Source organism: Bubalus kerabau, chromosome 2 (assembly GCF_029407905.1).
Source record: "Bubalus kerabau isolate K-KA32 ecotype Philippines breed swamp buffalo chromosome 2, PCC_UOA_SB_1v2, whole genome shotgun sequence".
NCBI lineage: Eukaryota > Metazoa > Chordata > Mammalia > Artiodactyla > Bovidae > Bubalus > Bubalus kerabau.
The window spans coordinates 93,029,429-93,173,607 of NC_073625.1; the positions used below are offsets into that span (position 1 = coordinate 93,029,429).

General features: G+C 38.1%; 1 long non-coding RNA gene across 1 annotated transcript; it reads left to right on the forward strand.

Moving 5' to 3' along the window:
- Window positions 1-27,783: 27,783 nt before the first annotated feature.
- On the forward strand, window positions 27,784-96,255 carry LOC129643475 (uncharacterized). Its single transcript, XR_008710320.1, has 3 exons — window positions 27,784-27,878; window positions 92,383-92,598; window positions 96,214-96,255. It is a non-coding gene; the product is annotated as an uncharacterized LOC129643475 (long non-coding RNA).
- The last annotated feature ends 47,924 nt before the right edge of the window (window positions 96,256-144,179 follow it).

Here is a 144,179-nt window from a genome sequence, read left to right on the forward strand (position 1 = left end):
AACTGTGGTGGATATTTACATCTAAGCCTTCTTTTTGTTATGCAGGCAATAGGGAGCCATGGGTGACTCTGGAACAGGATTAACTTGTCCAGAGTGTTGGTTTAGGAATGTCCCTTTTGCAGGGGTGTACATTGGTTAATTGTAGAGGGCGTTGGCAGAGAACTGCTTATGTTTTTCTCTGCCTCAGCACTTCAGGGGCATTTGTTCTGCTGGCCTTTGATAATGACTCTTAAAAAAGGTTGAGATTATACCAGGCTCCACTTGGAAATGATTTCTGATATGCCTCCTCCCCCTACTCCTGCATAGGTCTGAGAGGCCTGCTCCTTACTAACCTGCACAAAACCACAAGGATGATTGCTTTCTCATAGTTTGGGGCCAAATGACTTGATTGACTAGCAATCACATCACAGATGACTGACAACAAAAAGATCTTTTTTCTTTTTTCAAAGTACAAGGAAAGGAGACAGAATCAGAAATCCTCATAACAGAAAAGAAACCTATTAAGATTACCAAATCCACTCCTAATATAGAAGAATTTTTTTACTCCTCTGGATGTTTGTTGTGTTTTATATCCTCTTTGTATGAGCAATGGCTATTTTACCACTTCTGGTGAAAGATTTTTCAATAGGTTAATTGTTTCACTTACTACCATTTATACTTTTCTGATTTTTAACCAAAATATCCATATAATAAAAAACTTGGTAATATTCCTGATGCCCATTATGGAAGGAGCATTATTTGAATGAATATGGAAATAATGTTTTCATATTGGGTGCTTATATCTGTAATCTTAAAATCTATAATCAATGAGAATACTTTGTTTATATTTTAAACTTTTTTCTTTCCAAAGTAGACTAGTCACTCATCCAGGATCAAACTGGGAGAAAAAGAATTAGTGTGCTTCCAATCACTGACGTGATGAACAACTATGAAAGTAATGGAGAAAGAGAAGAATAATTTAGTGAGACTTTACTTTTGTTCAAGTCAAAAAAAGAGAAGACAGAGTGCTTCATTCACTTTCTATAAAATTAAAGATGATTTTGAGTTGGAGAACATTGCTCTGTGATTGATGCAATACGCTTCCTTCCCCTTAGAAATCATCACGGCCTTTGGCTTAGATTTAAGTAATGACACTTTCAAAGACAAGGAACTTTCAAAATCAGAGAAAATTTTGAAAGGCATTCAAACTCTATACTTCTCTTTGTTCTACATTAACTGTTCATTAGATTGATCATAGTCTCTAGTCCTTTCTTATTCACCAACATATAAGTCTAAGTGTGTGTTATTTGCCTCGTCTGAAAAATGAGGTTGACACTGCCAATATTCATTTTAGTGATGTTAGGAAAAAAACAATTACATGGTAATGAAGGTCTTATAGTTTCAAAATGTGCTACATATTATTAATAACAGAAGTTAATTCACATTATTCTATTTCTGATGACATGCTTTGTCAATTGGAGAATACTTCTAAATGTTAAGAATTGAAGGCTCAGAGAGGAGGGGTTATTTTTACTATTATTACTGTTTGTTATTCTTTTTTGATGTTTGTGTAGCCTTGGACAAGTCACTAAACTTCTCTTACCACACTGTATACCTGGACCTTTCATGAAGAGTGTGTAGGTATAAACCCCCAATTCTGGTGTGCTTACCCCCACAAACCCTAAATACCTGCCTCACAACATGCCTTTACCAGTAAAACATGAAATAGAATATATTAAAAGATAGCTTTATTACACTATTTGTGCCATGAGCTGGCATCTCTGATGGTTGCCCCATACCCATACCCCTCTCAGACCTAGAGAGAGGAACAGTATGTTGTGTCTCCCACATGCTTACACTGTTTTGCTGACCCTGGCCTTGAGACTGGAGTTCCAGGCCCATCAGGCCACCAGTAGCATCATAGAGCTGTCCATTGTGATTGAAGACCTTTGTGATCCTTAGGAAACTCTTGTGGCTGTCTGTGGCCTTGGCTTTGACAGCAAGCAGCAGGGTATGGTGGTAGCAGCCAGGGAGTGAAGGTTTTGAGCCCTCCAAATCTGCTGAAAGAGTAAACCCACAGCTCAAGGAAATTTTTATCATGAGCTTCACATTTACCACAAAGTTGTGAAGAGCCAAAGAATAACGATAGGCCAAAAGACTTTAAAATTATTAACTTCTATGGGGAGGTAACATTGATTGAGGGTCTGTTTTCAACAGCAACCTTGCGATTTTCCCTTTTTAATTCATTCGATTTTTCAGTGAAGCAGAAACAACCTTTGTAACTCAGTGAATGTACCACCATCCCTTGCTCCAGCCCTCCAGGAGATGACTTTGATATCCTCATACAGATAATTCCAGGCTAGTGCAGGGAGAAGCTCAGGGCAGTATTTGCAATGAAGAGAATTAGAAAATGTACCAGAACTCTAAACCATCATAATGGAAATCAAAGAAGAACCCTGGATTCTAGGGAGAAATGGTAAAATACTCATTTTACCAAAATAAGTATATAGCTTTGGGGTATCCCAATTTGGAAAACTTTTTCTGAGCTTCATAATTCTTTTGTTTCACTTCTTAGTAATAAAGAGAGAAATCAATTTGCCATAAACAATTCCAAGGGCAAGAGAAAGCATGAATAGAATTTCAAAGTTGTTTTGTTTTGGGTGTGGTGGTGGGAAGTTTTTAGAGACATTCTGAGAAAATCAAGTGGCTTGCAAAGAACTGACTAGTCTCAGGTTACAGTTTGGAGAGCAGAGATGGAAGCTCCATCATATAAATGCTGGGAACCAAATTGATTGAAAATAAACTAGGGCTATTGTTTTTCTAGGTCAGAAATTTATTTTCATATGAAGTGTTGGATCAAATCAGAGGAGAAAAATCCTTAAGAACAACATTTTAAACTTCAAAACAAATCAAAATCCAAAGCATGATCAAAGATACTATTTTCTATGGTGGTCTGAAAAGGTGATGTACTGTATTTAAAAGTTTTTACTGGTATATTTATTTCATATTTTTCAATTGCTCTGTAGCCTCTGGTTCCTAAGAACCTATTGAAAAATATTTTTAACCTGGATTAGGAACTGGGCTAGCTTGCCTGTCATATGTCTCATATAAATAAGGCTGTGTACCTGACTGGAATGTTAGATCTGGCTGTTACTTAAGACTGGTGATGAAGAGTAGAATGTGGAGACTTATGAAGCCCTTTGTAAAGACTGAAACATTAAAAAGAAACACTTGTCACCATCAACTGGTCACAAATATGCTTCTTTAGCATCTCCTTTGACCCACTGACCATCTGCCAAAATTTCTTTTTTCTTGACCCAGGCCAATTCCTCAAATTCCATATCACGTAAGAAAAGACGAGTCAAGATTACGAGTTCCGCAAGGTTTTCTCCAGTATTTATTTTCCTTATTGAGGTCTCTTTTATCTAAAAAATTTGCAGATAATCACACAAGTAGAAAACAAGAAAAGACAAAGTGAGATGAGTGATAGATCTTACAAGAAATTAGCACAGACGAGGCAGATTCATGTTGATGTATGGCAAAACCAGTACAATATTGTAAAGTAATTAGCCTCCAATTAAAATAAATAAATTTAAATTAAAAAAAAAAGATTAGCACAGACCCTTCCTTCCCATTTGTTCAAACTCAAGTTGTCTTTCAAGGCTGTCCAATTCAACATTCTCTGGGCAGCTTTTCTGAGATCACTCAAGAACCCCTTTAACTTTTCCTTCTCTGAATTTCTATCTTGTTAATCTACCCCACACTAGTAGGATCAGTTTGAGTCATATACTTTCTAATCTTTCATAGATATATATTAAGTAGTTATATATCTCAACGTGGAATTATAAACTCTGTGAGGGCAAGGACATCTTACATTTCTCTTCTCGGCTAGTATGTTAGGTACATAATATATGCACTTGAATGCTGATAAAGACTGCAGAAGCAGAGAAAGTCACTAAGTGATGGGGGCATTTAATACAAATTAAATATCACTCCCAGGTGGCTCAGTGGGTAAAGAATCCACTTGCAGTGCAGGAGATGCAGGTTCAATCCCTAGGTCAGGAAGCTCCCCTGGAGGAGGGAATGACAACCCGCTCCAGTATTCTTGCCTGGAGAATCCCATGGACAGAAGACTCTGGCGGGCTACAGTCAATAGGGTCGCAAAGAGTCGGGCACAACTGAAGCGACTGATCATGCAAATACCACAGCACCATGAAAACGAAGGGAACAGTTTTCAGATTCTAATAGAATCCTTGTGCTTTCAGCTTTATTCCTGAACTGTGTTTCCTCTAGCTGTTAAGCAGCACATTACTGGGCTAGACATGATTCTCCCATTTAAAAGCAACTGTTTTGAATCAAGGAAAACAAAAATAAATTCTGAGAAGGGAATGAGCAGGCTCAACATCCTTTTGTTAGAGGATTAAAGCATTAATCATCCTATTATCTGCTATTTTGAGCTTTTCTAAAGATGCTGGAGGTTGATAGGAATTAGTTTCAATTAAAGAACTTTAGAACTTTCCCTCTTATATCACCCACTGTTTTGGATTAAAAGAAGATGATGATGATAACATGGTCCTGATAGTTTAATTGAGGTTTCTTTCCACTTTTGCTAAGAAATTGTAGAAAAGGTCACTTTGGATTAAAAAATTTAAGGGCTTCATTGTCAGAAAGTATTACTAATGCATATAATTATGGTTTTAGATTATCAAGAAGGTCTAAAGACATTTTATTTTAATACTCGCTATTCAATTGCATTGGTGACATTTGCTAATAACCTAAGGAAGTTACCTACTGTGATGGTGAGTTTTGAGTTGTAAAGTTTAGCATTTTGACATGCAATGGCAGTAATGTGTATAATGCACATAAAGAGAGCAAGAATCAATAAACATGTCAATTTAAAAATGTTAAAAACCTGAAATATTCCTCAATAACTCCATTAGGAAAGACAAAATGTAATGGACATTAGCAATTATTTCTTGACAGACTGCCCAATAGCCTCTGTGGCAAAATTGCCACAACTCACACTTAAAAAATTAGGAGAATCCTGGCAGATTGAGGTTGGCAGGTAAACTAATTCTGCAAAGTAGTAAACATGGCTGGGTTAATTGCTGTAGCTTCACTGTCTTTCAGAGCTGTGTTTTCTTACTTGGTGTACTGATTAAAAAATAAAAATTTCAGTATTTTTCCAATCTTTAGAGAACTACCTGGTATGATTCAGAAAATACTGGATAATTATTCAGTCTCTGATATTTTCCAGTTATTCCTCAAGCATCCTTTCTGGACAGTGAGATGAAAGCCCAGTGTCTTACTACCAGATGTTAGGTTTTTTGTACATACAATTAAAACACTTGGTGGCCAGTTAATTTTGTTATTTGGAGAAAGAAGAAAGATGGCTCAGTTTAGAAGTTTCCATCTACTCCAGTATGGGGCTTTGGCTCAAAGACAGTGGTCTCAAGACTACTACCGAAGTTAATCTATTTATTGGGCAGACTGGGATTTTATGAATACACATTGAAAAAGTTGCTTTATTTTTTCCCTCATGAAAGTAACAAATGTTCATTATAGAAAACTTGATTTGAAGAGGAAAACTAAATTAATAAAAACTCTCTTCATAGGAAGAAAACTATTGATATTTTAATTTTATTTTAAAAATTTTTCTGTGCAGAGACTTTTTTTATATACAGTTGTCCATCCATATGTTCCATTTTGGACATTTTTTTTTTTCAGCTGAACATTCTGACCTAACAATGTCTCATGTTAATTCAAATTACAGCTATTAATGAGTGCGAGAGTTCTTTTGAGTGGGTGTTTCCTGTCTTACTTAGCCATTATCATATAGTTGAATATTAAAATTTTCAATCAAAAATTTTTCACTTTTCAAGTGAAAAGTTTACAATTTTTCACTATTTTAGTAGAACTGAAACAGAAATCTCTGTAAATGTGGCTTTTTCTGGTATTTGGAGTGCTTTTCTATGGTTGATTTGTTAGTGTACAGTTTTTAGTCAAAGGGTATGATCATATAATGAGATGGTAAAATGGAGGCTTTGGCTGAGGTAACAAGGTATAAGATAACAGAGGAGCTACCACACAAGAAGCTAAAGCTTAAGGAGATTATTAAAAGCCAGTTACATTAGTCTTAATTCTCCTATAACATCAAGAGTATGAAAGGATCATGATTTGAATTTTTTTTTTTTTTTTTAATTTTATTTTATTTTTAAACTTAACATAACTGTATTAGATTTGCCAAATATCAAAATGAATCCGCCACAGGTATACATGTGTTCCCCATCCTGAACCCTCCTCCCTCCTCCCTCCCCATTCCATCCCTCTGGGTCGTCCCAGTGCACCAGCCCCAAGCATCCAGTATCGTGCATCGAACCTGGACTGGCAACTCATTTCATACACGATATTTTACATGCTTCAATGCCATTCTCCCAAATCTTCCCACCCTCTCCCTCTCCCACAGAGTCCATAAGACTGTTCTATACATCGGTGTCTCTTTTGCTGTCTCGTACACAGGGTTATTGTTACCATCTTTCTAAATTCCATATATATGCGTTAGTATACTGTATTGGTGTTTTTCTTTCTGGCTTACTTCACTCTGGATAATAGGCTCCAGTTTCATCCACCTCATTAGAACTGATTCAAATGTATTCTTTTTAATGGCTGAATAATACTCCATTGTGTATATGTACCACAGCTTTCTTATCCATTCATCTGCTGATGGACATCTAGGTTGCTTCCATGTCCTGGCTATTATAAACAGTGCTGCGATGAACATTGGGGTACTCGTGTCTCTTTCCCTTCTGGTTTTCTCAGTGTGTATGCCCAGCAGTGGGATTGCTGGATCATAAGGCATGTCTATTTCCAGTTTTTTAAGGAATCTCCACACTGTTCTCCATAGTGGCTGTATTAGTTTGCATTCCCACCAACAGTGTAAGAGGGTTCCCTTTTCTCCACACCCTCTCCAGCATTTATTACTTGTAGACTTTTGGATCGCAGCCATTCTGAGTGGTGTGAAATGGTATCTCATAGTGGTTTTGATTTGCATTTCTCTGATAATGAGTGATGTTGAGCATCTTTTCATGTGTTTGTTAGCCATCTGTATGTCTTCTTTGGAGAAATGTCTATTTAGTTCTTTGGCCCATTTTTTGATTGGGTCATTTATTTTTCTGGAGTTGAGCTGTAGGAGTTGCTTGTATATTCTCGAGATTAGTTGTTTGTCAGTTGCTTCATTTGCTATTATCTTCTCCCATTCTGAAGGCTGTCTTTTCACCTTGCTAATAGTTTCCTTTGATGTGCAGAAGCTTTTAAGGTTAATTAGGTCCCATTTGTTTATTTTTGCTTTTATTTCCAATATTCTGGGAGGTGGGTCATAGAGGATCCTGCTGTGATGTATGTCAGAGAGTGTTTTGCCTATGTTCTCCTCTAGGAGTTTTATAGTTTCTGGTCTTACGTTGAGATCTTTAATCCATTTTGAGTTTATTTTTGTGTATGGTGTTAGAAAGTGTTCTAGTTTCATTCTTTTACAAGTGGTTGACCAGAGTTCCCAGCACCACTTGTTAAAGAGATTGTCTTTAATCCATTGTATATTCTTGCCTCCTTTGTCGAAGATAAGGTGTCCATATGTGCGTGGATTTATCTCTGGGCTTTCTATTTTGTTCCATTGATCTATATTTCTGTCTTTGTGCCAGTACCATACTGTCTTGATAACTGTGGCTTTGTAGTAGAGCCTGAAGTCAGGTAGGTTGATTCCTCCAGTTCCATTCTTCTTTCTCAAGATCGCTTTGGCTATTCGAGGTTTTTTGTTTTTCCATACAAATTGTAAAATTATTTGTTCTAGCTCTGTGAAGAATGCTGTTGGTAGCTTGATAGGGATTGCATTGAATCTATAGATTGCTTTGGGTAGTATACTCATTTTCACTACATTGATTCTTCCAATCCATGAACGTGGTATATTTCTCCATCTGTTAGTGTCCTCTTTGATTTCTTTCACCAGTGTTTTATAGTTTTCTATATATAGGTCTTTAGATTCTTTAGGTAGATATATTCCTAAGTATTTTATTCTTTCCGTTGCAATGGTGAATGGAATTTTTTCCTTAATTTCTCTTTCTGTTTTCTCATTATTAGTGTATAGGAATGCAAGGGATTTCTGTGTGTTGATTTTATATCCTGCAACTTTACTGTAGTCATTGATTAGTTCTAGTAATTTTCTGGTGGAGTCTTTAGGGTTTTCTATGTAGAGGATCATGTCATCTGCAAACAGTGAGAGCTTTACTTCTTCTTTTCCAATTTGGATTCCTTTTATTTCTTTTTCTGTTCTGATTGCTGTGGCCAAAACTTCCAAAACTATGTTGAATAGTAATGGTGAAAGTGGGCACCCTTGTCTTGTTCCTGACTTTAGAGGAAATGCTTTCAATTTTTCACCATTGAGGATAATGTTTGCTGTGGGTTTGTCATATATAGCATTTAGTATGTTGAGGTATGTTCCTTCTATTCCTGCTTTCTGGAGAGTTTTGATCATAAATGGATGTTGAATTTTGTCAAACTTTGACATGATTTGAATTTTAAGGGGATTTTAGGTGCAAGTTCTTCATTTGTTTTTAGTCTCCCTTCTTCCCCTCCAAGGAAATGAATGTGGTGTGCTTGCAGCTTTCCTCACCTCACATAATTCCTCACCTCACACAAGTAATACCTCTATGGATTTGAATGACATGTTAGACCAATTTCTGACTCCCACCTGAAAAATCTGAGAGGTGAGTGACTGTCAGACTAAATGCTGTGACAAGGGTACACAGGAGAAATTGTCAAAATGGGAGAATTTGAACTCCCAACGTTTGTCCAGGAAAGGATCTGTGAAAGTTTCTCAGGAGCCACATGTTGGCAGGTTCCATAAGAGAAAACCAACATAGCTTCATCTTCATTCTGTCCATCAAATGCTATTTGATATTGCAGCAGATTTTTGAATCCTGGAAAATATGTGACAAGCTTAACAAAAAGATACATTTGGTAGTGCTGAGGATACTGTAGGTCTCTGAATACTTATGAAAGACAAAGGAGAAAGAGGGAAAACAGATACAGCTGCATTAAGAAGCAAATATTGAAAAATTTAGTTGAGTTTTGAGTTTGAGTGTTAAGTTTGAGGTAGCAGTGAGACATCCAGATGGAAGTGCCTGGCAGGTGGTGGGGTGCACAGGATGGAACTCAGAGAGACATTGGCTAGAAATGTGGATAAGTAGAATGTTGAAAGCCTGAGACAATCTAAAGAGGGTGTAGAATAAAGGGAAAAGAAGGTCAAAGACAGAATCCTGGCTTACAACAGCCTGGAAAAGATGCTGTTGCTAAGTCGCTTCAGTCGTGTCCGACTCTATGTGACCCCATAGACGGCAGCCCACCAGGCTCCCCCGTCCCTGGGACTCTCCAGGCAAGAACACTGGAGTGGGTTGCCATTTCCTTCTCCAATGCATGAAAGTGAAAAGTGAAAGGGAAGTCGCTCAGTTGTGTCTGACTCTTCACGACCCCATGGTCTGCAGCCTACCAGGCTCCTCCACCCATGGGATTTTCCAGGCAAGAGTACTGGAGTGGGGTGCCATTGCCTTCTCCCTGGAAAAGATGAGAAACTAGCAAAAGAGACCGAGAAAGGAAAAAGAGCTAGATCCAAGGAGATCCAGGACTGAGCATTGTCATCAAATATAGTTTGGGAAAGAATTCCAAGTGGGTCATGGTCAATAAGAAGGCCAAATATGTTGGATTTTAAGATTAAATTGTTTGGGGGAATTCTCTGGTAGCCCAGTGGTTACCACTCCATTGCTGTGGGTTCAGGATTCAATTCCTAGTTGGGGAACTCAGACCCCATAAGCTGTGCCAAATGGCCAAAAAGCAAAACAAAAAGATTAAATAGTTTGGGGCAAATAGTGGGACACTGATGATTGTATCTGGCTCATTCTCAGTATAATAATGAGGGCAGAGGCCCAACTGCAATGGATTGAATAGTGAATGGGTGGAGAAAGGGAGTCTAAGTAAAGACCATCCTCTCTAACATCTTGATTGTGAAAGAAAAGGGAGATGTTATTCTAGTGAGAGAAAGGTTTAAAAGATCAAGGAAAAGACTTGAACACATGTGTTGGTCATAGGGAAGGTGTGAGTGGAGCGCAGAAACAAAATAGAGGAGAGAGAAGAATTAACAAATCGGTCAAGATACTAGAGAAAACAAGGTGAGTTTAGATTAAGAGTCTCCAGGCCTTCTGAATTGGAAGCTTAAATAAATTAAGGAACATAAAGCAAGGAATGCTATGCGTGCATGCTTAGTTGCTTCAGTCATGTCTGACTCTTTGTGACCCCATAAACCCTAGCCTGCCAGGCTACTATGTCCATTCTCCAGGCAAGAATACTGAAGTGGGTTGCCATTTCCTCCTCCAGGGGATCTTCCCAACCCAAGGATCAAACTCCCATCTCTTAGGTCTCCTGCGTTGGCAGGTGGGTTCTGCCAACCTGGTGCTATCTATGCAACCCTACAAAAGAATGATGTCATTCTTTAGCATTGATATGGGACATTCTCTAGTATATACTGTGAATGCAAAAACAAGGTAAATATTCTATCATGCCAGGGCTATGACAAATGGTCATGTGAATTGTGTACTAATATATGAATGACATGCCTCTGGATCTGCGTTGTGTGGTCTTTTAGGTGACATCCCTCTGGTGTGAGAGACTGTGCTTCACATTACCTTTGCTTTTTAAGATTCTTCATATTCCTTTGTTCTGGTTAATATTCATAACAGTAATCTTTTGATCATTTAACTTCCCACTTATATGTTTATTCAAGGATATTCAACAATCAGACTGATGGATCAGAGACTCTGCTCTGCTTGATAACTGTTTTTAAATTGAACATTAATAAAGTGGTCTTCTGATGATAATTTGGTTCTTCATGTCACTTGATCACAAAAAGAGACTGTGTTGTCATGCTGACATGAGTGTTTCTCCCTGATGGTTGGGCCTCTCTTAAATGAGTATTTCATCATTCTGGTGTATAATAGTGGTTGGTGAGAACTTGATTAATGAGAACTTGATTAACCCTTCTGAGTTAGACCTACTTCAGTACACTAACAAAACAATACATCTCAACCTGTTCTTGCACATTAGAGGCCAGTTTCTAGACTGTGGTGAATTTAATAAGCTTAGTTTTACTTGTTCAGGGACTTCCCTGGTGTCTCAGACGGTAAAGTGTCTGCCTACAATGCAGGAGATCTGGGTCCAATCCCTGGGTGGAGATCTCCTGGAGGAGGAAATGGCAACCCACTCCAGTATCCTTGCCTGGAAAATCCCATGGATGGAGGAGCCTGGTAGGCTACAGTCCATGAGGTCACAAAGAGTCGGATGTGACTGAGCAACTTCACACTTGTTCAGTTTCATTTCAGGCAGTCTTCTGACCTTTTCCTGTTGATGCTGTTAAAGATAAAATTATTCATGGTTCTTGTTGAAGATGGTAGGAAAAGCTACTCAAGATGGGACTACTGCAGTAGGTGTAGGGACCACTGCAATGGCGTTTGCAGTTGGGGAAAAAGAGAGATTAGGTTTAACCCCAAATGCAGCATGAGTAAATGGGACTTTATAGCCAAGCAGGAGAGTTAATGAATGAAAATTCACTAAGAGAAAACATCAGGAGTAAGGGGGGATTCTTGCTGAAGGCAGGCCAGGGTGATCAGACATCACGTGGAAAATGATCGGATACTAAGGGTATTTAGTTACTGAGAATGGGACATTCTGGCTTAAACAGACTTAGCAGGATTTTTGCTAAAATTGGACAATGCAGAGACAAACATAAGACCCAAAGTCAGGGCCTAGGTGAAAAAGAAAATGCACTCAAATGCTGGAGTGCATTTGGTCAAGGAGGGAATCTTTGTTGTCACATTCCTATATGTATCCCTTTCTTCTCAAATGATGGTTTCAGACTACTGGTCTCAGTCTACTTGGTAATAAGGAAAAGTCATGTGCTTTGGGGAGTGTAAGAGAGAGGAGGGGTGTGAATGTGTGGGGTGGGGAGAAGAACTGAACTAGGTCATAAAAAAGATTACTGAGACTTGTTAAGGATGAAGCTAAGTTGTCCCAGTAAGCTAAAAACTGTTCCAATTTTTAAGTTTCACATCCCAGGAACTCCTTCAGTTTGAGACAAGCCAGAACCATTGGTCACTGTAGATACCACTGATATTGGAGACTAAAAATCTATAGAAAAAGGAATCTGTAGGATTCAATAATTTTTCCTAGAGGATTTCAGTAGCCAAGGAGTAGAGCCAGGAGTATGGGTATTTGGATTGATCCCACATAACAGGGAGGTTGTTGAAAAAAAGATGACTGGTAGGGGATATTGAGAGAGTTAAAATGATCCAGAGGGCAGAGTGGGAGGTGAGGCTAGGTTGGTCCCATCTCAGGGTAACAACTTGAGTCTGCATCTCCTGGGTCTGGTCTTCTGTCCAGAGTCCTGGACTTATTTCTTATTTCTCAATGAATTAAAGTGTGGAATAATTCTCTGATAAGAGAGTTAGACACACAAGAGCAGAGGACCCTTCAGTAAAGAACACCAAACAGGTAGTCCTCCTCAATCATCCTTTAAGGTTCTGTAGAATCATGGAAAGCTAGAACTTGAAGAAACCTAACATTCTTCTGGTCCAGTTAGTCCCCTGGACATCTTAAGGTTGTGTTTCCATTACAAATGAGTAAGTAAAGATTGTTTGACATTTTCTCTCTAATTGTGAGAGTGATTGAAGCAATCACTGAAACAGAAGTTCAGTTTGGTTAAGAAAACGGAAATAACCACAACTGATAGCCAGGTTATTGCAGATGTCTTCACAATATTGCTTTAATACATAATATTTTGCTCTATGGTGAAGAGAATATCAGACAGGATAAGAATTTTATCGGTTCTATGCTGTGCAGACTGAGATTAATGCCAGTTACATGGCTGCTGATAAAAGGATGTAAAGAACAAACTCATTGTTCAATATCGAATAATCTTGTGATCAGTGTGTCCAAAATAGCAGTATGATTTGTTAATAAATTCAATTCAGAGGCAGTTGTTAAGTATCTATTATTGTGTGTCAATACTTAGATGTCATAGGACAGAAATCAACAATTCACTTGACCTGCATGGGTTTGACAAGTGTGGTAGGCAGAATAATGTATCCCACCCCCAAGCCCATTGTTCATGTATTAATCCCAGGAATCTGTGAATATATTGTTCTATGCAGGCTTCAGATGGAATTAAGTTTGCTAATCAGCTGACTTTAAAATAGTGATGAGATTATCCTGAATTACCTGGGTGGGTCCAGTGTAATCACAAGGCGTCTTAAAAGATGGAAGAGGGAGGCAGAAAAGTTAGTGTCAAAATGATGCAATATGAGGGACTTACTGGTGGTTCAATGGTTAAGAATCCACCTTCCAGTAAAGGGGACATGGGTTCAGCCCTTGGCTGGGGGACTAAGATCCTTCATGCCATGGGGCAACTAAGACTGTGAGCCACAACTAGAGAAAGCCCGTGCACATCAACAAAGACCAGTGAAGTCAATTTCTTTTAAAAAGGTGCAATATTAGAAAGCCATTGCTGGCTTTGAAGATGGAAGGTGAATAGTAGCCAAGGAATGCAGAAAGACTGTAGAAGCTGGAAAAGACAGGAAAACAGATTCTTTTCTACAGCCTTCAGAAAGGAATACAGCCTCTGACACCTTGTTTTTAACCCAATGAGACCCATTTTAGACTTCTGACCTCTAGAACCATGAGATAATAAGTTTGTGTTGTTTTAAGCCACTAAGCTTGTGGTAATTTGTTGTATCATCAATAGGAAAATAACAGGAAATATAAATAAATAAAATAGGATATATCCCTAAACTATATATATTAATTTTATGGCTATATATTTGTACTAATAAATGAGATGTCATGCTACATACCTCATTCTGTAGTTTAGGGATACTTATACATATAAATCAGGAGAAGGCAATGGCACCCCACTCCAGTACTCTTGCCTGGAAAATCCCGTGGACAGAGGAGCCTGGTGGGCTGCAGTCCATGGGGTCTCTAAGAGTCGGACACGACTGAGTAATTTCCCTTTCACTTTTCACCTTCATGCATTGGAGAAGGAAATGGCAACCCACTCCAGTGTTCTTGCCAGGAGAACCCCAGGGACGGGGGAGCCTGGTGGGCTGCTGTCTATGGGGTCGCACAGAGTCGGTCACGACTGAAGCGACTTAGCAGCAGCGGCAGCAGCATACATATAAATCAGAGAAGGCAATGGCACCCCACTCCAGTACTTAGCCTGGAAAATCCCATGGATGGAGGAGCCTGGTAGGCTGCAGTCCATGGGGTTGCTAAGAGTCGGACACAACTGAGCGACTTCCCTTTCACTTTTCACTTTCATGCATTGGAGAAGGAAATGGCAACCCACTCCAGTGTTCTTGCCTGGAGAATCCCAGGGACGGGGGAGCCTGGTGGGCTGCTGTCTATGGGGTCGCACAGAGTCGGACACGACTGAAGTGACTTAGCAGCAGCAGCAGCATACATATAAATGAAGAGAGTAATGTGATCAGGGGTGTGTGGACTGGTGATGATCAGGTGCTGTAAGCTAAGGTTCTCAATCCCCAGCTTTGACTGCTCACTATGTAGGCCAGACCAGAGAAGATTGTGAGTTGAGTTGGATCCTGGGTTTCCATGGGAACTACAATGGTAACAAGGACATAATTCATCCCTTCAAAAGTCTTACAGAGAATTGGGGCAGAAAGTTGTGAAAAATGAAGCTTAAAAAAATCCAGTTATAAAAAACTGAACATGAATTCATTCATTAATTTATTCATTCACATATTCATTTATTTATTCAACATTCATTGAAATATTTATTAAGCACCTGCTGTGCTCCCAGCAGTCTGTTGCATTGCAGTGTATCTGTGTAGCACACGATTTGGTTGTAAGAATAGTAAGAGCTATGTTTAATTTGGTTTTTAAATTCCATCCTGCTTCCACCCCAAGATTAGGTCCAACAATTGTGACATGGAAGTGAGACTTTCTGGGTAAGCCTTAGATTCGTCTTAGGCTCTTCTTGACAGAAAGGGCTTTATTCCTGTTCTAACACCACATAAGATTGTTGTGAGAAAATAAGCAGGAAAGCACTTGTGTAGGAGGAGGCATTCCACAGATGGAAAACAAATCTACTGGGCTTCGTTTCCACTTTTGGCATGGTTCTTCCCCGTGCCTCCACTTCTTTTCTAACTTGCCTCTGCCAGTGTCTGGTCAATGCCATCATTGCTGGTTCCCAGCTCACTGGGAACACAGGCACTCAGAGTCCCACAACATTCCACTTTAGTCTGGCTTGCAATTTAAGCAAGACAGGATATTCCTAAAACACTTCCTTTATCACAGTCATAAACTCACAAAGGAAGGGATTTAGATAACTTCTTCAATCTTGTGTACTTTGCAGGAATCCCAGATGACTCACCTTGGAAATTTCTTCTTTGTATCTGTTTCCAGACTTTCCATTAAATTTTTCTAAATTGCCTGCTGTGGTGAGGATGTGGTCACAGTTTCCCTTTGTTCTAGACAATTCCTTTATCCAAGTTTTACTAATTGAAACAATCTTCTCCCCTACAGGCAGTTACAAAGATTCATTTGTGGGAAAAATTTTCCTGGAATAGAAGTGTTCATGCTGTGATGTTTCCTAGAGAAAAATTTATTCCTGATAATAGGTCTCAGAGTCTGCCTGATTCCCACTGATACACATCTGTTCAATAAAGAGACATGTCTTTGGAATCAGTGGGATTTTAGAACAGCTCATCGAAGGAAGTATGAAGATCAGGTTGGGGCAAATTTTCACATTGGAACCAAATACCTCTATCAGAATAAAAGAACTTGTTGAGATTTATTAACACTTATTGACAATTTAAAACCAAAAGCTTCTGATGAAATGAAACATTGACCTGAAATTTATGGAGAGATGGCTCTGTTTTATAGTTGGAGTTCTTGAGTATTTTTGGTGTTAAAACAATGCATGATTATAAGGGAATGTTAGCTATAAACTGAAGCTACTTCCTAGAGGGAATACATTTTGCAATAACTCCCATTCAGCTGAAGTTCTCTGCAAACCAAGGAAGAGTTGAATTCCTCGTATTTACTTTTTATTGTTTGAAAATTGCTATTGCATTGCAAGTGTTATAGATGTTTGGGAAAGAAGAATGAGCCATTATTAGAAACATATCCCTGGGGCATAATTTAGCATCACTAGTAGGAGATGGAAGAAATGGCTCCAAACTGAAAAAGCAATGTCTGAGAAATATTATCAGTAACAAGCTACTAAAACTAAACGCTGTCCTGATTAGAATCAGCAGGAGTTTGGCAACATAAAAAGGCATTATAAGAACCTGTGGAAAGAGGAAAAGAGAAAGTAGCCTTTTTGGTAAGGTAGGTTGTACTATTGGAGAAGGCAATGGCACCCCACTCCAGTACTCTTGCCTGGAAAATCCCATGGACGGAGGAGCATGGTAGGCTGCAGTCCATGGGGTCGCTAAGAGTCGGACACGACTGAGCGACTTCACTTTCACGTTTCACTTTCACGCATTGGAGAAGGAAATGGCAACCCACTCCAGTGTTCTTGACTGGAGAATCCTAGGGATGGGGGAGCCTGGTGGGCTGCCATCTTTGGGGTCGCACAGAGTCAGACACGACTGAAGCGACTTAGCAGCAGCAGCAGCAGCAGGTTGTACTATGGTAAAGAAAACATTCCAAATAATTTATTAAAAGGTGGAGAAAGTATTAATAGTCCTCTTGCAGAGTTGTTACACATCAGTTTTTTTTTTTTTTTAAAGGACTCAAAGTGTTTTGCAAAGTGTAAATATGCTTCATGGACTTCTGAGGTATTCTGCATATGGTTACATTATAAAGACAAATACAATGACTGAAAATTTGACTCTCCTACAGGCATAGAAAGTTGAAAGGGAAATTAGGACTTGAATCCAAGTATTACCCTCATCATGAAAACTATTTAATTGGCACATGTGATATTTGAAATATTTTTTGTATAAACTGAGAATACACAAAACATTTTAATTGTATTCTTAATAGTCTTCCTGTGTTTGTTCTGACAGTATAAATTATTTTTCTCTCAAAATAATTGGAAGGAAAAAGAAATTAATTTAAATAACTAGAGTAATAAAACATTATTTGAATTTTTAGACCATACCTTTTGGAATTGGGTTAATTAAAAACTGTTTTTGTTATTTAAATTTGTTTTATGATTATAAAGAAGTAAATCTTACACATAATAAAAATTCAAATAGTGCATGATAAGTTTAAAATGGAAAGCAAAGATATCTCTTTCTCAGAGTAATTAAGGAAACAATCCCATTCACCATTGCAAAAAGAATAAAATACCCAGGAATACACCTACCTAAAGAGACAAAATACCTGTATGCAGAAAACTGTAAGATACCGATGAAAGAAATCAATGATACAAACAGAGAGGTATATGCCAAGTTCTCAGACTGGAAGAATGAATACTGTCAAAATGACTGTACTAATCAAAGCAAGCTACAGATTCAATGCAATCCCTATCAAATTACCAATGGCATTTTCACAGAACTAGAACAAAAAATTTCACAATTTGTGTGGAAACACAAAAGACCCCAAATAGCCAAAACAATCTTGAGAAAGAAAAATGGAGCTGGTGGAATTAACCTCTCTGACTTTAAATTATACTAGAAAGCTACAGTCATCAAGACAGTATGGTACTGGCACAAAAACAGAAATATAGACCAATGGAACAAGATAGAAAGCCCAGAGATACACCTACACACATACAGGCAACTTATTTTTTTATAAAGGAGGCAAGAATATACAATGGAAAAAAGAGACCCTTTTCAGTAAGTGTTGCTGGGAAACCTGGGCAGCTGCATGTGAAATAATGAAATTAGAACACTTCCAAACACCATACACAAAAATAAACTCAAAATGGATTAAAGACTCAAATGTAAGGCCAGAAACTATAAAGTTCTTAGCGGAAAACATAGGCAGTACACTTTGTGACATAAATTGCAGGAAGATTCTCTCTGACCCCTAGATTAATGGAAATAAAAACAAAAATAAACAAATGTGACCTAATAAAACATAAAAGTTTTTGACAGGAAAGGAAACTATCATTTCAGTTCAGTTGCTCAGTTGTGTCTGACACTTTGCAACCCCATGGATAGCAACATGCTAGGCTTCCCTGTCCATAACCAACTCCCAGAACTTACTCAAACTCATGTCCACCGAGTATGTGATGCCATCCAACCATCTCATCCTCTGTTGTCCCCTTCTTCTCCTGCCTTCAATCTTTCCCAGCATCAGGATCTTTTCAAATGAGTCAATTCTTTGTATCAGGTGGCCAAAATATTGGAGTTTCAGCTTCAACATCAGTCCTTCCAGTGAATAATCAGGACTGATTTGCTTTAGGATGGACTGGTTTGATCTCCTTGCAGTCCAAAGGACCCTCAAGAGTCTTCTTCAACACTACAGTATAAAAACATCAATTCTTCAGTGCTCAGCTTTCTTTGTAGTCCAGTTCTCACATCCATACATGAATACTGGTAAAACTGTAGCTTTGACTAGATGGACCTTTGTTGGCAAAGTAATGTCTCTACTTTTTCATATGTTTTCTAGGTTTGTCATAGCTTTTCTTCCATAGTGCAGGTGTCTTTTAATTTCATGGTTTCAGTGATTTTGGAGCTCAAAAAAATGGTCTGTCACTGTTTCCATTGTTTCCCCATCTATTTGCCATGAAATGATGAGACAGGATGCCATGATCTTAGTTTTTTGAATGTTGAGTTTTAAGACAACTTTTTCACTTCCCTCTTTCACTTTCATCAAGAGGCTCTTTAGTACTTCTTTGCTTTCTGCCACAAGGGTGGAGTCATTCTGCATATATGAGGTTATTGATATTTCTCCTGGCAATCTTGATTTCAGCTTGTGCTTCATCCAGCTCAGCATTTCACATGATGTACTCTGGATACAAGTTAAATAATCAGGGTGACAATATACAGCCTCGATGTACTCCTTTCCCAATTTGGAGCCAGTCTGTTGTTCCAAGTCCAGTTCAAACTGTTGCTTCTTGACCTTCATACAGGAAACTATAAATAAGATTAAAAGTAAATCCTCAGAATGGGATAATATAATTATAAACAAAGCAACTCACAAAGGGTTAATCTCCAAAATATAAAAGTAGCTCATGCAGCTCAATATCAGAAACAAACAACCCAATTAAAAAATGGGCAGAAGACCTAAACAGGCATTTCTCCAAAGAAGACATACAGGTGGCCAACAAACACATGAAAAGATGCTCAACATCACTCATTATTAGAGAACTATAAATCAAAACTACAATGAGGAATCATTTCACATCAGTCAGAATCTATCTATCTATCTATCTTGGCTATCATCAAAAAATCTACAAGTGATAAATGCTGGAGAGGATGTGGAGAAAAAGGAACCCTCCTGCATTGATGGTGGGAATGTAAACTGATACAGCCATTATGGAAAACAGTATGGATATTCCTTTAAAAATGAGGAATAAAACTATAATACCGAGAAATCACACTACTGGGCATATGTTCTGAAAACCACAGTTCTAAAAGACACATGTACCCCAATATTCATTGCAGCAATGTTTACAATAGCCAGTACATGGAAGCAAACTAGATGTCCCTCAACAGATGAATGGATATTGTGGTACATTTATACAATGGGATATTACTCAGCCATAAAAAGGAACAAGTTTAAGTCAGTTGTAATTAGGCAGATGAACCTAGAGCCTCTCATACAGAGTGAAGTAAGTCAGAAAGAGAGAGACAAGTATAGTGTACTAACTCGCATAAATGAAATCTAGAAAAATGGTACTGATTACCCAGTAGAGAGTGGACTGGTGGACACAGTGGGGAAAGTTGAGGGTGGGACGAATTGAAAAAGTAGCATTGACATATATACACCATCATGTGGGAAGTTGATAAATAACACAGGGAGCCCTGTCTGGTGCTCTGTCATGACCTAAAAGGGTAAGCCAGTGGAGGGGAGGCAGCTCAGGAGGGAGGGATATATATACAATTATATATATATTGCATTGTTGTATGGCAGAAACAACACAGAATTATAAAGTGATTTTCCACCAATTAAAATATAAATAAAATTAAAAAAAAATCTTTCTCTGAATCCTGTTCCCATGCCCTGGAGTTTAAATATTAACTCTTTCAATTAATATGCTTTTAAATGCTTCTTAAATATCTTTTTAATATTCTTTAATATTCTTAAATATAATTTTCCTCTGTGTATACAGAATGCTGTATATTATACAGCATATAAACTGTATATCAGAATCAGAATCCTTCTGATTATGAGTTGAATGAGTAATGCATACTGCTTTATACATTACCTTTTCTACTTGTCTGAATATCTTGTGTATCTTATCTTTCCAAATCAGTGCATTAGACTTAACTTTTTTTCAAGGATGTACACCATTCTATTTTGTGTTTTACAACAAGTCTTTAACCAACCTTTATTATTACACATTTAAGTTTTCTTCCTTTCTTAGAAGAAGAACTTAAGAGCCTCTTGATGAAAGAGGAGAGTGAAAAAGTTGGCTTAAACTCAACATTCAAAAAACTAAGATCATGGCATCCAGTCCCATCACTTCATGGCAAATAGATGGGGAAAAAGTAGAAACAGTGACAGACTTTATTTTTTGGGCTCCAAAATCACTGCATGGTGACTGCAGCCATGAAATTAAAAGATGCTTACTCCTTAGAAGGAAAGTTATGACCAAACTAGACAACATATTAAAAAGCAGAAACATTACTTTGCCAACAAAGGTCCATCTAGCCAAGGCTATGGTTTATCCAGTAGTCATGTATGGATGTGAGAGTTGGACTATAAAGAAAGCTGAGCATCAAAGAATTGATGTTTTTGAAATGTGGTGTTGGAGAAGACTCTTGAGAGTCCCTTGGACTGCAAGGAGATCCAACCAGTCTATTCTTTTAAGAAATCAGTTCTGAATATTCATTGGAAGGACTGATGTTGAAGCTGAAACTCCAATACTTTGGCCACCTGATGTGAAGAACTGACTCGTTAGAAAAGACCCTGATGCTGGGAAAGATTGAAGATGGGAGGAGAAGGGGATGACAGAGGATGAAATGGTTGGATGGCATCACATACTCGGTGGACATGAGTTTGAGTAAGCTCTGGGAGTTGGTGATGGACAGGGATGCCTTGAATGCTGCAGTCCATGGGGTCACAAAAAGTCAGACACGACTGAGTGACTGAACTGAACTGAAGTTTTCCTCCAGTGTGTATGTTTATGTGTGTGCGTACGCATGCATGCTAAAACAAACAATGCTACAGTTCATCTCAAATGTATATACATTTGCACACTCATGCAAGTATAACTGGAGGGAAATATTCTTTCACGTTTTTGCCAAACGAAGAGCATATGTATATTAAATTTTACCAGATATTTCCAAATTGTTCGTAAGAGGATGTATCAGTGTCTTCTCTCTAAAAGTGTAAGAAAAGAACTGCTTAAGTCCCTCACTGGAGTTGTAAATTCCATTGTATGCTGTTTCTTCAGTTGTGTCCAACTCTTTGCAATCCTGTGGACCCTAGCCCCAACTCCTCTGTTCATGGGATTCTCCAGGCAAGAATACTGGAATGGGTTGCCTTGCCCTCCTCAAGGAATCTCCCTAACCCAGGGATCAAACTCACATCTCTTCTGTCTCCTGCATTGGCAGGGAGGTCCTTTACCAGGGCTTAACTGGTGGTTCATACAGTAAAGAATCTGCCTGCAATGCAGGAGATCCAGTTTCAATCCCTGGGTTGGGAGGATCCCCTGGAAAAGGAAATGGCTACCCACTCCATTTTCTTGCCTGGAGAATTCCATGAACAGAGGAGCCTGGCAGACTATAGTCCATGGGGTCGCAAGGAGTCTGACATGACTGACTGACTAAGTTACCACACCATCTGACAGCAAACAATGGTATCCCATTGCTGTATTTTTATATCTTTAATCAAGAATGAGGTTGAGGATCTTTCTCTGTGTTTGTTTCCCATTTAAGTTCTTTTTTCTCTGAAATGTTAGTTCATGTCCTTGTGACTAATCTTCTCATTATCTTTCTTTATTGGTTTGTCAGAACTTTTTTATATATTAAGGAAATGATTCATCATTCTCTCACATTGTCTGAAAATACTTTTGGTTTTTCTTTGCATTTTGACTTTTCAATGAATATTTTTGCACACTGAATTTTATATACGAACATTTATCAAATTCTTCTTTTAGAGTTTCTGGAGTTTTGTTTGATGCATAGAAAGGTTTTTCTCATTCTATATTTATAAAAATATTAACTCAAATTTTATTTTTGTTATTTTACATTTTAATTTTTTTTAATCTTTGAAGCATCTAGAATGTATTCTGTAGAAAAGAATGAGACAGGAAACTATTTTAATTATTTTTTGTAAATGGCTAGTGTGTCATAGCTTACTTACTGAATAATTTATTATTTCCCTAGTGAAGTAATTTCATGTTAAAATTAATTAATAAATTTCAATTAAAAATGAAATAATATATTTAGCTTTATTTTCATACTATCCATTTTGTCTGTTTCCTCTGTATATATTTTTCTGTGCTAATACTGAATAATTTTCAATGGCAGTTGCTTTAAAGGACGTTAACTACCTAGTGGGGCTAGTTTCCCCTCATTGCTCTTTTTTCATGTAATTTTCCTAGCTAAACCAGTGTGTTCATTTTTCTAGATTATGTTGATCACTATTAAGAGACATTGCAAACAAATCAATAGGTTTACATTGATTTCATAGATTAATTGGAGGGAGAATTGACATCAAATTTTCTTGTATTAGTCTTGTAAGATTCTTATTAAGTTTATTTTATTTTTAGTTTTTTTTTCCCCTTTTTACTATTGTTAATGTGGTATTTTGTCCTACTGTGTTTTGAATTTTTTATTGTATTTGAAAAATAGATGGATCTATGATATGGTACACAGATGATTAGCTTGGCCTGCAGTATTATATTTATGTATAGAAATTACCTATCTATCTATTCTCTGTATTGTGCTTTTGTAGCAGTATTTTTCGTTGTAATAAGAGTTTTAAAATTTGCCTTCTTTTTCATGCTCTGGAATATTTAGCCTCAGAACTATGTTTTTTGAAGGTTTGATAAAATTCATACCATCTGGACTATAATTTTATCCACATTTCAAATGTATTGCATAGTATAGACAATATATCCTCCTGTAATTCAATTTATTTTCTGTGTTTATGTCCTAAAATTTTATGCTTGTTTTTAAACATCTTGATTAGTTTACCTACTTAAAATTTTTTCTTTATTTGATTTTTGAAGGAATCAGCTCTTGAATAAATTTTCTTGCCTAATCTATCTTTTGCCTATTGAATTTTTATTATTTTCTTTCTTTAATTTTAAAATTTCTTGGTTCTTTTTCTTTAGTTGAGTTAGTTTTTACTTTACCTTGCTTAGGAATACATTTTAGACTATTATTGTTCTATTAGAGCTTTGCTATTTCTGTGTTTAATTGGTTTCAATGTATAGGGCATTTATAGCTGTTACTTTCCAGATATACTACAATCTTAGCTTTAGATTTTTAATATTTTCAAGTAGCTGGAGTTTTCTGTTTCATTTGTTACTTAACTGTTAATTTTCTTGTATTATGGGCAGTGAATGGTTTCTGTATTATTGACACTTTGGGTAAGTTATTGTGATTTCTTCTGTGGCAAAATATGTAATCAGTTTTTGTACACATTCCATGAGCTTAAAAAAAAACATGTATTCTGTTTTTGGGAGATACAGAAATCAGTAAAGCATTCATTCACTCAATAAGTAATATGTAAATGCATAATTATTAATTTTAAATATAAGTATTTATATATGCAGATTCCATCCAAAGCACTAGGGATGGTAGAGTGAGTAAGACAAAGTAAATTTTTGAGTAGTGTTTGAGGAGCTTTTGTTCTAGTAAAGGAGACAGAAAATAATCAAGCAAATACATTCAGATGCATTTTCATTTCTGACAGACGCTTTGAAGAAAAGTCAATCATGTAAGGAGGTAGGGAATGACTAGCCTGAGGAGATGGGAGAGCACCATGTTAGAGGGTCCTTGGCAAAGGCCTTCTGGAGTGGTGACATTTGAGCAGGGACTTGTGTGAAGTAAGTGAGGGAGCAATTATTCATGAGAGAGAAGCATGCCTGACAGAGAAATAGAACTGGAGGTGAGAAGACTTGGGTATTTGGGGAGAGCAACACAAAGGTCCATCTGAGCAGCATAGAGTGAGTGAAGAGGACCATGGCTGGAGGTAGGTCAGAGAGACAGGCAGGAATCACAATAATGAGTTTGGAAGACAATGGAGATTTTTGAACCAAGGAGAGATACAATCTTTTTCATGTTTTTAAAATGCAGTTATCTATTAAGTCTGTTATATTATAATATTTAAATATTTTATGTATCTTTATTTATTATACTTTTGTCTACTTGGTTTGTCAGAGATTCAGAAAGATGGGTAAGTATTTCTCCTACTGTGCTTCTTACTGTTTATTTCCAACTTGTATGTTGCGGAAAAGGTCAGTTTTCATTCCAATCCCAAAGAAAGGCAATGCCAAAGAATGCCTAAACTACCGCACAATTGCACTCATCTCACACGCTAGTAAAATAATGCTCAAAATTCTCCAAGCCAGGCTTCAGCAATATGTGAACCATGAACTTCCTGATGTTCAAGCTGGTTTTAGAAAAGGCAGAGGAACCAGAGATCAAATTGCCAACATCCGCTGGATCATAGAAAAAGCAAGAGAGTTCCAGAAAAACATCTATTTCTGCTTTATTGACTATGCCAAAGCCTTTGACTGTGTGGATCACAATAAACTGTGGAAAATTCTGAAAGAGATGGGAATACCAGAACACCTGATCTGCCTCTTGAGAAATTTGTATGCAGGTCAGGAAGCAACAGTTAGAACTGGACATGGAACAACAGACTGGTTCCAAATAGGAAAAGGAGTTCATCAAGGCTGTATATTGTCACCCTGCTTATTTAACTTATATGCAGAGTACATCATGAGAAACGCTGGACTGGAAGAAACACAAACTGGAATCAAGATTGCCGGGAGGAATATCAATAACCTCAGATATGCAGATGACACCACCCTTATGGCAGAAAATGAAGAGGAACTCAAAAGCCTCTTGATGCAAGTGAAAGAGGAGAGTGAAAAATTTGGCTTAAAGCTCAACATTCAGAAAACGAAGATCATGGCATCCAGTCCCACCACTTCATGGCAAATAGATGGGGAAACAGTGGAAACAGTGTCAGACTTTATTTTTCTGGGCTCCAAAATCACTGCAAATGGTGACTGCAGCCATGAAATTAAAAGACACTTACTCCTTGGAAGGAAAGTTATGACCAACCTAGATAGCATGTTCAAAAGCAGAGACATTACTTTGCCAACAAAGTTCCGTCTAGTCAAGGCTATGGTTTTTCCTGTTTTCATGTATGGATGTGAGAGTTGGACTGTGAAGAAGGCTGAGCGCCGAAGAATTGATGCTTTTGAACTGTGGTGTTGGAGAAGACTCTTGAGAGTCCCTTGGACTGCAAGGAGATCCAACCAGTCCATTCTGAAGATCAGCCCTGGGATTTCTTTGGAAGGAATGATGCTAAAGCTGAAACTCCAGTACTTTGGCCACCTCATGCGAAGAGTTGACTCATTGGAAAAGACTCTGATGCTGGCAGGGATTGGGGGCAGGAGGAGAAGGGGATGACAGAGGATGAGATGGCTGGATGGCATCACTGACTTGATGGATTTGAGTCTGAGTGAACTCCGGGAGTTGGTGATGGACAGGGAGGCCTGGCGTGCTGCGATTCATGTGGTCGCAAAGAGTCGGACATGACTGAATGACTGATCTGATCTGATGTCGTGTTTTCTTTATGTGATTTGATGCTATGCTAGCTAAGGATAAAAGTTTCAAGCACTTTGCTTTGGATTCATTTTAAAGATCTCTTCGTTTTCTAGTGTAATGATTTTCCCCTTGAATTCACCCATTATGAGTCAATATTGCAGAGATTGCTTCATTTTTGTTTGAATTTTCTTGGTAAGTCTTTGCTTATCCCTTTTTAAAAAACATTGTCATGTTTAAATTTTTTTTAAATTTATTTCGTATTGGAGTTTAGTTGCTTTACACTTCCCTGATAGCTCAGTTGGTGAAGAATCTGCCTGGAATGCAAGAGACCCTGGTTTGATTCCTGGGTTGGGAAGATCCCCTGGAGAAGGGATAGGCCACCCACTCCAGTATTCTTGGGCTTGCCTTGTGTCTCAGTTGGTATAGAATCTGTCTACAATGCAGGAGACCTGAGTTTGATCCCTGGGTTGGGAAGATCCCCTGGAGAAGGGAAAGGCTGCCCACTCCAGTATTCTGGCCTGGAGAATTCCATTGACTGTATCGTCCATGGGGTTGCAAAGTGTCGGACACGACTGAGTGACTTTCACTTTCACTTAGTTGCTTTACAATGTTGTGTTAGTTTCTGCTGTATAGCAAGGTGAATCAATTGTACCTATACATATGTCCCCTCTTTGTCACCAAAGAGCATTGAGTAGAGTTCCTTGTGCTATACAGTAGGTTCTCACTAGTTATCTATTTTACACATAGTAGTGTATATATGCCAACCCCAATCTCCCAGTTTATATCACTCTCCTCTTATCCTTCCCCTTGGTGTCCATATATTTGTTCTCTTTGAAAATAAGTTCATCTATATCATTTTTCTAGATTCCACATATATGTGTTAATATACATTTGTTTTTCTCTTTCTGACTTAATTTATGCTATATGACAGTCTTTAGGCCCATCTACATCTCTACAAATGGCACAATTTCTTTCCCTTTTATGGCCAAGTAACAGTCCATTGTATATATGTGCAAATATTCTGTTTTTATATATGTGCCACATCTTCTTTATCCATTCGTCTGTTAATGGACATTTAGGTTGCTTCCATGGCCTGGCTATAATAAATAGGGCTGCAGTGAACATTGGGCTGCATGTATCTTTTGTAATTATGGTTTTCTCTGGGTGTACGGCCAGGAGTAGGGTTGTTGAGTCATATGGTAGTTCTACTTTTAGTTTTCTAAGAAACCTCCATATTGTTCTCCAAAGTGGCTGCATCAATTTACATTCCCACCAACAGTGTAACAGGGTTCCCTTTTATTCACACCCTCTCCAGTATTTATTGCTTACAGATTTTTCACTGCAGATGGTGACTGCAGCCATGAAATTAAAAGACGCTTACTCCTTGGAAGGAAAGTTATGACCAACCTAGATAGCATATTCAAAAGCAGAGACATTACTTTGCCAACAAAGTTCCGTCTAGTCAAGGCTATGGTTTTTCCTGTGGCCATGCATGGATGTGAGAGTTGGACTGTGAAGAAGGCTGAGCGCCAAAGAATTGATGCTTTTGAACTGTGGTGTTGGAGAAGACTCTTGAGAATCCCTTGAACTGCAAGGAGATCCAACCAGTGCATTCTAAAGATCAGCCCTGGGATTTCTTTGGAAGGAATGATGCTAAAGCTGAAACTCCAGTACTTTGGCCACCTCATGCGAAGAGTTGACTCATTGGAAAAGACTCTGATGCTGGGAGGGATTGGGGGCAGGAGGAGAAGGGGACTACAGAGGATGAGATGGCTGGATAGCATCACTGACTCGATGATTTTGAGTCTGAGTGAACTCTGGGAGTTGGTGATGGACAGGGAGGCCTGGCGTGCTGCGATTTATGGGGTCACAAGGAGTCCAACACGACTGAGCGACTGACCTGAACTGATCCATTCTGACTGGTGTGAGGTGATACCTCCTTGAAGTTTTGATTTACATGTTTTCTAACAATTAGTGATGTTGAGCATCTTTTCATGTGCTTCTTGGCCATCTGTATGTCTTCTTTGGAGAAATGTCTATTCAGGTCTTTTGCCTATTTCTTTCTTTTTTTTTTTTTTTTTGGTATTGAGCTGCATAAGCTGTTTGTATATTTTGGAGATTAATCCTTTGTCAGTTGCCGCATTTGCAAATATTTTCTCCCTTTCTTTTTTTTTTTTTTTGTCTTATTTATGGTTTCCTTTGCTGTGCAAAAGCTTTTCAGTTTAATTAGGTCTCATTTGTTTATTTTTATTTTAATTTTCATTACTGTAGGAGATGAGTCAAAAAAATCTTGCTGTGATTTATATCAAATAGTGTTCTGCCTATGTTTTCCCTTGAGTTTCATAGTGTTTGGCCTTATTTTAAGTCTTTAATCCCTTTTGAGTTCTGAGTCATGCTTTATCAATGTCATACAGTCAAAGAGTTAGATTTTAAAATTTAATCTATTTTTCCTTATTAAAAATTTTATAATTTGTATGTAAGTGTTTGGTGGTTAATTCTCCAAATTTGCATATATACTTAAGTCAATTTCTTGATTTTTAGATGGCATGTATTGAATTACCACTGTGAAATTTGTATAAATTGACATGCTTCCCAGTCACATCCTTACTTAATAATCTACCTTTTTTAAGAATATTTATGTTGTATTCTATAATTCTAATTCTCTCAGTCATTTAGACACATCCAATTTCTTTATTACACAATAAATCTCCTGAGATATTTATTTTAATTAATTTTTGTTTTTACTAAATTAAAAAAATTCTAGAAATTAAAAAAAATTTTTTAAACAGTTCTCAGAATTACTTTATATCTATTATATTCTTCTCTCATAAGGTCTGACTTATAATCAACCTTGGCTACATATGCAGTTTTGGAGTCCAATTTATTTTCAATAAAAGTTTGTGGACATTGTTGGGGAAAATTGGAAAAAGTTTTTCCTCTGTTACATATTCTTCAATATTAACATAAGTACCATGATCCCCCATGTGTCTCTTCCTGATCTATCATTGACTCTAATTACATGCATCTTTTATCTTCTTAATCCAATTCTCTTTGACTGTATTTTCAAAACTGTCTTCTAATTTTAGGTGCTTTTTATGTGGTTTTTATTTCTATAATGATTTTATTTCATTTTTTGCTTCCATTTATCATCTGTCAAATTATCTTATTATCCCTCCTTTGGTTTCTTTGTCTTCTTTGAGCTTTTATTTTTTCCCTTAGAGTTCAAGTTAACTTTATATGGAATTTATTTTCTTTGAAATTTTCTTCTGTAGGTTTCTTTGAAATGCCTCTTCTGATGTTTAATTTTCAACTAATTTTTGCTGCTTATATTCTTTTATAACTTTCCTGTAATACCATAGTTTAGACCATGTGCTGGTTCTGTTGTTATTTTTAAAAAATATCTATTTCTTTATTTGGTGTGCCAGGTCTTAGTTGTGCCATGTAGGATATTTTAGTTGTGGCATGTGGGATCTAGTTCCCTTACCAGGAATCGAATTTGAGCCCCCTGCATTGGGACTGAAGAGTCTAAGCCACTGGACCACCAGGGAAATCCCTATTTTTCCTTTTATATTGATGTTTCTTGGGCCTGGGCCATCTACTTGCCCAACAGTAGTATGGGGAGGCATAGGAGGAATGACCTAACCTGGCAATGCAGTCTCACACAATTTTTTTTTCTAAATTATATTAATTTATTTACTTTTTATTGAAGGACAATTGTTTTATAGGATTTTGTTGTTTTCTGTCAAACCTCAACATGAATCAGCCATAAGTATACATATACCCTCTCCCTTTTGAACCTCCCTCCCATCTCCCTTCCCATACCACCCCTCTGGGTTGATACAGAGCCCCTGTTTGAGTTTTCTGGGCCATACAGCAAATTCCTGTTGGCTATTTAATTTACATATGGTAATGCAAGTTTTCATGTTACTCTTTCCATGCATCTCACCCTCTCCCCATGCCCATAAATCTATTCTCTATGTGTTTCTCCATCGTTGCCCTGTAAATAAATTCTTCAGTACCATTTTTCTAGATTTCATATACATGCTTTAGTATACAGTATTTATCTTTCTCTTTCTGACTCGCTTCACACTGTGTAATAGGTTCTATGTTCATCCACCTCATTAGAACTGACTCAAAGGCGTTCCTTTTGTTGGCTGAGTAATATTCAATTGTGTATGCATACCACAATTCTTTATCTATTCATCTGTCAATGGACATATTGATATTGTCACAGAGGTCTCTGACACTATCCTCAGTTCTTTTCTTTCTTTTTACTTTATTCTGTTCTTCAGAAATTATTTACCATTTTATCTTGCAGCTCACTGATTCATTCTTCTGCTTCAGATATTCTGCTATTGATTCCTTCTAGAGTATTTTTAATTTCAGTAGTAGTGTTGTTTCTCTCTGTATGCTTATTATTTAATTCTTCTAGGTCTTTGTTAATTGATTCTTGCATTGTCTCCATTTTGTTTTCAAGGTTTTTGATCATCTTTGCTATCATTATTCCGAATTCTTTTTCAGGTAGTTTGACTATTTCCTCTTCATTTATTTGGACTTCTGTGTTTCTAGTTTGTTCCCTCGTTTGTGTAGTATTTCTCTGCCTTTTCATTATTTTTTTAAACTTATTGTGTTTGAGGTCTCCTTTTCCCAAGCTTCAAGGAAAGTTGAATTATTTCCTTGAAGAAGATTGAACTCTTTCTTCCTTTTGGTTTCTGCCTTCCTAAGGTTGTTCCAGTGGTTTGTGTAAGCTTCCTATAGAGTGAGACTTGTGCTGAATTTTTGTTTGTTTGTTTGTTTTTCTTCTGATGGACAAGGCTGAGTGAGGTGGTAATCCTGTCTGCTGATGATTGGGTTTGTATTCTTGTTTTGATTGTTGTTTAGATGACAACCCACTCCAGTACTCTTGCCTGGAAAATCCCATGGACGGAGGAGCCTGGTAGGCTGCAGTCCATGGGGTCGCTAAGAGTTGGACATGACTGAGCGACTTCACTTTCACGCATTAGAGAAGGAAATGGCAACCCACTCCAGTGTTCTTGCCTGGAGAATCCCAGGGACAGCAGAGCTTGGTGGGCTGCCATCTATGGGGTTGCACAGAGTCGGACACAACTGAAGCGACTCAGCAGCAGCAGCATAGGGTGCTACTGGTGGTTGGGTGATACTAGGTCTTGTATTCAAGTGGTTTCCTTTGTGTGCTCACTATTTGATGTCCCCTAGGCTTAGTTTTCTGGTAGTCTAGTGTCTTAGAGTCAGTGCTCCCACTCCAAAGGCTCAAGGCTTGATCTCTGATCAGGAATTAAGATTCCACAAGTGGTTTGTTATGGCATTGAGTGAGACTAAAACAAATATCCAAAAACAAGAAACCAAAGATGAACCCTAGACAAATGGCAGTTACAAAATCAGGTAAATAATAGTTAAAGTAATGGAATATACACATATACATATACACCCATGAGCAAAGTCAAAGCAGTTGACCTGGTGAACAAAAGAAATAAAAAATTATACTCACTAGTTAAGAACTAACTAAAGCACAAGCTGGAAAACAAAACTAAACGAAGGTGCCAAGTGGCAAATAAAGCAATGAAAATAAAACTAACAAATATGTTGAGAGGAAAGAAAGAATAGATATGCAAAGTTAAATAGATGCAGATGAAGAAATATATACATTAAAGATTAACTGCAAGGGGAAAAGAACAGTAGGAAAGGCAAACAAAGGAATAAATGTAGAAAAAATATAATAGGTTTAAAAAATTAAAAATTAAGATTATAAAAAAGAGAAAAGAAAATGGAAGAAGAAAGAAAAAAGGAAAACTTCACAGAACTGCAACAGCCTAACATAGAGGCAGAGGTTTATAACAACAACAAAATGTGTGACTGAATATACACATATATGTACACCCATAAGCAAAATCAAAACACTCCAACAAAAATAAAATACAATAGATTGACACAGCGAACAAAGAAAACCAAAAATTATGTCCACCAGAACAAAACTAAGTAAAGCACCAACCGGAAAACAAAACTAAAGCAAGGTGCCAATTGGGGAATAAAGCAATGAAAATAAAACTAACAAATATGTTGAGAGGAAAGAAAGAATAGATATGCAAAGTTAAATAGAGGTAGATGAAGATTTATATACATTAAAGATTAACTGCAAAGGGAAAGAACAGTAGGAAAAACAAACAGAAGAACAAATGTAGAAAACATAATAATACGTTTAAAAAGTTAAAAATTAAAATTTAAAAAAGAGAAAAGAAGGAAAATGAAAGGAAAACTGCACAGAACTGCAAAAGCCCAAAACAGAGGCAGAGGTTTATAACAGCAATAAAAAAATGTGGTTGAGAAAAAAAAAGCTCAAAAGCTTAATTATATTTCATAGTGCCAATAAAATTGACAACTACAACAGAGGGAGAAGAAAAGGGAAAAAAAACCCCAACGATTCAAAAGAATCTACAGAACAAGTCTAAACATAAGAATAATAAGTGTTTTTCTTGAGTCACTGCTGTCAGAGTCCTTTCCCTTGCTGGGAGTCACAGTCCACCTCACCTCCCCAAGATGCCCTCCAGCATTGTGCTGATCTCTGGACATGCTGCGAGGGCAGCTCAGATTCTAATCTAGTGCTACTCCTGTGTGTTCTTGCCTCCCGTGTCCATAGCTATCAGAACTACTGCATTTTCTTTTGTGGGAGCTCTCAATGACCCTTTATATATTCCAAAGACACACAGTCTGCCTAGTTGATTGTGTAGATTTAATCTGCAGCTTGTACAGCTAGTGGGAAGGCCTTGCGTCTTCTTCCTTAGCCACACTGCCCCTGGGTTTCAATTGTGGTTTTATTTCCACCTCTACATGTGGGTCGTCCACTGGGGTTTGCTCCTCAGGCTGCCCTGGAGGACTTGGGTTTGCCCCTGTGAGGGCCAGGTGTGGAAGTGGTGCAGCTGCTTGGGTCACAGGGGTACTGGTAGCACCAGGTACTCAGGGGAGTTGGCAGCTAGGGCAGCAGGAAATATAGTGCTCTAGAAGGGTGTGGCAACCAGTATTGGCCAATTCACTCCAATATTCTTGCCTGGAGAAACCCCCTCCCTGACAGAGAAGCCTGTCTACAGGGTTGTAAAGAGTCGGAGATGACCAAAGCGACCCTGCACGCATAGACATAAGACTGTTTTTGCCTGTGGCAGCTCTGCCCTGGTGAGAGTTGAGTGTGAAGGTTGCACAGTTGCTTGGCTTATGGGGACCCTGATGGCACCAAGAGTGCAGGGACACGAACTGCCTCCAGCGCAGGGCTTATGGCCCTATCAGAGTCTTTTTTTGAGCCTCTTGTATCTGGCCATCTGAAGCCCTCTTTGGCTGGTCTTTCAGCTCCTCCCATTCAGGCGCTTAGTTTCTCTTGCCTGGGGTCCTTCTCTGTAGATTGGTGTGTCAGGCACATAAAGGAGCACCCTGGGTGGGGTCCCACTCTGTAGTTCAGTATTAATTGGCCAGGCTTTCTATTGTTCAGCTGTGGATGCTGGTGTGTGGGGGGAGAGACACTATGGTGATGGCTCCACCCACTACGTGTTACTCAGCTGTATCGCCTTGCTTCCATGGCTGCCCGGCTTTCCTCCATAGACATTTCCTCCCACAATCTCCTCCCTCACCTCCGCTCGATCCATCTCTCCACAGTCAACAACAGCCCTCGCCCTGGGATTGCTCCATAATCCCTAAATTCCAGCTCCCAGTCGCTGCACCTTCCAGGGGACCAGCGTTCCTCTCCGGGTATGTATGGCTGCGGCAAGGACTGTCTGATTCTCATTCTATTTAGGCTGCCACAGATCAGCTATTTCACGCTCAGCCTTAAATGTTTCTCCTCTGACTCAGACAATTGCCCTGAAGTGGGGATCGGAACCCTGCTTCAGTTCCCCCACCTGCCGAGGGCAGGTCTAGTCCTACTAACACTCCTATTTTTTCCCCTAGTTCCTTCATCCTACTGAGTTTTGCGTGGTTGTATATATTCTTTTCCACTGGTCAGGTACTCCTGTCTGCTCTCACCTGGTGTTTTGCATGCACTTTTGTTCCTGAAGATGTACTCCTGATGTATCGGTGGAGAGAGATGTACTCCATGTCCACCTACTCCTTTGCCATCTTGTTCTCCTCCACTTTTTTAAATCCAAAATCCCTCTATCATCTTCTCTCTGATTCATGTCTCCCCTTAATTTGTGTATTTCTCTTTTGGGGGACAATCAAGTGGTCCTTGGGGAAGGGGAAGGGTACAAGGACGGTTGGAATGTCAAAAGTCTTCCACGGACAATCTAGCATGTACTTAATGCACATTTAGCTCCCTCCAGTAGTAGAATTGCAATTGCCATTTGCCCTCTCTGCTGTTTTCTGTTTTTCTGTTGAACTGCTTCCCAGTTATGAGGCACTACTATTGTTTTGGCAAATATTCTTTCTAGTTTATGATTCAGATTTTTGCATTCCCAGATTCATTAGAGATGATGTTTCTTCTTCACATTTTGCTGCTTTCATTGTGCTTTGAGGAACACTATTAAACAGAAAAACATTTATACCACTATCTTTAATTACAAATCCCCATTCCAGTGGGGGATTTTTTTTTTTTTTTTGAATTCTAAAGAAACCTAATTACAAATTATCTTTAAGGGACTCACAGTGACTAAACTCTGTGAAAAATTTATCAAAATATAAATCCACTAAGGCATCACCAAAATTTTCACTGAGAACTCAAGGGGTTTCTAGCTAGCAATAGTGTTCATTCATGTTCATATTCCCATAATATTATTATTACTGAGCCATTAACTCACAAAATGGTGGTTGGAATGTGTAAAACCTAAGGCTGGGATAAGACTGAAGGTTTTAACTTTGGTCTAGTTAGTTTCAACATTGTTTAGTAGGAAATGAGGGAGTCATTGACATCTTTACAAGGGAAGTCATTTGATTATAACTCTGGCTTCCCCCGTGCCTCAAACGGTAAAAAATCTGTCTGCAATGCAGGAGACCTAGCTTCTATCCCTGAGTCAGGAAGATCCCCTGGAGAAGGAAATGGCAGCCCACTCCAGTATTATTGTCTGGAGAATTCCAGGGACAGAGGAGCCTAGTAGGCTACACTCCATATGATTCCAAAGTGGCAGATACACTGAGCAAGTTTCACTTTTACTTTCACTTTTACTGTTCAAGAAAGATGCATTGAAGATAGAAGAGAAGAAAGATTAGCAGAGAGGAGACTGATTAAGGGGCTCCCACAATTGTATTTTTGGAATTTGTATCATTTTTTTCACTGACTATGTCAGATTTACCAATCCTGAAATAGAGAATAAAAAGAGCAAAATATTACCTATATTTGGCAAACTCTCTAGTGTAAATGACATTGGTCACAGTTCCCCTGCTTGTCCATTACTAAAATACTACAAGTTCCAATTTTACTCAGAACAATTGCTGGCTACCTGAAATGCACATAACACTCTGCACCAAGATGATGACATAGGAAGCCCCTAAATTTCCTTCCTCCCACTTACACACTGAATATGTGGTTACACATGGAGCAGTTCCTTTAAAGAGGAATCCAGAAACTAGTTGAGTGACTCCTACACATGGGGAGACTAAGAGAATAGCAGCATTGAAATAGGTAAGAGAGACTGAGACATATTCTTACCATAAAAATTCCTACCCCCATCAAGCACCATATAGTTAAGAGAGAACCCCTAACTCCCAAATTATCCATGAGAAGTGAAGGGTTTGAACCACAACTATACAGCCCAGACTTTTAAGGCTTCCACATCTAGGGGATAAGTCTCCCAAATCACCCAGTTCTGAAATCCAAAGGGGCTTATGTTCATGAGTCCTACAGGATTATAGCAAACATAGAAGTAGTTGTTAACAGGTGTGCAGACACTAAATGCAGCTATACCTTCCATGGCTCAGTGCAGGGAGCAGGTAAAAACAAACAAAAAAGGCCAATTTTCTATTGCCAATATGCTAGTGTATATTGTGGATACACAATATAAAGGATGTAACTTGTGACATTGAGAATGTAAAATGTGGGAGAAGGAAATGTAAAAATGTAGAGGTTTTGTATGCATTTGAAGTTGAGTTGTTACCAGCTTAAAACAGACTGTTATAACTGTAAGATGTTTCATGTAAGCCTCATGGTAACTACAAAGCAAAACCTATAGTAGACACACAAAAGATAAAGGAGTCAAAGTATCAAATGATTTCAGATCATTTGATGATCTGAAAATAATCAAATCACAAGGAAAAGACAGAGAGAGAAAGAAACAAAGGGACTGCAAAATAATCAGAAAACACTTAACAAAATGGCAATATTCAGTCAAAACCTATCAATAATTACCTTAAATAAAAAATGGATAAGATTATCCAATTAAAAGACAGAGTGGCTGATTGGATAAAGGAGCAAGACCCAATTTTATGTTGCCTGAAAGAATATCACTTCAGCAATATGGATGCACAGCCTGAAACAGAAGGAATGGAATGAGATTTTCCATGTAAATGTAAACAAAACCAAACCAGGAATAGCTTTTTCTGTATCAGGTAGAATAGAGTTTAAAACAAAGACAGTAACTGGAGATAACATTTCTGGCTTTGAAGATGAAGAAAAGGACTCATAAGCCAAGGAATGTGAGTGGCATCTAGAAGCTGTAAAGGACAAGGAAATGGATTCTTTCCAAGAGCTCCAGTGAAACCCATGTTAGAACTGTTGGATGATAAATTTGTGTTGTTTTCAGTTCAGTTCAGTTCAGTTCAGTCGCTCAGTTGTGTCTGACTCTGCGACCCCATGAACCTCAGCACATGAACATCAGCCTCCCTGTCCATCACCAACTCCCGGAGTTCACCCAAACTCACATTGAGTCGGTGATGCCATCCAACCATCTCATCCTCTGTCGTCCCCTTCTCCTCCGGCCCTCATTCTTTCCCAGAATCAAGGTCTTTTCAAATGAGTCAGCTCTTCTCATCAGGTGGCCAAAGTATTGGAGTTTCAGCTTCAACATCAGTCCTTCCAATGAACACCCAGGACTGATCTCCTTTAGGATGGACCGGCTGGATCTCCTTGAAGTCCAAGAGACTCTCAAGAGTCTTCTCCAACACCACAGTTCAAAAGCATCAATTTTTCTGTGCTCAGCTTTCTTTACAGTCCAACTCTCACATCCACTTGTGACTACTGGAAAAACCATAGCCTTGACTAGATGGACCTTTGTTGGTAAAGTAATGTCTCTGCTTTTTAATATGCTGTCTAGGTTGGTCATAACTTTTCTTCCAAGGAGTAAGCGTCTTTTAATTTCATGGCTGCAGTCACCATCTGCAGTGATTTTGGAGCCCAAAAAAATAAAGTCAGTCACTGTTTCCACTGTTGTTTTAAGCCACTGTATTATAATAATTTGTAATGACCCAGAAACCTGCTGGAATAAAACTATACCTATAGGAACTATGTGCTTAGTTGCTCAGTCATGTCCAACTCTTTGTGACCCCATCGACTGTAGCCTGTCAGGCTCCTCTGTTAATAGGGATTCTCCAGGCAAGAATACTGGAGTGGGTTGCCATGCCCTTCTCCAATGGATCTCCCAACCCAGGGATCAAACCCAGGTGTCCTGAATTTCAGGCAGATTCTTTGCTGTCTGAGTCACCCAGGAAGCCCAAAAGGGATTATACCTATAGGAATATATATATGAATTACAGCATGAAATATGTCACTGCCCATATTTTGCCAATTCAGTTTTGACTATTTGAAGCAAAATATGGAAAATACCATAGAGACAATGACCAAAGCCCTCTAAAAGTTGAGAGCAAAAGAAGGACAATAAGGACTTCAAGAAGTGGGGGACGTTTGATCTGGGTTTTTGAGGTTTAATACAATTTAAAGAAGTAGACACGAGGAAGACAAATTCTAAGCAGAAGAATGCAAATAACAAAAGTAAGTACTATGTTAGGATAGAGGTAGTATTATGGTATGGTTGATTTGTTTAATATTGCTGAAATATTTTATTATTAAATGTTTTTATTGAATTAAAAATTTATTAAGTATTCAGAATGCAATGGTATAGAGAAGCTTAGGCTGGAACCAGATTGTAAAAGGTTTTGAATATTAGACAAAGTCCATTATTTTTATCTAACACATATTAAACATAATAAATTGATATATTAAAAACATGTTATTTTTTTTAGAAAAAGGTAGAGCCTTAGTCAACAATTACTTTAGAAAGGAAAACTGGCTGCGGAATAAAGGGAAGAAAGATTAATTGGCAGGAGAATAGTTAGAAGGGCACTGACCCTATCTAGATGAGGTGATGACATCTAGATGAGGTTCTCTATCTTGTGGACCTTTGGGCATTTGTGAAATTCAAGGCCAATGTGCTTAACTTAAAATTATATTTACAAGCAATTTATCTTGAAACATATTACTTCAGTTAGCCCCAGTGCTGAAATAATTTTGATCTTCAGAGCCAGGTTGATTTTCTTGGTTGGACAGAGGGAGAGCCTCTTATATATTCCACCTTCCTTGGTTGGGCTGTAATCCTGCTCAGTACTCTACCATGATCTCTGAGATAATTCTGCTTCTATTCTTATGAGGTCCATTACCTGTATCGTTAGATTCTGGCTGCCTGCCTCAGCTGTGGGTACCTTGCACTTAAAGGCTCTTGAAAACTTGTCAATTTCTCCAGAAGAAGTAAAAATAATTTCCTTGAGTTTATTTTTTCTCGCTGTGCTTTTCTTCTAACCAACTGTCTCCTGCTTTTTTTTCTATCTCTTGTGTTCTGTGAAGCACTTCCCTCCAACCACTCCCTAGGCTCCTTTGTTTAGGCAACATCCCACAAGGAGCAACCTTCAGCTTTGTTTTTATGGTGTCATTCTAGATGGGAAACATGGTAGAGGAGGTGGGTTTTGTGACAAGGAATTCATTGGGTTAGGATGAGAAGGAATGAGAGGATAAAGATAGTTGGAATATTTCACCTGGGTGCCTGGGAGAATGTAATTCATTAACAGATAATGAAAATTAAGGGGGGAACTGACTTAGCCAGCCAAGGTTTGATTTTAGAACATGTTGAATATGAGGCTATAAATGCCTCATTTTAGTGAAGCTGAATAGCAGACATTTGGAAATGGCAGTGTTGCCTGGTAGAAATAATGATTCTATGGTAAAATTTTCTGGCAGATGTAAAGGAATATAGTTTTAGAGGTGAAAATATGTGAGGTGAGACATGGTGAAGAAGAGGAGGGCCAAAGAAAGAAAAAGATCATGGGCAGGTTGCTTTGTTATCCTTGGCAGTCTTTTTTTCTTCTATTAGTAAGAAGTTTGGTTGTTTCAGTGAGGATGTCTTCCTGCCCAATTTATAGCAGCTGGAAGTCACTGTTCTTGTTCTTGGACCCACTGCTCTTGTCATTTTGCCTAGGATATGGGGATTTGACAAATTGATTCTCTAGTGGCCTATCTCATTCAGTGCCATTTTGCCACTAAAATTAAAAGCCTGCAACCTGATCTGCATGTTATGGTAAACATTCTGCCTTTACCTAGTGAAGTCTCTTGAAGTTAACCTGAGAGGGAATATCCAAATACTCTTTTCCCATTTGAGTCTATGACAATAAGCAGTAATGAAAATGCAGTCTTTTGAATGGAAAAAAAATGATCTGCACCCATGTTGGTATGTTCTGGGAATAATACGTCAATGCCTCCAAATTGCTTAATATATTTCTTTATACTAATGGCTAGCTCAGTTGCACCCATGTGAAAAGTTTTTAATTTGGTTAAATTTATACTTGGAGCTGTTAGAAATTAGAGCTTTGCAGGGGTTCCTTCCCTCCTTTCATTGTAATTCTCATGTGAATTTCTCCCCTGCAAAGTTATGCAGCTCTCCATCTGGCCATATTCAAAAGCTATCTTTCTCATAGAACTTTGATAAAATGCATCAGCTTCTTTGGAATCAGATTAGCATCTTGATCTGAGAGCTTTCTAGGGTCTTTCTGCTGACAGGAGTTGAAAACCTCATAAATAAAAATACTTCTTTGCCTCTATGTTGTGATGGACTCTGTGGAAGAGAAAGACAATTAGATTTAAACATCTTTTCATTCGATGTTCCAGATACTCTCTTCTTCCATGACTTGACAGTAATGCCCTCTCTTCTAGTGTTATCTACCGTGAAGATTGTGTAATGGCCCTGGAAAGTTAAATAGCACCCTTCAAACTAGCATTTGCTTCTAACTACTCTAGAAATCTTCTCAGTGGAAGATGTGGATTCTTTGTGTGTCGTTATCAATTACTATCATTCTAAGTAAGGTAATGCTGAATTAATTTGTTTTCTCAGAATTTTCATGTCCAAAAAATACTCAATGATAATTGATCATCTGTTTTGAATAAAACACCATAATAAAGTCTACATATGTTAGACTGAAATTAGATACTCAAATCTATGTCTCTTGTTAGCATAGGTTAATACTTTGTAGATGACATTTACGCACATAAGGAAATTCTGGGACACAAAATTCAGGCTTAGGTTCTGCTTAACTCAAGATACAACTGAATAAATTTGATATGAAACTCAATTTGACTTTAGCATCATGTTGTTTGTGATTTTCCTACTTTTGTATTAAAATGATTTGGGGAAAGGTGAGCTTATTACTATTATTAATGTATCTATGATAAAGATATTAATTATAATAATTTATATTATTTGAGAATAATGTGGTTAGGGTCTAAAAGAGTACTCTGACTATAAGATTTGGAGAAATATCAGTCAGGACATCAGCACTGTGGCAGCATGAGATGTTCATTTCAATCTACAATCAGTAAAATGTCCATAACTCACCAAAAGTTCTGTTGCCCAACACATTAGGATGCTGGAAAATTCCACATATCCATATATCTAAATGTGGGTGTATTGAAGCAAATGGAGGAGGAAAAACTGGGGGGAGAGTGAAGGCAGTGACTGTGATACTGCAGCCCTAGCCACAGCAGCTGAGCCCGCCAGCTCAGAGAACCCAGGATCAGGAGAAGAAGCTATGCACATAATCTGGCTTCGTGGCCACAGCAGTGTCCATGACCACAGAGGAGTGGGCAGCAGCATCACGGCCTATGACCCTGTCCCTCCAGCTGTGGAAGCACCTGTGTCTCTGGCCCATCAATCTGTAGTAGTGGCACCCGTGAACCTGACCAGCCCACAGGTAGCAGAGACACCCTTGTCTTCCCTCCTTTTCACCTGTGGTGACAGAGGCCGCAACCCCAGTCAAGGTGGAAGCACCAGCCATCCCTGTGTTCCAGACAGCCATGCCAGCAACAGCTGCGACACCAGCAGCCGCAAGGCACCGGAGACCCAGAAGGCATAAGCAACAGCAACAGGGGCACTGGGCAACACCTCTGGCAGAGGTGGTAGATGATAAAAAGTGCTGATCTTAAATATAACCACAGTCAGCTCAGGTTGGGGCTTCCCAGGTGGCACTAGCGGTAAAGAACCTGCCTGTCAGTGCAGGAGACGTAAGAGATGTGGGTTCTATCCCTGAGTTGGGAAGATCCCCTGGAAGGGGAATGGCAACTCACTCCAATATTCTTGCCTGGAGAATTCCATGGACAGAGGAGCCTGGGGGGCTACAGTCCATAGGGTCTCAAAGAGTCAGACACGACTGAAGCGACTTATCACAGAACAGCACGGCTCAGGTAAGAGAAACCAAAAATTTGCGCTACAGCACCATGTACTGAAAAACAAAAGAAAGACCTTTAATTACTAATGGTGAATTGTCAGAATCAAGTAAAAAAAGATTTGCCTAAAGGAGAAATGTGTTTGTTACCTCATATGCACAGGTGGAGGAACAACCATCAAGCACATGAAAAAACATGGTATCATGGTATCACAAAAAGAAGACGTTATAACTCCATAAACTGAACTTAAAATCATGGAATATTGTGATTGAACTAATGGAGAATTCAAAAGAGCTGTTATGAATAAACTCAGTGAGCTGAACTCAGAAATGAAATTCAGTGAGCTTAGGAATAAAGATAATGAAGAGAAAAAATACTTTACCAAAGAGATTTTCTCTATAAAAAGATTTTATAGAGATTTTCTATAGAGATTTTCTCTATAAAAAGAACCAAGCTGAAATCTTGGAGCTGAAGAACTCGATAAATGAGTTGAAGAACACATTCAGAAGCATTGTAAATAGAGCAGACTATGTGGAAGACAGAGTTAGTGATCTCAAAGATAGAAATATAGAAATACAGTCAGAAGAGGAAAGAGAACTATGATATAAAAAATTGAGGAGATTCTGTGAGAACTATCTGACTTCATTAGGAAGCTCAACATAAGAATAATTGGTATTACAAATGGAGAAGAGAGGGAGAAGTAAGCAGAAAATTTATTTAAATAATAGCTGGGAATGTTTCAAACCTGGGGAAAGAACTGGATATATAAGTCCATGAAGCTTAGAGAACACCTGATTACCTCAACACAAAAAGACTTTATCAAAGACACATTATACTAGAACTGCCAAAAGTGAGTGACAAAGAATTCTAAAGATAGCAAGGGAAAAAGGACAGTGACCTACAGAGGAACCCTCATTAGGTTATCAGCAGATATCTCAGCAGAAACCCTATAGCCCAGGATAGAGTTGAATGATATATTAAAAATATTGAAAGATAATGTTCAGCAAGAATACTCTATCCAGCAAAAGGATTATCATATCTGAAGGAGAAATAAATGCTTTCTCAGACAAACAAAAGCCGAGGGAGTTCATCACCACTAGACCTGCCTTACAAGAAATGTTGAAAGGAGCTCTCCTACCTGAAATGAAAAGGTAAAAGTAATGAAATTCTATATCAGAATAGGCTGCTAAATACTTAATTATAGCATACAGGTTAAAGGCAAAGAAGTCAGTATGAATAACTGTAGCAACTTCAGTTTGGTTATAAACTCACAAAGTAAAAAGGACTAATTTGAGACAAAACAAAAAACAAAAAAACAAAAAAACATAAAAGGGGAATAGGTCAGAGCTTGTATAGGCAAAAGAAATTAAATGCTATTAGTAGGAAAAGGACTATTTTATTTATGAGAATTTATATACAAACTTCATGGTAATCACAAAACATAAATCTAGAGCAGAGATATAAAACATTAAAAAAAAATGGAACTGAGAAAACATCTTAGAAAACCAGCAAATTAAAATGGCAGATAGAAACATAAGAAAAACAAAAATGGAGGTATAGCGCAACCAGAAAACAGAAGATAAAATGGCAGTACTAAGTCTCATTTATCAACAGTTACTCCAAGTGTAGATGGACTGAACTCATCAATCAAAAGCCACATAGTTACTGGCTGGATTAAGAAAATAAACAAGACCCAATGTTATTCTATCTCTGGGAGACTCAGTTCTGAAGACAAATATAGGATCAAAGAAAAGGAATGAAAGATGATACTCCAAGCAAACGGCAGCCAGAAGAAAGTATGGTGTAGCCATACTTAGGTCAGACCATCAAGCCAAAAATAGTAACAGGAGACAAAAATAGATATTATATTATGATAAATGGGTGAATTTATCAAGAAAACATAACACTCAGTAATATGTACCTAATATAGGAGCACCAAAATATATAAAGCAGTTATTAACAGACCTAAAGGGGAAAACTAACAGCAACACAATGATAGCAGGGGTTTTAACAATCTACTTATGTCAATGAATAGATCATCCAAACAGAAAGCCTGTTTCAACAAGGAAGCAATGGCCAAAAATAAAATACTAGACCAGATAAGGACTTACAAAGAGCATTCCATTCAAATGCAGCTTAATAATGCATCTTCTCAAATGTGCATGGAACATTCTTAAACAGAGACCTTATGTTGGAACACAAAATGTCTCAACAAATTTAAGAAGAGTGAAGTACTGAATAAGATCAAGAATATCAAGAATAATATCAAGCGTCTTTTCCCAACCACAGTGAAATTAGAAATCAACTACAAGATGAAAGCTGAAAAAAACACAAATAGGTAAAGACTGAACAACATGCTGTGCTGTGCTTAGTCACTCAATTGTGTCTGACTCTTTGTGACTCTATGGATTTTAGCCTGCCAGGCTCCTCTGTCCTTGGGGATTCTCTGGGCAAGAGTACTGGAGTGAGTTGCCATGCCCTCCTCCAGGGGATCTTCCCAACCCAGGGATTGAACACAGGACTCTTGCATTGCAGGCAGATTCTTTATTATCTGAGCCACCAGGGAAGCCCAAGAATACTGGAGTGTGTTGCCATGCCCTCTCCCAGAGGATCTTCCTGACCCAGGAATCGAACCAGGGTCTCCTGCATTGCAGGCAGATTCTCTATCAATTGAACACCAGGGAAGCCCTAAACAACAAGCTAATGAACAACTATTGGGCCAGTGCAGAATCAAAGAAGAAATCCATAAATACCTGATAAGTGAAAATGAAAATATAACACAGCAAAATCTATGGAATGCAGCAAAAGCCATTCTAAAAGGGGACTTTATAGCAATACAGACCCACCTTGAGAAACAAGAAAAATCTCAAAAAACCTAATACATCTAAAGAATCTAGAAAAAGAAGAACAAACAAAGCCCAACTTTAGTAGAAAAAAGAAAAAATAAACATCAAAGTGGGAATAAATGAAACAAAGACTAAAAGACAATAGAAGAAGAGCAATGAAATCAAGAACTGGTTCTCTGAAAAAATAAACATTGAAAAGCCTTTAGCTTGACTAAGAAAAAATAAGAGAAGACTCAGGTAAATAAAATAAAAAATGAAAGAAAAAAAATTACAGTGCAAACCACAGATATACAAAAGATTATAAGAGAATACTATGAACAGCTATGCACCATCAAACTGAACAATCTAGAAGAAATGGACAAATTCTTAGAATCATACCACCTTCTAAAACTGAATTGTGAGAAACAGAAAATCTTAATAGACTGATAATTAGTAAGGAAATTAAAACAGTAATCAAAAACTTCCCCCAAACCAAATGGCCAAAATTATATGGGTTGGCTGTGGCGGATTCATTTTGATATTTGGCAAATCTAATACAGTTATGTAAAGTTTAAAAATAAAATAAAATTAAAAAAAAATTATATGGGTTGGCAGGAAAATTCTAATGAATATTCAAATAATAAATAACACCTGTCCTCAAACTCTTCCAAAAGCCTGAAGAGAAGGGACTACTTCCTAACATATTTTACAAAGCCAGCATTCATACTGATACCAAAAGCAGACAAAAACAACACAAAATAGATTTTTACAGGTCAATGTTTCTGATGAACATGGATGCAAAAAATCCTTAACAAAATATTAGCAAACTGAAAACAATAAGGATCATAAACCATGATTCATTTGGACCTATTCCATGGAGGCAAGGATGATGGTTCAATAGCCACAAATCAATCAACATGATACACCATATTAACAAAAAATAAAAATCACACAAACATCTCAATAGATCTGTTAAAAGCATTTGATAAGATTTAACAGCCATTTATGATAAAACTCAATAAAATGAGTATAGAAGGAATGTACCTCAATGTAAGAAGGTAATATATGACAACTCCCAGCTAACATCACATTCAATGGTCAAAAAGCTGACAGCTTTTCTCTAGGATCAGGAACAAGACAAGGATGTCCACTATCCCTACTTCTATTCAACGTGGTATTGGAATTCCTAGCCACAGAAATCAGATAAGAAAAAGATATAAAAGGCAACTAAATTGAAGGGAAGTAGTAAAACTGTCCCTCTTTGGCAATAACAGTACTATATATAGAAAACCATAAGTACTCCACCAAAAAGCTATTAGAACTAATAAGTGAATTCAGTGAAGTTTTAGGTTATAAGATTAATACACAGAAATTTGTTGCATTTATATACAGTAATAAAGAGCTATCAGAAAGAGAAGTCAAGAAAACAATTCATTTAAAATTGCATTAAAAAGAAAAAAAAACCTGAGAATAAATTTAACCAAGGAAGTGAAAGACCTGTACACTGAAAACTTACATTGTTGAAAGGAATTGAAGAAGAGACAAAGAAATGGAAAGATTTTCTGTGCTCATGGCTTGGAAGAATTAATATTGTTAAAATATTCATATCACCTAAGGCAATCTGCAGATTCAGTGTAATCCCTATCAAAATTCCAAGAACATTTTTCACAGAAATAAGACAAAAAAACCTAAAATTTGTATGGAGCCACATAAGACCACAAAGAGAAAAAAGAACAAAGGTAAAGGTATCACACTCCCTGATTTCAAATTATTCTAAAAAGTTATAGTAATCAATAGGACCTGGCATTGGCAAAAAAAAAAAACAAAAAACAAAAAAAATATAGACACTGAAATCAATGGAACAGAGTTGAGATCCCAGAAATAAACCCATACAAATATGGGCAATTCATTTATAACAGAGGAGCAAAGCGCATACAATAGGGAAATGATAGTCTCTTCAATAAATAGTGTTGAGGAAATCTAGACAGCCATATGCAGAATGAAACTAAAGCACTCTCTAACACCAGGCACAAAAATCAACTCAGAATTGATTAAAAATTTGAAATAATAATTCCTAGAAGGAAACATGGGCAGTATGCTCTCTGACATTTTACCAATATCTTTCTTGTTGTCTTCTCAGTCGAGGGAAACAAAAGGGAAAATAAACAAATGGGACTACATGAAACTAAAAAAACTTCTGCACAAAGGAACCTATCAACAAAATGAAAAGTCAGCCTACTGAATGGGGGAGTATACTTGCAAATGGTATATTTGGTAAAGGTTAATATCCAAAATATGTGAATAACTCATGTAACTCAATAACAAAAATGACAATTTGATTAAAAAAAAAAACTGGCAGGGGATTTGAATACAAATGAACAACAGACACATGAAAAGATGATCAATATCACTAAAATTAGGAAAATTCAAATAAAAACCATAATAAGATATCATCTTATGCATGTTAGAATGGCTATTAATAAAATAGCAAGAAATTGCAAGTAGTGGAGAGGTATAGACAAGGAAACCTCATACACTGTTGGTGGGAATGTAAATGTAAATTGGTACAGCAACTATGGTACACAGTATGGAGATTCCTCCCCAAATTAAGAATAGAACTATCACATGATTTGGCTATTTCACTTCTGGGTCTTACCTGAAGAATATGAAAGCACTAGTTTGAAAAGATACATGCATCCCTAAGTTTATTGCAGCAATATTTACAATAGCCAAGATATGAACACAACCTAAGTGTGTATCAGTGGATGAATGGATAAAGAAGATAGATGTTATAACCAATGTTACCTCAATTAAAAAAGTGTCTCTGAAGTAAAAATGTTGAAGAGATTTAGGGAAAGAGGAGTATGTAGTCTCAGAAACAAAAGTCTGAAGGACAACACAAAGAAAACTAGCAGATGTTGGCTGGAGTGTAGTTCCTTGATCTGTTGAAAAAATATAATTGAGTGATGAGGATTAATATGACTACTAATAATCAGACTCATTCAAGAAAGAGCTGATCGAGACACAGGTGGAAAGGCTAGAAAAAATAATTTTGTGTCATTGAAGCATACTCAAATGTCTCAGGATAACTTGGAATTTCTGAAAATAGAGTTTTAAATATGATATTTGTCTCATTTACATTCTCGAGATTGACGTATCTTACAAGCTACTTTCTACCTTAAAGTAACTCCAATTTAACTTCCATACACTTTTGCCGGAGTCCAGCTCCGGCAGCCAGGGAATCAGCTTGAAGGGGTGAGCGGTGTTGGGGGATGACGATGTAGCCTCTGACTCATAGTATAGAACTGCATGTTTATTTGAAGCCTCAGGTTTTCTTTTATACTTTGACAAAAGCATTAGGTCAGAGGTTTGACGTTTTTATTTTCCCCCACCCAGATTTACTGTACTTAACTTGTGATTACATTGTAACTCATGCTACATTCCTCATTTCTTATCTTTCTAAATCCTGTTTGCCCCTAGCATCTTAAGATCACTGTCTCCTAAAATGGCTTCTGCTGCTGCTGCTGCTAAGTCGCTTCAGTCGTGTAGGACTCTGTGTGACCCCATAGACGGCAGCCCACCAGGCTCCCCCGTCCCTGGGATTCTCCAGGCAAGAAAACTGGAGTGGGTTGCCATTTCCTTCTCCAATGCAGGAAAGTGAAAAATGAAAGTGAAGTCGCTCAGTCGTGTCCGACTCCTAGCGACCCCATGGACTGCAGCCCACCAGGCTCCTCCGTCCATGGGATTTTCCAGACAAGAGTACTGGAGTGGGGTGTCATTCTAGCTATTCTTAATTATTCCTAAACCCTAAACTCAGCAATCTTCTTTTGCCATAAATATTTCCCTCACAAACAGGTCTCAGATAACAATCCTTCCCATGGCCTCAAGCTGCGGCCTACGTGCTCATCCTGGGACATTCTTTGTAAAGGTCCTTGAACAAATGTCAATGGTTATTTTATAGATTATTTTCTGGGCACAACTGTAGAAGGCTTTGTGCTTTCTCATGCTTCTCTCAAGCACCTTAACATTCTTTCCAGCCAACTCAACCAAAGAAAGCAAAGAACAAGTCAGAATCACAAGGCCTAACTCCTTCATCCTGGGGCCATGCCTGCAAGATGAGGAGAGAGGGTTGGGGCCGTGCCTCCATTTTGTCAGTAATGCCTAACGCGGCTCCCGACACTTTGAAAACGTTTTAAAAATAAATTTTAGCAAAAAATAGTGTATTTTATTTTCTGAAGTGTGGAGAAATTTATAACTCATTGCCTTTATATATGAGGACTTCCTAAAGTTAACCTCTACTTTGGGGGAAAGCAATTGCCTAAGAAAATGGTTAAAATTTTACCAGTTTTGATCAGCAATTTATGCTTGAGTTATGCTTCCTAGTGATAGAAAACCAAGAGTAAATTTTCTTAAAATACCAGCTATGATTTCAGAAAACTGTCAGGCTCATCATGGTTTTATTATGGAGAAGAATCCTAATTGCAACAGAAATAAAAAATAGATGGGAGCCATATGGAACTTTACCCATTTGCTGCCAAGAATTGGCTTCCATTTTAAAAACCAAAAACATCCAAGATGTATGAGGAAAATAATTCCTTATATATGCAATGATGCATTTTACTGAACAGCATTGATTAGAAAGATGGAATGAGATGTTTGTTTTTAAGAAATTATTTAATGTGCTGGTTGTGAATTGAATTATCCCAAATGAATTCCCTGATCACAGAATTTTCATTTACTTTCAGTTAGTTTTAGATTTCCATTCATAAGCACACTTTAAATTAGCCCTTTACTTGTTAACTTCTACAGGATTGTGTGTATGAGTGTGGGGTGGAAGAGGAGTTTTTGTTTACACTGGAGAAAAAAGGGTGATTTTATACTTTTTAAGATATATAAAGCATATATGAAATTAAGATGAAATAACTTGGTCCAGGTAACTTATGTTGGCTTGAAATCAACATAAGACTGAATAATTCTAGTATTCAGAATTCTAGTATTCAGCATAAGACTGAATATTGAATTGAAATGAATTTGAATTCAAATTGAATTTGAATCTTATTAAATTGCACATGCCAATTCCTGACATGGAAATTATAGATTGATGAACAAATGGGTCTTAGCTCCATGTGAAATGGTGGTGTTCATAGTGTACTAGACCTAAAAGAAGGGAATCTCTGGGTAAGAGGGCTGAGCTTTATCTCTGAGGAGGGTACATCTTTTTATGCTAGAAAATGGAGGCTGAAGAAGAAGTCATGGAGCAAATGCACAGTTTTGTTCAGAAAACAGAAGACCTGAGTAGCTATGGTCTGACTAAGTTCATATATCTGTTTGTTGTACATGCTTGATGTGTTTTTATTTGTATTGAGGTATCATATACCTGTAGAAAAGTCCACTTTTCATAATCACGAGTAAGTTTGGAGGTTGCTGTATGAAAGGAGAATGGGTCTGTGGAGAAGTTAGAAAAGGTCTCAGTGAAGGAAATCTTTGCCTGCTTTTAAGAAATAGAACTAAATGACTTATAAATGCATAGTAGAGAAAAAAGAAACATAGCTTTAATTTTACATGGTGGCCTATACATTTTGCTTGAAAGCTTAAATTGTGGTTGCAGCCATCCCTGCGGCTCTGGTCCTTTTTTAATAAATAATTTATTTGGCTGCATCTGGTCTTAGTTGCAGCACACACCATTTTCGATCTTTGTTGTGGCATGTGCAATCTTTAGTTGTGGCATGGGAACACTTAGGTATGGTCAGTTCAGTCACTCAGTCGTGTCTGACTCTGCGACCCCATGAACTGCAACACACCAGGCCTCCCTGTCCATCACCAAATCCTGGAGTCCACCCAAACCCATGTCCATCGAGTTGATGCCATCCAACCATCTCATCCTCTGTCGTCCCCTTCTCCTCCTGCTTTCCCAGGATCAGGATCTTTTCCAATGAGTCAGCTCTTCGCATGAGGTGGCCAAAGAGTTTCAGCTTCAGCATCAGTCCTTCCAATGAACACCCAGGACTGATCTCCTTTAGAATGGACTGGTTGGATCTCCTTGCAGTCCAAGGGACTCTCAAGAGTCTTCTCCAACACCACAGTTCAAAAGCATCAATTCTTTAGCGCTCAGCTTTCTTCACAGTCCAACTCTCACATCCATACATGACCACTGGAAAAACCATAGCCTTGACTAGATGGACCTTTGTTGGCAAAGTAATGTCTCTGCTTTTTAATATGCTGTCTAGGTTGGTCATAACTTTCCTTCCAAGGAGTAAGCATCTTTTAATTTCATGGCTGCAATCACCATCTGCAGTGATTTTGGAGCCCCCCAAAATAAAGTCAGCCACTGTTTCCACTGTTGCCCTATCTATTTGCCATGAAGTGATGGGACCAGATGCCATGATCTTAGTTTTCTGAACGTTGAGCTTTAAGCCAATATTTTCACTCTCTTCTTTCACTTTCATCAAGAGGCTTTTGTGTTCTTCTTCACTTTCTGCCATAAGGGTGGTGTCATCTGCATACCTGAGGTTATTGATATTTGTCCCTGCAATCTTGATTCCAGCTTGTGCTTCTTCCAGCCCAGGGTTTCTCATGATGTACTCTGCATATAAGTTAAATAAGCAGGGTGACTATACAGCCTTGAAGTACTCCTTTTCCTATTTGGAACCAGTCTGTTGTTCCATGTCCAGATCTAACTGTTGCTTCCTGACCTGCATATAGGTTTCTCGAGAGACAGTTATGCCTCTGGTATGCCCATCTCTTTCAGAATTTCCCACAGTTTATTGTGTTAGGTGTGGAGAAGGAAATGGCAACCCACTCCAGTGTTCTTGCCTGGAGAATCCCAGGGACGGGTGAGCCTGGTGGGCTGCTGTCTATGGGGTCGCATAGAGTTGGACATGACTGAAGTGACATGACAGCAGCATATTGTGTTAGGTGGGGTCTAGTTCCCTGACTGGGGATGGAACCTGGCCCCTCTGCACTGGGAATGCAGACTCTTAGACACTGGAAAATCAGGGAAGTCCCTTCTGATGTCACTCTGACTTTCAAAGGGTTTGGGGAATTTATCACTCATTTTGATGGCATTTTTCTTCTCTATAGTGAGTGGTCCTTGTTTTTCTTACTTTTATCAAACAGATTAAGGATACACCCAGTCATCTATCTTTTCATTCTTTCTTTAGAGCCTAATAAAGGGCCTCGTTCTTTGTTTCTTATAAAAACTCTTGGGCAAAACTCTTTTATTTAGGCATTCCTGGAGGCTCAGATGGGAGAGGGCAATGGCAACCCACTCCAGTACTCTTGCCTGGGAAATCCCATGGGCGGAGGAGCCTGGTAGGCTACAGTCCATGGGGTCGTGAAGAGTCAGACACAACTGAGCAACCTCACTTTCACTTTTCACTTTCATGCACTGGAGAAGGAAATGGCAACCCACCCCAGTGTTCTTGCCTGGAGAATCCCAGGGAGGCGAGCCTAGTGGGCCGCTGTCTATGGGGTCACACAGAGTCGGACATGACTGACGTGACTTAGGAGCAGCAGCAGAGGCTCAGATGATAAAGAATCTGCCTGCAATGCAGGAGACTGGGTTTTATCCCTGGGTAGGGAGGATCCCCTTGAGAAGCAAATGGTTACCCACTCCAGTACTCTTGTCTAGAGAATTCCATGGACAGAGGAGCCTGGTGGCTACAATCCACAGGATAGCAAGGAGTCCAACACGACTGAATGACTAATGCTTCAGTTTCTCATGACTTCTCAGAGATAGTTAGTCTTATGACACCTTGAGCAATGGGCTTCCCTGGTGGCTCAGACAGTAAAGAATCTTCCTGGAATCTGAGAGACCTAGGTTCGATTCCTGAGTCGGAAAAGCTCCCCTAGAGAAGGAAATGGCTACCTACTTCAGTATTCTTGCCTGGAGAATCCCGTGGACAGAGGAGCCTGGTAGGATACAGTTCATGGGGTCACAAGGAGTCGGACATGACTGAGTGACTAACACACACACACACACCCCTTGAACAATGCTGTTTAATTCAGCATCCGAAACCACCTCTTGCAGCAGTTGCAGATGATCCCACATGGTATGGAATACCTGTATGGTCTCTTACCTTAGGATGAGTTCCCTGCCGATCAGGTGAGAGCTTCTAGAAGTGAACATGGGGTAGATTAGCTCTCTTTGCTGCCCTCTGGGGAGACCTTCTACTCCACCCATGGAAGAAAGAAATGCTAAAAATGCGTGAGGGATAGGTTTGCTGAACTGACTTTTTCCAAGTCTCCTTTTCTCTCTGTTCTCCAGTTAGTGGTTCTATAAGAATGAATGTGTATGTTTGTGTGAATGACTGACACATCCTAATATAGAACTTTATAGAAATGAATTTTAGAGTTTTTTTTTTTTTTTAAAACACAAGATCACATCAAAGAAAGAGAAACACTCGAGCTGTTGACAGGCTTTCACCACTTATTCTGTGAGAAAAGAAATGTCAGTAACTTAAAAGAAAATTTAAGATCAATGTGTTTGAGCTTTTCTAATTTTAAAATTCTTTACAAAATCTTGTCAAAAAGGTTATGTAATGGTAACAAGGAGGCTGAAACTTCTCTGGGCAATGGGAACTTTCTTTGTTTCCTCTGAGAGCAACAGATATAGAAGTGGAGCCTTATTCTGGGGAGCCCTCCACCACCCCCACCCCAGCGCGGATGTCAGCATCTGTTAGATATGCGCAGTTATTGCTTTTTAGGAGTTACTGCTCTGACTCACAGGAAAACAAAGACTGGGTTACAGCCATGTATTTGCAAGAACCATGGTGAAATAATTGGTGAGGCAAAGGTGGTGAATAAACCACTTGTTGGGGTAGTTCAGGCCTAAATACCCTTTCTGCTGAGGTGACCTGAAGTTACCCTAATTCTTCTTTTGTTCCAGCTGTATAGATTGGCCTAGAAATGTGGTAGAAGGTTGATATGTCAGACTGTGACTTTATTCTGTCCCTGGAATAACCAAGGATGTTTCAGATAATCAATTTGCTCTCTCCAGGAGGGCTCTACTGGAGTACAGGAACATAGTCTTTTGGGGAAAAGTTCCTGTGAAGATAGACATGGTTTCATTTTGGTTTCATTAGTTCTTACTGCAGAGAAGATGATGGATAAACTTAGTTATTTGCTGCTTCTCTTGTTAAGGGTTTTATCCATTTCTTTTCAATGGAGAAGAATATGGGAGCCTAAATGTGATTGCTGAGATTTGTCATTTTCAGCAGCTCAGGGATCTCCCTGAAATAAACTAAAGGCATCTGCTTTCAACACTCATGTCTATAAAACCACAAGTGAGAGGGAAATGTGTGAACTTCCAAACCCCAGACACTGCTGCATTCAAAAAGAATTGTTGCTATGACTGTTGAAATATTTTCCTCCTAAGTCTATGTTTATGCTTTGTGTGTGTATGTGTGTTTGCTCTGGTATATTTCACCTATTCAAGAATTCTGAATTCAAGAATTTTTCATGTGATTAACATAAAATGAAAAACTTAACCAAATATCTTAACACACACATCTTTATAGAAATTAAAGTATATATACTCCCATTTTTATGAAAAATTTTTACCTTAAAGCAATTTTAAGAAAAATCCATCTTTTTGTCTGCTTTGTCATTCTAAGTCTGCCTTATAAAAATTATGACTTTTTAAAAAAGATGTGACACTCTTAATACAAAATGAGATAAAATAAAATTCAGAAGTACCCAAACTTTCTTTTCATTTTATTAAGCAGTGTCTGAGGCGAAAGTTTCCCTGGAATGAGTCTGAAGAGAGCAGTTCTATAGGATGCCAGTGATGTCTCTTAACCTTCTTTGGCCTTTGTTTTCTCTCTTACAGAGCTGGAGACATAGGAACTATATGGTCCCTCCCCTGTCAGCCCCTTCAGCCCCAAACACTCTATTTCGCTTTCTCTGCTATGCAAACAACACTAGCTGACATTCCTTTGGGAAGGACATTTGCAGTGTGTAGCTCTGTTTTCAAATGGTATTCAAGAGAGAGAAAACTGTGAGGTGGCAGATCCAGCATTTTCAAATTTTAAAGCTCAACTGAGAAGAAAAGAATTCAGCCAGAGAAGTATATAAGCTCCATTTGACAAAATCTGCACACTTTCCACACACCTCCATCAGGGAAGGGGTGGACCCATCTCTAATGATCACGGTTGACATTCTTGATTGTATAATATTTTGACTTGTACTTCAGAGTTTCCTCATCATCTCCATCTATGTCCATGGGTAGCTCTTGAAGTACAGCAGCTGTGCCATCTGTTTCAAACATTATTTCAGCCCTCACTGTTTTGGGATAAATTTCATAAAGTGTATTGCATACACACACATTTAATTGAACAAACGAGAAGCCTTTCCAGTCTAAAAGAGCTTCCTAAATGACAAGAAGTGTCCAATTTCCATTCAAATGGTTACTCCGGGGCTTTAAAATGTATGAATTCATCTAACAGAGGCTGGTGGTATATATTGAGGCAGATGGCTTGATTCTGTGAAGAAAAAAATTAAGTGGATTTTACTATCAATCTTATTTTTTTTTTTGGCAAAAGACTGACATAATAAAGATGTGTATTACTGAGAATGCTTTTTAATAATGATTCTACCTTATGTTTTCCCCCAAGAATATGGTTAACTGACTAGGAAAATCTATTTAGAGATTTTATGTTTATCTATAATGATCAGCTTAGGAAAAAAAAAAAAAGAAGCCCACTAACAAAACTGCTGAAATACAAAAGGAAAATAATGCTCTACAACTTTCTAAAAGAGTCCAAGAGGAAAGGAATGCTCAAGTTAATCTGCTTGTTCTCTTGCAAAAAAGTTGTGAAATCAGTAAGTTGACTACTTTGAAGGAAGAAGGGATTGCATTTTATGCGGGAATATCTTTAGAGGAGTATCTTCAGCAGGTGTTACAGATGTCTTGTCCAAGGCACTTGGTATGTTTAATATCAGAAGTTTTAGAGATGAGTCATCGAAAATATGTGTACTCTCAAATTTAGACTCATGTCAGAACATGTCAATATTATGTCAAAAGTTCTGTGTTCTAAAGGTCGTTTCAAGTCTTGCTTGCTTTATGAACATTATAGTTTTCCCCTACCAAGTCTACTTAGCTTTTCTTCCATTGTAGTTTGCAGAACTGACTGAGTTCTTGGTTAGTTCTTGGTTGATTTTAACTAATCACATGTCTCATCCCTCTTGGAGATGATTGGTCAGTAGCCTTGGCCTAAGCCAATCAACCCTTTGCTTCCTTTGGTATCAATTATTAGCTTAGGGCTAAGCATATGACTTAAGTTGTCCCAATCAGTCTGAAAGAAAAAGCATTTCTTTGATAACTTGGAAAAGGTGCTTTCTTCCTTCTGGTAGACATGGATAGAAAAGCACATAGCCATTATTGCTATTGACAACTTCTTGGAAACATAAAGAAAGTTGACCTTAGGATAAAGTGAACAGCACAGATAGTAGCACGAAATGTAGGAAGAGCTTTGATAACATGTGAGAATTTGAGTTCATTGCTCTAAAGTCCACTGTACCTCTGGACTTCCCTGGTGTTAGCCAATGCTCATAGTTAGAACAGTTTTTATTGTTCACGCCCATTGGAGTGAGTCTTTTTTTAAGTGTAAAGGTTTTGTGTTTTCTTTTTCATTTGTGTGTAACATAGGCAAAATTATGTCAATAAAATGTTATTTTAAGGAATTGCACATGTTGTGAATCCTTCCACAGCCAATCACATTAGCTCCTCCAAACTCTGAGTCATAATCCTCTACAGATCTTTGTAAAATGACTTGCCATAATCTACCATTGCCATGTCTGTCCACAATTCTTCTAGCTGGGTTTCTCTGATCTCTACTTGGATATGGAAATACTTAAAACATCCCCCTCTCCCCACCCTGTAATCTTTCAGATCTAAATTCTTCAAGCAATGTATACTTTAGATGCATGTTTAGGGTCAGAGTAGATAGACATGGCTGGTTCTCAATTGCAGACACATAAGTTGGTGGCACCCCACTCCAGTACTCTTGCCTGGAAAATCCCATGAACAGAGGAGCCTGGTAGGCTGCAGTCCATGGGGTCGCTAGAGTCGGGCACGACTGAACGACTTCACTTTCACTTTTCACTTTCATGCATTGGGGAAGGAAATGACAACCCACTCCAGTATTCTTGCCTGGAGAATCCCAGGGACAGAGGAGCCTAGTGGGCTGCTGTCTATGGGATCACACAGAGTCGGACACGACTGAAGTGACTTAGCAGCAGCAGCAAGTTGAAATCAAATTCACTCCTAAGGTATCACATCCTAGAATAATACAGATCACTCAGTTCAGTTCAGTTCAGTTCAGTCGCTCAGTCATGTCTGACTCTTTGTGACCCCATGAATTGCAGCATGCCAGGCCTCCCTGTCCATCACCAACTCCTGCAGTTCATTCAAACTCACATCCATCGAGTCGGTGATGCCATCCAGCCATCTCATCCTCTGTCCTCCCCTTCTACTCCTGTCCCCAATCCCTCCCAGCATCAGAGTCTTTTCCAATGAGTCAACTCTTCGCATGAAGTGGCCAAAGTACTGGAGTTTCAGCTTTAGCATCATCCCTTCCAAAGAACACCCAAGACTGATCTCCTTTAGAATGGACTGGTTGCATCTCCTAGCAGTCCAAGGGACTCTCAAGAGTCTTCTCCAACACTACAGTTCAAAAGCATCAATTCTTTAGCGCTCAGCTTTCTTCACAGTCCAACTTTTGCATCCATACATGACCACTGGAAAACCCATAGCCTTGACTAGATGGACGTTTATTGGCAAAGTAATGTCTTTGCTTTTGAACATGCTATCTAGGTTGGTCATAACTTTCCTTCCAAGAAGTAAGCATCTTCTAATTTCATGGCTGCAATCACCATCTGCAGTGATTTTGGAGCCCCCCAAAACAAAGTCTGACACTGTTTCCACCATTTCCCCATTTATTTCCCATAAAGTGATGGGACCAGATGCCATGATCTTAGTTTTCTGAATGTTGAGCTTTAAGCCAACTTTTTCACTCTCCTCTTCCACTTTCATCAAGAGGCTTTTGAGTTCCTCTTCACTTTCTGCCATAAGGGTGGTGTCATCTGCATATCTGAGGTTATTGATATTTCTCCCCGCAATCTTGATTCCAGCTTGTGCTTCTTCCAGCCCAGTGTTTCTCATGATGTACTCTGCATAGAAATTAAATGAGCAGGGTGACAATATGCAGCCTTGACGTACTCCTTTTCCTATTTGGAACCAGTCTGTTGTTCCATGTCCAGTTCTAACTGTTGCTTCCTGACCTGCATATAGGTTTCTCAAGAGGCAGGTCAGGTGGTCTGGTATTCCTATCTCTTTCAGAATTTTCCACAGTTTATTGTGATCCACACAGTCAAAGGCTTTGGCATAGTCAATAAAGCAGAAATAGATGTTTTTCTGGAACTCTCTTGCTTTTTCCATGATCCAGCAGATGTTGGCAATTTGATCTCTGGTTCCTCTGCCTTTCTAAAACTAGCTTGAACATCTGGAAGATCACGGTTCACGTATTGCTGAAGCCTGGCTTGGAGAATTTTGAGCATTACTTTACTAATGTGTGAGATGAGTGCAATTGTGCAGTAGTTTAAGCATTCTTTGGGATTGCTTTTCTTTGGGATTGGAATGAAAACTGACCTTTTCCAGTCTCTGGCTACTGCTGAGTTTTCCAGTTTGCTGCATGTTGAGTGCACTACTTTCACAGCATCATCTTTCAGGATTTGAAATAATTCAACTGGAATTCCATCACCTCCACTAGCTTTGTTCATAGTGATGCTTTCTAAGGCCCACTTGACTTTGCAAACCAGGATGTCTGGCTCTAGGTGAGTGATCACACCATCGTGATTATCTGGGTCATGAAGCTCTTTTTTGTACAGTTCTTCTGTGTATTCTTGCCATCTCTTCTTAATATCTTCTGCTTCTGTTAGGTCCATACCATTTCTGTCCTTTATCGAGCCCATCTTTGCATGAAATGTTCCCTTAGTATCTCTAATTTTCTTGAAGAGATCTCTAGTCTTTCCCATTCTGTTGTTTTCCTCTTTTTCTTTGCACTGATAGCTGAGGAAGGCTTTCTTATCTCTTCTTGCTATTCTTTGGAACTCTGCATTCAGATGCTTATATCTTTCCTTTTCTCCTTTGCTTTTCACTTCTCTTCTTTTCACAGCTATTTGTAAGGCCTCCCCAGACAGCCATTTTCCTTTTTTGCATTTCTTTTCCATGGGAATGGTCTTGATCCCTGTTTCCTGTATAATGTCATGAACCTCCGTCCGTAGTCATCAGACACTCTATCAGATCTAGCCCCTTAAATCTATTTCTCACTTCCACTGTATAATCATAAAGGATTTTATTTAGGTCATTAGAGAATACTCTTGAGAGTCCCTTGGACTGCAAGGAGATCCAACCAGTCCATTCTGAAGGAGATCAGCCCTGGGATTTCTTTGGAAGGAATGATGCTAAAGCTGAAACTGCAGTACTTTGGCCACCTCATGCGAAGAGTTGACTCATTGGAAAAGACTGTGATGCTGGGAGGGATTGGGGGCAGGAGGAGAAGGGTATGGCAGAGGATGAGATGGCTGGATGGCATCACTGACTTGATGGATTTGAGTCTGAGTGAACTCCGGGAGTTGGTGATGGACAGGGAGGCCTGGCGTGCTGTGATTCATGGGGTCACAAAGAGTTGGACATGACTGAGCGACTGATCTGATCTGATACCTGAATGGTCTAGTGGTTTCCCCTATTTTCTTCAATTTAAGTCTGAATTTGGCAATAAGGAGTTCATGATCTGGGCCACAGTCAGCTCCCGGTTTCGTTTTTGCTGACTGTATAAAGCTTCTCCATATTTGGCTGCAAAGAATATAGTCAATCTGATTTTGGTGTTGACCATGTGTAGAGTCTTCTCTTGTTTTGTTGGAAGAGTGTGTTTGCTATCATCAGTGCGTTCTCTTGGCAAAACTCTATTAGCCTTTGCCCTGCTTCATTCCGTATTCCAAGGCCAAATTTGCCTGTTACTCCAGGTGTTTCTTGACTTCCTACTTTTGCATTCCAGTCGCCTATAATGAAAAGGACATCTTTTTTGGGTGTTAGTTCTAAAAGGTCTTGGAGGTCTTCATAGAACCGTTCAACTTCAGCTTCTTCAGCATTACTGGTTGGGGCATAGACTTGGATTACTGTGATATTGAATGGTTTGCCTTGGAAATGAACACAGATCATTCTGTCATTTTTGAGATTGCATCCAAGTATTGCATTTTGGACTCTTCTGTTGACCACGATGGCTACTCCATTTCTTCTAAGGGATTCCTGCTCACAGTAGTAGATATAATGGTCATCTGAGTTAAATTCACGCACTCCAGTCCATTTTAGTTCGCTGATTCCTAGAATGTCGACGTTCACTCTTGCCATCTCCTGTTTGACCACTTTCAATTCGTCTTGATTCATGGACCTAACATTCCAGGTTCTTATGCAATATTTCTCTTTATAGCATCAGACCTTGCTTCTATCACCAGTCACATCCACAACTGGGTATTGTTTTTGCTTTGGCTCCATCCCTTCATTCTTTCTGGAGTTATTTCTCCACTGATCTCCAGTAGCATATTGGGCACCTACCGACCTGGGGAGTTCTTTCAGTATCTTATCATTTTGCCTTTTCATACTGTTCATGGGGTTCTCAAGGCAAGAATACTGAAGTGGTTTGCCATTCCCTTCTCCAGTGGACCACATTCTATCAGACCTCTCCATCATGACCTGCCTGTCTTGGGTGGCCCCACGGGCATGACTTAGTTTCATTGAGTTAGACAAGGCTGTGTGTTTAGATTGACTAGTTTTCTGTGATTATGGTTTCAGTGTGTCTGCCCTCTGATGCCCTCTGGCAACACCTACCATCTTACTTGGCTTTCTCTTACTTTGGACACGGGAAATCTCTTTATGGCGGCTCCAGCAAAGTGCAGCCGCTGCTCCTTACTTTGAACGAGGGGTATCTCCTCACTGCTGCCCCTCCTGACCTTGAACATGGAGTAGCCCCTCTTGGCCCTCCTGTGACCGCACAGCCACTGCTTCTTGGACGTGAGGTTGCTCCTCTCGGCCGCCACCCCTGACCTCTGGCGTTGGATACAGATCATTGGGATATGCCAATTCGTAAGATACAATTTTTGACTATTAGGTATGTCATAGTATTAGCTTCTCTGCCTTGTGGTTCTTTACCACGATCTAACACATACTTCTGTGAGTAAAGCAAACCACATATTTAGGCTATGAGGTGTTTCCAATGATGTGGATCTTCAAAAAAGCCTCCCTGCTTAGATTTAACTGGTGTAAGGCTTTTTGATACTTGTAGCTAAAAGCATCCCAACAGATACACCTGAGGATGTGGCTCAGTCATGTGTCAGGAGACTGTTTCCCAGTTATAGGTGGTGGTGGATCTTATTTCCCTACTCTGATCATACTGTGTTTTTGATGTGAAGTCCATTAACTGTAGGCAAATAATACTATGAAAATTTATTTATTTAATGTGAGTTTAGGAGTTACTATGTACTAGACCCTTAAACTACCACATAATCTTTGAAGGTGGTTATTTCCTCACTAATCTGGTGGTTCTCAAGTAGTCCCCCAAAGACCTGACTTCTGGTTTCATCCCAAACATTCTTAGAAACTGTTACTGCTTTCCTCACAGTAAGAAGAAAATCTGAACAAACTGGAAATCGATAACTCTTCTGAGATCCATAGAGAATTGAGGTGACAGGGCAAATTGCAACCTAGAAAACTGGAGAGACAAGTGAATACAGAGAATCGCAGCTCACCAGGAGCACAAGCCTGCTGAAGCCAATTATGGCAGGAACATTCACACAGTAATTGCTAAACTTCTAGAGGTTGATTGTGGACAAGTTTGAAAGTTAAAAACTCTCAGGGACCCATTCTTAGGGGGAACCCTAACACTTCTATGACAGTTACCTGTAGGAACCCCAGCAAGTTCTCACAGTGAAGATCAGAGAAAAACCCCTTTGCATTTTGGGTAGAGCAAAAGTCACAGTTTAGAAATATGCCCGAGTGTCCTCCAAAGCAAAGGCTTACCCCCTCAGGAAAATAGCTTTTTCAGAGTGTCATCTAACATGGAATGGGGCAGTTAGATAGAGAGCTGAGTACCACCCCACAACCACCTTCCCATAGCCTTTCTATCTCACATAAGAGTAGCAAAAAGATTAAAAAACACTTCTGAAAGTCACAGTTCAGGGGTTCAGGCCCATTAAAAATGGAGTGTTAGTCATAAGGTATAGAATGCTTCCTTCCCAGAAGCTTAGTACCACATCAATAGGGCTCCTGTATAGTAACAGTAAATTATAACCGAAAGAACTGAATGACACTGACTCTCTCTGAAGAGGAGATTCTAAGGAAACTCAAAAGAAAACAGGGGAGAAAAAGTAAGTTCACTAGAGGAACCCTCTGACACTTATAGATAGCCATAGCAGACGTCATGTGCAGCCTGACTCCTAGTCAGATAAGCCTAAAACCTCACACTAAAGGCTCCAGTTCCCATTAACCAATACATCATGTTCAGCTTTCAATAAAAAATTACAAGGCCTGCCAAAAGGCACAAAACAGGACATCCTGTTTCCCCCAAGTAAAACGGACCAAAGAGTTAAAACAAGCATCAGAACCAGACTCAGAAATTTGGAATTGAAGTGCAGTCCCAGGAGGAGCAGCATCTGCTTCCCATGTTAGAACTGTAGAGTTTTAGGTCCTCCCCTAAATGTGTTGGATCACAAACTCTGGGTGGAGGACCCCAGCAGGCTGTTCTTTAATCAGCCCTCCAGGGGACTGTGCTTGAAGACCACTGCAGGAAGCATATCAAGCAGATGTGGACTTTGTGAACTCTTGTGTTTCTTTAGATTCTTAGAAATAGAATAGTAAAACTTTTGCTATGCTAATAGCAAGGTGATTCAAAAATAAAGAATCCACTAAAGACATTGTTTATAACTTTGAATTTCAGTTTTGCCAAGTGATGTTGTTGCTAATGAATTGTTTTGGATGACTGTATACACTTTAGAGTTCCCCCAGCTGTGTGTTTTTGTGATACTTACTACCTGACCTGGGAGCCTTACCGCCAGTGGACAACCAGGCAGAGGAAGTTTAAATCTGGATAAAGGGTACAGGATCTTGGGGGAATTTTCAGGACAGGGTTATCACACCCCTGTGGCCTCAGAAGCTTTTACCTATGGTTAGTTTTTTCATGAGGTGGATTTAGGAAAAAGGAGAGGGTGTTAACATGTGTCCTTCTAAAGGAGGATTATGCTTTTATTTAGCTCTTGGCTAATTTAGAGCTCAACTGCCCTCGGGCCTGATCAGAGTTCTGCAGTCCCTTGAGAGTCAGTTGTTAAGCCTATTGTTCATCACTTTGAACTTCCCTGAGACTCTGATTTCAAAGGTCTGCTTTTAGGTTTTTGATCACATTTTTTCATCCTAGGTCACCTCTTATGTGGTCATATATTGCTGCATTCCTGCTCACATACTGGGAGCCTGTCTCTTCTTGGTGCCTCCTGTTAAGTGATGATAAATGTTTTCTGTCTAGCCCCCAAAGAATAAAAACTTGCTATTACTTGTAGAGGCCTCCTATTTTAACACTGGAGAAAAGTAAAGCCTACAGAGGTATGGTAATGTTACTTCATTCATTCATGTGTTCAAAAATACTTATTGAACACCTACTATGTGCCAGGCACTGTTTAATAATGTCAGTAATAATGACAAAAACCTGATTGGAATAAAGACATCATAATTCCTATGCCTTACAAATAGCTGAAAAAGAAGTGAAGTGAAAAGCAAAGTAGCAAAGAAAAGATATATCCATGTTAATGCAGAGTGCCAAAGAATAGCAAGGAGAGATAAGAAAGCCTACCTCAGTGATCAATGCAAAGAAATAGAGGAAAACAATAGAATGGGAAAGACTAGAGATCTCTTCAAGAAAATTAGAGATACCAAGGGAACATTTCATGCAAAGATGGGCTCAGTAAAGAACAGAAATGGTATGGACCTAACAGAAGCAAAAGATATTAAGAAGAGGTGGCATGAATACATAGAAGAACTATGCAAAAAAAGATCTTAATACCAAGATAACCATGATGGTGTGATCACTCACCTAGAGCCAGACATCCTGGAGTGCAAAGTCGAGTTGGCCTTAGAAAGCATCACACGAACAAAGCTAGTGGAGGTGATGAAATTCCAGCTGAACTATTTCAAATCCTAAAAGATAATGCTGTTAAAGTGATGCACTCAATATGCCAGCAAATTTGCAAAACTCAGTAGTGGCCACAAGACTAGAAAAGGTCAGTTTTCATTTCAGTACAACTCTCACATCCATACATGATTACTGGAAAAACCATACCTTGACTAGATGGACCTTTATTGGCAAATAATGTCTCTGCTTTTTAATATGCTCTCTAGGTTAGTCATAACTTTTCTTCCAAGGGGCAAGCCTTTTTAAATTTCATGGCTGCAGTCACCATCTGCAGTGATTTTGGAGCCCCTCAAAATAAAGTCTGCCACTGTTTCCACAGTTTCCCCATCTATTTGCCATGAATGGGACCGGATGCCATGATCTTAGTTTTCTGAAAGTTGAGCTTTAAGCCAACTTTTTCACTCTCCTCTTTCACTTTCATCAAGAGGCTGTTTAGCTGTTCTTCACTTTCTGCCATAAAGGTGATGTCATCTGCATATCTGAGGTTATTGATATTTCTCCCGGAAATCCTGATTCCAGCTTGTGCTTCATTCAGCCCAGCGTTTCTCATGATGGACTCTGCATATAAGTTAAATAAGCAGGGTGACTGTGTGCAGATCAAAAAGCACCAGTTAAAACCGGACATGGAACAAGAAACTGGTTCCAAATTGGTAAAGGAGTACATCAAGGCTGTATGTTGTCACCCTGCTTATTTAATTTATGTATGGTAGATCATGTAAATGCCAGCCTGGATGAAGCACAACCTGGAATCAAGATTTCTAGGAGAAATATCAGTAATCTCAGATATACAGATGGCACCACCCTTATGGGAGAAAGCAAAGAGGAACTAAAGAGCCTCTTGATGAAAGAGGAGAGTGAAAAAGCTGGCTTAAAACTCAACGTTCAAAAAACAGATCATGACATCCAGTCCCATCACTTTTTGGTAAATAATGGGAAAACAATGGAAGTAGTGACAGACTTTATTTTCTTGGGCTCCAAAATCACTGCAGAAATTAAAAGATGGCATGAAATTAAAAGACACTTGCTCCTTGGAAGAAGAGCTATGGCAAACCTAAACAACATATTAAAAAGCAGAGACATACTTTGCCAGCAAAGGTCCATATAGTCAAAGCTATGTTTTTTCCAGTAGTCATGTATAGATGTGAGACTTGGACCATAAAGAAAGCTGAGCACTGAAGAATTGATTGTTTTGAACTGTGGTGTTGGAGAAGACTCTTGAGAGTCCCTTGGACTGCAAGGGGATCAAACCAGTCCATCCTAAAGGAGATCAGTCCTGAATATTCATTGGAAGGATTGATGCTGAAGCTGAAGTTCCAATACTTTGGCCACCTGATGTGAAGAACTGACTCATTTGAAAAGACCCTGATGCTGGGAAAGATTGAAGGCAGGAGGAGAAGGGGACGTCAGAGGATGAGATGGTTGGATGGCATCACCAACTCGATGGACATGAGTTTGAGTAAATTCCAGGAGTTGGTGATGGACAGGGAAGCCTGGTTTGCTGCAGTCCATGGGGTCGCAAAGAGTCAGACATTGAGTGAGCAACTGAACTGAACTGATCTTATATATTTACCAGGTTGGATGTCTTCACTGACTTAGTGGTTGGATGTCATCACTGACTCATCACAAACTCATCAATGAGTTTGAACAAACTTCGGGAGGTGGTGATGGACAGGAAAGCTTAGCATGCTGTAGTCCATGGGGTTGAAAAGAGTTGGACATGACAGAGACTGAACAACAACAATGATTAAAATAATATGTTAAGAAAGATTTGATGGACAGTATATTTTAAAACCAGAACAGACCACTCAGAAAAGGTAAAAGTATAAGAGAGAATTTACAGAAAGTGAAAAACCCCTACATAATTGTTGAAATAAATGTGACAGTGGAACTGATGATGCAAAATGCAAAATTCTCATTTCCCCAAAACTTCTTCATATTTATGGACTAGACAAGTCTTTCTGGGGCAAATATTTATTTTGAAAAGTGCCACTTGAACAGACAAAATTAACTTATTACCCAGGTGAAAAAGGACAATACAAGCTTCTTTGGCTTAAAAAAAAGTTGCTGTTAATCTGACTTTGGATTGCTGAGTTGATTACTGGAGAGGAGATAGGAATTTTTCCTAAGGAAGAAAGAATTACCTAAGAGGAAAGCTCAACTCTTTCCTTTTTGAGGCTCAATCTTATAAACACCATTCTGACAGACCAGATCTTTGAAAAGTCCAGTGACATAAAGGTCTCCAATGTCCCCAGGGAGGAACTCACTGTGGGAGAAGGTAGAATTGAACAGGTGAGCAAAGTGAAAGATTAAAGTGGAAGATTGACTTGGGGAGGCTTCGACATGGGATATAATTCAGTGAAGACCAGAAATACATATAAACCCAACCATTTTGGCAAATTGGTTATGGAAACAAATAATCATTAAACTTGAATGTGAGCTGACTTATATTCTTAGAATTTAAGTCTAGTGCATCAGTGAGACTTGTGCAGGGAACTGTCCCTCTGCAGGTATAACTGCAGGGATGGACAAGGTGAAAGAATAGTTTTAAAAAGTGTTTCTGTGTGTCAGTGACAGAAGCAATAGTATTAGCAGACTCACCACACTTAAGTTTTCTCTGTCAGCTGATTGTCAAAAGGACTAAGACCTTGGACTGCAGCAAACTCTAGATTCTCATGAAATTTATGGAGAAGGGCTACCTCAAGAAGGGGTTTCTTAAGTGCCAGCTAAAGAGCAACTGAAAAAAAAAAAAAAGTAACTAAATTCATACCCTTTAATGCTGAAGTAAGTCACACAAATTACCTAAAAATCTCAATTAAAAATAAAAGTAAACTTGAATAGTACAATAGAAATGGTTGAATGCCAAATCAGTTCTATGCATGATCAACCCAAGAAGTTTTCTCAGAATGTGGTGCAAAAAGAGATAAAAATTGAGCAATAAACTTGGAAGAAAGGATGTCTTTCAAAGAAAGAATGTTTTAAAAAGACAGAAAATGAAAAGTGTTGGCAAGAATGTAGAGAAAGTGGTATCCTTGCACATTGCGGAAGTGAAGTGAAGTGAAGTGAAGTCACTCAGTCGTGTCCGACTCTTTGTGACCCCGTGGACTATAGCCTACCAGGCTCCTCCATCCATGGGATTCTCCAGGCAAGAATACTGGAGCGGGTTGCCATTTCCTTCTCCAGGGGATCTTCCCAATCCAGGGATCGAACCCAGGTCTCCCGCATTGCAGGCAGACACAATGATCTCCTTGGACTGCAAGGAGATCCAACTAGTCCATCCTAAAGGAAATCAGTCCTGAATATTCATTGGAAGGACTGATGCTGAAGCTGAAACTTCAATACTTTGACCACCTGATGTGAAGAACTAACTCATTTGAAAAGACTCTGATGCTGCAAAAGATCGAAGGCAGGAGGAGAAGGGGATGATAGAGGATGAGATGGCTGGATGGCATCACCGACTCAATGGACATCAGTTTGAGTAAGCTCCAGGAGTTAGTGATGGACAGGCAGGCCTGGCATGCTGCAGTCCATGGGGTCACAAAAAGATGGACACAGCTGAGCTACTGAACTAAACTTAATTGAACCACAATAATATAAAAATTAAAACAGACATACCTAGTGGCTTGAAGCGACCATCATTTGCTCTCATGTAGATGGGTCACCTTGGAGAAGGCAATGGCAACCCACTCCAGTACTCTTGCCTGGAAAATCCCATGGACGGAGGAGCCTGGTAGGCCGCAGTCCATGGGGTCGCTAAGAGCAGGACACGACTGAGCAACTTCACTTTCACTTTTCACTTTCATGCATTGGAGAAGGAAATGGTAACCCACTCCAGTGTTCTTGCCTGGAGAATCCCAGGGCCGGGGGAGCCTGGTGATCTGCCATCTATGGGGTCTCACAGAGTCAGACACGACTGAAACGACTTAGCAGCAGCAACATATGGGTCACCTGGAGGCTCTGCTCTAGGCTGGGTCCAACAAGGGTGGGTAGGCTTAGTTCTACATGTCTTTCATCCTCTCTTTGTGAAAACAGGATACCCTGGACATTGCTTGGCAGAGGCACAAGGGGCATATGTGCTTTTCACTGCACAGTTCAGTTCAGTTCAGCTCAGTCACTCAGTCATGTCTGACTCTTTGCCACCCCATTAATCGCAGCACGCCAGGCCTCCCTGTCCATCACCAACTCCCGGAGTTCTCTCAGACTCACGTCCATTGAGTCAACGATGCCATCCAGCCATCTCATCCTCTGTCGTCCCCTTCTCCTCCTGCCCCCAATCCCTCCCAGCATCATAGTCTTTTCCAATGAGTCAACTCTTTGCATCAGGTGGCCAGAGTACTGGAGTTTCAGCTTTAGCATCATTCCTTCCAAAGAAATCCCAGGGCTGATCTTCAGAATGGACTGGTTGGATCTCCTTGCAGTCCAAGGGACTCTCAAGAGTCTTTTCCAACACCACAGTTCAAAGCATCAGTTCTTCAGCGCTCTGCTTTCTTCACAGTCCAACTCTTACATCCATACATGACCACAGGAAAAACCATAGCCTTGACTAGACGGACCTTTGCTGGCAAAGTAATGTCTCTGCTTTTCAATATGCTATCTAGATTGGTCATAACTTTCCTTCCAAGAAGTAAGCGTCTTTTAATTTCATGGCTGCAGTCACCATCTGCAGTGATTTTGGAGCCCCCAAATAAAGTCTGACACTGTTTCCACTGTTTCCCCATCCATTTCCCATGAAGTGATGGGACCAGATGCCATGATCTTCGTTTTCTGAATGTTGAGCATTAAGCCAACTTTTTCACTCTCCTCTTCCACTTTCATCAAGAGGCTTTTGAGTTCCTCTTCACTTTCTGCCATAAGGGTGGTGTCATCTGCATATCTGAGGTTATTGATATTTCTCCTGGCAATCTTGATTCCAGCTTGTGCTTCTTCCAGTCCAGCATTTCTCATGATGTACTCTGCATATAAGTTAAATAAGCAGGGTGACAATATACAGCCTTGACGTACTCCTTTTCCTATTTGGAACCAGTCTGTTGTTCCATGTCCAGCACAGCAGCTGATTTATAAGCAAACTCAAATATGCCCACAAGTGCAAGTTCTTTTCAAACCTTTGGTCCCATCATGCCTGTTAACATTCCACTGACCAACTCACATAGCCAAACAAGAGACAGGAAAGTCATATGGCAAAGGATGTGAACATAGGAGGGATAATGAAGTAGGTCTATCAATGCTACATGACATGACTGATCTACCTTTTTTGTTAGTTATAGGAAAATCCTATAAATGAAACATATATGAGGATTTGCAAGACAAACAGCATGTTGAGAACAGGGTAGATATTACAGTCACTAGCACCCACATGGCCCAAAGAGTGTAAAACACTTCGCACTTAAAATGCTGGGTGAAATAATAAATCATATTTCACTTGTTCAAAGAGAACCTTCCTTAACTATAATGATCCTGCAAGGATGGGATGCTTGGATCCTCCTAGTTTAGTATTGAGACTCCTTTTCTTGTAACAACTAGGGGAGGAAGGTGAAGAGAGGCGAAGAGTTAAAATATTCAAGAAAATATACCTATACCTAGCCCTCTAATATCTCTGTATCTGTCTCTATCTATAGAAGTATATTTGCCTTAGATATATTATATGAGTGTCTCCTATTTTCTGTTAGTAAAAAATAAAATGATGAGTGCATAATGGTGAATGAGATGCGTTTTTTTCTCATTCTAGATAGGTGTTTGAGAAGAAGTTTTACAAGTGGTGGAAAGAATGTTTGATGGAATACTCTAGAAACTGGCTTTTTGCCCTAAATCTGCCATTAATAAAATATAAAATCTTGAACAAATTCCTTAACTTCTCTGAGTGACAATTTGCTTATCATTAAAATTGGGCTAGAGGATCTCTAAGATTCTCTTCAACCATAAGGATTTAAGAAGGAAATTTAAAAAGTGAAAATATGACCACAGTATAGATGGAAATTCATTGAAATGCATTTTCTAAAATTAGGAGCAGTGCCTGATTTATAAGAAGCAATAACATGCTCTCTAAAATGATTAATTATAATTGAGCAGTTACTATTGATATAAAGATGGATAGATCTCATGGATAAAATTGTAAAGCTCATTCCCAATTCATGTTCTTTTTCGAACAAAGAGGAGAAGCAAGGTGTTTCAGTATTAGATAAATTATGAATAGGAGAAAACTAAAGGTTATAAAGCTTATACTAGGTTATAATTCATTTACTAATCTCTGATTCAAAGTGACATACTAAAGCAAGAAAATAAGAAATATCACTGTGGCCATGCCCTAAGATATATCATTTCTAGTTGGCAACACTTCCTGTATTATATTATGGAAGAGCCTAGTTACCATTTGTTCTATTGACCCAAAATGTTATGACTGTGTTCCGAACATCTCTACCTTCCTCAAAGAAGTTATAAATACAAAATCCACTAATGTGTATGAATATACATTATAGATTAGGTTTGCATATACAAAATGATTCACTTTACCAACTAGGAGTACCAATATATCACATTTTTTTTTTATTTTGACAGGTAATTATTCAAGCAATAACATGTCCTTATTAGTGGGACATGCATATTACATTTGAATGCTCCTCCTTCCTTACTCCCAAGTTGGTCAGATGCCTTTCTCAGTCCAAAAACTGTCAATGATATTTCAAAGATAATTGCAAATTTACAAAGACTTTCTACTTATGATTTCTCATTGGTATCATTATTGAACACTGGTCCTATCCACTTCCATAGTTGTTCCTTACTTGATGGTAATTCCTTTCTAGTCTAAGTTCCTACAATGACTTCGCTACCTACTTTTTTCCCCTCTAGGATGAACTTGGCCTTTATTTTATTTTTAAATTAATTTTTACGGGAATATAGTTGATTTACACTGTAGTGTTAATCTCTGATGTATGGCAAAGTGAATCAGTTATACATATACACATATCTACTCTTTTTTAGATTCTTTTGCCATGTAGGCCATTACAGAATATTGAGTAGAGTTCCCTGTGCTGTACAGTAGATACTTATTGCTTTATCTGTTTTATATATAGTAGTGTATGTATGTCAAACTGAATCTCCCAATTTTACCCCCTTTTCCTCTTGGTAACCATACGTTTGTTTTCTACATCTGTGACACTGTGTTTTGTAAAGAAGTTTATTTGTACCATTTTTTTTATACCCCACATATAAATGATATCATATGTCATTTGTCTTTCTCTTTCTGCCTTTTTTCACTCAGTATGACAGTCTCTAGGTCCATCCATATTGCTGCAAATGGCATATTTCATTCTTTCCTATGGCTGAGTATTATTCCATTAAGTAATATTCTATTGTATATATGGGCCATATCATCTTTATCCATTCAAATGTTGTTGGACATTTGCATTGCTTCCATATCCTGGCAATTGTAATAGAGCTTCAATGAACATGGAGTTTATGTGTCTCTTTGAATTATGGTTTTCTCCAGATATACGCCCAGGAATCTGACTGCCAGATCATGTAGTAGCTCTGTTTTTAGTTTTGTAAGGAGCCTCCATACTTTCTCCATAGTGGCGCCACCAATTTACATTCATACCAACAGTGTAGGAGGGTTCTCTTTTCTCCACACCCTCTCCAGCATTTACTGTTTGTAGATTTTGACTTTGCTACATTCTTGGGTTCAACATATTAAGACTGAGTTCTGGAGTCATGTAACCTAGCTTTGAATTTTGCCTTTGCTTCTTTTTGGCTGTGTGACTTGAGCCAAATTATCTAACTTTTCCTCATCTAACTTTTTTTCCTTAACTATAAAATAAAGATAATAATACAATTTATCCCACATAGTTGTTGTGAACAGCAAGTGAGACAATACATAACAAGCAGAGTGCTTGGCACCTACAAGATTTGTATTAATAAAAAAATATATGCTCCTGCTACCAATATGACCACTACTACTATTCAGTTCAGTTCAGTCGCTCAGTTGTGTCCAACTCTTCGTTACCCCATGAATCACAGCACGCCAGACCTACATTGTCCATCACCAACTCCCAGAGTTTACTCAAACTCATATCCATCGAGTCAGTGATGCCATCCAGCTATCTCATCCTCTGTCATCCCCTTTCCCTCCTGCCCCCAATCCCTCCCAGCATCAGGGTCTTTCCCAAAGAGTCAACTCTCCCATGAGGTGGCCAAACTATTGGAGTTTCAGCTTCAGCATCAGTCCTTTGAATGAACACCCAGGACTGATCTCCTTTAGAATGGACTGGTTGCATCTCCTTGCAGTCCAAGGGACTCTCAAGTCTTCTCCAACACCACAGTTCAAAAGCATCAATTCTCTGGTGCTCAGCTTTCTTCACAGTTCAACTCTCACATCCATACATAACCACTGGAAAAACCATAGCCTTGACTAGATGGACCTTTGTTGGCAAAGTAATGTTTCTACTTTTGAATATGCTATCTAGGTTGGTCATAACTTTCCTTCCAAGGAGTAAGCGTCTTTTAATTTCATGGCTGCAATCACCATCTGCAGTGATCTTGGAGCCCCCCAAAAATAAAGTCTGACACTGTTTCCACTGTTTCCCCATCTATTTGCCATGAAGTGAAGGGACCAGATGCCATGATCTTAGTTTTCTGAATGTTGAGCTTTAAGCCAACTTTTCCACTCTCCTCTTTCACTTTCATCAAGAGGCTTTTTAGTTCCTCTCCATTTTCTGCCATAAGGGTGATGTCATCTGCATATCTGAGCTTATTGATATTTGTCCCGGCAATCTTGATTCCAGCTTGTGTTTCTTCCAGTCCAGCGTTTCTCATGATGTACTCTGCATTGAAATTAAATGAGCAGGGTGACAATATACAGCCTTGATGTACTCCTTTTCTTATTTGGAACAAGTCTGTTGTTCCGTGTCCCATTCTAACTGTTGCTTCCTGACCTGCATATAGGTTTCTCGAGAGGCAGGTCAAGTGGTCTGGTATTCCCATCTCTTTCAGAATTTTCCACAGTTTATTGTGATCCACACAGTCAAAGGCTTTGGCATAGTCAATAAAGCAGAAATAGATGTTTTTCTGGAACTCTCTTGCTTTTTCCATGATCCAGCAGATGTTGGCAATTTGATCTCTGGTTCCTCTGCCTTTTCTAAAACCAGCTTGAACATCTGGAAGTTCACGGTTCATGTATTGCTGAAGCCTGGCTTGGAGAATTTCGAGCATTACTTTACTAGCGTGTGAGATGAGTGCAAGAGTACTATTATTAGTACTATAATAATCATTTCTAAAAGTGTAACAATACTGCCAGATTGCTGTGATTTGGAGCTTAATGGTCCCATTATTTTCCTTTTGGAAGGAACCTGTGTATCTATACAAAGTAGTCTACCTTTATCCCAGAGCTTTAAATACCAGAGCAGTAGACTTCCCTGTTAATTGTTTCTTTAAGAAAAAGAGGCAGTTTTCAAACAGGCAGTTCATGGAAGATTAAATTTCAGTGGCAAATACATGTAATCTCAGGTAAATAGAAATTAAGATGAAAATGATATAATATTCTATACCCCATAGATCTGCAAAAATAAATACCCTCATGTATTGTTGCTGAGAGAGTAAATCATTGCAACCAATCTAGTTCACACTATATGCAGTAGGAAATTGACAAAAAAACCCTGTGATTTATTTATAAAATAGAATGTGAAGTGAAACGAGTCACTCATTTGTATCTGATTTTTTGCGACCACATGGACTGTAGCCCGCCAGGCTCCTCTGTCTATGGGATTCTCCAGTCAAGAATACTGGAGTGGACTGCCATTCCCTTCTCCAGGGTATCTTCCTGATCCAGGGATTGTACCCAGGTCTCCTGCAACACAGGCAGATTCTTTACCATCTGAGCCACCAGGGAAGCACATAAAATAGAATACTACACAATATTAAAATGAAGTACATGTGTGTGTCTGTGTGTGTACGTGTGTGTGAACATGGATGAATCAGAAGAACAATGTTCAGTAAGAAAAAAAGGTTGCTAAAGGCCTTACTTTGAAGCTGATGTTCTAATCCAGGGATTGGCAAATTATGGCAGACCAGTCTAAATCCAGCCTATTACCTACTTATACGTAGTACCCAAGGTAAGACTGGTTTTTATATTTTTAAATAATAAAAAAAAACTTTTGAATAATATTTTGTGACATGTGAAAATTATATGAAATTCAAATTTCAGTGTCTATAAAGTTTTATTGGCACACACACAAAATTTTTAAGAAAGTTGCTAAAATATGTAGAGTATGCTATTTATGTATATTTCTTAAAATAAATTATATTAAATATTAAAATATGTAGGATAAAAATACATGCCAGCTTCAGAATGTTAACTAGTTCTGGGAAGTGAGGGGGTGGACAAGATAGAGGGGTTACAGTTCTCCATATAACATTTTATTTTCTTAAAAAATCTTAAGACAATGTGGTAGTATGGTACCATCTATTACCTATATGTGATGGGTCTATAGATATCTATGAAATTCAGTTTTTTGATTCTGTTTATAAGCATAAATATTTAATAATAAGACATTAGATCAAGAAAACTAGAGCAGGGTCGATCACTGGGTTGTGAAGAACTTGTGGAGCAGAAAATGGCAACCTACTCCAGTACTCTTGCCTGAAAAACCCCATGGACAGAGGAGCCTGGTGGGCTACAGTCCAAAGGGTTGCAAATAGTTGGACACAACTGTGCACAAGAGGACAATAAAAATAAACATTTAATAATATGACATTAGATAAAGAAAATTAGAGGGAAATAATAGATCATTTATCTTTGGGATAATTAGAAAATATTTTGGGAAGAATAGAATCAGATGGGTTAAATTTTATATGAAAAAAGTATAAGATAATGTAGGTGATAATTTTTTTTGATACTAAGTATGGAGAATTACCTCTAAACATGTAGATGAAAGAAATCTAGACAAAAAAAATTCTGATTAAAGAAATCTAGACAAAAAAAATTCTGATAAAATTCTGATAACAAAATGGTTAATAGATTTTTTATAAGAATATAAATCTCTATGTCCTAGAACTATAAACAAAAAATATATATATAAAATGAACAAAATTGATGTTCTTAACATGCAAAGTATTTGTAGAAACAAAAGCTATAAAATCTTCTCAGGAAAAAAAAATATGAAAATGACTTGAACAGACAATTTGCAAATATGTGAAAATGTTCAACAACACAGTTATCAATTTATTGCCTCTTAGCTCAGACTCACCCTTCAGTACTTGCTCTGCAGCAATGGATTGGATTGTCTACACATTTCTCTTATGCAACTTGCATAATATTAAGCCTTGTCAGTAGTAAAAAATGCCACTGGAAAGACATTATTAGAGTAAGGGATCTTCTCTTACTGAGTCTAGTGTATTGAGCTTTGTTTTATTTTTTTTAATGACTTAATTCTACATATCTTAGTAATTTAACATAGGACATATTTAGAACCAAAATTTAATATCTTTTAATGAGAAAATATAAATGCTACTAGTAATCTTCACTTGAAACCCTGTTTACTCATTTGTATTCTAACTATAATAAGCAGATATTGAGGGTAGTTGATATTAGTCATCAAAATTTATTGATTGGAGATAAATGTAATCTAAAAGTAATCCAAGTCTACTCTGACCAGTAATGCTAAAGAAGATGAAGTTGAATGGTTCTATGAAGACCTACAAGACCTTCTAGAACTTACACCCGAAAAAGATGTCCTTTTCATTATAGGGGACTGGAATTCAAAAGTAGGAAGTCAAGAGATACCTGAAGTAACAGGGAAATTTGGCCTTGGAGTACAGAATGAAGCAGGGCAAAGGCTAATAGAGTTTTGCCAAGAGAATGCACTGATCATAGCAAACACCCTCTTCCAACAACAAAAGGGAAGATTCTACACATGGACATCACCAAATGGTCAATACTGAAATCAGATTGATTATATTCTTTGCAGCCAAAGATGGAGAAGTACTATACAGTCAGCAAAAACAAGACCAGGAGCTGACTGTGGCTCAGATCATGAACTCCTTATTGCCAAATTCAGACTTAAATTGAAAAAAATAGGGAAAACCACTAGACCATTCAGGTATGACCTAAATCAAATCCTTTATGATTATACAGTGGAAATGAGAAATAGATTTAAGGGACTAGATCTGATAGACAGAGTGTCTGAAGAACTATGGACAAGGTTTGTGACATTGTACAGGAGACAGGGATCAAGACCATCCCCAAGGAAAAGAAATACAAAAAGGCAAAATGGTTGTCTGAGGAGGCCTTACAAATAGCTGTGAATAAAAGAGAAGTGAAAAGCAAAAGAGAAAAGGAAAGATATATCCACCTGAATGTAGAGTTCCAAAGAATAGCAAGGAGAGATAAGAAAGCCTTCCTCAGTGGTCAATGCAAAGAAATAGAGGAAAACAATAGAATGGGAAAGACTAGAGATCTCTTCAAGAAAATTAGAGATACCAAGGGACATTTTATGCAAAGATTGGCTCAACAAAGGACAGAAATGTTATGTGCTGGAGTCTAGCTCTGGCAGCCAGTGAATCAGCCTGAAGGGGTGAGCGGTGTCGGCGGATGATGATGTAGCCTCTCTCTCATAGTACGGAACTACATGTTTATTTCAAGCTTCAGGTTTTCTTTTATACTTTGACAAAAGCATTAGGTCAGAGGTTTGACATTTTTAGTTTCCCCCACCCAGATTTACTGTCTCCAGAAATTATTGTTGTCCTTCAAACAGAGATCCTGCTTCAGCGATTCTCTCAGAATCAGCTTTACTATCTATTATCTACTTTCTCTTATGTGTCCTATACTTAACTTGTGATTACATTGTAACTCATGCTACATTCCTCAGTTTATTTCTTATCTTTCTAAATCCTGTTTGCCCCTAGCATCTTAAGATCACTGTCTCCTAAAAAGGCTTCTAGGTATTCTTAATTATTCCTAAACTCAGCAAACTTCTTTTGCCATAAATATTCCCCTCACAAACAGGTCTCAGAAAACAATCCTTCCCATGGCCTCAAGCTGTGGCCTATGTGCTCATCCTGGAACGTTCTTTGTAAAGATTCTTGAACAAATGTCAATGGTTACTTTATAGATTATTTTCTGGGCACAACTGCAAAAGGCTTTGTGCTTTCTCATGTTTCTCTCAAGAACAATAAGCACCTTAACATTCTTTCCAGTCAACTCAACTTAAAAAAGGAAAGAACAAGTCAGAATCACAAGGCCTAACTCCTTCATCCAGGGACCGTGCCTGCGAGATGAGGAGAGGGGGTTGGGGCCGTGCCTCCATTTTGTCAGTAATGCCTAATGCAGCTCCCCACAATTATGGACCTAATAGAAGCAGAATATATTAAGAAGAGGTGGCAAGAATACACAGAAGCACTATACAAAAATGATCTTCATGACCCAGATAATCACAATGGTGTGATCACCAACTTAGAGCCAGACATCCTGGAATGTGAAATCAAGTGGGCCTTAGGAAGCATCACAATGAACAAAGCTATTGGAGGTTATGGAATTTCAGTTGAGCTATTTCAAATCCTGGAAGATGATGCTGTGAAAGTGCTGCACTCAATATGCCAGCAAATTTGGAAAACTCAGCAGTGGCCACAGAACTGGAAAAGGTCAGTTTTCATTCCAATCCCAAAGAAAGGCAATGCCAAAGAATGCCCAAACTACCACACAATTGCACTCATCTCACATGCTAATAAAATAATGCTCAAAATTCTCCAAGCCAGGCTTCAACAGTACATGAACTGTGAACTTCTAAATGTTTAAGCTGGATTTAGAAAAGAGAGAGGAACCAGAGATCAAATTGCCAGCATCCATTGGATCATCGAAAAAGCAAGAGAGTTCCAGAAAAACATTTACTTCTGCTTTATTAACTATGCCAAAGTGTTTGATTGTGTCGACCACAACAAACTCTGGAAAATTCTTGAAGAAATGGGAATACAAGACCACCTGACCTGTCTCTTGAGAAACCTGTATGCAGATCAGGAAGCAACAGTGAGAACTGGACATGGAACAACAGATTTGTTCCAAATAAGAAAAGGAGTATGTCAAGGCTGTATATTTAACAAGGCTGTATACTTAAGCAGTCACCCTGCTTATTTAACTTATATGCAGAGTACATCATGAAAAACACTGGGCTGGATGAAGCACAAGCTGAAATCAAGATTGCTGGGAGAAATATCACTAACCGCAGATATGCAGATGACACCACTCTTATGGAAGAAAGCAAGAACTGAAGAGCCTCTTGATGAAAGTGAAAGAGGAGAGTGAAAAAGTTGGCTTAAACTCAACATTCAGAAAACTAAGATCATGGCATCTGGTCCCATCACTTTATGGCAAGTAGATGGGGAAACAGTGACAGGCTTTATTTTTGGGGGCTCCAAAATCACTGCAGATGGTGACTGCAGCCATGAAATTAAAAGACACTTGCTCCTTGGAAGAAAAGTTATGACCAACCTAGACAGCATATTAAAAAGCAGAGGCATTACTTTGCCAACAAATGTCCATCTAGTCAAAGCTATGGTTTTTCCAATAGTCACATATGGATGTGAGAGTTGGACTATAAAGAAAGCTGAGGGGTGAAGACTTGATACTTTTGAACTGTGGTGTTGAAGAAGACTCTTGAGAGTCCCTTGGACTGCAAGGGGATCCAACCAGTCCATCCTAAAGGAGATCAGTCCTGAATGTTCATTGGAAGGACTGATACTGAAGCTGACACTCTAATACTTGGCCACCTGATGTAAAGAACTGACTCATTGGAAAAGACTCTGATGCTGGGAGGGTTGAGGACAGGAGGAGAAGGGGATGACAGAGGATGAGATGGCTGGATGGCGTCACCGACTCAATGGACATGAGTTTGAGTAAACTCCGGGAGTTGGCTATTGACAGGGAGGCCTGGTGTGCTGCAGTCCATGAGGTTACAAAGAATCGGACACGACTGAGCCACTGAACTGAACTGACTGAACTGAAAATAATGTGAAGGTCAATATATTCTCAAGAGATCTTTGATCTTGCACGAAGGCCAAAAGATTATCAATATTTGCATGAAGGCCAAAAGATTATCAATATTGCTATTATTGCATCCTATATGTTATCAAATTTTCTTTTAAAAATTAATTTATATATTTTAATTGGAGGCTAATTACTTTACAATATTGTGGTGGTTTTTGCCATATATTGACATGAATCAGCCTTGGGTGTACATGTGTCTCCCCGTCCTGAACCCCTCTCCCACCTCCCTTCCAATCCCATCATTCTGGATTGTAAAAGCTAGTTTTCAGGAACTAAAAAGTTCATCGTGAAGAAGGCTGAGGAGACTATTTAGAACCTGTTATCATTATGGCCATGGAGACGAAACAATAGCGGAGTCCAGTGAAACATCACAATTTCTTGCCTGAAACCACTTATTTCATTTATTTGTATTTTGGTGACTGAAGTTTTGGGTAGATTGTGCTTGACCTAGGCTAATGAAAGCCTGAAGAAAGAAGTGGAAAGACGATTGATGGGTTCCAGAATCTAGATAGCAGAACAGAACTGGGAAGAGGGGCAGACTTGAAAAAACAAGGAACCTCCGAAACATTTCTTAGGTAGTTAGAATAGGAAACAGGAGTCCAGAATGGTGGTGACTAAAAGACAAGGAAGGGGAAAGCCTGTGAAAATAGAACAAAGAAAGGTCCGAGGACAGGAGTGAGGACAAACAGGTAGAACAAACAGCACTCCTGGCTAGCTTGATATACATAGGGGCAGGCCCAGGGGAAGGGAAAAACATATAAAAAGAGGAGCCAAAGGGCCGGGGGTCTCTCTTTCTCCTGTGCTCGCCCTCTCTTTTCTTTGTGTCTTTGGCTGGCATGCCCTCACGCCTCAAGGATGTATTTTCCTGTTATTTTCTAAATAAAATTGAGCTGTAACACTGATCTAAGAGCTATAACATGGTCTGTTCGAGGCCTGAGAGCTATAACACAGTCTGTCTAGGACCCGAGAGCTATAACACGGTCTGTCCGAGAGCTATGACATGCCGAGGGCTCTAATGTGCGTCACTTCAAATTTTTGTTGAGACGAGACAGAACCGAGGAGATTACACTCCCCAGACACATTCCTTTAGATTTCACTTTCCATAACCTTCCCTATTCTACATAACTCTGTTATGTATGGTTCTTCTGCAGTTAGCAGGGTAATGTCAGAGTGGAAGAAGCAGAAACAACAGACACTGTAACTAAAACAAATTTATAGTTTTATAATAGAAAATAAATTGATACATGTGAATGAAAATAAGATTTTGATAGCTAGGCCAAATTCTGTTTTAGAGACCATGGGCTTATATTAAAGTAGGACTGACTACTGGTTAGAGAGGATCAAGAACCATCAGCACTATATCATTAACAAGAAGGACCCAGGCGACTTTAAAATAAAAAAAAATTATTGGATCTCTCCCTCAGTCCTCCTACTGAACTCCTGCTGAATTTACTAAGAACTCCCAGCCCCCAATAGTGGACAAAATGCTTTGTTTGATTGGGATGGTGATGTTTCCAAAGTGTGTGGTTCTAATCGTAAGTTAAAGAGATGCTGATAAGATAATTTATAGTGGCTTGGTCTATTTAGCAGTAACTGGAAAATTATTAATTATTTCCACAGATTAATATTAAAATAATTGTAAATTATATAAAACCTAATAAATAGGTTTTATATATAGATATCTATCTCTATATCTTTATTTGTATATATTTAGTTTTACCAAGCCTATGGGGATTATTGCAAATATATAAATGTCTTATAATTCAATAAGAAAATATTTAATCCCAAGAGAATAAAAGACAAATACATTTACAGTTAATTCATAAAAGAAATACAAATTCCAATATATTTATTAAAAGTTTACTTTAGCAATAATCAGATAGATGTTAATGAAAATTAATGTGATTTTTAAGGAAAATTCCAAATTTTAAGAATACAAATGGTTATCTATTGTTAGTAAGAATTTCTGGAAAATTAGCTTTTTCATATAATCTCATAAGTGAAATATTTATCAAAGGTTAAAAAGCCTAAACAAAACTACTTATCATGCAATCTTTTTTTAAGGATTTATCGTAAGTAAATACTGAGAAATATATTTGAAGTACAAAATTGTTTACTGTAGCATTATTTAAAAGTGAAAAAAAAATTAAATGCTTAAATGTCTAGCAATTATTGGGAGAGACAGTCTGCCATGGGTCCTAAGCAGCACCTTCAAATGAGGATTAGGTCTTCAAACCTATGAGTTTTGTAGGGGAGATACATTCAGCCCATAGCAAATACTAAGCTGCCACTAAAAGTTATGTTCTCAAAAAATTATCGATATATGAAAATTCTCACGACATATTGATTAGAGAACAAATAAATAACATAACACTACAATTTGATATATTTTTAAAAGAGTATATACAGACATAGAAAATCAGTTCAGTTCTAGAGTGTATATACAAAAGGATGAGTCTAAGATCATCTTAGAAATGATTGCATCATTTTTTAGTTTAGTGGTTATCAAACTGTAGCATCCCTCAGCATCACATGGAGGGCTCTTAAAACACAGCATGCTCAGTGTCACTTTCATAGATTCTGATTCAGTGGATCTGGGATAGGGCCCCCAAATTTGTGGTTCTAACAAGTTCCTCAGTGATGTTCCTGCTTGTCAGAAAGCCACACTCTGAAAGCCCACTGTCTTGATCTATGTGATAGTTTAGTGTGATAGTTTAGTGCAATAGTTTTGAGCATGGACTCTGGAGCCAGTTTCCCTGGGTTTGTAATTGAGTCTGTCACTTCCTAGTTAAGTATCTTTAAGCCAGTTTTGAAATTCTCTGTGCCTCATTTTCTCATCTGGGAAGTGGTAACTAGTAACTCACAAATAGATTAGAAAAATCTTAGCACAATATCTAAGACTTATAAGTACTCTTATGTTTTTGCTTGTCTAGAAATTATGTCTGTTAATACAAAGAATTTTACTCCTGACTCTACAAAGTTCTTTTGTGCTGCACCTATACACCATTGTAGCAAAGACAATAGGAGATTTTACAATCAGGTAAACTGCTTATTGTCACCTACTAGTTTTAGTTTCCTCATCTATAAAATGGGGGAACTAATTTTTTTCTGCATTACTTTTGGAAGGATTAAATGCAATCACATGAATAAAATAGCTGCCAAGTAACCGAAGTCAATTAATATTAATCCTCTTACTTCCCATACCAGTTCTGACTAAGCATCTCTCATTAACTTAATAAAAATTAATGACTGGTTATTAAATTCTTCTTAGTGTTTTAGGTTTTAGGGATACATCATTTCACAGGACCTAAAAAACCCTGCTTTCTTGAGGCTTACATATGTTGGGGAGAAATTTAAAGAAAAGAGAGAGTGTTTCAATGGAAAAGCAATATCAACAGTAAGTAAGTCTGATTTTCCTGCTATTCTGCTACTAATTTAATATTTAGTGTTGAGCCAATCATTTATCTGTGGCTCACTAGTAAAGTGAGAAGACTGGAACTTATGTTTCTAAGATCCTTTAAACTCTAACATCCTCTCTATCTAAAAGTGCTACAGCTTTATAAATTAGATATTGAAAATCTGTGGCTTTGAGGGCCAGCTAGGTAACAAATGTGTGTAACTATAGAGGTGGTTTACTATAGAGGGTGCTGGAGACAGTATGCTGCTGCTGCTGCTAAGTCGCTTCAGTCGTGTCCGACTCTTAGCGACCCCATGGACTGCAGCCCACCAGGCTCCTCCGTCCATGGGATTTTCCAGGCAAGAGTACTGGAGTGGGGTGCCATTGCCTTCTCCGGAGACAGTATAGTTTGATATATTTTTAAGAGTGTATACAGATTTGGAGAAAATTCTAGGAGTTTATATACAAAATGATGAGTCTAAGATCATCTTAAAAATGATTGCATCATTTTTTAGTTCAGTGGTTCTCAAACTGTAGCATCTCTCAGCATCATGTATATGGCTGTTTGGAGAATTCATGTCTTCCTAAAGATACATTAAAATTGTTTTTAAAACATTTACTTGTCAAATAACATGTATTGATAGGCCGGATTTTGCAACCTATGGTCTAAGTCTTTGTTTTATTCCTAGAATTCCTTGGTAATTCCTAACCTGTACTCTTCTGTGTACTTGTAACTACTCAGAATGTCTCACTCTTTATGGGAGTATTTTTGCTGATTGTTGTCTGTGCAATGCAATGCCCTTTTATCTTGTGTTTCCTATTGTCTATTCTACAGTTTTAGGTAGAATCAAGTAAATCTAATAAACAAATTTAGAGAGTTGATGTCAAATATTTCTCCCTTCCTTAAATAGCAGAGTTTTATAAGAATGTATTTGATAATGTTTTCAACTTTTATCCTTGTATTGTTTTCAAAGCTAAAGTCTGTGTAACAAGCAATTGATTTCTGTTCTCTAAAATGGCACTGTCTAACAGAAGATGTCCTGTTATTGGAAGTGTTCTTTATTTGTGCTGTCTGACATGATCACTTTGCCACATGTGGTACAGAGCACTTAAATATGGCTTGTATGACTGAGGAACTAAGAATTTAATTTAAATAGCCATATGTGGCTAGTGGCTACTATGTTGGATAGTACAGCTCTAGATTTATTTTTAAAACTGAATAAACCTCTGGCTCCCACAAAATCCCTCATAAACTTCTCATTTTATTTCATGTATTAATTTCATTTTAAAGAATATTATGAAGATTAAACTTCTTTTTCTTCAAGATAAACAGATAAGCAACCTTCAGCTTCAGGAAGAAATGCTTTTGTGAAAGCTCAATATTTCAGACCAAAGTGTCCATTTATCTTCAGTAATGCCTTGCTTTGAAATGTTGTTGCTGTTAGCATTAAATGAAGTCTCAATTTCCATGCTTTGGAAATAGTATTGATGAACATTAGCCGTGTGTGCTTGGTGCACACAGCTTTAAGCAAACAACACATGCATTGAGGTTTGTGCTTAACAGCTCTGCCTCAGGAGTCCTACAGATTCCATGAGCGTTCTCTTAAAGACACCACTTTCAGTTTTAAGAGAGAAACAGATGCAGCTTTCCATATAATACAATCAGCAAAGTTCAGAGGATGTAACGCCAGACCAGATTCATATTTCTTTCACAATATTGTGTACATTAGTGGTACTTAAACCAGACTTCTCAACAGCTAGCATCTCTTGTTTTTGAAAAAATTGGTTTCTATTTTGGGTATTTGTGATCAGGAACTATTGAGTTTTCATGTGAGTGAATTTCTTTCATTGTCTGTAATCCTTTTAATGTAGTGCTTTAAGGTATACTAGTATTTCTATTTTAAAAACTAATTTTCAGAAGTTTCTATCTTTATGAAGAAAACCATTTTTTCTCCTTATTCCTTTGAAAACAAGATAATGATTTTAAATTAAAACAAATTATTGGGCTCACAGTAATGTCTTTCTTTTGTAAGTAGTATCATGAACCACCATGGATAAAAGTATGAGAAAAAATATCTATGTATGTATGTATAACTTTTTATATATATTGTTCAACACTGCCCCCACCTACAAATACACCAATCAATTGCACCCCATTAGAAGGTGCAAGAATGTACAGAAGGTATGTGTACATTTTTATGCATGTGTAAATATATAATGCAGACTTGTAGTTTTATTTTGTAGATGATTGAATAAAACACTTTAAATGACAGAAAACCAAACCTAACTAAAATTTATTCAGTCTTAATATATATTTTCTTAGATGTAATACATTTAAGTTCTCCATACAGTACTGAAGTCTCCTTGATGATAGGTGTGATGTATGTTTTTAATATGTCGCTTGGATATTTCCAATGATAGGGGGCTCACTACTTCACCAGGTAGCATATCTATTGTCATCTAGCTGTTGTTTTTAGAAAAATGTCAATGAGTTGCATCTCCCTCCTTATATCATCCATTTACTGCTTCTATTTTTGACCATTTTAATACATGTATTGAAAATATATATAAAGGATCAAAAAAATCTATGTCCATGTGGAAAAAAAAAAACATGTCAAACAAATATCTGTAGAAAGTGCTAGAATTTTTAGTGACTAAAATGTCAGTAGACCATATAAACTAAGGTTATACCTTGCATTAGGTAAAATACCATTTATGAAAATCTTAATTTGCAACATGGATAAAATGGAGAATGGTTATCAAATTTTCATAATAATTTTTCCATCTATATAAGGATTCAGCATATAATTTTTCTAAATAATGGCTTGTAGTGCACTAAAATGTAAATCAGCTTATAAAAACTCAAATCTTGTTCAATTTCCCATATCTATAAAAAGTGATTAATTTATATCAGAAGCCAGCTTGTTGATGTCTATGAAGCACTATCAAATTATATCTTTAATGGATGTCAGTGAAAAAGAATGACTTCTCATTCTGTGTTGGAACTTGAAGCAAAAAAAGCTTTTCAGAAAGGCACTCTTAATTAAAGACATGCAATGACAGCTGACATCTGTATCAAAATTAGTATTTTTTAAATCTATGCCAAAATCATTTATATGCATTGCTTTGATTTCTTGTTTTTGTTTTTAAAGATTCTTAGAGATACTATTTATCTTAACTATCTGGAAAGTATCTGAATGAGCAAATGCCTATGGTGCTTTTCACTTACATTATATATGTATTTCTTTTTAATAGTGCTTCCTGCTTGGGGCAAATTCTTTTCGCAACTTTGCTTAAAAACTGTACTATACACTAAGAAACTATTATAAATAATAAAAATGTGCATCAAGATTAAAAATACAAGAACAATATAAAAATCAATTGTGCTTCAATACAATGGCAGTGAACAAACCAAAAATGAAATTAAGGAAATAAATCCATTTACAAGTTTTCAAAAAGAATAAAATACTTATGAATTAATTTAACAAAGGGAATGTAAAATTTATATACTGAAAACAACAAAACTTTGTTCAAAAAATTTGAAAAGATTAAGTAAATGCAAAGAAAGTTATATTCCATTGTATGGATATATCATATTTTATTTATTTAGTAATATTTATCAGTTGATAGACATTGGGTTGTTCCCACTTGTTGGTATTGTATATGATGCTTGTATAAACAGACATGTATAAGTTTCAGTGTAGACACATACTTTAATTAATTTATGGTATATAATGAATTTGTTTCCTTCAGTTGAGCTCAGTTCAGTCTCTCAGTCGTGTCCAACTCTTTGCGACCCCATGAATCACAGCACGCCAGGCCTCCCTGTCCATTACCAACTCCTGGAGTTCACTCAAACTCATGTCCATTGAGTCAGTGATACCATCCAGCCATCTCATCCTCTGTCGTCCCCTTCTTCTCCTGCCCCCAATCCCTCCCAGCATCAGAGTCTTTTCCAATGAGTCAACTTTTCGTGTGAGGTGGCCAGAGTATTGGAGTTTCAGCTTTAGCATCAGTCCTTCCAATGAACACCCAAGACTGATCTCCTTTAGAATGGACTGGTTGGATCTCCTTGCAGTCCAAAGTACTTAGGAAATTCAAATCAAAACCATAATGAGATATCACTTCATACAGAGTTGTTGTTGTTCAGTCACTCAGTCATGTCTGACTCTTTGTGACCTGGTGGACTGCAGCACTCCAGGCTTCCCTGTTCTTCACCATCTCCCAGAGCTTGCTCAAACTCATGTCCATTAAGTTGTTGATGCCATCCAAACATCTCATCCTCTGTTGTCCCCAGTAGGGTTGTTAAAGTCAAAAACATACAGAAGCAAATGTTGTCTAAGATGGGGAGAAACTGAAACCCTCATTTATTGAGGGACGTATTGTCAAATTGTGTAGCCACTTTGGGAAACAGTTTGGCCATTACTTAAAATGTTAATTGTAGAGTTAATATATTTCCCAGAAATTCCTCTCCTAGGTATATTCCCACCAGCCAATATTTTTCAATCAATAATTCTCATGATTCAAGTGTTGTATCAAATTAGGCATGTCACTTACAAATATTTCAGTATTTACAGTAGACATAAAAACAACATTAAATCTGCCTGTATGGAAAACTGTCACTGAATAAAAATAACAATAATGGGAAAAATTAAAATAATTATGAATTTTTTTTGTATTCCATATTAGTAGATTTATTTAGCTAACAGTGTGCGTGTGTGCATGCTGAGTCACTTCAGCTGTGTCTGACTTTTTGCAGCCCTATAGCCTGCCAAGCTTCTCTGTCCATGAGGTATAGCTATAACTATCAGATCAGATGAGATCAGATCAGTTGCTCAGTCGTGTCTGACTCTTTGCGACCCCATGAATTGCAGCACACCAGGCCTCCCTGTCCATCACCAACTCCCAGAGTTCACTCAGACTCACGTCCATCGAGTCAGTGATGCCATCCAGCCATCTCATCCTCTGTCGTTCCCTTCTCCTCCTGCCCCCAATCCCTCCCAGCATCAGAGTCTTTTCCAATGAGTCAACTCTTCACATGAGGTGGCCAAAGTACTGGAGTTTCAGCTTTAGCATCATTCCTTCCAAAGAATCCCAGGGCTGATCTCCTTCAGAATGGACTGGTTGGATCTCCTTGCAGTCCAAGGACTCTCAAGAGTCTTCTCCAACACCACAGTTCAAAAGCATCAATTCTTCGGCGCTCAGCCTTCTTCACAGTCCAACTCTCACATCCATACATGACCACAGGAAACACCATAGCCTTGACTAGATGAAACTTTATTGGCAAAGTAATGTCTCTGCTTTTGAATATGCTATCTAGGTTGGTCATAACTTTCCTTCCAAGGAGTAAGCGTCATTTAATTTCATGGCTGCACTCATCATCTGCAGTGATTTTGGAGCCCAGAAAAATAAAGTCTGACACTCTTTCCACTGTTTCCCTATCTATTTGCCATGAAGTGATGGGACCAGATGCCATGATCTTCGTTTTCTGGGTGTTGAGCATTAAGCCAACTTTTTCACTCTCCACTTTCACCTTCATCAAGTAGCTTTTTAGTTCCTCTTCACTTTCTGCCGTAAGGATGGTGTCATCTGCATATCTGAGGTTATTGATATTTCTCCCGGCAATCTTGATTCCAGTTTGTGTTTCTTCCAGTCCAGCGTTTCTCATGATGTACTCTGCATATAAGTTAAATAAACGGGGTGACAATATACAGCCTTGACATACTCCTTTTCCTATTAGGAACCAGTCTGTTGTTCCATGTCCAGTTCTAACTGTTGCTTCCTGACCTGCATACAAATTTCTCAAGGGGCAGATCGGGTGGTCTGGTATTCCCATCTTCTTTCAGAATTTTCCACAGTTTATTGTGATCCACGCAGTCAAAGGAGAAAAGGAAAGATATAAACATCTGAATGCAGAGTTCCAAAGAATAGCAAGAAGAGATAAGAAAGCCTTCTTCAGCGATCAATGCAAAGAAATAGAGGAAAACAACAGAATGGGAAAGACTAGAGATCTCTTCAAGAAAATCAGAGATACCTAAGGAACATTTCATGCAAAGATGAGCTCGATAAAGGACAGAAATGGTATGGACTTAACAGAAGCAGAAGATATTAAGAAGAGATGGCAAAAATACACAGAAGAACTGTACAAAAAAGATCTTCACGACTCAGATAATCATGATGGTGTGATCACTGACCTAGAGCCAGACATCCTGGAATGTTAAGTCAAGTGGGCCTTAGAAAGCATCACTACGAACAAAGCTAGTGGAGGTGATGGAATTCCAGTTGAACTATTCCAAATCCTGAAAGATGATGCTGTGAAGGTGCTGCACTCAATATGCCAGCAAATTTGGAAAACTCAGCAGTGGCCACAGGACTGGAAAAGGTCAGTTTTCATTCCAATTCCAAAGAAAGGCAATGCCAAAGAATGCTCAAACTACCACACAATTGCACTCATCTTACACGCTAGTAAAGTAATGCTCAAAATTCTGCAAGCCAGGCTTCAGCAATATGTGAACCGTGAACTTCCTGATGTTCAAGCTGGTTTTAGAAAAGGCAGAGGAACCAGAGATCAAATTTCCAACATCTGCTGGATCATGGAAAAAGCTATAACTATGCACTTCCTGAAATAATAAGGGTTTTTTTTTTTAATATGTTGGTAAAGATGTAGAACAATTGGAAACTACATTTATTACTTGTAGGTGTATAAGAACGTATTATTTTGGAAATTATTTTGTCAGATTTCTTGTAAAATGAAGCACACACTTAACATATGGCCCCCAAATCCCATTCCTAGGTGTTTAACCAAGAGAAAATATAACGTATGTCCAGCTAATGATTTGCATGATGGTAATCATGACAGCTTAAATCATAATGACCTCAAACCAAAATCACTCAAATGTCAACAAGTAAATGTCTACACAAATCATAATGTAGTTACACAATTGAATGACATTCAATGATAAAAAGAACAAAGTAATGATACTTGCAACAGTATAAATGAATCTCAAAAAAGTCATGCTGGGTAAAAGAATTTAGACACAAATGAGTATATACTGTATAATTCTATTGATATTAAATTTTAGAATAGAAAAAACTAAAAAACAAACAAACAAAAAAACTAGAGTCAACAGATCAGTGCTTTCCTGGGGCTAGGAAGTTGACTTCTAAGATTAATAGCAAATGGTTTGGGATGATGATGATGTTTTATATTTTCATTATGAGCATTATGGTTACCTAAGTGTGAATATTTGTCAGAATTCATTACCAATACAATTAAAAAGGGTGATTGTTATCATATTTAAATTTTACTTTAATAGAATTGATTCAAAATGAGGTCAAATGTTTCTTTGATTCAATAATTGGGATGAAATTATTAAACCATGATTGGAACTAACTGATTTTCTGCTTGTGGCATATGGATAACACTCATATATATAACTGACATCATTGAACTATTTATAAAGTTTTACAGTTCAGGGAGCCAGCTCAGTAGCAGCTGTCATTTCACATGTTTATACAAATAAGTGAAATTAATTTATAAGCATAATCTTTTGATCTTAATGCAAAGCTGTACTTAATGGAATAGTAAGCTGTACATGTTAAATTATTGTCTTTGAGTGATTTTTCTTAAAATAGCTATTAACTTTTGAAGTGGGTATTGATACTTCTGCAGATTCTGACATCTGGTTTTTAAGGAGTCAGTGGTATGAGTCACAAATGTCGATGGTAAACACTGACAATCACATTACCGATTGTATGAGTACCATCAATTTTCTGGAAAAACAGAACTTTAGTGCTTATTTTTTAAAAGAAACATGTATTCATGCATTTTAATTCATTATCAGTGATATGGTTTATTGAAAAGCAAACTAAAAAGCATTACCAAACAGCTAAATAAATAAGTATACAGTAAACTTCCAGCCCATTATGACTGTATTCAGATCATTCTTTATGCAGTGGGACAGCCCAACATGTTTTCCATTCATGTTTCATATATACCTAACCTGTAAACTTCTACTTTTCCCATAAACCCTGCTACATGGCAATGTTGCAACTTCTTGTATTTCTCCAGCTGAAACCCAGGGCCTGTTCTTTCTTCTCCAGTTTTATTGAGACATAATTGAAATATAGCACTATATGTTCAATGTACAGAGAATAATAATTTGACTTACACACATCATAAAATGATTACTACAATAGGTTTAGTGAACATCCATCATTTCACATAGATACAACACTAAATAAATAGAAAAAATTCATTGTGAGAATTCTACTTAAAAGAACTTAACAACTTTCATTTTTAGTGTATGTCATGTTAATGATCTTTACCATGTTGTACATTAAATCCCTAGTATTTATAACTGGAAGTTTGTATTTTTTAACTACCTTCAACTAATTCTATGACCCTCTCCAGTATTTACAAATCTGATCTCTTTTACTATGAGCTTGCTTGTTTGTTTTTGAAGTATAATTGATCCATAGCACTATGTTAGTTCCTGGTGCACAAAATAGTGATTTAATATTTCTATACATTTTAAAGTTATCACCATAAGTCTAGTTGTCTTCTGTCACTATACAAAGACATTTCATAATTATTGATATATTCCCCATGATACATTTTGTACCTGTGACAAATTTATTTTGTAACTGAAAGTTTGTACCTCTTAATCTCCTTCTTCTATTTCCTTCTACCACTCCTTCCCCTCTGGCAACCACCTGTTTGCACTCTGTATCTATAACTCTGCTTCTGTTTGGTTATATTTGTTCATTAAAAAAAAATAGATTCCACAAATAAATGAATTCATGCATTGTTTTTCTCATATTTCCTTTAACAGAAACCCTCTAGGCCCATCTATAACTGAAAATGGCAAAATTTCATTTTTATGGATGAGTAATATTCTGTTCATATATATGCCACATCTTCTTTACCTATTCGTCTATTGATAAGTTCTGAGGTTTGCTATTGTAAATAATGCTTGAGTGCTGTATCTTGGTTATTGTAAATAATTCTGTAATGAACACAGGGACGCATGTATCTTTTCCAATTACTGTTTTCAGTTCATTTCAGTTCAGTCACTCAGTCATGTCACACTGTAAGTTTTCTTCAGATAAATACCCAGGGGTAAAATTGCTGGATCATATGTTAGTTCTGTTTTTAATTTTTTTGAGAAATCTTCATGCTGTTTTCGGAGAAGGCAATGGCACCCCACTCCAGTACTCTTGCCTGGAAAATCCCATGGGTGGAGGAGCCTGGAAGGCTGCAGTCCATGGGGTCGCTGAGGGTCGGACACGACTGAGCGACTTCACTTTCACTTTTCACTTTCATGCATTGGAGAAGGAAATGGCAACCCACTCCAGTGTTCTTGCCTGGAGAACTCCAGGGACAGGGGAGCCTGGTGGGCTGCCGTCTATGGGATCGCACCGAGTCGGCACGATTGAAGCGACTTAGCAGCAGCAGCAGCATGCTGTTTTCCATAATGGCTGTGCCATTACATTACCACTTACAGTTCACAATGGTTCCCTTTCCACACATCCTTGCCTACACTGGTTTTTTCTTATCTGTTTGATATAGCCACTCTGACAGGGGTGAGGTGATATCTCATAGTTGTGATTTGCATTTCCCAGATGATTGGTGATATTAAGCATCTTTTCATATGCCTATTGGTCATCTGTACGATTTCTTGGAAACATATTCAGGTCCTCTATTTTGTAATTGGGTTATTTGTTTGATTTTGAGTTGTAAGCGTTCTTTGTATATTTTGAATATTGATATACCCTTGGTCAGGCATATCATTTGCAAATATCTTCTCCCATTCATTTAGCAGCCTTTCTTGTATTGCTGATAGTTTTCTTGGTTTGTGCAAAAGCTTTTTAGTTTGATGTAGTCCCATTTATCTATTTTTGCTTCTGGTTCCCTTGTCTAGGGAAGACAAATCCAAAAAAAATATTGCTAAGACCTATATCAAAGAGTGTACTTCCTCTGGTTTCAGATATTACATTCAAGTCTTTAATCCATTTTAAGATTTTCTTATATATGGTATGAGAAATTGGCCCAATTTTATTATTTTTCATGTAGCTGTCTAGTTTCCCCAACCCATTTATTAAAGAAAGTGTCTTTTTCCCATTGTAAATGCTTACCTCCTTTGTCATGAACCCTGTAGGTGTGGGTTCATTTCTGGGCTCTCTGTTCTGTTCCATTGATCTGTGTATCTGTTTTTGTGCCAGTACTATATTGTTTTGATTACTGTAACTCTGCAGAATAGTTTAAAATCAGGGAGCATGATTCCTCTGATTTTGTTCTTCTTTCTTAATATTGTTTTGCTTATTCAGGTTTGGGGCTTCCCTGGTGGCTCAGAAAGTAAAGCATCTGCCTGCAATGTGGGAGACCTGGGTTCAATCCCAGGATAAGGAAGATCCCCTGGAGAAGGAAATGGCAACTCACTCCAGTACTCTTGCCTGGAAAATCCCATGGATGGAGGAGCCTGGTAGGCTACAGCCCATGGGGTTGCAAAGAGTTGGACACAACTGAGCGACTTCGCTATTCAGGTTCTTTTGTGTTTCCTTATTTATTATTATTTGTTATAGTTCTACCATTGGTATTTTGATGAGGATTGCATTGAATCTGTAGATTGGCTTGGCTAGTATTGTCATTTTAACAATATTCTTCCAATTCATTAGCACATGAGTCTTTCTATCTGTGTTCTCTTTAGTTTTTTCATGGGTGCCTTATAGTTTTCTAAGTATAGCTGTTTCTTAGATTTATTCTCAGGTATTTTATTATTTTTGATGTGGTTGTGAATGGGATTATTTTCTTAATTTCTCTTTCTATAGTTCATTGTTAGAATATAGAAACTCAACAAACTTCTGTATATTAATTTTGTATCCTGTAATTTTACTGAATTAATTGATGAGTTCTAGTAGTTTTTTTGGTTCTATCTTTAGGATTCTCTTTGTATAGTATTATGACGTCTGCAGTGACAATTTTTACTTCTTTCTTTCCAATTTGGATTCCTTATATTTCTTTTTTCTTTTTTTTGTCTGATTGTTATAGCTAAGACTTCTAGAACTATGTTGAATAAAAGCTGAAACTGTGGGCATCTTTGTCTTGTTCCTGATCTTAGAGGAAATGCTTTTACCTTTTCAACATTGAGTATGATGTTAGCTATTGTTTGTCATATGTGGCCTTTATTCTGTTAAGGTATAATCAATCCCTTTATACCCATTTTTTTGAGAGTTTTAATTATAAATAAATGTTGGATTTTGTCAAAACTTTTCCTGCATGTATCAAGATAATCATATGGGGCCCACACTTGGTAAAAACTTATGCTATTGCCCTCTTAAAATTCTCCATAATTTTATCTTTGAAACTGTGTTTTGTAAGTGAGGTCTCAGGGGATAATGCAGCATGGGCATGAGGAGAGGTGTAACAAATAACAAAAGGAGATTAAAGAAAATAAAAACAATGCATTTCTAAGCAGAATATTCTGATATAGTTTTCTTCCCAATAATGACTGCTAGTGGCTTTGTCTTCATAGACTGAGGCATAGTTCAAAGGATGTTTTAAAATTATATTACTGCTGGTTTCCCCAAATTTTTGTGTCCTCACTATTTTGTTGGTGTGACTGTTCTAAGGTTTGTAAAGCAATGCTTCATATATTTTATGCCACCCATCATTCACTTTATACAGATGTTGCCATGTTGAAAACAAGCTGGCTGCTTTTTCAGAGAAAAATATTTGTCTATTCCTAGAGATTTTTATTAAAAAAAACTAAGATCATGGCATCTGGCTATGATAAACCTAAACAGTGTGTTGGAAAACAGAGACATTACTCTGCTGACAAAGGTCCATATAGTCAAGGCTATGGTCTTCCCAGTGATCACGTATGGTTGTGAGAGCTAGACTGTAAAGAAGGCAGAGGGCCAAAGAGTTGATGACTTCAAACTGTGGTGCTGTAGAGTCCTGAAAGTCCCCTGGACAGCAAGGAGATAAAACCAGTCAATCTTAGGGGAAATCAACCCTGAATACTCATTGGAAAGAATGATGCTGAAGCTGAAGCTCCAGTACTTTTATCCGAACAGCCGACTCATTGGAAAAGTCCCTGGTGCTTGGAAATATTGAAGGCAGAAGGAGAAGAGTGTGTTAGAGGATGAGATGGCTGGATGGCATCACTCTTGTAATGGACGTGAACTTGGGCAAACTTTGGGAGATGATGAGGGATAGGGAGGCCTGGCATGCTGCAGTCCATGAGGTCTCAGAGTCAGACACCACTGGGTGACTGAAAAACAACAGACATTTTAAAATCAAAATTTATGATTTTAAATTATAACAAAACATTTATTATAGAAATGAAAACAGAACTATATCAAGCAAAAGCTGAAAAGTCGTATTATTACCCCTTTTTACCCCATAATTCTGCTTCCTAGAAGGAATCACAAATAATAGTTCAGTATCTGTCCCATGTACATCTCTTCTGGTTCCATAACTGGATTTTGTGTTCTCAAGAATATATAGCAACTATCCTTCCATATCAATATATTTACTTGAGAGTAAAAGATTCAATATATTAACACTGTATTTTATGTATGCATTACAGTTTTTAAAGCCAACCCCAAATTGATTATTTCTAAACTTTCAAAGTAAAAATTTTAAAATGTAAATAACCTGCAATGAACATATTTTTTACATTTATCATTATAATAAGATAGCATAAAGGACATGAGGATCTGAAATGGATATATTTTGTTGTGAATTATTAGGTATATTATGACAGCCATCCACCCTAATTGTGCAGCCTATCAGTAATAGCATCTCTTCTTATCTTCTAGTTGAGAATTACTGCTTCAGGCTAATCACCAGATCTGAAAACAAAGGTTCTGTTCAATTGTTCCTAATGATAAGGATGATAATGATCATGATAATCATGATTTTACTTGGTTTGTTACAAATGCAAGTCATTAAAATTTGGCCCCTGCTTCCTCCTTTCTTGAATTGGTGCTTCGGGACAAAAGATCAGAGTCTGCAGAGTTGCCTTAACAACAGTCAATGACCAGTAGGAAAAGCTTAGTTTTCTATGCCTTACTAAGAAGTAAGATCATAAGGATTGCAGCCAAAAGATGTTGTTCCTTATGACTCCTGCAACAGCTTCATTGTGACTTCCTGCACACGTTGAAGCTCTCATTAAGGCTGCTGTTGTGAAGTTTGCCTAGGAGAGGATTGACAGTTATTTTGATTAACCAGAGTTGACAGTTTGGACTTTGCCTTTTGTGATGGTGTTGCTTTAACATACAGTACAGTCTCTTTCAGGTGTTACCTGCACTCACTCATTTGTAGACTACAGGCCTGTCCACATCTCTGCGTTTCCTTTGACCATCAACCTAACCTCTCTTTTCCTGTCTTGTACTGAGTCATTATCTCTGGTCTTACTTGGTATCAAGGGACCCAAGGAGACTTCTGTTCTGTGTAGGTAATCAGGATGCCTTTTCTGATATCAGTTTGAAATCTCAATAATTTTGCAAGCTTTCTGCCCTCCCCTACACATCAATCTGGATGAGAGATTCTGTCTTCTTTCCTATTGTGCTGAGGGATTCTGTCTTCTTTCTGATTTTATTTTTAGGTTCTCTCTAGAGAACATGATCAGTTTCAAATAAAAACAAAACCAGACTTAGATAAGGAGAGATTTTATTGCTAGAAGGAGGAAAGGGAATACTGCAGTAGGGAAGGTAGAATATTGCAACAGGGAGAATGTTTGGACTCTAAGCTCTGCAAACATCTCAAAGATTAGTCAGATTTAGTCAGAAAAGGCTTTGTTTTTGGAGGAAGGAGTAAACAATGCTAGAAAGAACAAGACTGGTGAAATGGGGTGAGGGAGAGTTGCTGTGCAAAGACAGGAGATTAGAGAATGTTTTTACCCTGAAGTTAGCATATTCTCAGAAGGAGCTATTAAGGAAGAGTCCTGTGATAGCTCAGGTGACGGTAGATCAAAAGCCAGTGACTGGAGGATGAAGATTTATTTATTTTAAAACATTGTTTTATTGAAGTATAGTTTATTTACAGTGTTTTGTTAATTTTTGCTGCACAGAAAATTGATTCAGTTTTATATATGTTGACTTAAAAATACTCACAACCTAAAAGTTAAGAGTTATGTTTTATTTTGTGGGAAGTTTTAGGACTTCAAGCTTGGGAGACAGCATCTCAAGTAACCCTGAGAGAACTGCTCCAAGGAGGTAAGGGGGAAGATCCAGTTTATATAGAAGATTTGCAACAAAAGGCAGGTAATCTGAAAATCAAAAGATTATTGTTAATTAAAGAGAATCATTAACCTCAGACATGCAGATGACACCACTCCAATGGCAGAAAGCAAAGAAGAACTAAAGAGCTTTTTGACAAGGGTAAAAGAAGACAGTGAAAAAGCTGGATTAAAACTCAATATTTGAAAAACTAAGATCAAGGCCTCTGGTCCCATCACTTCATAGCAAGTAGAAGAGGAAAAAGTAGAAAGAGCGGCAGATTTTCTTTTCTTGGGCTCTAAAATCACTGCAGACAGTGACTGCAGCCTTGAAATTAGAAGATCCTTGTTTCTTAGAAGGAATGCTTTGACAAACCTAGACAGCATATTAAAAAGCAAAGACATCACTTTGCCAACAAAGGTCCATCTAGTCAAAGCTATGGTTTTTCCAGTAGTCAGGTATGGATGTGATAGCTGGACCATAAAGAAAGCTGAGCACCAAAAAATTCATGCTTTTGAATTGTGGTATTGAAGACTCTTGAGAGTCCTTTGGACAGCAAGGAGATCAAACCAGTCAATCTTAAAGGAAATCAACCCTGAATATTCATTGGAAGGACTGATGCTAAAGCTGAAGCACCAATGGTTCGGCCACCTGATGTGAAAAACTGACTCCATTGGAAAAGACCCTGATACTGGGAAACATAGAAGGAAGGAGGATTAGGGGCTTACAGAGGATGAGATGGTTTGGAAGGCATCACCAACTCCACAGACATGAATTTGTCTGAGTTCTGGGAATTGGTGATGGACAGAGAAGCCTGGTATGCTGCAGTCCATGGAGTTGCAAAGAGTCAGACATGACTGAGTGACTGAGCTGAACTGAATGGCTGAGTAGCATTCCATTGTATACACATACAACATCTGCCGGGGTCCAGCCCCGGTGGATCCAGGGAAATCGAAGGGGAGATGGCTTCGGCAAACAGGATATGATAGAATTAAAGATATAAAGAGTAGTTAAATAGGGATAGCTCAGTGAAGAAATTCAGTGAAGAAAAGAGGTTGAATAATTTGGTTTACGTGGAAAACCAATAAAATTCCAAGACAAGGAATTTGCGTCACCTACGTAGGCCGCAGGCATCCTCCCGTTCTCCCAAAGGAGAGGGGACACTAAGGCCTCCCCGGTCAGATCTTAGAAGCCCAGGCATAATTAATAGGCTTGATGAGCCTCTGTGCTCCAGATGGGAATTCAGCCAGAAGGTGAGAGAAAGAACGACATGGGGAGACCAAGCTTCGGTGAGCAAGGCCCACACTTTATTTTCCAAAGTAGTTTTTATACCTTAAGTTGTGCATAGAGGATAATGGGGGAAGGGGTAGAGTCATGCAGTAAGCCAGGCTTTCTTCCTGCAAACTTATCATATGCAAAAGTTTAGGTGATTTACATCATCTTCTGGCCAGGAGGCCTGTTAACATTTTATGACCCTTTCTTCAGAAAACTTATTTTTCTTTAAAGGTGATTATTCTAAAGTCAGGCACCACGCTCCAAAAGCATTAGATAAAGTTGCATTCCTATAGGGCAAAGGTGTGGTGGGCTATAACAAGAAAAGAGTTAACTCAAGGGTCCAAGGTTACAAACATTAAACCTATTACTTACATTCCTATACACCAATTATATTAATCAATACACTCCCAGGGACACAGTAGGTAAAGGATATGGAAACTTAGCAGCAAACGTTGGCCCAAAAAGTGAAAAACCCTTCACCAATCAATTTCTAATCAATCTTTTAACTGCTCAAAGGAATCTGTGTTTAGACAGTTTAGAACATTTCATGCCTCTCACTGTTGGGAGGCTCTGAACAATCACATGTGGCCGGAAGAACCTGTTCAGGCAGGCTAGAGGACTTCCAAAGGAGTTTGTAGGTTGAAACACTCTTGTCACGCCCAGGAACTTTATTAACTGGAGCTGTAAGTTAACTCTTTTTCAGAGAGAGGTAGTGGGGGACAGCCCCCCGTATAGTCAGAGGTGTAGGTGAGAGCACAAAGCAGTAAAGTAGGCAGACTCTGGTTTTGGGGGTAGATGCTTGAAAATTTCCAGGGGGACTCCTGAGGCTCGATCCCGCCTTTGCGTATGCCAAGCCTCCTTCCTCATGACCTTTGCCATGGGCGGAGTTCCTCACGCTGGCTCCCAGCAAACATCGTTTTGCTTTTCATTTGTGTGTGTGTGTGTACAATATCTTTATCCATTCATCTGTTGATGGGCATTTAAGTTGCTGCTATGTCTTGGGTATTGTGAATAGTGCTACTATGAACATATGGGTGCATGTATCTTTTATTATAGTTTTATTCTATAAAACCATAGAATTATAGTTTTATCTGGATATATGCCCAGGAATGAGATTGCTGGATCATATAGCCACTCTATTTTTAGGTTTTCTTTGACTGAACTGTGTGGCATGAAAGATATTACTTCTCCAACCAGGAATTGAACCCACACCCTGTGCAGTGGACACAAGGACTCTTGACCACTGGACCACCAGGGAAGTCCCTATTTTTAGTTTTTTAAGGAACCTCCATACTGTTCTCCATAATGGCTGCACCAATTCACATTCCCACCAACAGTATAGAGGGCTTCCCTGGTGGCTCAGATGGTTAAGAATCTGCCTGAAATTCAGGAGACTGACCCTGGTTTGATCCCTCGGTCAGGAAGATTCCCCTGGAGAAGGGAATAGCAACCCACTCCAGTATTTTTGCCTGTAAAATCCCATGTACAGAGGACTCTGGCAGGCCACAGTCCATGCATGCATGCACAACAGTGTAGGAGGGTTATTTTTCTCTACAGACTCTCCAGCATTTATTATTTATAGATTTTTTGTTTAAGATTTTTTTTTATGTGGACCATTTTTAAAGCCTTCATTCAGTTTGTTATAACATTGCTTCTATTTGATGTTTTGGCTTTTTGACTGCAAGGCATATGGGATCTCAGCTCCTGGACCAGTGATCAAACTCTTAACCCTTGTACTGGAATCCAAAGTCTTACCCACTGGACCAACGGGGAAAACCCTGTAGATTTTTAAATGATGGCCATTCTAACAGTGTGAGATGGTACCACATTGTAGTTTTGATTTGGATTTCTCTAATAATTAGTGACACTGAACATCTTTTCATGTGCCTGTTGGCCATCTGTATGTTTTCTTTGAAGAAATATCTATTTAGGTCTTCTGCCCATTTTTGACTGGGTTGTTTGTTTTTGTTATTGAGTTGCATGAGATGTTTGTATATTTTGGAAATTCAGCCCTTGTTAATCACATAATTTGCAAATATTTTTTTCCAGTCCATGGGTTGTCTTTTGGTTTGTTTAAGGTTTCATTTGCTGTACAAATCTTGTAAGTTTGATTAGTTCCCATTTGTTTATTTTTGCTTTTACTTTTATTACCTTGGGAGACTGACTTAAGAAAACATTGGTATGATTTATGTCAGAGATTGTTTTGCCTATGTGCTCTTCTGAAAGTTTTGTGGTGTCATGTCTTCTATTTTACTCTTTAAGCCATTTTGAGTTTATCTTTGTGTCTGGTGTGAAGGTTTGTTCTAACTTCACTGATTTATATGCAAGCTCACCAACTTTTCCAACACCACTTGCTGAAGAGACTGTCTTTTTTCTGCTGTATATTCTTGTGGAGGATGAAAATTTAATCAATATTTGATTAACAAACATTTTGTTCTGAATTATCAGTGGGAATAAATAGTCAGCTAGTTATTTATGAGGCAAAGAATGGGAATTTGAAGGGTCTGTGTTTTGTCTTGTTATAGGTAGATGAGAGGAGCATCTGTGAGTCAGATCTAAGCCATATTGAGAAGTGTGTTACTTTGCAATAAGACATTTTCTGGAACAGTAAAGGTGGAAGAATTTTTTTAACTCTTACTCTTTTCCAAGACCATGGGACTTAGACAAAATTCAGCATTATCATCAGCTATCCTCATTATTTGTTCCTAGTCTAACTTTTCAGAAATGTGCTTTTTGATTCCTCATGCCTGTATTTTAGACCCACAGGATTTATCTTCATCTCTCTCAGTTCTTGTCTTGCATAACTTTTTTCCATTAAAATATCTATTGCTATTATTTTAAAATATTTAAACTTATAATCCATTTATATAAGAATATGAAAGAATAAAACTAAAATATGAAAACACATCTTGTATTATTGCTCCGTGATATTAAACATTTTCATTAAACAAAGCATGCGTTTTATTGGTTTCCTGAACTCCAATGTTGTTGTTCAGTTGTTGAGTCATGTCTGACACTTTGCAACCCCAAGGTCTGCAGATTGCCAGGCTTCCCTGTCCTTTACCATCTCCCAGAGCTAGCTTAAACTCACATCCAATGAGTCGGTGAGGACATCTAACTATCTTATCCTCTGTCATCCCCTTCTCCTCCTGCCTTCAGTCTTTCCCAGCCTCAGGGTCTTTTCAAATGGGTTGGCATTTTGACTCAGGTGGCCAAACTGTTGGAACTTCAGCTTCAGTCCTTCCAATGAATATTCAGGACTGATTTCCTTTAGGTTTGACGGTTTTGATCTCCATGCTATCCAAGGGACTCTCAAAAGTCTTATCCAACACCACAGTTCAAAAGTATCAATTCTTCTGCACTCAACCTTCTTTATGGTCCAACTCTTACATCCATACATGACTACTAGAAAAACCATAACTTTGAATATATGGACATTTGTTGGCAAAGTAATGTCTCTGCTTTTTTTTTAAATTCTGTTTTTTTTTTAATTTTATTATTTAACTTTACAATATTGTATTGGTTTTGCCATATATCAACATGAATCCGCCACAGGTATACACGTGTTCCCCATCCTGAACCCTCCTCCCTCCTCCATCCCCATACCATCCCTCTGGGTCGTCCCAGTGCACCAGCCCCAAGCATCCAGTATCGTGCATCGAACCTGGACTGGCAACTCGTTTCATATATGATATTATACATGTTTCAATGCCACTCTCCCACATCATCCCACCCTCTCCCTCTCCTACAAGACTGTTCAAAAGACTGTTCTATGCATCAGTGTCTCTTTTGCTGACTCATATACAGGGTTATTGTTATCATCTTTCTAAATTCCATATATATGCATTAGTATACTGTATTGGTGTTTTTCTTTCTGGCTTACTTCACTCTGTATAATAGGCTTCAGTTTCATCCACCTCATTAGAACTGATTCAAATGTATTCTTTTTAATGGCTGAGTAATACTCCATTGTGTATATGTACCATAGCTTTCTTATCCATTCATCTGCTGATGGACATCTAGGTTGCTTCCATGTCCTGGCTATTATAAACAGTGCTGCGATGAACACTGGGGTACACATGTCTCTTTCAATTCTGGTTTCCTTGGTGTATGCCCATCAGTGGGACATTGCTGGATCATAAGGCAGTTCTGTTTCCAGTTTTTTAAGGAATCTCCACACTGTTCTCCATAGCAGCTGTACTAGTTTGCATTCCCACCAACAGTGTAAGAGGGTTCCCTTTTCTCTACACCCTCTCCAGAGTTTATTGCTTGTAGACTTTTGGATCGCAGCCATTCTGACTGGCGTGAAATGGTACCTCATAGTGGTTTTGATTTGCATTTCTCTGATAATGAGTGATGTTGGGCATCTTTTCATGTGTTTATTAGCCATCTGTATGTCTTCTTTGGAGAAATGTCTATTTAGTTCTTTAGCCCATTTTTTGATTGGGTCATTTATTTTTCTGGAATTGAGCTGTAGGAGTTGCTTGTATATTTTTGAGATTAGTTGTTTGACAGCTTTCAGAGTGGGAGAAAATAATAGCAAATGAAGCAACTGACAAACAACTAATCTCTGCTTTTTAATATGCTGTATAGGTTGTCATAGATTTTCTTCCAAGGAGCAAGCGTCTTTTAATTTCATGGCTGCAGTCACTATGTGCAGTGAAGCTCCATGAGTAACTCTAAATAAAAGCTCATCTGCATCCTATGAGGTTATCAGGACTTTCCCTTCCTCCATGTTTATACTCTGCTTACCTTTGCATTGGCTTCATTTTACCAAAGGATGAAAATGTTGGCCACTATCAGTCCAGACCTGCAGTCCACCTGATGAAAACTACATATTTTTTTCCAGTTATATTCTGAGGCTTGATCTCATTATCCCCAGTTGAGTCATGGTTTGAACCCAGATAATCACGAAGGTGTAATCATTCACCTAGACCCAGACATCCTGGAATGTGAAGTCAAGTGGGCCTTAGGAAGAATCACTATGAACAAAGCTAGTGGAGGTGATGGAATTCCAGTTGAGGTATTTCAAATTCTAAAAGATGATGCTGTGAAAGTGCTGCACTCAGTATGCCTGCATTTGGAAACCTAGCAGTGGCAACAGGACTAGAAAAGGTCAATTTTCATTCCAATGCTGAAGAAAGGCAGTGTCAAGGACTGCTCAAACTACCACACAATAGCACTCATCTCACATGCTAGTAAAGTAAAGCTCAAAAATTCTACAAGCCAGGCTTCAACAGTATGTGAACCATGAACTTCCAGATGTTCATGCTGAGTTTAGAAAAGGCAAAGGAACCAAAGATGAAATTGCCAGCATCTGTTGGATCATCAGAAAAGCCAGAGAGTTCCAGAAATACATCTGCTGCTAAGTCACTTCAGTCGTGTCCGACTCTGTGCGACCCCATAAACGGTAGCCCACCAGGCTCCCCCATCCCTGGGATTCTCCAGGCAAGAACACTGGAGTGGGTTGCCATTTCCTTCTCCAATGCATGAAAGTGAAAAGTCAAAGTGAAGTCGCTCAGTCATGTCCGACCCTCGGTGACCCCATGGACTGCAGCCTTCCAGGCTCCTCCATCCATGGGATTTTCCAGGCAAGAGTACTGGAGTGGGGTGCCATTGCCTTCTCCGTTCTGCTTTATTGACTATGCCAAAGCCTTTGACTGTGTGGATCACAACAAACTGGAAAATTCTGAAAGAGATGGGAATATCAGACCACCTGACCTGCTTCTTGAGAAATCTGTATGCAAGTCAGGAAGCAAGAGTTAGAACTGGCATGGAACAACAGACTAGTTCCAAATTGGGAAAGGGGTACGTCAAGGCTGTATATTGTCACCCTGCTTATTTAACTTATATGCAGAGCACATCATAAGAAACGCTGGGCTGGAAGAAGCACAGCTGGAATCAAGATTGCTGGGAGAAATATCGATAACCTCAGATATGCAGATGACACCACCCTTATGGCAGAAAGTGAAGAAGAACTAAAGAGCCTCTTGATGAAAGTGAAAGAGGAGAGTGAAAAAGTGGGCTTAAAGCTCAACATTCAGAAAACGAAGATCATGGCATCTGGTCCCATCACTTCATGGGAAATAGATGGGGAAACAGTGGAAACAGTGTCAGACTTTATTTTTGGGGGGGCTCCAAAATCACTGCAGATGGTGACTGCAGCCATGAAATTAAAAGACGCTTACTCCTTGGAAGGAAAGTTATGACCAACCTAGATAGCATATTGAAAAGCAGAGACATTACTTTGCCAACAAAGGTCCATCTAGTCAAGGCTATGGTTTTTCCAGTGGTTATGTATGGATAGGATAGTTGGACTGTGAAGAAAGCTGAGAACTGAAGAACTGATGCTTTTGAACTGTGGTGTTGGAGAAGACTCTTGAGAGTCCCTTGGACTGCAAGGAGATCCAACCAGTCCATTCTAAAGGACATCAGCCCTGGGTGTTCTTTGGAAAGAATGATGCTAAAGCTGAAACTGCAGTACTTTGGCCACCTCATGCGAAGAGTTGACTCATTGGAAAAGACTCTGATGCTGGGAGGGATTGGGGGCAGGAGGAGAAGGGGACGACAGAGGATGAGATGGCTGGATGACATCACTAACTAGATGGACGTGAGTCTGAGTGAGCTCCAGGTGTTGGTGATGGACAGAGAGGCCTGGTGTGCTGCGATTCATGGAGTCACAAAGAGTGGGACATGACTGAGTGACTGAACTGAACTGAACTGATATAATAACAATATGTCCTGCTTGAGGACAGTTTATCCTCCTGAAAACCTTCTGTCTAATCCTGGTTTCTTAAAATATAAATTATAGGAGTGAGTCTAGTAGGATCTTTACAACCTTGATCCATTCTTTTAATTTATTGTAGTAACTAATTTAAAAAGTATATAACTCTCTTGCTTAAACTAGTGAAGAGGGCATTCTCCATCTCCCTTCTCTGTCCCCTTTCACTTTAATAAAACTCTGCTATACAAAAGCTCTTGAGTGATCAAGCCTGGTCCCTGGTCCTGAAGTTAAATCTTCTTCGGAGATCAGGAATCCAACACCGTTCACAGTAAGCTGTCACTAGTATGATAATGTAAGCATTTCTTTACTTACCAGTCTAAATCGTTTCTACTAATTCTCAGGTAGCCTAGCACTACATAGTCTTGTATCCTGCTCATGTGATGCACTGCTACTTTTTGTGACATTGATAAATAGCATATATTATTATGTTATATAACTATTTTAATGAAAAAAATACTACTATAACATTTTTTTTCATGTATTTTTTGTTGTTGTTGTTGCTAGAGTTCACCTTTTATTTATTAATTTTTTTACCTTACAATCTGCCTTTCTTCAACAGGCTCACTATGAAGCCTGTGTTTTCTCAAATTGTCATTTTATCTGGTAGTATTTCATGTCAGCCACATTTTCCAATGATCTTGGAGTCCTCTCCTGCCCTTTTACAGTCTGCACCATTGAACTCTGTAAGTGCTGCATGCTTCTCTCTTTCTCTCTCTCTTTTTTTTTTCTGTGTTGGATCCATGATTTCCTTGTCTTTCTTGGTTTATTTTCTCCTTTGAAGATGCATTTCAAGCAGGTTCCTGAAAAAAGTTGGGCAGGAGGTATATTTTTTGAGTCTAAAAATGCTTTCATTCTACTCTTTATTGTGATTAATAGTTTGAGTAGATGTGGAGATCTAGGCTACACATCATTTTCCCTTATAACTATGAAGGCATTGCTTCAAAGAGTTGGCTTTCCAATACAGTGTTACTGTTGATGGCACTTCATTTTCCTTGTTAATGGTCTGGTTTTCTTTGCATTCCTTTAAAAATCTTTTTATATTTGTTAGTCTAATATTTTGTTTAAATTTGCCTCATTTTGTGCTCATTTTCACTCATTTGCAGAATCCTTGATAGGTCCTTCAGTTCTAAATATTGTTTCTGTAATAACTTACTCTCTTTCTCTTTTTAAAAATCTTCTCTCCCTGAAAATCTTATTAATTATATATTGGGCTTCATGGTTGGGCTTCCTAGGTGGTGTTAGTAGTAAGAAACCTGCCTGCTGATGCAGGAGACATAAGAGATGTGGGTTCTATCCCTGGGTTGGGAAGGTTCCTTGGAGGAGGGCATGGCAACCTATTCCAGTATTCTTGCCTGGAGAATTCCATGGACAGAAGAGCCTGGTGGGCTACAGTCCATAGGGTTGCAAAGAGTTTGAAGTGACTTAGCATGCATGTGGGCTTTCTGGTTAATCCTTTATGTCTCTAATCAGAAAAGATAGCTTTTATCTCCTTTTCTTATTGTTTAATTTCAAAGAGGCTTTTTCAATTATATGGTCACCTTACTCATGAATTTATACTTTGGGTGGTGATATTTTTATTTCAAAGAAATTGTATAACTTTTCCATAATATTCATATTTATTATTGTCTTATCTGTCTGAAGATATTAATATTAAAATTTTATATATTTTATTTTATTTTGTTCCCTGAATCAACTCTTTTTCTGTTTCCTTGGAGTCATCTTTCCCTATTGGTTTATTTCAGTCTCTTTTTTTAGATAAAGCAGATTTTTCCTCAAAAGCTGGTTAATTATTGATTATCTGTTCATATTTACAAATGAAACAAATAAGAGCTCATATTGGTCCACTATAGGGGAATTGGATTTTCCCCAGCAGTGTCACTTCAGAGGGCTGAGCAGCACTCTGACTGTTGTCCTGTGGGACTCTGTGGGACTCTGCATCTGTTAGGATGTCTCTGGGGCTTTTCAATTTCTTTAGGGAGGAACCATTTGGTTCATTGCCTGGTAGAAGTTTTGCTGGTCAGTTTTGACCGTTAGTTGTCACGTCAACTCTTTTTATATACGAACTCTTAATTTATCTCTCACTTTTCAGTCTCAATTCTTGCATTTGCCTTCCTAAGAACTTGACATTTCTGAGTGGTGAACCTCTTGCAGTTCTGCAGGGAAAGTGTTTTTCCCTCACCTGTGTGCTCTTCCAAGAGCACTCCATATCATACTTCCTCTGTCCCTCTTAGCTTTGCTCCTCTGCCTACTCCTCATGTTCTAGAAGCTTCTTGGAGTCTCTTCTCTATTGACATGTCTCCCCAACTCCATTCTCTTCATTTTTATATTTATACATTTTTCAAATTACTGTACCTTAATTTACTGGGAGTTTGGGGAGAGAAATAAGATAGTGATGGTCAGTCTTGAATCAGATGTGTTCCATTGTAATTCTAAACACAAATTTTTGGTGTTCAAAGCTTTGTTCTTGGACATCAACAATCTACCTTGTCTAGTTGAAAACCTGATCATCACAATGTTCTTTGAAATATTCACTCAGCCAATTTCAAAGAAAAGCTTCCATTTTCCCATCTGTAAAATGCTTTATGATTGTCATAAGGGTTAAACAGAATAACATTATAAAACACTGCACAGTGCCTGGCACATAGTGGAAGCACTCAATAAACTTTATTATTGCTTAAATAAAATAAAGCATCTATTCAGAAATTCACAGCAAAAATTTGTAAAGGAAAGCTGTTATCTAGTCACTTTACTTAAAATGTATGTAAAAATCTACACTTTAATATTGATATCATTTGACAGTCTATGTGGACATTCCCCAATTTTATACCAGTCTGTAGCCTGAGATATTTTGCTGCTCACATTCTCATTATACTGTTCTCATTATGTAAAAGGCAATGTATTTGGAGTGAGGTGTCTTCTACTGGAGTAAGTAATTTTTCTTATACTCTTTAAGTTAAGTGATTTGGATATGTTCAACATCTTATAATTTAAGCTTCCTGGAGTAGTTGGATCAAAAAAGTCATTTTTAAAGTTCTATATTACTAGAATTTCCTATTTCTCTAATTCTAAATAAAGGAATATTTAGCCTGAATTCTACAGACCAGTCAATAGTTGTGCCAATGTCTGGCACACAGTGGATGTTCAAAAATTTTTCCAAATAAAAATAATTGGAATTGAAATTTATATTCACTCATTCAGTCAGTAAACAAATGTTTACAGGGTGCTTCCATGTGCCAGGCACAACTCTAGTTTGGGGATGAAGCATTGACTAGACAGAGCATGAGGGTCTGCCCTCAAGCAACATACATTCTAGTAGGAAAAGACAGATGATAAAAAAGTAGGGAAGTATTTATTCAAGATAACTGTGATAGGTGCTATAAGAAGACTAAAAAATATAAGAAAACCTTGGTGGATGGTGGTGCTGTTTTAGATGGAATGCTCAGAAAAGGTATCTCTTATAAGCTCAATATATGAGCTGAGCCTGCAGGAAGACCAGGAGTCTGCAAAAAGTAGAGCTAAGAGAGAATGTTCTAGGTAAAGGAACTAGTGCAAAGGCCTTGAGACAGAAATATTTAGAGTGCTAAGAAATTGAATGGAGCTGTCTGAAGTCTAGTAATTGGAGAGGTTGGAATGGTAGACAGGAGACAGAATATGAGAATCTTCTAAACCAAAGTAAGGATATTTGGATTTAACTCTAGGTTTAATGTGATTCATTTGGAGCTTTTTAAAGTGTGCAATGATATGAACTAATTTATAATGAAAGAAATTGTAACTGTTTACTGTCTATCAGGAATGGACTTGACCACTCTATTTACATTACAACTTACTCTTTCTTGCATGTCCTATTGCCTTTGTTTGCTTTATTTTTTTTTAATTAGGACTCATCAGAGTCTAACATACTTTATATATTTACTCTTTATTTATTGTGTGCTGTTCCCACTAGAATACAAGTTCTACAAGGATTAGGATTTTTGTCATTTTTTTTAGCAGGTGGAAAAGTTCCTAGTACATAGTATATTTTAATATTGTTGGATTAATCAGTGCAGTTATTGGAGGAGGGGTGAAATAGGGCTTACATAGATTAGTAAGGTCAGAAAGAAATTACAATAAGGGTTTATGTGGGATATATATATATATATATATATCCAGACTTTTGTCTGGAATACTATATATATATATATATATAGTATTCCAGACAAAAGTGGTAAAAATGGAGATGGAGAGGTATGGAAAGATTAAAACTTTATTTTGGAGATATAATTGATGATAGTTGCTACTGGGTTGAATGTGGGAAAAGTTGTACAAATGGGCACTCAAGATTGACTTCCTAGAGTTTTTTCTAGCAACTACATAAGATTATGGTATCATTTTCTAAAATGGGAAAGTTAAAGGGAGAAGTGTGTTTTGGGGAAGAAGTTAGTGGGAACGAAGATGTTCAGTCAATAGCCAAGTGGAAAGGTCAAGTACACAATTGGCTATATATATCTGGTACTCACATGAAAGGTCTTTCAAAGATACAAATTTGGTAGTCATTAGGAAATGGCACCCCACTCCAGTACTCTTGCCTGGAAAATCCCATGGACGGAGGAGCCTGGTAGGCTGCAGTCCATGGGGTCGCTAAGGGTCGGACACGATTGAGCGACTTCACTTTCACTTTTCACTTTCATGCAATGGAGAAGGAAATGGCAACCCACTCCAGTGTTCTTGCCTGGAGAATCCCAGGGACGGCAGGGCCTGGTGGGCTGCCGTCTGTGGGGTCGCACAGAGTAGGACACGACTGACGCGACTTAGCAGCAGCAGCCGCATAAAGATTGGGCTTCTCTGGTAGCTCAGCTGGTCAAGAATCCTCCTGCAATGCAGGAGACCCTGGTTCGATTCCTAGGTTGGGAAGATCCCCTGGAGAAGGGACAGGCTACCCACTTCAGTATTCTTGGTCTTCCCTGGTGGTTTAGATGGTTAAGAATCCACCTGCAATGCAGGAGATCTGGATTCGTCCCCTGGGTTGGTCAGATCCCCTGGAGGAGGGCATAACAACCCACTCCCATATTCTTGCCTGGAAGAATCCCCACCGGACAGAGGAGTCTGGTGGGCTGCAGTCCATTCCCTTCTCCGGGGGAATCTTCTTGACTCAGGGATTGAACCCGGGTCTCCTGCACTGCAGGCAGATTCTTTACCATCTGAGCCACTGGGGAAGCCAGAATTGGTCAATTCCCAACTGGTCAAAAACAGTGATGGATAATAAATGCCCTGAAGGAAGAAATTGCATTTTACCTAACTTAGTAGGCAGCAGTGAACTTATCTCAGAGGTAGTGATCAATGTATGTCCTTCAAATTAATTTTTTCTTAAGAAAGAAGAAGAAACACAAAGCAACTTCCTACAAATTGTAGACTAAAACAGAATTAGGTATGATTGCATTAATTCTGGCATTGTTGCTCTGCCCTTGGTACAATGGAATGTGGAATAGTTTCTTTATAAAGCATCCATTTGGCACTTGAATTAGAAGAGCTGCTTGGGAACACCCATGTATAGATCTTTTATATGTCTTAAGTCATACTAAAACAAGTCTGTGTTTTAGATTCTAATTTCCTTAACTGTTTCATTATTATTCATCCTTGACTAGACAGAATAATTTATTGTAATTTTACCTATAATCCATGTTTTGATATCAGCATTTCACTTTGGTCCTGAAAGTGTGTTTAAAAAGGCTTTTGAGTTTGATTCCTATATGTTTTAATCCTTTATCACATGTTCTAAATGGTCAGCTGTGTTTATGAGGATTTCTTAAAGACCAAGCAGTAAAACTATCATGAAGTTCTAGAAAACCAGACCCAAAAAGGTGGTTCCCATTGCCTCAACTTGTTGAAGTTAGGCCTGAAAAAAATTAAGACTTTGTGTACTCATCTGTGTACTCATTTTGTCACTAATTCTCCTTTTTTGTACCTGCTGTGCTCTCTGCATGATTTCTCCTATTTAAAGTCTTGGGATAGTTAAAGATTTCAAAATGGAAGATTCCGTAGATATGCCTTCCTTAGTCTGCAAGGACGGGTTTGTAGTTTTACTGTGTCCTGAACAGGGAGATACATGGACCTCCATTAACAAATTAAACTAGATTAGATTAGTTTAGATTTAAGAGAAAATATCTTTTCATTTGAATTGAAACAATTGAAGTTAATGAGGTGAAAAAATATTTAAGTTCAGCATTTATCTTTCTGTGTCTACTAAAATTAGGATTTAAAAAAAAATGCCATGTTCTCTAAGAACTAGAAAAAGAATATTTACTGCCTTTTAGGGAATATTGACATATCTGTAAAAAAATTATTACAGAATTTATGCAGTTAAATTATGTATTAAAAGATGAAAATATAAATCCTGGATCTATATCAAACCCTGGTGTCAGATCACTGGGGGCCATTAGGCTGGAATTGGTTTTCAAAGAATATTGCATCCATGGGGTGGGGAGTGGTTATCTTTTAACAGGTCACATTTATGAAGCTGTATAGAAATTGGCAATATACACTGTTTAATTTCACTCCTGAGTATAAACCCTAAGTAAAAAACCTGAATCACCCACCCAACCTCCAAAAACCACCACAACTAACAAATTGTGGAGAAAATTTGTTAACAAAACAGCTAACAAATTTGAGGAAAACCCACAAATTCCTCAAATTTCAGGAACATTTAAAGTAGCATTAATTTAAAATTAAAAAAAAAAAAACTGGAAATAATGTCAGTAGTCAAAAAAAGGGAAGGGTTAGATGAAATATTATATAATCACTAAGAGAATATATAATGAGATATTTGTAATAAGCTGGAGGAAAAACTTGTGCTGCAGTATTAGATATAAAAAAACAATACAATTTTTTATATATAAAAGAGCTCAGCTGACATACACAGACAAAATAGATCAGAAGGAAACTGACCAACATTTATCAGTGATTATATCTGGTGATTTTAATTTTTTCTCCTTTTAGTTTTATATGCTTGGTTTTTGAAAGGTAAGCAAGTGTTATTTTTACCATCAGAAAAAGTGAAATAAACTTTTGTGTAAACATCTCAGGTTAGCACTGATGATTTATACTCTCACAGTGGTTGCTTGTGATAGCCTCTTGATCTAGAGTCTTCCTGTCTGAAAGTATTTCTTGTGTTCTTTAGACCCTTTGATCCAATCTGCTTTGAAAGCAGCATGGTCTTGTAAGCCAGGGTTTGCAACTTTCTTAGATGAATGAATTTTGGATGTGATTTAAAAAAAAATAAGTTGTGAATTTTGTAAAATATTATTTTCCCTTTGTATCTAGAAATATATTTGTGCTAAAGTTTTAACCACAAGCCAAGTATGAAGTAATTTCATTTGGTGGTTCCTAAACTATTGATAAATGTCTGATATTATTAAGGTTGAATTTGCTTTTCAGTTTCATTCTGAATATGATCTAAATTTTTTGGAAAAGTAAACTTCATCTTTAGCTGAGATTGAGACCATGTACTATATGGCAAAATTGTAGTATAGCTCACTATTGTCAAAAAGGATATGGTACAGAATTACTGAATGTATTACTGAATGGCCTCCTGGAAAGGGCTACTTTGTATATTCACCTAATAATTTTTATTATATAATAATCACTATTTCATTCACCAGATTTTGGGGCATTTATTCATTCATATATCAACAAGCATGTAATCACTATTATGTGAGATGCTATCGCAGACACTAGATCTAATATCTCAATATATTTACAATGTATTTAGGTATACTATTATTCTAATCCATTAGGTAAAAAAAAAAAAAAAGCAAAATACAAATGAAATGTATAATTTGATTATATATATGCAAATATATTTAGCTATTTGAAGGCAGAGATATTTTTCCCCAGCTCCTACAATAGTCCCTGGTAAAAATAAATGTTCAAATAAGTTTACTAGATGAGTATGTGAGTGGACTGATACAGAGCTCTAAAAGGCATAAGGATGACCAGAAGGAGATATTTTGTAAAAAGGCCTGAAACTAGCATATAGGCATGGTGAATTTGAAAGATAGTCATTACTCAACGTTCTTTGGCATTGACCTTCTTTGGAACTGGAATGAAATTGACCTTTTTGAGTCCTGTGGCCACTGCTGAGTTTTCCAGATTTGTTGACATATTGAATACAACACTTTCCATGTTCTTATGCAATATTGTTCTTTACAGCATCAGACTTTCACTGCTAGGACACATCCAAAACTGAGTGTTATTTCCACTTTGGCTCAGTCATTTCATTGTTTCTGGAGATATTAACAATTGCTCTCCACTCTTTCCCAGTAGCATATTGGATACCTTCTGACTTGGAGTGATCATCTTCTATTGTCATATCTTTCTGCCTTTTCATACTGTTCATGGGATTCTCACAGCAAGAATACTACAGTGGGTTGTCATTTCCTCTTCCAGTGGACCATGTTTTGTCAGAACTCTCCCTGATGGCCTGTCTGTCTTGGATGGCATGGCCCATCTGTCTTGGATGGCATGGCCCATCTATGAGGCATGGTCAGAGCTTCATTGAGTTATGCAAGCCCCTTTGCCATGACAAGGCTGTGATCCATGACTGCCAGGAGAAATATCAACAACCTCGATATGCAGATGATACCACTCTAATGGCACAAAGTGAAGAGGAACTAAAGAGCCTATTGAGGGTGAAAGAGGAGAGTGAAAAAGCTGGCTTGAAATTCAACATTAAAAAAAAGTATGATCATGGCATCCAGTCTATCACTTTATGGACATAGAAGGGGAAAATGTGGAAATAGTGATAGATTTGGGGGCTTCCCAGGTGGTGCAGCAGTAAAAAATCCACCTGCCAACAGAGGAGATGCAAGAGATGTGGGTTTGAACCCTGGGTCAGGGAGATCCCCTGGAGAATGTAATGACAAGCCACTCCAGTGTTCTTACCAGGAAAACTCCATGGACAGAGGAACTTGAGGGGCTACATTCCATGGGGTTACAAAGAGTTGGACACGACTTAGCAACTGAACAACAACAACAACAGTCACCACTGACTTGTGTCTAATTCCTAAGGAAAATGGACATCAGATCCACCTCTGTCTCTGCATAATGGTTTATTTTCTCTTTTGCTCCCACTCAGGGCATTGCTCCTTCAGATCTCCTGTACTCCACACATTACAGAGGTTCCTCTCTGCTGGTGGGGAGAATTCATTCCATAAGCTTATACACAAATGATACAAAAGTATGCTACTGCTCTTGGTCCCTTCAGAAGCTTAGTGTGAAAACTAGTCTTTCCATTTATGCTTGCTCTCCATTTTCCCTGGAAATTAGACACAGCTGATTCCTTTTTTTTTTTTTAAATTAGGGCTTAAATTCCTAGGCTGGAAGACATAGAAACCTTTCATTAATCAAAATCAATGGCATCCAGCTATCCCACTGTCTGATATTTACACAGGAGAAATGAAATCACGTGTCCACAGAAAAAGATTGTAAGAGAATAGTCACAGCAGCTTTATTCATAATAGCCAAATGTAAAACAATCCAAATGTCCTGCAAGAGAAGAATGGAAAAATAATTTGAGGCATGGTCATACACTAGAATATTATACAGCAGCAAAAAGAGATGAACTACTGATACATGCAACAGCAATATGTTTCTAAAAAATGTATGCCAAGCAAAAAGCCAAACATTTAAGTATATCTGAAAGTGAAAGTGTTAGTCTCTCAGTCATGTCTGACTCTGTGACCCCATGGACTGTAGCCCTCCAGGCTCCTCTGTCCATGGAATTCTCCAGGCAAAAATACCAGCATTGGTTACCATTTCTTTCTTCAGGGGATCTTCCTGACCCAGGGATTGAACCCAGGTCTCCTGCATTGCAGGCAGATTCTTTACTGTTTGAGCCAATGGTAGATATACAATACTTGACATAAAATTATTCCATTTATATGAAAGTCAAGAACAGATAAAGGTAATGTTTGGCTTCCCAGGTGGCTCAGTGGTAAAGAATCCATCTGCCAATGCAGGAGACATGGGTTTGATCCCTGGTTTGGGAAGATACCCTGGAGAAGGAAATGGCAACCCATCCAGTATACTTGACTGGGAAATCACATTGACAAAGGATCCCATGGACAGGTGGACTATAGTCCATGGGGTCACAAAAGTGTTGGACATGACTTAGTGATTAAACAAGAACATGGTGACAGAAATTGAAAAGTGATTGCTTGAGGGTGGAAAGAGAGGAAAAAAGTGGAAAAGGACAGAGGGATATTTCAGGGGTGATGAAAGTGTTTTACGTCTTATTTGGGGTGACATAAGTACATACACGGTAAAGAATCTGCCTGCAATGCATGAGACACAGGTTCGGTCCCTCAGTGGGGAAGATCCCCTGGAGAAAGGAATGGCTACCCACTCTGGTATGCTTGCCTGGAAAATCCCCTGAACAGAGGAGCCTGGAAGGCTACAGTCACTGGGGTCACAAAGAGCAGGACATGACTGAGCGACTAAACACGCACGCAGACAGGTGCATACAATTTTCAAAACTTACCAAAATAAACACTTAAGGTCTGTATATTTTATTTTATGTAAATTATACTTTAATTTTAAAAAATAAGGAAAAAAGGTAAATTGAGAATTTAAAATAAGACAGTCAACCCAACTAATAAGTATTTACTAAGTATTTCTATCTTAGCCACTGTTGAAAGACCCAGCACTGTGAACATGAATAAGAAAGAGTACCTACCTCCTGTGATGAAATTACAGTCTAAGGAGAACAGGTATGGAAAAACAGACATTGACAAATACTGCATTCACAAAAACTTTTTCAGAGGTATGTTTTCAGAATATACCTAGGCATGAACTAGATTGTATTTAAGAGTTACATGATAATCATTTTCAGTAAAGACTATTATATGAAAAATTTTCAGTTGACCAAACCATGTAGTTATGCTGTGGTAGGCAGCCTCCAACATGGCTTCCAGTTGTATTCCTATCCTTGTGAGATCCCTTCCCCAATGCATTTGTTTTGGTTTTGTTCTCTGTGACCAGTAGCATATGCCAGAAATGAGGCTAAGCCATTTCCAAGATTAGGGGTATAAAAGACTGAGGATTCTGTACATAGAGGGTTTCTCTCTCTCTCTCCTGTTCTCTCTTTCTCATCAATTGATTTGGGACAGGTCATCTGAAATGTTGTGAAAATAATCAAGCAGCCACAGAGAGGCCCGTGTAGGGAGAAATGGAGACCTGTAGCCAACAGTCACTAAGGGAATGGGGCCTTCCTACCACGACATGACTTAGCTTGAAAACATATCCTTCCCTAATTATGTCTTCAGATGAAACTGCAACCCTGGCTGCCCTCTTGTCCTCCTGGGAGACCGTGAGTTGGACCACTGAGCTAAGCTACTTCTGAATTCCTGACCCACAGACATTATAAAATAATAAATATCTATTGTTTTAAGCTGCTAAATTTTGTTATACAGAAATAAATAACCAATATATACAAGTATTCTAAAATGCAAAAGACAGTTCCTGAGTTTATGTGTTAGTTATATTCCTGATTATAAACTAATTACCTGAATTTTTCAGTTTCACTGAAATACTAATTAGTTAATGACTGAGAACGAAGACTTCTGAAAACTTTGTACAGTTTAAGTCCTAATTTATATCCATAGAATAGTTCACTTACTCAAAAAATCTAGCCCTTTGAATGAGAACTCATGGTATGTATCAATCTAGCTTCCAAACTAAAACATGTAAATTCATAGTTTAATAAAAATTGTTTCTCAAGTATGAAATGTCAGTTTTATATGTTGATTTATTAAGGAAAAAAGCAAATAAAGATTAGAATGAATTCAAATTAATATTCATAAGTATTCCACTTTGAACTTCAAAATATATAATACAGTTCTAAGTTATTATAGCTTAGAGAGTACACTTAATTAAAAAAATTGCAGGGATGATTTAGGCAAGAGAAAATGAAATTTTAGAGTAATTGAGATTATTGTTCTGCCACACTGAGGTGACCAGCCTTTACTCTTTGAATATTTAGATGTAAAAATTATACCACCCATGACAGATATTATTAACTTAGTCTAAACTCATTTCCTACATTAGGAAAAGAGATCTTGGTTACTGTCACTGGAAGGATGTGATGTATCTTGAAGCATGAGGAGATGCCTTTCCCTTTAGCCAAGCAGAAGCTAAAGAGAGTACAGACCCTTGCACAACCATACCAAGGCTTCTCCTAGGGTTATGGTAGCTATAGGAAAGGTTGCAAATACTTGACTGGCAATGGAATCATTCATTAATCCTGGGAGGCCATACAGAGGCTATGGAAAGCTCCTGAGCTAATGTGAAATTTAGTCTTATTACTCATTTGGTTTCAGACCAGTGATTCTTCAACATTGGCATGCTTTCAAGTCACATAGAGGACTTATTAAAACACAGATTGTTTATTCTTATTCCTAGAGATTCAGACTTGATAATTCCAGCATATGGCATAGAAGTTAGTTCCCTGATGATTCTTTTACTACTTTCTCCATGCATTGCATTTTGAGAACCACTCATAGGTTGTATTATTTCTGTTTTTCTCTGGAAGAGCTGTGTGTAAAGTGGAGGTTGGGGAGAAAGGACACCTGGTAATTTGGGCGTTTACTGGACATGCCAATATTTATTTAGATAGGGACTTGAAAGTGTGTTTTAGCCAGTAAAATATGGGTATAGTCTTATATGCCACCTCTACAGCCCTTATATGTCCCCTGTGATCTTCCATATTATTTTTGCTCTTTGGGCAACTGAGGCAAAGGATTAACTGGAGGCTTTGTGGAAAACTTTCATGCTTTCTTTTGAGAAAGACTATTGGATCAAAACTGCTCATAGTGTGTCATGTGACTACCAAAGTCATGAATCTGGCTTGGGCAACAGATCTGCATCATCACATAGAAGTGGTCACATGAGATGATCAAGTTCAAGCATGTCCTAAAAGCATATGTAAGCAGCAGGAGCAGGTGGATCAGATATTCAACTCCTACTCTTGCTGTGTTGCTGCCTGTCCCTCACTCCATGCCTGTGGCATCATGAGGCATTTCCTATGACTAGTTGACACAGGAAAAAAATTTGACCTTGTCTATAGCTCTGTCTGCATAATATGCTGATACAACTAAGAGTCAACTGTTTTAGTACTCATGTCTCCTGAGCACTGTAGGCAAAACTTAGGACACTTTTCTTTACCTGCCTAAAAAGATGGATTGTTGTTGTTGTTTAGTCACTAAATCATGTCTGACTCTTTGTGACCCCATGGACTATAGCCCACTGGGCTCCTCTGTCCTTCATTATCTTTCAGAGTTTGCTCAAATTCATGTCCATTGAGTCAGTGATGCTATCTAACCATATCATCCTCTGCCACCTCCTTCTACTAATAATCAAAAGTGTATATCCAGCATGATCACAGGGCAATTAGTTAATAATTTGGTTTGATGGTCAGGAACTTAGAAATTATAAGATTAGAGGATTAGTGACAAAAAGATCTGGGGAAAAATATGTGAATAGGACTCTTGGAATGAGATCTTTTTGTTAATGGGGACTGTTAATGATTAATTTTATGTATCAAACTCATTGGGCCATTCTGTGTGTGTCTGGGAGAGTGTTTCTGGAAGAGATTAACATTTAAATTGGTAAAATGAGATAAGTAGATTGTTCTCCCCAATTTGAGTAGGTCTCATTCAATCCATTGGAAGCTTGAGTAGAACAGAAAGTAGAGTAAGGGAGAAGTTGTTCTCTCTGCCTCAATGCTTTCCAGCTGGGACATCATTTCCTGCACCTGGACTATGACTTATGACACTGGCCCTCCTGGCTTCTCAGGCTCTAGGACTTGGAGTTGAACTTTACCACCAGCTTTCCTAGGTCACCAGTTTGCAGACATCAGAGAGTGGGACTTAGCTTCCATAATCTTGTGAGCCAATTCCTTCTATCTTCTCTCTATCTATCTATCCTGTTGATTCTGTTTCCATTGGTTTTGCTTCTCCAGAGAACCCAGAATAACACAAGGACTTAGAGAATATTTATGTCACATGTAAGTGCTCACCAAAGGGAAATCCTGCAGGTGAGGATTTTGGTTATCAGCAAGATGACCTGACAATGGATGTCAGTCTTTTTCTCTAGCTAGCCTGTGCTTGCTCTGTGTGTTAATTAACAAAAAGTATATGGCTGCAAAGTTATTCCTGGGCTCAAAATTATGGGCTTAATTTTACTAAACTGAATTGGCAATCATCCTTCCTGAATATCTAGCTTGCCAATAACAAGGTCTATTTTTGAGGTTCCAATAATGCATCATTGCTTGTGGAGACCAGCCAGCCATGAGGTGGCATATTAATCACAACGGGTCTCTTCCATCATGGAAGGAGCAGCAATTTATCTTCATGAAAAAAGACACTATCTTTCTTGCCCTCAGTGCTTCTTCCATTGCTGTCATCCAGGACTGACTGACTGCCTCAATGTATCCCCCAATAGCCTTGCTCTTGACTAGCAAAGATAGTATACAATAAAAAATAAAAGCAATGGGCTTAAACTCATGCAGGGGGTGGGACACTGGTTTTTATATACAGTGTCTTATATACAAATACAAATGACCTAACAGATATTAAGAAGAGGTGGCAAGAATACACAGAAGAACTGTACAAAAAAGAGCTTCACGACCAAGATAATCACGATGGTGTGATCACTCACCTAGAGCCAGACATCCTGGAATGTGAAGTCAATTGGGCCTTAGAAAGCATCACTATGAACAAAGCTAGTGGAGGTGATAGAATTCCAGTTGAGCTAATTCAATCCTGAAAGATGATGCTGTGAAAGTGCTGCACTCAATATGCCAGCAAATTTGGAAAACTCAGCAGTGGCCACAGGACTGGAAAAGTTAAGTTTTCATCCTAATCCCAAAGAAGGGCAATGCCAAAGAATGCTCACACCACACAACTGCACTAATCTCACAGGCTAGTAAAGTAATGCTCAAAATTCTCCAAGCCAGGCTTCAGCAATATGTGAACCATGAACTCCCAGATGTTCAAGGTGGTTTTAGAAAAGGCAGAGGAACCAGAAATCAAATTGCCAACATCTGCTGGATCATTGAAAAAGCAAGAGAGTTCCAGAAAAACATCTATTTCTGCTTTATTGACTATGCCAAAGCCTTTGACTCTGTGGATCACAATAAACTGTGGAAAATTCTGAAAGAGATGGGACTACCAGACCACCTGACCTGCTTCTTGAGAAACCTATATGCAGGTCAGGAAGCAACAGTTAGAACTGGACATGGAACTAGGAAAAGGAATATGTCAAGGCTGTATATTGTCACCCTGCTTATTTAACTTACATACAGAGTACATCATGAGGAACGCTGGGGTGGAAGAAGCACCAGCTGGAATGAAGATTGCTGGGAGAAATATCAATAACCTCAGATATGCAGATGACACCACCCTTATGGCAGAAAGTGAAGAGGAACTCAAAAGCCTCTTGATGAAAGAGAAAGAGGAGAGTGAAAAAGTTGTCTTGAAGCTCAACATTCAGAAAACTAAGATCATGGCATCTGGTCCCATCACTTCATGGGAAATAGATGGGAAAACAGTAGAAACAGTGTCAGACTTTATTTTTTGGGGGCTCTGAAATCACTGCAGATGGTGATTGCAGCCATGAAATTAAAAGATTCTTACTCCTTGGAAGGAAAGTTATGGGCAACCTAGATAGCATATTCAAAAGTAGAGATATTACTTTGCCAACAAAGGTCCATCTAGTCAAGGCTATGGTTTTTCCAGTGGTCATGTATGGATGTGAGAGTTGGACTGTGAAGAAAGCTGAGCACTGAAAAATTGATGCTTTTGACCTGAGGTGTTGGAGAAGACTCTTTAGAGTCTCTTGGACTGCAAGGAGATCCAACCAGTCCATTCTAAAGGAGATCAGTCCTGGGTGTTCTTTGGAAGGAATGATGCTAAAGCTGAAACTCCAATACTTTGGCCATCTCATGCGAAGAGTTCACTCATTGGAAAAGACTCTGATGCTGGGAGGGATTGGGGGCAGGAGGAAAAGGGGACAACACAGGATGAGATGGCTGGATGCCATCACCGACTCCATGGACATGAGTTTTGGTGAACTTCGGGAGTTGGTGATGGACAGGGAGGCCTGGTGTGCTGCAATCCACGGGGTCGCAAAGAGTCAGACATGACTGAGTGACTGAACTGAACTGAAGAGACTTCCTCAATATCTACCAAACAAAATCTCTTTAAAAGACTAATAATGATCTGCTGCTGCTGCTGAGTCACTTCAGTCGTATCAGTCTCTGTGCGACCCCATAGACGGCAGCCCACCAGGATGCCCCATCCCTGGGATTCTCCAGGCAAGAACACTGGAGTGGGTTGCCGTTTCCTTCTCCAATGCATGAAAGTGAAAAGTGAAAGTGAAGTCGCTCAGTCATGTCTGACCCTCAGCGACCCCATGGACTGCAGCCTTCCAGGCTCCTCCATCCATGGGATTTTCCAGGCAAGAGTACTGGAGTGGGGTGCCATTGCCTTCTCCGAATAATGATCTACTTGCACACAAAAAATATGCATTTCCCTTTCCATGTCTTTTCTGGTTGATTTCCTCTCTTGATGAGGGTGAAAGAGGAGAGTTAAAAATCTGGCTTAAATTCAATATTCAACAAATGAAGATCATGGCATCTGTTCCCATCACTTCATGGCAAATAGAAGGGGGAAAAAGTGGAAACAGTGACAGATTTTCTTTTTGATGGCTCCAAAATCCCTGTGGACAGTGACTGCAGAATGAAATTAAGACACTTCCTCCTTGGAAGGAAAGCTATGAAAAACCTAGACAGTGTATTATTAATAAGAAGAGGAAAAGCAGAGACATCACTTTGCTGACAAAGATCCATATAGTCAAAGCTATGGTTTTTCCAGTTATGGTTTTCCAGCTATGGTTTTTCCATACATGACTATGTATGGATATGAGAGTTGTATCATAAAGAAGATTGAATGCCAAAGAATTGATGCTTTTGAACCACGGTGTTGGGGAAAACTCTTGAGTCCCTTGGACTGCAAGGAGATCAAAAGTAAATTCTAAAGAAGTTCAGTTCAGTTCAGTCGCTCAGTCGTGTCCGGCTCTTTGCGACCCCATGGATTGCAGCACACCAGGCTTTCCTGTCCATCACCAACTCCCAGAGTTCACTCAGACTCACATCCATCGAGTCGATGATGCCATCCAGCTATCTCATCTTCTGTCGTCCCCTTCTTCTCCTGCCCCCAATCCCTCCCAGCATCAGAGTCTTTTCCAATGAGTCAACTCTTTGCATGAGATGGCCAAAGTATTGGAGTTTCAGCTTTAGCATCATTCCTTCCAAAGAAATCCCAGGGCTGATCTCCTCTAGAATGGACTGGTTGGATCTCCTTGCAGTCCAAGGGACTCTCAAGAGTCTTCTCCAACACCACAGTTCAAAAGCATCAATTCTTCAGTGCTCAGCTTTCTTCACAACCCAACTCTCACATCCATACATGACCACTGGAAAAACCATAGCCTTGACTAGAAGGACCTTTGTTGGCAAAGTAATGTCTCTGCTTTTCAATATGCTGTCTAGGTTATCTAAATACTCATTGGAAAGACTGATGCTGAAACTGAAGCTCCAATACTTTGGCCACCTGATGCAAAGAGCCTACTCATTGGAAAAGATCCTGATGCTAGGAAAGATTGAGGGCAAAAAGAGAAAGAGGAAACAGAGTGAGATGGTTGGATGGCATCACTGACACAACGGACATGAGTTTGAGCAAATTTTGGGAGTTAGTGAAGGACAAGGAAGCCTGGTGTGCTGCAGTCTGTGGGATCGCAAAAAGTTGGACACAACTTAATGACTGAACAATAACAACTGTAACCTGCCCCAACCATACTCTCCTTTCCTGTTGAGCTTCTTTTTTTCTCAGAGCTTTTGTATTTCCCTCCATGTTGATTGTAGTGTTTGTGGAGCTGAGCTTCTCCCTCACTTATTTTATGTCTGGTGACATAATCCAGGAGTCCCAACATAACCCAATCTAGTAATGAAAATAATCGTGTTTCTAACATTAAGTTTATATTATGACTATTCTGTGGGCTTCTCAGATGGCACTAGTGGTAAAGAATCTGCCTGGCAATGCAGGAGACATAAGAGACAGGGGTTCGATCCCTGGGTTGGGAAGATTCCCTGGAGGAGGGCATGGCAACCCACTCCAGTATTCCTGCCTGGAGAATCCCATGAACAGAGGAGCCTGGGTGGTTACAGTCCATAGGGTCACAAAGAGCTGGACATGACTGAAGTAACTTAGCATGCATGCATGACTATTTGGTCTGGACCAAAAGTGAATTATATGGTAAAGAATTCAGAGAATGTTACAGCTGGAAGAGATAAGGGGAGTCCAATATAGTCTGAGCTGCTCATTTCATAGATGACAGTAATGAGATCTTCAGAACTACTTAGTGCCATATTAGGAACTGGTATCTTCACAACTCGCTTTTGGTTCAGCACAAATTCCCTAACATCATGCTGCTGCTCTGATACTACTTTTAGCATATAAATATAATGTTGGTAATTTTAAGATCTCAGATTTTACTCAATAATTCTTCATATTTATAGCATATTACAACTGTTAAACAACTTAACTTGATAAGCAATACCTATACATAAAAGGCAATTTTATGTTCATTTCAAAATCTACCTCCCCACCTTTTTTAAAGAAGAGGTTGTACTACATTTTCCTTTTCCCTGAACAACTGTCAAGATTATTCCAAGAGTAAACATAGAAGATTATTTTTTAATTTTAGGAAGGTGATGTCATTTTTGCTTTTAATTTCTTTCTTAAAGGTTTTATTTTCCTCCCTGAAAAAAATATTCATCCATTTTTGTAAAATCTCCTAGAAAGTTACAGTGACTCAATGATATTTTCTGAATATGGCCCATTATTTTGTTACTGTCCATTCAGGCAAATTTCAAATTTACAGGTTAAATTACATGAGGGACCGTTATTGTAACTATATATTAGATTATATTTCTTTGGTTTTGATATCTTAGGCAGCAACCCTACTAATGAATGGAGTTTGTCCTGCCGTCTATGGGCAGCTATGTATAAAGGTTGGTTAAACCTAATGCTTTTAGTAACAGGTAAAGTTTCCAAAATCTTTTGATTACTCTGGGGGTATGAACAAAAGCCATATCTGGACATGAAATGTGGAAAATTGAAACAATTTGTATATCTTAATAATTCAAATAAATGAACGTTTACCTCAATTACTTTGAATCTGCAAGAAAATGTGTTTTTATGTCTGAATTACTATGAAAACTGCCACCGTGTTTTATTCCAATTTATATGTCCAGATATAGCTTTTGGGTAATAATAATTGTGGCAGCTTCCATTATGTTTCTGGCACTATTCAGTGATTTTCATGTATTATTTCTAACCCTCATACTGACCCCACAAACTGGGCATTGTTATTCCCACTTTACCCATAAGGAAACTAAGCTTATGGAGGTTACAGGATTTATGAAGAGTTTGATGTAGTAATTTTCTTTGAGGAAAACTGGCAAAGTGATGGAAGAAATCAATACATGCTGTTAAGTCTCAGGACATGAATAAATGGTAGCAACTTTATTTGTCAGTTTGAAAAGACAAGAAGTGAAGTCAAAAGTCTTTGTTTTTCAGGGCGAAAGTCTTCTCTTCTCTTGCATGGTCATAGGAATATAATGGTGATTCTAGTCTCTGCCCTTCTTTCTTTGTGACTTTAGATCTCCATTTCCATGCTTATTTTCTTTTATTTTTTAAAGTTTAATTTAATTTTCCAAATCATCAAGTCACTAAATTGAAACCAAAAGGCCTTTAAAAAAATATATTGTGCTTCGTATAAAACAGCATATGTCAAAATACCAAGTTGCATCCTCCTTCTAGGACGATAATTTGCACAACTAAGCTATATTCGAATAAGTTAACTTGCTACAATTTTGAGAGAGGCAGCCAGTGTGCGCAAATCCCTCGAATACTGATGGGATTGTGATTATACCCTGAAAAGAGAAGAGTCTGAATACAAATTTTAGAGGGCCAGAAAGTGTTTAATGTTTCATTGTTTGTGTCGAGATTCTAAATCACATTCAAGTCGATGACTCTGATCTTCATATCAATGCACAATGGAACACAAGAGAAAAGCCAGGAAAGCTGTTTTCTGAGTGAAACACTGATTTTGTTCTCATGTTACCAGCAAGAGACCATTTGGGATATTTAAGCCTGAGGTTGAGTGCTTCGCATTTGTTCGAGCTCCTCAATGTTTGAAATGGGTTTTCCCTTTAGGGAGCCCATCCATTTGGACAAGTGCTACATCAGATCAAAAGACATGGGAAGAGGTATTTCACGCACAGATTGAATTCTTTTCTGGCAAAATAACATAGCCTTTTAGCACAACATTGTCTATTCTCTACTGAATGTCCTTTTTTAAAAAATAGTTGGAGTCTGTTTTCCAGTAAGTGTTAGGCCTTTTTCATGTGGCAAATTGGCTTGCAGCCACCTGGAGAACATTTGAAATGAAAGCTACTCTTACGGGATTTAGTTTCTCAGTTCCAGTTGGTATTTTCCAGTTTACTACGTGTTGATCAAATTGCTCATTTTATTGAAATTATTATTCATCTGATTTTTGCAAAATTTACTATTTGAGAAACACAAATATTAATTTAAACTTTTATAATTTTTGACTATAATAATATTCTGTGGAAGATGTCATGGGGCTACTAAAAGAAATCACATCTGTAGTTTTTATCTCTTATAATTGGAAGATAATCAGTGTTATTAGCACCTTAAATCTGTTATCACCTTAAAATGATTCAAGGGAGGTATGCATGCTAAGTCACTTCAGTTGTATTCAACTCTTTGTAACTACATGGACTATAACCCACTAGGCTCCTCTGTCCACGGGATTCTCCAGGCAAGAATACTGGAGTGGGTTGTCATGACCTCCTCCAGGGGATCTTCCCTACCCAGGGATTGAACCCATGTCTCTTACATCTTCTGCATTGGCAGGCAGGTTCTTTACCACTAGTGCCACCTGGGAAGCTCTGAAAGGTATGATAAACCCAAACTGCCATTTTAACTATCATATAGATTAATTTGGGCTTCACTCATAGCTCAGTTGGTAAAGAATCCGCCTGCAAGGCCGGAGACCCTGGTTCAATTCCTGGATCAGGAAGATCTGCTTGAGAAGGGATAGGCTATCCACTCCAGTATTCTTGGGCTTCCCTTGTGGCTCAGCTGGTAAAGAATCCACCTGCAAGGCATGAGACCTGGGTTCGATACCTAGGTTGGGAAGATCCCCTGGAGAAAGGAAAGGCTACCCACTCCAGTATTCTGGCCTGAAGAATTCCATGGACTGTGAATGCAATAGTTACATTTTATTTCTGCATGTTGTACTGATCCTTTTTAGATGAACATTGTTTAAAAAAGCCTTGAACACAAATCTTGAGACATGTTCTACAATAGACCAGTACCTGGTGGTTGGAGATAGCACCAGGAAGAATGCCACTGTGGGGAAGATTAGGGACTAGAGAAAATGAGGGAAAAGTGTTTTATCTGCTCTCTTCCACTATGGATTTAGGGCTTCTGGAATGACTGATCTAGTTTTCCCCTGTTGTCATGAGCAATTGTGGCCAATTATTTCCAAAATGAAAAGAGAATTGGCCAAGGTGCAGTTGGAACTATTGCTGCTGCATCCCTGGGGATGTTCCTGGAAACTTTATAAGTTCCTGTTTCCAAACTACTGTCTTCTGATACAACATAATGGGAAATTGGAGCAATTATTCAGATAATATGTGCAAACAGTACATTTTCATCTTCAGTTTGTTGAGGAAAAATCTTCATCTCTCAATTACAGATTTCCTGAGTTTTAGCACTTCTTGCTAGAACTGTTGCCCTTTCTAAAATTTTACTTAATTTATGTTTGAATCCCTCTACATGTTGCCTTCTACAGTGTCTGGAATCTATTATTTGCTGGATAACCATTCACTGTTTTTAAAGCTATTGATTTTCTTTATACATATTAGACAGTAAAGCATAGCAGCTGGAGAACATGACTTAGTGTCAGATTGCCTAAATTCAAATATTACCTCCTCTGTTTATTGGCTCTGTGCCTTTGGACAAGTCACTCAACACTCTGGGGACTCATTCTTTCATCTATGAAATGGGGATGATAATATCGCCAATCTCAAGGGTTGATCAGAGAAAGAAATGGCAACCCACTCCAGTATTCTTGCCTAGAGAATCCTGTGGACAGAGGAGACTGGTGGGCTGCCATCCATGGGGTCATGCAGAGTCGGACACAACTGAAGTGACTTAGCAGCAGCAGCAGCAGCAGAGGTTGATTTATATTCAACTGATACATACCTGTGTACCATTTGTTAAAACATTGAAATGCTTTCACACTGATTGGAATTAGCTGCAGCCTCAAGCACCTGAAGGCCTTCCTTTCTCCCCCCTGTCTCAGTGCAACTTTGCTCTTCCCAGTGGTTCTACAGGGGCTTGTTTGTTTCTCTGGGGTCTGCCAGGATCCTGCCCCAGCACTATGCCCAGCATCTGTCCCCACAGGGCATGATGTTGTACGTGTTAAATGTTTTTAATATCACCTTCTTTATAGAGTTGTTGTGAGTTTTTAAGTGAGTTAATGTATGCTGATATATTTAGAATAATCCCTGGTACCCATTAAACACTGTCCAGTTTCCTGTTATAAATAGCTGGTAAGTTTTACAGGGCAAGGACAGTATTGCCTATTTATTTTGTACATCTCTCTGAAGCAGTATCATAGATGGGCAACCTATTCATTTGCTTTTAAAAAAGTAAATTAAGTTTAATTTTATTGTAGTAAGAGCACATATATATATGAGATCTACTCTCTTAATGAAATTTTAAGTGTACAGTATTGTTAATTACAGGCACAATGTTGCATAGCAGATCTCTAGAATTTATTCATCCTACATACCTGTTGAATGGCAACTCCATATTTCTCCCTCCCCACTTTTCACTTTTTGTTGAAGAGATTATCTTTTCCCTATTGTATGTTTTTGATACCCTTATTGAAAATAAGTTTTCAATATCTATGACTTTGTATATCAATATCTATGTATTGTATATCTATGAGTTTATTTCTCATCTCTCTATTCTATTCTGTATAGTATGTCTTTTTTTTAATTTTTTTTGACAGTACCATGCTCTTTTAATTACTGTAGCTTTGTTATATATTTTGAAACCAGGAAGTATGAAAACACCAACTTTGTTCTTTCTCAAGAGTGTTTTAGCTATTCAGTATCCTTTTTTAGTTTCATATGAATTTTAGAATTGTTTTCATTTCTGTAAAAAATGCCATTTGGAATTTAATACAAATTTCATCTCTAGATTATTTGGGGAAATATGGACATTTTAACAATATTAAGAATTCCAGTTCCATGAACACAGATTTATTTGGGCCTTATTTAATTTCTTTCATCAGTGTTTTGTAGTTTTCAATGTATAGTCTTTAATCTCCTTAGTTAAGTTTATTCCTAAGTATTTTCTTCTTCTGATGCTATTGTAAATAAGACTGTTTTCTTAATTTCCTTTTCATATAGCTCTTTGTTAGTGTATAGAATTGTGTGCATAGGGTTCTGCTGCTGTTGGGTGGAATGTTATATATATGCCTGTCATTTATTTATACTTTTATTCATTTAGTCAACAAAAATATGTCAAGTATCTTCTAAGTTGCAGGCAATATTCTAGATATTTGGAAGATGTCAATAAATAAAACAGGCAAAGATTCCCTCCTTCATTGAACTCACCTTCTAGTTGCAGGAGACCTAAAATAAGCAACAGAACCACAAGTGAATAGTATATAGTGTGTCTCAAAGGGCTTCTCAGATGGAGCTAGGAATAAAAAAATCTACCTACCAATGAAGATGATGCAAGAGACATGTGTTTGATCCTGGGTTGGGAAGATCCCCTGGAGTAAAAAATGGCACCCCACTCCAGTATTCTTGCCTGGGAAATTGCATGGGCTGAAGAGCCTGGTGGAATACAGGCCATGGGGCTGCAAAGAGTCATGCATGACTGAGCTACTGAGTACATACACACAGTATGTCTCAAAGTTATAAATGTATTGGTGCTTGACTCTCCAAAAGACGACCAGAAAGCCTATTGATTAAGTAATGTTAGGTTTATTTGACCTACTATAGTTAGAATACCACCTTGATGGAGTTTTGGTAGCATCTCAAAAGGCAGCAGATTTGTAAAAGGTAGTTATAATGTTTGGGATCTAGGATCAACTGGCTTGAGATGTGTCTTTCAAGGTAGGGAATCCAACTGGAATTTAACAGAGTTTGTAATATTATAGAATTGATGGAGAGATTCTTGAAAAGTAAACTTTTGTTTGATAAGTGTAAACAATCTTTTGCCTGAAAAGAGAAATAATTGTTAAGATGAGTAAACAGTCTGACTTTACCAGTTTGCATTTCCTGAAGCAAAGAGTGAAGCTGATTATTGGACTACAGCCTTACCTTCTGGACAGGACAAAGTGATATCTATCTTATCACAGAACAAAGGTGTCCTGGGTTGTGTTTATATTAGGTCTCAAGTCTCAGTCCTAGTGGGTGAACTCCTTGGATGCAGATGATCTCAATTCACAAATTCTATGGAAGAAAGAAAATAGAGAACATTGGGATAAAGTGATTGAGATGCCAAGGAGGGGCAAGTTATAATATTAAATTAATTGGTCACCATTGACCTCTGGTGAAGGAAAGATTTGAATAAAGACTTGTACATAATGAGGGCCAAGTTGGATATCTGTTTATTTTTCTACTTCATTGTATTTCTTTAGATTTTGGCTGGGTTGAAGTTGAACGTAAATTGGGTTCTGTTTATAGTGATCAAAGTCATATTTTGTCCATAGTTTTTTCATTGCCTCATAAATAAAAATATGCTTTGAGTTTATATTTTCTATAAATTTCCTCAATATGTAGCTTTATCCCAATTGAAGAAAGATGGTTTAAATGTATGTTAAAAAAATGCTCAAGGAAGGGTGAGATATTAAATTTAAACACTCATCATAGGGTCACTTTTGAAATTCTTCTTTTCTCATTTCATCTGCCTTTAGTTAACTGAAGCATGCACTAAATTTGTAAAGGAGACTTTGTTTTTCCCTTCTAAACTGCCTTCATTTCTCTCTATTAACAATGTCCCCCTGGACACATTCATTCAAACAACTGACTGATGGTTTTTGCTTTTGTTTAACAAAACACTATATTCTCCAATTTTGCTTTGTCTTCATAACATTCTAAGAAATTAGTTTCAACTTTTGCACTTTAAGAACTATTATTTCATGCTGTGGATATTTTTTCTTCTTTTTCAATCTTATAATCTTGGTGACCACTTAGCAGGAAGACTTGCATTGTTCCTGATGAATATCATGGGAAAATCTACTTTGAAATGGATCTATTTAATTTTATCAATAGCTAATGTAAGCCAAGTGGATACTTTTTGTTCTTTGCATAAGCCTCTATATTCAAAAAGAACATAATTGAAAATGAATTATTCTCATTTATAATTCAGCAACAGAATTTTCTGAGTTTTTCTTTCCTTTCCACAATGAAAAGTAATTGTCATAGCAATACTAAGATCCACCACACTGCAGTCCAGTGTTAGATGTACCTTTGAGCCATAAGTGGCCTTTTCTTTATTGAATAGATTACTGAAATATAGATGCATTCTTTCCACACACCATATGGTATCAGGACACACTGTAGAACACTGGGATTCGAAATGAAAGAGATAGCACGTACGTTAAATCACATTAGATGTGGGCTGAAGAATAGAATTTGAGTTTATTCTTCCTATAGGTATAACTATATGCTGCTGCTGCTGCTAAGTCGCTTCAGTCGTGTCCGACTCTGTGCGACCCCATAGACGGCAGCCCACCAGGCTCCTCTGTCCCTGGGATTCTGCAGGCAAGAATACTGGAGTGGGTTGCCATTTCCTTCTCCAATGCATGAAAGTGAAAAGTGAAAATGAAGTCGCTCAGTAGTGTCCGACTCTTAGCGACCCCATGGACTGCAGCCTACCAGGCTCCTCTGTCCATGGGATTTTCCAGGCAAGAGTACTGGAGTGGGCTATATAAATTCACCCAAATTCAACAACAATAAATATCTTATTTGTCTTCCAATAGAATATGAGCCAAAATTAGAGGAAATGTTGCTGTTCAGTCACTCAGTGATGTCCAACTCTTTGCAACCCCACAGACTGCCACACACCAGGCTTCCCTGTCCTTTACCATCTCCTGGAGTTTGCTCAGATTCATGTCCATTGTGCCAGTGATGCCATCCAACATCTCATCTTCTGTCGTCCCTTTCTCCTCCTGCCTCAGCCTTTCCCAACATCAGAGTCTTTTCTAATGTGTCGACTCTTTGCATCAGGTGGTCAAAGTATTGGAGCTTCAGCTTCAGCATCATTCCTTCCAATGAATATTCAGGGTTGATTTCCTTTAGGATTTACTGTTTGATCTCCTTGCAGGCCAAGGGACTGTCAAGAGTCTTCTTCAACACTACAGTTTGAAAGTATCCAATAGAATATGAGTTAAAATTAGAGCAGGTTGTGATCTGCTAATTTGCAGTACTGAACACACAGTGGGTATTCATTAAAAATTTGTTGAGTGTTTGGTTAATTGCCGTCTGTTCTTGTGGTTGGGGAAGCAGATGAATGATACATTATCCTAATTTTGTTTTTGGCCCTGCCACATGAGTTTATGCTACTTAATTTTCTATTATCATGTGCATTCCAACCTAATGTATTCTTGTGTGCCTAGGCTTGAGACTAGAAATGAAGAAAACTTCATTCTGACATGAAAATATGCATTTTCAGATTATTTTCAATTACCTTTAACCACTAGTTCTATATTTTAATGATATTATTAAATATTTAGATTTATACTTTTCATTGCCTCATAACTTTTACCTATTTTATTTTCCTTTTTGTAACTATCTATCTTACATTTCTGTTGATTCTCCTGTATACAAACTGCCATTGATTGGAATCTTTCTAAGCATCACAATCCTACCATTACTTGCATTTTCCAGAAAAGGAAGCTGGGGATTAAAGAAGAAAAATAAATGGTCTAGTTTTCATAAAGCTATTGTTTTTTCATATACTCTTTACATCAGAAGACTTGACCCTAGTTGACACTGCTAATATGACTGTCCTTGTTCACATGCTAACCAACCATATGGCCTCCAAGCTTCTCAGATCAATGGGGTGTTTCATCTGAATTGGGACTTATATATAATCAGTGGATCACTCTTTACTTCACTCTTCTTTGGTGGCCTAAATTAATATCTCCTTTCCAATCAAGAGGTGTATCTTACATTAAAGAAACAGAATCGATAAGCTTGAGTAACAAGAATCTCCTAATGTTCTCAGGATTTATAGAGCTCACAAATAGCAGAGAACTCAGAGTCCTTAGCATCTCCTAAGTGGTTAGCTATTGGAACTGAGTGTTTACACAGCTAGGCTAGATTGCTTTGCATTTAGCCAGAAATCATAATGATCTGAATCTCACACATGCTTGTCATGGTGTAACCTATCAAAGGCTTTCTCTAAAGGTTACAGGAATCTAGGCATCAACCCAGTCAACATCCATTGGTAAAATGATTGAGTGGAACCTGTGACTCACTGCTAGCTATTTCTGTCCAAGCCTTCTGCAGCAAAGAGGCTTGAGTGAAAGAATTCCTCAGGGTAATCTAAAGAAATAAAGGCCCATATTGATTTTGTTGTTTGTGTATGCCAACAAAAAGGAAACTATTATAAAATTTCATATAGCTCTAACCACTTGTTGACTTAAAATAGAATCTATCATCCTACAGATTCCTTGGCCAATTATTCCAAGTACAAAAGTTGCCAGGCATCTTGGGAAAAAAAGATTACTACTTTTACAAGTCATATTTTCCACTCTATTTTTTCACTGGTTTTAAAATTTAATTTACCCTTGTGCCCATGAGGCAATTCTAATATACATTGCTTTGAAAAACCATAAACTTCTCTTGACATTAAAATTGCTTATCAAAATGTGATTGCTGCACATTCAAGTTCTGCATGGCTACAAGTTCTAGCCCAGTAATTACTCAAGTTAGACTTTCTATTAGGATCTTTACAGTGAGCGGTATTGACTAAAAAGTGAACAAAATACATGTTCATGTTAGAAATAAATTTTATCCTTGTTCATGATTAAGTGACAATGAATAATAATTACATGAGCAGAAATAGCATTTAAGAAATCCAAGTATTGCCAAAGGTGTCCACCTTTATTAAGACTCTTGAGTTCCAGGTCATCTGGGCCAGCCCAGGACAAGATGATAAAGTATTATAGGTGAGGTGTATCTTGATGTGGGAATACTCCTTCTCTTAGTCTTCATAGGGCTTCTGCTCTCATTATACCTTTAATCTCTGTTTTTTCATTTCTTGTCTTTACACATTAGTGTGAATTAAGTTCTTACATGACCTTTCTGGGATATTTTCACTTTGATTTTTCTCTCTGAAGTTGCTATTGAAGATTTTGCCTCCAGTTCCAGGAAATATAGAGGTCCTGATCTGATGTCTGTTCTGTAGTATCTGTTATGTAGACCGGGTACAGTCTAGTAGTCATTTCAAACTTTTTCCAATTTTTTTAAAAGGAGTGCATAGTATTAGCTTAAGTTTCCTCATATCCTCTTCTTATTCCATATTACACTATGACTAAATGAATGTTTGTTTACTTTAAAGGGATGGGCTTAGATGGCTCAGTGGTAAAGAATCCACCTGCAATGCAGGAGATGCAGATTGGATCCCTGAGTCAGGAAGATCCCCTGGAGAAGGAAATGGCCACCCTCTCCAGCATTTTTGCCTGGGAAATCCCATGGACAGAGGGATCTGGCTGGCTACAATCCATGGGATCACAAAAGGATTGGACGCAACTTAGCAACTAAACAACAACATTAAAGAAATAGAGCATCTTCTGGTATATTATCACTTCACTCATTGTTTTTCTCATCTCCTTTAACATTTCACCTTAAAATAAAAGTCCTTTCTTTTCTAAACTTTGCTTGCTCACTCTTTTGTTATATTTGTCCAAATCTGGTCTTTTTTTGTTCTTTTAACACTTTGGTAGTAGACTGTATATTCTAAAGAAAGAATAGCCTCTATAAGCTGATGAAATAATCTCTTGGTGGTCAATCATCGTTCAATCGCTCAGTCGTGTCTGACTCTTTGTGACCCCATGGACTGCAGCACACCAGGCTTTTCTGTCCCTTACCATCTCCTGGAGCTTGGTCAAACTCATGTCCACTGAGTTGGTGATGTCATTCAACCATTTCATGCCCTGTCATCCCTTTCTCCTCTTGCCTTTGATCTTTCCCAGAATCAGGGTCTTTTCCAGTGAGTTGGCTCTTTGCATCAGGTAGCCCAAGTATTGGAGCTTCAGCTTCAGCATCAGTCCTCCCAATGAATATTCAGGGCTGATTTCCTTTAGGATTGACTGGTTTGATCTTGCTGTCCAAGGGACTCTTAAGAATCCTCTTCAACACTACAGTTCAAAAGCACCAGTTCTTCAGTGTTCAGCCTTCTTTATCGTCTAGTTCTCACATCCATACATGACTACTGGAAAAACCATAGTTTTTACTATACAAATCTTTTTTGGCAAAGTAATGTCTCTGCTTTTGAATATGCTATCTAGGTTTGTCATAGCTTTTCTTCCAAGGAGCAAGCATCTTTTAATTTCATGGCTGCAGTCACCATATGCAGTGATTTTGGAGTCCAAGAATATAAAGTCTGTCACTGTTTCCATTGCTTCCCCATCTATTTGCCATGAAGTGATGCGACCAGATGCCATGGTCTTGGTTTTTTGAATGTTGAATTTTAAGCCGGCTTTTCCACTCTCGTCTTTCATTTTCATTGAAAGGCTCTTTAGTTCCTGTTTTCTGCTATAAGGGGGGCATTGTCTGCATATCTGAGGTTATTGATATTTCTCCCAACAATCTTTATCCCAGCTTGTGCTCATCCAGCCCAGCATTTTGAATTATGTACTCTGCATAGAAGTTAAATAAGCAGGGTGATAATATACAGCCTTGACATACTCCTTTACCTATTTGGAACCAGTCTGTTGCTTCATGTCTGATTCTAACTGTTGCTTCTTGAACTGTATACAGGTTTCAGGGGAGGCAGGTAAGGTGGTCTGAGATTCCCATCTCTTTAAGAATTTTCCACAGTATGTTGTGATCCATACAGTCAAAGGCTTTAGCATAGTCAATGAAGCAGAAGATGTTTTTCTGAAATTCTCTTGCTGGTTATGGTCAGTAAACCAATGATAGTGATATAGGTCATAATATTTGTATTTTAAGGGAGAACATACTATATCAAAGGTAAATATCAGAGTCTATTAAAGTAAGATGCCATTGGACAAAGAGACACATTTAAGTTAGAAAAAAAATATTGAATTTTGAGTGCTTTTCCATATTCTCCAGTGGTTATTAACATGGCCTTGTTAGTTATGAGGGCTCAATGATTTGGAAAGAAATTGCTTCTCTTTCTCAATGTTTTAATTAGATGTGGCAATAAGATAAGTATTCCATCGAAATACAATTAAGTTCTCTTCCTTCCGTTTCTCTGGTGGTATCCACTCTGATTTTATTGCTGTCAGTCTCCACCCTCAGGCATGGTTTTGTTGCTCTGATTGTCAATATTGACAAAAAACCATCAATACAGAAGCTTGGTTCTATAAATAGGATTAATGAATTGTCAAAATTATAGAAGATAAAATGCTACATACAGTGGCAGTCTTCAGCTCACTGAGACTTTTCCTTTCTGTTCCTCTTTCCAGCTTTTCATGCACACACATTATATGAAGGAGATATAGAGAACATGGTAACACTCCAAGTTCACTGTGAGATGGGGAGGCAATAGGCTGAGTGTGCCAAAAATCAGGATTTGGAGGCTTAGCTAAGATGCTCCTAGAAGGGAAGGGACAATATCTGCATGTCACAGCTCTTTTCCAGAAGGATACAGGAGTTTGTATCTTCCTGCTCAGGAACCCTAAGTCTTGAATATATGCTGGCAGAGGAAATTAAAATGTCAACATACTGACTGCTTATTTTTTTTGTACAAGGATTATTATTTTTCATAATTTTGAAAAATGCATTCATAAAAATTACCTAGGATGCATTTATTAGATTGACAAAATCTTTAATAAGTTCTGATTAGTCAAATGATTATAATTATATTACACATACATATATTAGAATTATAATATAATTTAATTTATATATTTAATTTAAATATTATACATGCATATTTAATATAAAATATTCATAACATTATATAAAAATCTCAGTATCAGAGAAAGATTAAAAATACAAAAAATGTCATTCAAATCGGGTACCTGAAAATATAAAAGTATGTCTCAAGATGACAGAGAAGTAAAATCATATTCTGGAATTAGAAGTTTTCTCTCCTGTTTACAATGACTATGTTTGTAGTTCTAAGTGATGGTTGGCTTTTATAAAACTGAGCAATTGTGGGATTCATGTGTTGATAACACCTAGATGTATCTCTGGGTTACTCTCTATTCTTAACTATTTCTTTTCTGCTACATTATGCCTATTACCAGAAATCTTCTAAAAGCATATCTAAAAAAATGTAATTTAATTATATTTTGTCTGAGTTAGGTGTCTGTTGAGTAAGTATATAATAAATTCATGTATCATTTATAATAGAATGAATTAAAGTTACAGAGCTTATAATTTATAGTTTTGTTATTGTTATTCAGTCACTCAGTCATGTCCAGCTCTTTGCGACCCCATGGACTGCAGCACACCAGGCTTTCCTGTTGTTCACTGTCTCCCGGAGTTGCTCAAACTCATGTCCATTGAGTCAGTGATGCCATCCAATCATCTCATCCTCTGCCACCCCTTCTCCTTTTGCCTTCAAGCTTTCCCAGCATCACGGTCTTTACCAATGAGCCAGCTCTTTGCATCAGGTAGCCAAAGTATTGGAGCTTCAGCTTAAGCATCAGTCCTTCTAATGAATATTCAGGTTTGATTTCCTTTAAGATTGACTGGTTTGATCTCCTTGCTGTCCAAGGGACTGTCAAGAGTCTTTACCAGCAACGCAGTTATATATATTAATAAATTATATGATTAGTTATATAGAATTTGTCAGTTTATTGATATATCAGTAGTTGATATATTAAACTACTATTAATTAAATATATTAATTTTTAGTAGAAATTAAAAATATTTAATGATGGCTATCATTTTTTAAGTGTTTATTATGTGTTAGGTGTTTTAACTTTATGAACTTGATCCATCCCCACAACCACACTATGAGGCAGATAATTAAATTACAGATAAGGAAACTGAGATTTAGAGAGATTATGGATCTTGACCAGATCACTCAAATACTAAAGAGGGTAACTGGGACCTTGCCTGACCCTCATGGCTTTGTTTTTTTCTTTTTTAAACATCATTTACATCCTTATATCAAACACTCAAAACAACAGAGCGAAGGAATAAGGCCATGTGATAATTTGTTAACATTGAGGACATCTACACATTACCACTTTGTGTTAGATAAATGTAACAGGATCCAAACTGAAAGTGATTATGATTCAATACCAATGTCAAGTAGGTGAAATGACAGTGTATAAAGCTACATAAAGATATGAGGCAGAATAACCAACAACATTCTACACTAGATCTTATAAGTTTCACTCCAGATCAGTATGTCAGCTCACATACAGCACACTTCTCATGGGGCTGCTCTGTTAGAAGCAGTAGGGACTACACCCCTACTAGCCATTGGAAGGGAAAGAGTGGGGAGCACAAGGATGGATCTGTTTGTCAGATCACTGTCCCCCTCCATTTCAGGGACATCTAAGATAAATAAAGCTCACTAAATGGAGAAAGCACAATAACATCTAATGTATTCACCATTATCAAGGCCATTAAAGAGATGTAAAAAGCGCAGCAGCTAACCACATTCATAAATAGTAAACTAGCCTTTGAGAAGGTAGTAAGAACTCAGTCTCATAAGTAACTAAATGTATGTTAATTTAATTCTATTGGAAAGAGAAGTAGAAAAATATAAAACATTAATCACCATCTCAGGAATGATTTATTTGCATACATGCCTGCAGAGAGAAAGAGCTGTTTCCTTTTGGTAGTCTTCCAGCTCCTGCTTTCTTCTTGATCATCAGGAGGCTGCATTCATACATCTTCCATATGTCAATAGTAGATTGCCCATCCTCTGCTTTCATGTGTGCAGCCAAAATCCACTGACTTTCTGGGTCAAACAATGGTGAGTTTGCTATTTGTAATAAAGCTATTATATATCAGACAGTCTATTCTAAACACTGTGGCAGAAGCCCAAGTTATTCTTTCTCCCTTATTGACTATGAATGAGCCCCTTTCTTTTGTTCTTTTCTTCAGATTTATCAAGATATAATTGACATATTACACTGTGTAAGTTTAAAGTGTACAATCTGATGATTTGATATATAATACATGTATTTTGTGAGTCGATTACTACAAGGTTAGTTAACACACCCAGCTTCTCATAGTTACCTTATTTTGTGGTGAGAATCTTTAAGATCTACTCTTTTAGCAACTTTCAAATATGCAGTACAATATTTTTAACAATAGTCACCATGTTGTACATCACATCCCTAGAACTTATTCATCTTATAACTGGAACTTTGTACCCCTTGAACACTTTCTTCCACTTCCCCCATTCTCCTGACCTTGGCAACCACCAATATACTCTCCATTTTTGTGAGTTTGATTTTTTTATATTCCATGTGTAAATGAAATCATTTAGTATTTATCTTTTTGGTCTGACTTACTTTATTGAGTTGGCCAAAATGTTCATTCAGGTTTTTCATAAGATGGTATGGAAAAACCCAAACAAACTTTTGGCCACCCCACAGCATGCTCATCATCCATGGATAGTTCATCCATGCTTTCTCAAATGGCAAAATTTCCTTCTTTTTTATGGCTGGATAATATTCCGGTGTGTGTGTATGACATGTCTCTATATCTTAATTTCTTTTCTTTATTCATTCATCCACTGGAGGACATTTAGGTAACTTCCATGCCTTGGCTTTCATAAATATTGCTATGAACACTGGGGTACAAATATATATTGAAGTTACTATTTTTGTTTTCTTGGGGCAAACACCCAGAAGTGAAATTGCTGGATCATATGACAGTTCTATTTTTAATTTTTTGAGGAAACTCCACACTGTTCTCCATAGTGGCTGCACCAATTTCCATTCCCTCAAATAGTGTGCAAGTGTTACCTTTTCTCCATATCTTTGCTAGTACTTATCTCTTGTTTGTTTGTTTGTAATGGTCATCCTAACAGATGTGAGATGATAGCTTGTGGTTTTGATTTGCATTTCCCTGATGATTAGTGATGTTGAGCATTTTTTCATGTACTTGTTGGCCTTGTGAATGGACCCTTCTCTAAGCAAATGTGCCTTTCATAAGAAATATGGCTTTCTGAATTTCCTGACTGACAAAGTTTGGTACATACATTGTATCCCAGTTGAGGGAATCACTTTCCCTTTAAGAATGATTGAAAAATTCATCTAATATATTGATAAACTATAACTTCCATAGTCAGTTTGATTTTTAGTCTATTCAGATTTATCTATATCAGGATTTTTAGAAGTAAAAGAAAATGTTTAAACTTAAAACCTAATTCAAGCTACCCAGGAAATAACAATTCTATCTATACCGTTGCTCCTTGGTAACCACAGGAGATTGGTTCCAAGGGTTCCATCCATTACCAAATTCTGTAGAAGCTCAAGTTCCTTCTGTGAAATGGTGCGGTATTTTCATATAATTGATGCATACCTTCCATATATTTAAAATCATCTCTAGATTACTCACAATACCTAAATCAATGAAAAGGCTGTGTAAATAGTTGCTGGTGTGCAGCAAATTTAAGTTTTGGTTTTTTGAAAATTTTCTGAATTTTTCACAAATATTTTTTAATCCAAAATTGGATGAATCCACAGATCCATGGATATAAAGAGCTGACTGTATGTACACAGATCGCCATGCATAGACAACCCACCAGCAAGATCCAATATACCAAATCTTTAGTCAAGAAGGGCAGTGAATAGGTCTATCAGTACCATCTTTGTGGATTCCATATATATGCATTAATATATGATACTTGTTTTTCTGACTTACTTCACTCTGTATAATAGGCTCTAGGTTCATCCACCTCATTAGAACTGAGTCAAATGCATTCCTTTTTATGGAAGAGTAATATGCCACTATGTATAGGTACCACATGTGAGATGTGAGAATTGAACCATAAAGAAAACTGAGCACCAAAGAATTGATGCTTTTGACTGTGATGTTGTAGAAGACTCTTGAGAGTCCCTTGGACTGCAAGAAGATCAAACCAGTCCATCCTAAAGGAAATCAGTCCTGAATATCCCTTGGAGGACTGATGCTGAAGCTGAAGCTCCAATACTTGGGCCACCTGATGCAAAGAACTGACTCATTGGAAAAGACCCTGATGATGGGAAAGATTGAATGTAGGAGATGGGGAGGACAGAGGATAAGATGGTTGTATGGCATCAACAGTTCAATGGACATGAGTTTGAGCAAGCTCCAGGAGTTGTGATGGACAGGGAAGCCCAGTGTGCTGCAGCCCATGGGGGTCACAAAAAGTTGGAGCTACTGAACTGAACTGATAGGTACCACAACTTCTTTATCCATTCATATGTTGATGGACATCTAGGTTGCTTCCATGTCCTAGCTATTGTACATAGTGTTGCAATGAACATTGGGGTACACATTTTTTCTTCAATTATGATTTTCTCAGGGCATATGCCCAGTAGTCAGATTACTGGGTCATATGGTAATTTTATTCCTAGTTTTTTAAGGAATCTCCATACTGTTCTCCATAGTGTCTGTATCAACTTGCGTTTCCACCAACAGTACAAGAGGGTTCCCTTTGATGAACCTATTTGCAGGGCAGCAATGGAGACACAGACATAGAGAAAAGACTTGTGCACACAGGGGTAAGTAGAGGGTGGGATGAATTGAGAGAATACCACTGAAATATATACATTACCATATGTAAAATAGATAGCCAGTGGCTATTTGTTGTATTTTGCAGGATGCTGAAATCAGTTGCTCTGTGACAACTTAGAGAGGTAGGATGGGGTAGGAGGTGGGAGGGAGGTTCAAGAGGGAGAGGATATATGTACACCTATGGCTGATTCATGTTGATGTATGGTAGAAACCACCACCACAACATTGAAAAGCAATTATCTTCCAGTTAAAAATAAATGGGGAAAAAAGGGCTGTGGCCAGGAGGGTAGAACTAGTGGTATGTTACTGTTGTGACTTTTTCTTGTGGCAAAACTTAATTATAGAAAAAGCTTTTACAGAGGGTTTGTGTAAAGTAGTTGCCTACATTTAAACTTGTTTTCAAAATGATTAACTACAAAATGCAAGTTTTTGTTTTGCTGAAAACTCATGTTTCTTGGTGAAACATGTTTTTGATATAAATTTGTAAACATGTAGTCTGTAATGTACATTTTAAGCTTGTACAAATGAGAATCTTGCCTCTTAAAATTTTTCAGGAGATTACAAACATTTATAACTATTTCATTATTACTCAACACATTGCTGTAAGCCTCATTAATTATGTCTTTCAGGAAATTTCCTGCTGAAAATCTTTAATGAAGGTTATTCTTACTGAGGTGAGTTCCACACTTCTGAAGAGGTCAGAAGGGATTTAAACTAAATCTGCTAGTTAAATTGAAGATCAGGATGGACCATATCATTTATATTGATGAGTCTCATGTTTTCTATAATTTGTAAACTTGTACTAAAAAATTACCAAATTTTTTTGTTCAAACTAAATTTGTGTTTGAATTTGAATTCGAACACAAATTTGAGTAACAACAATGCTTACTGAAATAAGTGGTTAGTTCTCAAATATATGAACTTTTCTGAAGGAGAGCACTCATCTGAAACCATGTTTTAATGTGTTTGTTAAGTTTTATTTACTTAAAAATAACTCAGACTTGCTGTGGGTGCCTTACTCAGCACTGGCTTGACCTGTTGTGGAAGAGCTCCTGTGGGATCTAGAACAAAAAGCAGCATCAAGAACAGTCAAGTCTGGGAAAGGCCCCTCTACTGTTAGTAGTTCTCATGTATGTCTTGGAGGAATCTGCTGACCCTGATATTGCTCATACCATGAACTTTCTCATGGAGATCTAGCTAGGGGAAAGAAAGTTCATGTTTTATTCCCTCTGTAGTATATCCCATTCTAAGACTGGAGCAAGAGCCCAGAGACTGGACTGATGAGTAATTGGGTGAGAAATTTGCAGTGCTCAGCATCACCTCACCATTCTTATTCTAGCCCAGTAGTTTTGTACCAAATTTGTGGGACTAACATTCTTATTTCTAATGATCAGTTCTGCTTTTCCCCTGCAAGTGCTTCTCAGCTTCCTAGGCAAATAACCCTTGGTTGTTCTGAGCCACCAGTTATCCAGAGCAGATTTACTCAATTGTCTGGTGAATAAAACTTACCTAATTCTACACATGTTAAGATCCCTGATATGGAGTTTCAGTAAATGCATGCATGTTAAGTTGCTTCAGTCGTGTCCAAGTCTTTGTGACCCTATGGCTTCTCTGTCTATGGGATTCTTCAGCAAGAATACTGGAGTGGCTCTCAATGCCTTCCTCCAGCATATCTTCTCTTATGTCTCCTGCATTGGCAGGCAGATTCTTAACCACTAGCACCACCTGAGCTAACACTTTATTTCAGTTCAGTTCAGTTCAGTTCAGTCGCTCAATCGTGTCCAACTCTTCGCGATCTGATGGACCATAGCACTTCAGGCCTCCTTGTCCATCACCAACTCCCGGAGTCTACTCAAACTCATCTCCACTGAGTCAGTGATGCCATCCAAACATCTCATCCTCTGTCATCCCCTTCTCCTCCTGCCTTCAATCTTTCCCAGCATCAGGGTCTTTTCAAATGAGTCAGCTCTTCACATCAGGTGGCCAAAGTATTGGAATTTCAGATTCAACCTCAGTTCTTCCAATGAACACCCAGGACTGATCTCCTTTGGGATGGACTTGTTAGATCTCCTTGCAGTCCAAGGGACTCTCAAGAGTCTTCTTCAACACCATAGTTTAAAAGCATCAACTCTTTGGTGCTCAGCTTTCTGTATGGTCCAACTCTCACATCCATACAGGACTACTGGAAAAACCATAGCATTGACTAGATGGACCTTTGTTGACAAAGTGATGTCTCTGCTTTTTAATATGCTATCTAGGTTGGTCATAACTTTTCTTTCAAGGAGCAAGCATCTTTTAATTTCATGGCTACAGTCACCATCTGCAGTGATTTTGGCACCCCCCAAAATATAGTCTGTCACTGTTTCCATTGTTTCCCCATCTATTTGCCATGAAGTGATGGGACCAGATGCCATGATCTTAGTTTTTTGAATGTTGAGTTTTAAGCCAGCTTTTTCACTCTGCTCTTTCATGTTCATCAAAAGGCTCTTTAGTTCCTCTTCACTTTCTGCCATAAGGGTGGTGTCATCTGCATGTCTGAGTCTCATGATGTACTCTACATATAAGTTAAATAAGCAGGGTGACAATATACAGCCTTGACATACTCCTTTCCTGATTTAGAACCCATCTGTTGTTCCATGTCCAGTTAGTTATAACTGTTCCTTCCTGACCTGCATACATATTTCTCAAGAGAGAGGCACTTAAGAATTTGTCAGAGCAATTTTAAATCATAATAAGTATTATAGTAACAAATTGCTAACATTTACTAAAGTCCTCTTATATGTCACACATTGTTCTACATTTGGTTTTATATTGATTAATCCTTTTAATCTTCAGAATACCCCTTTAAGATAGGTGCAATTATTTCTCCCATTTTATTGTGAGAACACGGACACAGAGAAGTTAAGTAACACCCTGAGGTCACTCCCATGGAATTCAGATGACAAGAAGGGGAAAGAAAGTGGAGTGAAGTTTTGTGTTCATTATATTTTTTTCTGTATTCCGAATTTCAAAACTGATTAAATGAAATTAAAGAATATTTCTCTGGAATTCAATAGTAAGTCCCACCGAAGCAAGGGCCATGCCTCTTTTCTCGCTATATAGAATCTCTGGTGACTGGTACAAAAAAGACAGTCAATAAATATTCAGGGAATGAATGAATGATCTGAAAGAAACTTTCAGTTTCTTATGTGTCTCTCATCCTTTTTCTTGCCTTTCCAATTTCTGTGTTTAATTTACACTAAACATGAATGTAAAGTTGCTCAGTCCTGTCCGACTCTTTGTGACCCCATGTACTGTAGCCCGCCAGGCTCCTCTGTCTGTGGGGATCCTCCAGGCAAGAATACTGGAGTGGGTTTCCATTTCCTTCTCCAGGAGATCTTCCTGACCCAGGGATCAAACTTGGGTCTCCCGCATTGTGGGCAGGCTCTTTATCCTCTATGCCACCAGGGAAGATACACTAAAGAATTACTAAATAGTGTCTAGATTAGTGGATTGATGACATTCCTTGTCAATAACTTAATAGCTTTTGTTGGCTGTAATTGCTAACAGAAGAATCGGGGCTGGTTTGAAAGATGAGTGAATTAAGAGGCTGTTTTCCTTACAGGATATCATCAACAAGACTTCTCTGAGATGTGTAACGTGAAGCAAACTGAAATGCAGAGTCCATACCTGAATGGATGAGCACAGTTTTCATTGCTTCCATAAGATCTTTATTATTGTATACTATTTTATTAATTATTTCTAGCA